Below are 132,978 nucleotides of genomic sequence, written 5' to 3'. Positions count from 1 at the left end.
GAGGTTGTTGACAGTTTCCTGCTACGACAGTTTCAGCTTGCTACCTTGTGCCTATTGAAGTCAGATTTTACACGAGCTTCACGTTTCTGAAGTTATAGCTCCTGAATGAAATGTTAAGAAAACATTAAAAAGATCTCTTTTTGAGATTTAAAAAATGAACAAATGTAATGAAGCATCTATTACTCTGTAATGAAAATCACACAAAGGTAAAATTCCTTGATTTTTTAACGCAATTTTGTGTTCTTTGTTGCTAGTGATTTAAACTTGGCATTGTTTTTTCCCCTCATTTTCCTAATTGTATCTGTAATGTCTCACATTCATATCACCGAGGTTTGAAGTTCCGGGTAGCAATTACTCAGTACATGTGAGAGGACAGACAGAATGAATGAGGTTTGTTATGTGCTATAAACGCTGCATTTTTGTAATCTGAAATGATGTATTTCCTCCTGCTTCTGTTAATTTGCACTGTTAAAATTCTCAAAGTTTAAAACACCTATGTTCAGTCATTGGAAGAGGCCGCTCATTTTCTCTGAGAGTGGATGACTTTTCTGCTGTGCGAGCAGCCAGTGCTTTGGCTCTGGTGGAAGAGCTGCAGGCTGTGTGTTCTAGAACAGATGCTACAAGTAGTGCTTCGCAAAATGTATTTTGTGTATATCTCAGATTAACATCCTTTAATACATGATTCTTAAGTGTACCTAGTATTTCCAAAAATGCTTAAAATTATTTTATATTTCCCTTTTGGAATTTTTCTCTATTCCAGTACACTGAATTGATTTAAATTAAAGTTGTGCGAAGACCAAGAGTTAAAGGATATTCATTCCATCTTAGAAGTGGCTTCCTAGCCACTGACAAATGTCCAAACCATTGTGCCCTTCAAAGCTGGAGTTTTCTAAAATAAACTTATTTTTATATTTGTATGTTCCACCAAAATAAGATGTATACAACTGAAAAGAGAAAACATTTTGGTTTACTTGAATAAATAATACTTCCAACTTGTTGAGTTTGGAATTTTTTTTTAATACTGATTTCTCTTGGGTCACACTTCTCAAATTACCATAGGTGACGTGTCATGTTCTGTTTCCTCCACGACTTCCGTGTGGGTCCCTGGAAAATAGCAAAGATAAAATTGAATGGAGGGGAGAGTTCAGATTCAATCATTAAGATACAAAACATGCTAAAATTGGGGAAGGAATAAAGTGCTTTAAAATCCGGAAACCATACAGGCAGAGAGAAACGGCCGGTAGACAAGAAACCCAGTAAGCACATGTCAGCAGTCTTAAGGCTGGGACACGACCACACGGTCATGAGGTCACTCTCAGCCACCTCGCAGGGAGATGGTGTCCTCCCATTTTACAGACGAGAAATCAGCTCTACCCAGGGAAACTCAGCTAAACCAGTGTTTGCCCTGGGAGTGGAACCCAGCTCTGTCCCCCGCAGAAGCCCTACTCTTTCTCTGCACCACACTCCTGCCCTGCAGAGCCTGAGGCATCATTTGTGCACGAAAGATCCAGCTGAGTGGTTCAGTCTCTAGAGGAGAGAGTGGGGCACAGCAGCAACATTTCATGAATGAAACAGAGGTCATCTGTGATCTAGCTGCTGCTCTAATCCTTTAAAAATATGCTTCTTTGAATAACTAGACACTTTTTGTTTGACAATACCCAGAGGAGAGAAAAAAAGAATTTCCAACAATTAGGAAGTGAGGCAATAGTTGCTAGAGGCACAGAATGGGACTTTTACTTTCTAATAACATGGGAGATAACTTGATTTCTATGCTAGATTCCTAGTTCGTCATATTTTGCCATCCGTAAGCGGTAGGTGGCATAGCAGATGGGATTTCAAAGGTCTGTCACTAGGTGGCACCATTGTGAAGCTTTGTGGTACAACGTCTGTGCTGCTGTGTAGCTTTTGCACAAGCAGCTTTTATCATGTGTGGGTAAACTATTAGCTTATTAAGTGTGAAATGTCCGATTTCCTTAAGACCTAAGTTGATACCTCTGACATTTCACTTTGACGCTTCTTGTTTTATTTTTATTGTGAAAGTACGTTATTCTCTCAAATGCACAGTTTGGCTTGTGATTATCTTTCAAAATCATTTGTAGAGCCAATTTTGTGAAACCATGGATAAGTAAAAAATCTGTGCTATTTTCAAATATGAGTTCCGTCGTGGAACCAATGCTTCACAGACAGCTCAACATATCAACAAAGTGTGTGGGAAGGATGTGGCTAATCAATTTCACAGTATGTTGATGGTTTGAGAAGTTCAATTCTGGTGATTTTAACCTTGAAAATGAGCCACGTGGGCAACCTGAGACCAAGGTGGATAATGATGAGCTGAAAGCTGTAGTGGAAGCAAATCCATCTCAACCTGCTGCGTGAGTTAGCAGCAAGGTCTGACGTTACTATTCCAACAATATTGGACCATTTGAAACAAACTGGCAAGGTAAAGAAGCTGGATAGACAGGTACTCCATGAGTTAAACAAGCGTCAGAAGAGAAATTGTCTCAAAGCCCGCCTTTCTTTGCTGTCAAGATGAAGTGCCAAAACACAGTCCAAAACCGAATATTCATCCAAAAAAGCTAATGGTGTCTATTGGGTGGTCCAGCGCTGGTATTATCGACAACAGCTTCATGAAACCTGGTCAGTCAATGACAGTGTATGTCTACTGCAACCATTTGGATGAAATGATGAGGATGCTTGTGATTAAGCAGCTGAGATTGGTCAATAGAGACAGGCCAATCGTCTTGCAAGAACACATGTCCCACAAACAACGCTGCTCAAACTACAGCAGCTGGACTTGGAAACTCTCTGTCATCCACCGTATTCACCAGACCTTGTATCAGCTGACTACCACTTCTTCCAGGCTTTGGACCACTTCTTGCAATGAAAAATATTCAATTCTCAACAAGCTGTGGAAAACGCCTTTTTTGCAATTTCATCACCACTCACTCTCCAGGCTTCTTTGCTGCTGGCATAAACAAGCCACTGTTAAGATGGCAACACTGTGTCAACAGTTTGGGTGCATACTTTGATTAATTGTACTGCTTCTTGTTTGAAGTATAATAAACTACACTTTTGATTCAAAATCGGACATTTCATATTTAATGAGGATGCCCACTCTTCCATTCTGCTTTGGAATCTGAAAAATAAGCCAGCTAGATATGTACTGTGTCTCAAAGAAAACCCCCAAACATATGCATTTCCAGGCCTGGCCTGTTCCTGGGTTTTTAATGCTGAGTTCCAAGCACTCTTTGGACGTGTCTGCTTGGCTGTCACGCTGGGATGGGGGCTGAGGCAGAGAGGTGCCAGGAAGTCTATAGGTGCTTTCGTAAATGGCTTAACTCAGATTTGAAAAGCCAGTTTTTCTGATTACTGGACCCACGGTCTCAGTCATGATACTACTGCCTTTGAAAGGTTAAAAAAAAATGAGAATTGAAAGTTATTTTTTAAAATTAAAAATTATGTACACTAAAGTCAAAATGCTGCAAGGGAAAAATATTGAGGAAAATATCTGTAACAATATAAGGGCAGAAGCTAACATTTATCAAACAGCAAATTCTGGCCATGCGTCCTGACATGTCACCCTCAGAACAACCTCCATCATTATACACCGTTACTAAAGATATTTATAAAAGCCTAGGATGAGAGGCAGGGGCGCAGAGAGCACAGGTCCCAGGAAATCAAGAGGTTCAGGGACAGGAAGATCTCACTCCACAGGAGGAGATTCCACGGGCCAAAGTCTTAAGCGTGTCATTGTGGTTAGAAATGAAAACCAAAAGGCCTACTGCTTTTATTAAAATAGCATATACAAATTTTGTACATATAAGCCAAATGTATTACCAATGTCTTATTTTTTGTATTTTAATGCTTTGATAGCCGGGGCCCTGCTGACCCTGGAGGGACGGCCCCTCTCCTCAAATGCAAACCCCCCAAGCCGGAGCCCACATCCCGTCCTTCTCCTCCGTGGGGCTGTCACACTCAGGCCCTACCACCTGGCTCCTGGCCCTGGGGCTGGGTACCGGAAGACCGGGCACAGGCCCTACGCCCCAGGGCCTGCTGGAATTATTCAACTGGTCGATCCTAAGCCTGCCCACCCTGCCTCTTCCTTCCCACAGAACCCACTGTGAAGGCTCTTCCCGCTCTTCCCCCTCCGTCTGTCTCTTAACTGACCCCCAGTGCGTCCCCGTGTGGCCCAGCACGGTGTGCCAGCCTCCCGTGCCTGCGGATCTGTGAGTATGAAAAGCCTCTTCCTTTGTGCTACCTGTCTTACCGCACCTCATTGAGACAAATCCCAGGTACCCATAAAACACCAGAGAGGAAGAATATTAGAGCAGAAAAACATGCAAATGCTATCAACCCACAGCTGGCCACAGGAGGAATACTAACGGCTGAGAAACACGAGACGTGTTCAATGTCGTTAATCATCTGTGCAAAATATTCACGTCGTTACAAATCAAATGAACAAAGCTTTGGTGATTAGTAGCTGCCCAAACGCTAGGCAGTCTTCTACTGTGCTCGTGGAAAGTGTAGATTGCAACAATCATTCCAAAGAGCCCTAAAAATACCTGAGTCATCTCTGAATCAATACTTCTTTTCGGAATCTATCCTAAAGAGATAGATATGTGGGCAAAACAATACACGCGGTAGAGTATAAAAAGCAATTTGCTGAATATGCCAACATTGCATTGATTTTAAAAGAGAAAGAATGTATATGAACGTGAGAGTAGAGAACTTGAGTGTGGTGAGTACATGAAATTCACACTAATCTGTTACCACCGAAGTAGGAATCATTCGTAAAGGGATGGCTTAAAGATTTTTAAATTAATTTTTATTTTTATTTGAGTAATACTTTGTGATGGTTAATTTTTTGTGTCAACTTGTCTGAGCCATGGGTTGCCCAGATATTTGGTCAAATATTATTCTGGATGTGTGCATTAGCTCAGGCTTCCATAAAAAATACCCTAGGCTGGGTGGATTAAATAATAGAATGTTCTCTATAGTTCTGGAGGCTGGAAAGTCCAAGATCAGGGTCTGGCAGGATTTGGCTGCTGGTGAGGGCTGCTGTCTTCCTTGCTTGCAGACAGCCACCTTCTCTCTGTGTCCTCACATGGCCTCTCCTTGGTGTGTGAAAAAGCAAAGAGGTTCTCTCTCTCTCTTCCTTTTCTTATAAGGCCACTAATCCTGTCGCACTAGGATCCCACCCCTATGACCTCATTTGATCTTAATTACCTCCTAAAAGCCCTATCTCCAAATGCTGTCACATTAGGGGTTAGTGCTAGGAATGGGGGATGGGGAAACACAGTTCAATCCATAGCTGTGTGTCTGGGAGAGTGTCTCTGGATGAAATTAACATTACCCTGGTAGACTGAGTGAAGACCTTCCTCCCTGATGTGGGTGGGCCTCATCCAATCAGTTGAAGGCCTGAGTAGAACAAAGAGGCTGACTCTCTTACAAGTAAGGGGAGGTCTTCCTGCCTCCTGCCTGGTTGCCTTGAGCTGGGACATGGGTCTTTTCCTGCCTTCAGACTCAAATGAAACATTGGCTCTTGGTGGGTCTCAAGCCTGCCAGCTTTTGGACAGAAACTTACACCCTCAGCCCTCCTGGGGCTCCAGCTTGCCAACTACAGATCTTGGGACTTCTCAGCCTCCATAATCATGTGAGCCAATTTTTTTTAATAAACCTCTCGGGATAACTTAATTCCCATGGGTTTTGATTTCCTGTTGTCATTATGAGTGGGAGGTTTCTCTACATACTAAGTTCAGACTAGCTGTGTGACCTTTGCAAATACACACACACACACACACACACACATATATGTATAGGTATATATACCATTGGTTCTGTTTCTCTGGAGAACCCTAATACATACACTTACACCATTATTACAAATTGAAGTAGTTTCAGGCCGGGCCCAATGGCTCACACCTGTAATCTCAGTGCTTTGGGAGGCTGAGGCAGGAGGATTGTTTGAGCCCAGGAGTTCGAGGTCACAGTGAGCTATGATCGCGGCATCACTGCACTGTAGCCTGAGTGACAGAGTGAGAACCTGTTCCAAAAAATGAAAAATTAAAAAATGTAAGTAGTTTCAAGAGGTTTATCAGCAAAAAAGGTGTTCCCTGCCTCAATCCTGCACCTCTAGCTCCATCATGCAGTGGTAGCTGCCACCCCCCCCCAATCTTCTGTTTGCGCTGGTACCCACTTCCTCATGTCTACGTAATACAGGCATGCTCGGTGTGCTGCATGGTCAGCCCACAGCCTCGGTCCCATCGATTAATTGCCACCTTAGCATTCCCTAAATGCCTACGTTTACTAGGGCCCGTTTCTGGCCCCTCCCGATCCCATGGGTTTTTGCATCTGTGCCCAGTTTTAATTACTGTCGCTTATTAGTGTGGTTTGAACATAGAGATGGGCGATCTCCCCCAGTTACTAACCTTGCGTGACATTATCACATTTTTATTCTTCTAGATATCTCTTAGAAACATTGAATGACATGACTTAAATCGTCCTGTTGAGATTTGTTTTGGAGCCACACTAAATTTATAGATGAATTTAGAGGAAATGCCCTCTTCACAATGCTGAGGCTTCGGTCCAACAGAATGGTGTACTTCTATGTTTATTGAAGTCATCTCTTGGGCCCCTTTTTCTTGATAACTTCATTCCAGCGGGGTTTGGATTTCCTGCTGTCATTAGGAATGGGGGTCTCTTTACATATTATGCTCATCCCAGCTGTGTGACTGCGACAAATGATGTAACCTCTCTCGGCCTCAGTTTCCCAGCTTTGAGATGGGGTGAACAGTAGTCCCACATCACAGGGTTGGTGTACCAATTAGATGAGCTAATTTTGGTAAAGTGGTATAATGCTTGTCGCAGAGGAGGCACCATATGTGATGATTAAAAAAAAAATAGGGAGATTATAATTTGCAAATATTTTTTCCAGTTTGTCATAGCTTCTGACTTTGCTTGTGTTGAGTTTTTTGTTTTGCCTTGAGAAAGGTGTATACATCTGCACACAATCAAATTTACTAAACATTTTTAAATAAAGATAATGGGTTTGGGTCCATTAGAAAGGCCTTCCCAACTCCAACTTTCTAAAGAACTCTCCTGTGTTTACTTCTAGTATACTTATGATTGAGTTTTCAACATTGAAATCTTTAATCCATTTGAAATATATGCTCCTGCAAGATGTGAGGTATGGTTTTACCCAATTGTTCGATGTTTTTTTGGTTTCAGCACCATTGATGAAATACTTCTTTCTTTCCATTGATTTGAGATGAAATTTTATCACATTCTTAATTGTGTGTATTTGGGCCTCTTTCTTGACTCTCTTTTTCCATTTATATTTCTCTTCCACAGTCAATATCATGCTGTTTTACATACTAAAACTTTATGTTTTAATAGTCATCATGCCTATATCTAGTTCATTCACTTTACCCTTCTTTTTCAAAATTTTCATGGTTATTTTTATTTTTTCATATGAGCATTTAAATCAGCTATTATACACCCCCCCCAAAAAAAATACTTATTAGAATTTTTATTGGAATCCCATAAATTTGTAATTTAACTTATGAAAACTTGACACCTTTCTAATGTTGAATTATCCTATCTAAGAAGGGCAAATGTGTTTTCATTGTTAATTTCTTCATGTTTCTTAAGAACATTTTAAAGTTTCTTGGATATCGGTCTTGCCAACTTCCTGTTAAATTTATTTCTAGGTATTTATCTTTTGTTGTTATTGCAAAGGAGGCCTCTTCTTCCATTAAATCTCCTAACTGGTTATTGTTTGTTAATATGAAAGCTGGTGATTTCTATCTATTAATTTTGTATCATGCTTTCTTGGTGAATTTTTTTATTTGAGATTTTTCAGGTGAGTAGTTTGGGATTTGCAGGTATACAATTGTACCACATGCAAATAGTGATAGTATTTCTTCATTCTTGCCAATTTTAAACCTCTGTCTCCTTTCTCCTGTCTGATTACGTCGTCCAGTTCCTCTAGTGTGGTCTTTCATAGTAATGGGCATTCTCGTGTTGTGCCTAGCTTTAAAAACTGATTGTGGCTGAGAGAGAGATAGTTTATTATGCTGAGGAAATATCCATTGATCCCTATTTTGTTGAGAATTTTATCAAAAATTTTACAATTTTGTTAGATGTCTTTTCATCATGTATAGAGGATATCATGATTTATCTCCTTAGGTTTAAGAACATGGTGAATTATTCTATTACTAGACATCCGAACACTGAATCATTTGCATTTCTGGAATCACCTGTTTTTCATGATGTCTTTTCATGTGCTTTGGATTACGTTTGCTCGTGTTTTATTTAGCATTTTTCTAATTATATTTGCAAATTTAATAGTTCTGTAGTTTTTTCTGTGGATTCTGTCAAGGGTTGCTGTCAATGCTGTACTTGCTTCATAAAAAGAATGTAGATGTTTACCCTTTTTTGTAAGTACTAGATATGGAATTATCTACTCTTTAGAAATTTGGTAGAATTCCCTTCAGAAATTGTTTTGTCCTGGTGTCATTTTGGGAGGTGGTCCCTTGATAATTTTCTCTATGTCTCCTATAGAAATAATCCGTTTAGATTTTTTTCTCTACTATATCAGTTTTGATAAATTATATTTTCTTATAAAATTATTCATCTTAATCCTAATTTCTAAATTATATTTAAAGGTTAGGCAAAACAGTACTAAGATTTATGTAGCTGTTTCTCCCTTGTTTCCTATGTTACCTGTGTGCACTCTGGCTCTCTCTCAAACCCTTAGCTCATGACTTACCTTGTCGCTCTTGTTCCTGTCCTACTAGTGTCTGTTTTTATTTTTATTGATTCCTTCCTTTTGCTTTCTTTTAGTTTCTTTTTGACTGACGATAATTTCATTGGTTTTCATTCTGTTTCATTGATGTAAGCCTTCATGGCAACAAATATTCTTCCTAGCACCGATTAAATTATATTTCATATATTCTGACATATTATTTCTTTATTTTTATTTTCTAAAACTTCTACAATTTTTCTGTTTATTTCTTCTTTCCCCAAAGAGGAGTTTGAGAGAGATTTTTGAAATTTTCCCATGGAAATAGCTTTTTTGGTCTCCTACGAGTTTCCACTTGGTTTGCTCTGTGATTATGAGCGTGATCTGTGACACGTCCAGTATTTGAAACTTGCAGTTTTCTTTGTGGTTCCACAGAGGCCAGTTTACATGTTCCGCGGGTGCTTGAAAAGAAGGTGCATTCCTTCCTTCGTGGTAGAGAACTTGAACTACACTCACCAATGCTATGTTATTGTGCTGTGTAGATTTGCAGTATGTTTACTCCTTGAAGTTATCTGTCACGGACTGAGAAAGGGGAACCGAAGTCTGCTAATATCGCCTGCCTGCGTCCACAGCGCTCAGCTGGTCTCCATGTGCTAAACACGGTGTTACTTTGTCCATACCTACCGCAGCATGCGGTGCTCACTCCTTAGGACTCTCCCCTTCGGAAAATAAGGCAACGTGCTCCTCTCGGAATCATTTCATGCCTTTTGCCTTAAATTGCTCCTTGAGTGGCATGAAGACTCCAGACCTCACTGTACTGTTGTTTGCAGAGGTTTCCTATGAAGTACCCGTCCCTTTATTTCCAACTTTTCTGAATCAGCCAGAGAGTTGAGTAGGTTTTTTTCTATGAAATCAAGAACTTTTTTTAAAAAATAGATGAGTAGAGGAGGGCCATCTTGTTTCTGTCCTACTGTTAAGTTTTATGTTTACGTTTGTGTAGCTTCTTTTTCTTTCACTGTGTGATCCGTCTGCTTGCTTGTTTGTTTGTGTAGTTCTTTTAACCACTTGTACTTTTAGTGCAGTGGTTATTGGAAGGGTGAATGCCCCAAAGGACACATCTCCCACACACAGGCTATGTGGGAGCAGCTCGCTGGTTTATTCACCCAGGTGCAGGTGGGCTGAGTCCGAAAAGAGAGTCAGCACAGAAGGGGGTTTAGTGAGGGTTTTTATACACCGGGATAGCTGACCCCCTCCCACCTGCCCTGTTCAGTTCTTTGTTTCTGGGCCAAACGGGCAGGTGACGAATTGCTTTCTGCCACGTGCAGTGCACGTGGGGCAGAGGACAGTGGGCGGAACAGCTGCTTGTAGTAAATTCTTCTTCCAACAGCCAACCCCTGCGACCCCTTTGCCCCAGTCACATGCATCCTTCTGCTCTGGCGTCGTCCTTATCAGGACATCGAGGGAGGGACAGCCTTCGTCTCCATCAGGGAGGGAGGGAAGGGACAGCTGCCAGATCTACAAAGTCCGGGCACTCCCCAGTCTCCTGTGGCTACCATTTTACAAGCCTAGGTTTGGCATTAACCACATTCTGTCCTCTACATACTTTTCGGGTTCCCACCCGGAACACACCTAACAGTTACCTTTATCATAACGTTATAGTGTCATGTAAGGACAGAGAGTCTCTTGGTCCTGTGTTTTGCAACAGTATGTGTGACTTCCCTACTATCAGACGAGCACATTTTCTTTCCCACCCTCCGCCTCTCTGCCTTCACTTGATTTTAGTCACTCTTAACAGTCGTCCTTGGCTGGATTTGTCAGTTTTATTTGTTTCTGGTAGACGAGAGTCAGTGAACTCATTCTACTCCTACCTTCCCTCCTCAGTTTCTGTCAGTCGTATCCTTTGCTTGTGTTTTTGGTTTTCTTAGACAGGGTCCTGCTCTGTCATCCAGGCTGCAGTGCAGTGGCACGGTCACAGTTCACTGCAACCTTGGACCCCCACGCTCAGGGATCCTCCCACCTCAGCCTTCCGGGTAGGCAGGAGTGAGGTCTGAACTCTGACCATTTTCTTTCTTGCCCAGCTTCCTTTCTAAGAGGCCTGGTGAGTCACACCTACAAACAATAAAATCTCATTAAACAGGTTTGCATTAGCCTGGTGTAAGGTGGCTTACGTTCCAAGCTGATTCCAGTACAGTCACATGAGAGATAAAAGACCCCCTTATCTTAACTCAAGCATCCCTTTCTACTGACTCCAGGTCTTTAGACAAAGCTTAACTGTTTCAACCGGTTGCCGACTAATGAATCCCTAAAACCCACCCGTCTTGGAAGTCCCTGCTTTGAGATGTCCTGTGTTTTCAGGCCAATGTACACCTTCCACGTATCGATTTCTGGTTTTTCCTGCACCTGCTGTCTCCGTGAATGCATAGAGCCGCCAACCCGGCCGCCTTGGGCACATTTTCTCAAGACCTCTTCACACCATATTCCTGGCCACAGTTGCACACGTGCCACTCAGAAAAAAACCTGTTCAAATGGTTTTATGGAGTTTGGGATTTTTCCCTTGACAGGCAGGAGAGATGGGACTAGAGCAACGGCTTGCAGACTTCTCTCAGCTCTGCTCACCTGCCACACGCGCTGTCCTCTCTCGGCCTGGACTCTCGCTCCAGGCCTCTCTAGGTGCCCTCTGCACAGAATGCTCGAGGGCGAGGCTCCTCAGAGTGGACTGCACGTGGATCACCCGGGGTCTCGTTCAAGGGCACATTGCGATTCTGCAGGTCTGGGGCAGGCCTTTCTGACGAGCTCTCAGATGGGCAGTGCTGCTGGTCCCTGGGCCCCTTCACCAAGGTCTAGGTTGTACCCCAGTCCCATCCTTCAGGCCATAGCTAGACCTCACCTCCCCCTGGAAGCCTTCTGGGTCCTCCTGAGGTGGGATAAAAATCTCCATCAGACACTCACCCTGGTGTTGGTGATTAGCTCTGCCTCTATGGCCGGCCCAACCCACTGACTCCTCCTGGGAAGCAGGAAGTGGGTGTGGCCACCATTGTTCCACCCGGACCCTGCACTGCACCTGGCTCCCAGAAGATACTCAATGACTTTTCTGAATCAGTGCATGAATGTTTACTTGTCTGGATTCTCTATGCTTTTTACAATCTCATTAAAACATTTTCAGTCCCCAGACAGTAAAAATGTTCAATGTACTTGCACGTATCATGCACCTGGCAAAAACACAGTGATTTCATTCTGGGAGAGCTGCTGTGATTCTCCCCATTGACCCACCTGTGCCTCCCAGCCCCTTCCCTGAGCTCCCACTCCCCAGCCATCTGCACGTAGCAGGAAGAGCATTTTGAACTCATCTGAACCCTCGAGGAGAAAGAAGGCCACGTCTCCACTTGTCCCCTCCCCCTGCACACGTGTAGCCTGAGGTGACCTGTCTCATAATTGCTGACATATGTAGACTTCCTTCCTTCAGTTATCAATAAGGCCTTGTTGCTGTCGTCCTTCGAAACAAGCTCAAATGTTGAGCCTGAGGCTTGCTCTTCCTAGGGCTTCTTGGAGCAGCTGTCTGGCCAGCTACGAGAGGGGCCACTCGGACAATTCCTTCCCTATAAGATGGGGACACTGACACCACCTTTGCATGACAGCTCAGGTGTGCAAGGCTCAGATCATACGTTTGCCTAACCTGCTGTCCCAGCACCCAGCATGTTGCCGGGCAGATAGTGGAGACTCTATAAACCATTCCTCCATTGACTATATGAAGGGATAAATGGAAGCATCTGGTAAGCTGAACTCTCAGAAGAAATAGAAGGTATTAATATCAGCAACTTTTAATGTCTTTGAAAGAGAATGAATCTAACCAATAGAACTGTCCCCCAGGAATAGGAAAATGGAGGCATTCCTTTTGGTCCTTTATTAGGGAAACCCCAAGTAGCTTTTCAAAGAGCAGGTGAGTAGGCAGAGAATCAAGTTGTCAGGGAGGCAGGAAGAAGGAAGAGTGGTTCCTTTGGGTTGTCATTAAAATAAACCCAATTCTTACCAGCAAGTCTGCTCACTCACTGATGTGGCCGTCCACAAATATCAGTGGAGTGCCGGTGTGACCCAGATCCTGCACTGGCCTGGGGACAGAGCTGGGAGCTAGTTGAAAGCCCCATCCTCAAAGAACTTGAGGGTCTAGTTCCAGATAAGACACAAGTTAACAAGTGAGTGTCTAAAATAATGCCGGGCACTGCCAGGTACCACACAGAGGGGAGAGTGAAGGGGAGGAAGGAGGTGTGGGTTGAGGGAAATATGTCCATGCCATGACCCATTTCCAGTGTCCCTATGGCCTACTCTTTTGTGACTTTCCCTCCTCTTGAAGGCTAAGCTGGATAGTGACAGGCCAGTAGCCATCGTCTGCACAAACATTTGGGAGAGGCGAGAGAAAACTCCAGGAACGGATCTTTCAAAAACCAGAGTGGCGTGGCAGTGGGCCGGCCTGCCCTCTGCCCCGCCAGCCCTGCGGTGGGTGTGGTGCCACGCCGTGCCCAGTTCAGCCTGTGGATCTCACTTCCGGTCTCCGTCTCCCTCCTGCCTACGTGCTAAGCCTGACCCCACCCAGTGTCAGCCCCTGTTCACATACCAGGAAGCACGGACCTGGCATGAATGTCACTTGTAAGGTGTCTAGAAGGGCGGGGTACTCAAGGAACACGTTGTCTCTATGACAGCAGCCAGCTTGCTCACCTTGTTCCGGGATTAGGACATCAGTAGGGTGGCCCCTCATTTGGCCCGGCCCCCAGTGCTACCCAGCAAGGCCCACCTCAGGTACACCTTCAGCTTCCCACCTGCCCGCCCTGCCACTCGCCTTGACAAGCTCTTCTTGTCACCATCCTCCTCCCTGGGAGGTTTAGATGACCTTTCCAGAATCCTTTCCACCTTGACATTTTATGACCCTGGTCTCATATTTTTCCGGATTCAGATGGTAAATTGTTCTTTTAATAAACTAATCCTGTGAATAAGTATTTCCAGGGGAAAGAAACACAGGTGACCTGGAAGTCCTTCTCAAGCTTTTGTGCACGAATCACTGGGGATCTTGTGAAAATGGGGGTTCCCGGCGGGGGGCGGGGGGAGGCTGAGCATGGCACCTGCAGTCCTGACAGGCGTCCGGGCGGTGAAGGCCTGGGACTGGCCCTTGAGCATCACGAGTCAGGGTGGCTTCTCCCCTCCCATCCGTTACCATTAAACTCAGTGGCTCTCAACCAGGGACAATTTTGCCTCCTAGGGAGACATTTGTGGTGGCCACAATGGGGACATTGTCACTGGCGAGCTAGTAAACAGAGATGCGGGATGCTTCTCAACGTCCTCCATGCACAGGACAGACCCCACAGCAAAGAATTGTCCGGCCCCAAATATCGGTATGCCCAGGCTGAGAAAGCCTACGTGCTCACTCAGTGAGATCTAATGCCGTCTATACTGTGGAGTCACCAGGGTTCTTTTAAAAGATATAAATCCCCAGGGCCCTTCCTAGACCATGACATTAGAATCTCCAGGGGTGGTGCCTTGGTTCTATATGTTCCAGGTGTGCCCTGTGATTCCAGTGTGCAGACCCAGCGGAGAACCAGTGGCCTCAACCCTCAACCAGCATGGACTCTAATGGTGGAAAGCATAAGCTGGGTAAGAGGGTTGGTATCTGGGGACTTTTTATGTTTCCTACAATTGCATAGCATATGCTTTTGCTAACACCAGCTGCCAGGGTGTGGAGCAGCCAGAAGACGAATGGCTGAGTGGTCTGCTCAGTTGGGGCATGGGGAACCCGAAGCCTTTATCTGTGTGCAAGGTGGCTCTGACTGGGCCCTGGTGCAAGAGTCGGGGCCGAGGTTCTCATGTGCTCCCTTTCCGGGAGATCCAGTCCACCTTATGTTTGCCACTACTGGCTTCAAACAGCACAGGGACTAAAGGGAATTTTTCATTTCATCTTTAACAAAACTATGGAGGCGGATAGTTCATCATCGTCACAATCATCTGATTTTACAGGTGAGAAAAGTAGGGGCCAGAAGAAATAGGTGAACTAGTTCAGAAAGTGGCAGAGCTAAGATTAGAACCAGAATTTACAAATTCAAATCAAAAGAGGTCACAGCCATTATGGAAAACAGTGTCGAGATTCCCCAAAAAATTAAAAAGTAGAATGGCCGTATGATCCAGCCATCCCACCACTGGGTATGTATCCAAAGGAAGTGAAATCGGTATGTCATAGAGATGCCTGCCCTGCCACGCTCCCTGCAGCACCAATCACGACAGCCATGGTAGGGAAGCAACCTCAGTGTGCATTAACACGTATAGATAAGGAAAACGTGGCAGTGTACATCCCGCTGGAATACCAGTCAGTTTCGAAAAACGAGGAAACCCTGTCATTTGCAACAAAATAGATGAACCAGGAGGACATCATGCTAAGTGAAATAAGCCCGGCACGGACAAATTCCTCATGGCCTCACTTAGAAGTGGAATCTGAAAAAGTCAAACTCAAAGACACAGAGTAGAATGGCGGTTACCAGGACCTGGGGAGTGGGGACGGGAGATGCTGGCTCCAAGGGTACTGCTCTGTCAGATGGGAGGGGTAAGCTCAAGAGATCTGCTGCACCCAAGAGGGACTAAAGTTACTAACGATATATTGTCTACTGGAGAATTGCTAAGAGAGTGGATTTTAAATGTTCTAACCACACAAACATGATATGTATAGGAGGTAATGCATGTGTTAATTGGCTTGATTTAGCTATTCCACAATGCATACATATATTAATATTAAAACATCACATTGTACATGTAAATGTTTACAAGTTTTATGTGTCAATAATCCCTTAAAGCTGGGAGAAAAATCTAGTGAGGTCCTCACTTTATTCCATTGCTTCCCATAGGGTTCATTTGTTCATTCATTCATTCAAAATGCACTGAAAGTTTGTTATGTGCCGGGCATCATTTTGGAAACTGGAAAAGCAGTCTTAGTTCTTGCCCACAAGTAACACACGGACTATTGCGTGGGGGCATAATGGGAATAGGTAATTATAATACAGTGTGACTCACGCCCCAGGGGAAGTGCACAGGAGGGCCCCCTTGATCCTGCCCCTTGTCTGAGGCCTACCAGCTGTGTGACCTTGGACACCCCACTGCACTTCTCAGATCCTCTGCTGCCCCCTCTGTGAGATGGGTGCAACCACTCCACCTCCCGAGTTGCCGTGGTTATAGCACAGGGTCCCCGAAGTAAAAAGTTCAAAGTAAACGTTTGTTCGTTCATTCATCTGTCTAGTTAAGATACTGGAAGGAGGGGGGAGGAAGGGCAATGACCAGGCAGACTCGGTTCGGTGAAAAAGTGAAAACTTCTTTTGTTTTTCTCTTTAGAAAGAAGGCAGACATTTTTGTTGAGTAGAGTTTGAAAATTTTCTTGTCCTTTTTAAAAAGATGTGTGCGTGTGTGTGTGTGTGTGTGTGTTACCACTCTACTGATCCTCGCTTGGTTTTTGCTCCCTTCTAAAAGGGGTATTTCCATTGTAAGATCAGCACGATCCAGGTTCACTGGCATGACTGTTGTGAGGTGTGTGACCAAGGAGTTTTTGATTGCATTCCTAATTGGGTATTCGTCCTTTGTTCTGCACAATGAGAGAATGACTTTAGTATGTTTATTTCTCTCAGAAAACTGCTTTTCTCCAGCCAAATCCTGTGCTGATCAAACAGCTGTATCATTTCTTACCTGTCAACCTTGACAACCAGGACAATCGGAGGTATGGCTTCAACCCCTCTTCCTGATTCCTGTGGTCTGAACTTCAACTGCATTTATCGGGAGGAGCCAAGAGCATTGCTGTTTGTGACAAATATGGTTAAAAACATACTAGCTTGTTGTTACTCCCAGTTGAATCCAGTTTGAGGTCTTTGAAGATCAGGCCTTCAAGAGACAATATTTACATATAACATAAGGTGTGGGAGCAAACACTCTGCGCAACCATGGCTCAAGTCATTTCACCTGAGATTCCATTTCCTCCCCGCACAGCAGGGGACTGCAGAGCAGACTGCCTAAGGGGCCTCACCCAGTGCCTAAGAGTACCAAGGCTCTGGGTTTGGATTGTCACTGCAATGGAAGAAAAAATGCCCCAACGGAAGTCTAGACTTTTCGCCAGCTCTGCATTGCAGCAGGCGTTTATTCAACACGTGCAGGCAGACTTGAGAGGTATTGCAGGTTCAGTTTCAGACCACTCCAATAAAGCAAATGTCACAATAAAATGAGTCACACAAATGTTTTGGTTTCCTGGCGGCTATAAAAGTTACATTTACACTATACTGTGGTCTATTAAGTGTGCAATAACATTACATCTTAAAAAAGAAATGTACATACATTAATTAAAAATACTTTATTGCTAAAAAGTGCTAATGATCACCTGAGTCTTCAACAAGTTGTCACCTTTTTGCAGGTGGAGGGTCTTGCCTCCATGTTGGTGGCTGCTGACTAATCGGGGTGATGGTTGCTGAAGGTAGGGGTGGCTGTGGCAGTTTCTTAAAACAACGATGAAGTTTGCCTCATCGGTTCACTTTTCCTTCTCCAAAACATTTCTCTGTAGCATGCCATGCTGTTTGATAGCATTTGACCCACCGTAGAACTTCTTTAGGAGTTGGAGTCAATCCTCACAAACCCTGTTGCTGCTTTATCAACTCAGTTTCCCTAATAGTCTAAATCCTTTGTTGTCATTTCAACAATGTTCGTGGCATCTTCACCAGGAGTAGATTCCATCTCAAGAATCCATTTTCTTTGCTCATCCGTAAGAAGCAACTCCTCATCCTTTCAAGTTTCGTAAAGAGATTGCAGCAATTCAGTCATATTTTCAGGCCCCGTTTCTGATTCTAGTTCTCTTGCCATTTCCACCATATCTGCAGTGACTTCCTCCACTGAAGTCTTGAACCCCTCAAAGCCATCCATGAGTGTTGGAATCAAATTCTTCCAAACTCCTGTTGATGTTGATATTTTGACCTATTCTTGTGAATCATGAATGGTCTTAATGTCATCTAGAATGGTGAATTCTTTCCAGAATGTTTTCAGTTGAGTTTGCCCAGATCCATCAAAGGAATCACCCTCTGTGGCAACTATAGCCTTACAAAATGTATTCCTTAAATCATAAGACTTAAAAGTCAAAATTACTCCTTGATCCATAGGCTGCAGAATGAGTGTTGTGTTAGCAGCCGTGAAAACATTTATCTCCTTGTACATCGCCATGAGAGCTCTTGGGTGACCAGGTGCACTGTCAATGAGCAGTAAAATTTTGAAAAGAATCTTTTTTCCTAAGCAGTAGGTCTCAGTAGTAGGCTTGAAATATTCAGTAAATCATGATATAAACAGATGTGCTGTCATCCAGGCTTCACTGTTGCATTTCTAGAGCACAGGCAGAGTAGACTGAATATAATTCTTAAGCGCTCTGGGATTTTCAGATATAATAATAATGAAAAATTTACAATATTGCAAGAACTACCAAAATGTGATACGAGACTCAAAGCGAGTACGTGCTGTTGGAAAAATGGTGTTGATAGACTTCTCTATGCAAACGTGAACAGATGTGACCTGAAAGAGCCAGTCCTTCAAGATGCTTCAGAGTCGCTAACTGGGCCCAAATGTAAAAGAGCGCCAAGCTGCCACGTGCTGACCAGGGGTCAGACACACTGCACTGCCGCAAAGCCCAGCACTGCTTATCTTTGGTACTATACTCTCAGAGCTCACCTGAACCAACCAATCGGAGCTCAGCCGCCTTGGCCAATCAGGGCTCATCTGTATTAACCAATCAGAACACAGTGGCAATGACCAATCGGAACTATGCAAGTTTCAATCCTTTGTTTACGTAAGTGGACTTGATTGGGAACCTAAGCGGGAACTTTAGGACAGAACTAGATTCCCTTTGTTCTCTGGAGCGCACCTTCCTCTCACACCACAGGTAGTGTCTCAGGTTTGCACGCTGTTCACTGGAATACAGTCACTTTTCTCCAGATTCCTTTTTCAGAGAACTTTTGTTACACAGGGTTCCCCGCACTGTCAGCTGGTGAAGATACACGTGCAAAGCGCAGTCGGGCAGCGATGCCCGAGGTGGGCTGTATTAGTTCCCGAGTGGGTGCGGAGCAAGCCCGCGCCTGCTTACCTGGCCCCGCAGCCCACCTGTCACCTGCCCCCGGAGCCCTCGAGCGTGTCTCAGCAAGACCAGGAAAGTGCGGGGCGGGAGGGAGCCAGGCCCTAGGCGTTTCCACGGAAACGCTTTCATTTGAAAATCATTTCAGAGTGGTTCAGCCCAGACTCCTCATGGGGACCTGATGCTCCCCCCATGGCAGTGGGGAGACGCCCGGAGCTGCACTGGGGACCCAGCGGCCGAGAGACCACTGGACTGGACTGGGCTTGGAGGGGATGAGATGGGACGTGGCCACAAAGGGAACATGGACCCAAGGGGACATGTAGGGGGAGGGGCGTGGCCGGATAGGGGATGTGGTAGACAAGGTAGACAGTGGAGGCCCGTCTAGTCCCCCTGGGTCTACCGGCGGGAACGTCTCTGTGCACTCCAACCTGGCCGGGCCCGGGCGGCCGTGGGGCCACCACGCGTGCGCGTGGCGCTGCGGCTTGGCGGGGATGGCGGGAGCGCGGCGCCGGCTCCTCGAGGGGAGAGGAGGCAGGAGCTGGCGATTTGGTGAGTGGACCCGGGCGGGCCCCAATGCTGGGACCAAGGGAGGTGTCAGGGCGGGGGGGGGGGGGGGGGGGAGGAGGGGAGGGCTAGTGCCCGCCCTTGGGGCTGGCCTGCGGCGGTCGCACGTGGTCCTCACTCGCTTCCGAATCAACCCCTGGGGGGACCTGAGCCTCGCGCCCCTCTGGACCCGTCCCCAGACTGGGGCTCCAGGGCTTGGACCCCGGCCCTGGCCCAGGACCTCCAGCGTGCGGGCACTGAGGAGCCCCTGAGTCCTCTTGGGTGACCAGGGGCGGTGTTCGCCGAGAGGATCCGGAATCTGCGGCGGGGGAGGGGTCGTCACCTTGTCCCTGCAAACGCTGGGAGGCCTCTCAGGGCCAGTAAAGAGATCCCCGGGGTGGGGGCAGGACGTCTGGGAAGGGGACCAGACAGCGGCTAGGGAGACCAGCTAGCGGGCCGCCAAGGCCACGGTCTAGGCCTGGGGCTGCCATGTGAAGAGCCAAGTGGGAGGTTCGACTTCGGGCGGTGCGAACCAGGCCCTCCCTGCTACAGCCAAGGGGACCCAGCGAGGAGCCTGGTGACCCCTGCACAGGCCATCCCGCCTTTCTTTGCGCGCTGGTATTTTCACTGCTCCGACAATTTGGAGCAGAAATGCGTTCGTTGGGAAGGATGGGTTTCCCACTCGCGCTCTCCGGAGCCTCCCCCGCCGCAGGGCAGCGGGCTGCAGGCTCAGTGAGGGAGCAGGAGATGGGAAAGAGAGTGAGGTCGGTGCGGAGTCTGTGCTGGGTCCCGCCGCCGGCAGGCTTGCTGAGCGAGCGTTTGGGATGGGGAAGCTCTTGATCCCTCTGAGCAGTTACACTTATTTCAGAAATACGTTCTGCGTTCTTCCATTTAGCAGTTTTGGACTCTTACATGCATACTTTACTGAGATGTTTTCTTTCTCCAAGGACTTACCTTTAGGAGGAATCTTTTTTCTTGGAATCCAGGCATCAAAGAGAGTACAGGTTTGGCTCCAGAACTCTGCAGCAAAGCAGATGTCACAGTAAAGCGAGTCACACAAGTTTCGTGGTTTCTCAGTGCATGGTAGTTGTGTTTACGCTATATTATAGTCTTTTAAGTGTGCAATAGCCTGGTGTCTTTTTATATGTTATGGAGACGGCTTCTTTCCTTAAACCCCATGAACCAGCCTCTCTGCTAGCCGCCAACTTTTCTTCTGTGGCTTCCTGGCCTCCCTCAGCCTTCCTAGGATTCAGTTAGGCCTTGCCCTTGGTTGTTAGGCCTTGGCTTAAGGGCATGGCTTAAGGCTGGCTTGATCTTTTATCTAGACCACTAAAACTGTCCCCATATCAGCCATAAAGCTGTTTCACTTTATCATTCTTGTGTTCACTGGGTTTTCACTTTTTATTTTCTTCAAGAACTTTCCCTTGCATTTATGACTTAATTGTTTGTGCAAGGGCTTAGCCTTTGACCTGTCTTGGCTTTGAACAGCCTTCCTCACTGAGCTTAACCATTTCTAGCCTTTGATTTAAAGTGAAATTCGTGTGATTCTTTCTTTCACTTGAACACTTAGAGGCCATTATTATCAATTGGTCTAATTTCAATATTGTGTCTCAGGAAATAGGGAGGGTGGAGGAAAGGGAGAGAGGCGGTCAGGGAAGCGGCAGAATGCATATTGATTAAGTTCATGGTGCCAAAAAACAATCGTGATAGTAACATGGAAGATGGCTCATCACAGCTCACCATAACAGAATGATGACAAAGTTGGAAATACTGTGAGGATTACCAAACTGTGACACAGACACACAGTGAGCACCTTCTTTGGAAAAATGGTGCCGTCAGACTTGCTGAACCCAGGGTTGCCACAGACTTTAATTTGTAAAAATGTCTGTGAAGTGCGATCAAGTGAAGCGCCGTAAAGAGAGATGTGCCCGAATTTCAGGACAAGTGTCATAGAGATGTTTTGATAGTTCCTTCTGTAACTTTTTCTAAATCAACACTGAAATCCAGCTAGTTTTTCTCTGCATTTCTCATGACAGAGGCAAAATAATAATCGTGGCCATTTATGGAATGCCTCCTTTCATCCAGCACTGTTCTAGGTACCTTCTATGTTCTCACTTAATCTGCATGACCCCCCTCTGAGGTGCGGCATGTCCTTATTCCTGTTGTCTCCATGGTAGTGTGTCCCAGACCACCCGCCACGGAGGGCTACTGCTAGGGGTTCCCCGTCAGGCTCATCCAACATCCACACTCTTCCTCTAAACAATTTCAGCTGTTGCCGCTAGTGAGAATCGCTTTTTAAAGAGTGAGAAGCAGCAGCAAAGACAATGAGTTTGGCCACTGGCCTTTCGTGTGCTGAGTTTTGTCTTCCACACGTCTTACATTCCAGGAGAGGTGCAAATGCACGGGCCCTAACTGGTGGTCATTCCAGGAGGAGGTAAGGACCAGGAGGAAGAGGCGGGGTGAGAGCACAGAGTCTGGGGGTCAGCAGAAGCATAGGAACTTTGCCTTGCCCTTGAGGACCTGGTGACCTCCTGGTTTGGATTTGTCTTTGTGAGAGGAGGCACAGACACACGACCAGGATCTAGGACGCTCCATGTGGAGTCTCAACTTAGGAGACCCTGGTTATAGCCGAGTGCACACTACTCCATGTGCATTTCAGTTGCCTAACTGGTCAGAGAGAGGATGAGCAGGGGCCGCCATGCTGCTCAAGGGAGCACACAGCATTGTCCTGCAAACTGTAGTCCTGATTTTTATTCCACTTCTGGCCAAAACCTCTTTTCTGGCCTCCAAATGGACCCTCCTTTTCTGACAAATGGATGACAATTGCTTCAGCCTCCCCTAAGTACTGCTGCTCACTCTGTGTCTCTCAAGTTCATGACAGTCGGGTGCCTTTCCTTCACACGGTGGGTCGCCCATGCAACCTCGAGTTCTGCTCCAGGTTCTCCCTGTCCCGTCGCGCTGGCCACATGCATTGTGATAATACAGAAAGCATGGAAGAAACATTTAGAACTAGGATATAAACATCCCCAGGTGCAACTGCAGGAGTCGAAACAGTCCAAAACTCTGGTCTCCTCCCCAAACCAAGAGTGTATGTTTCAGGATGGATTTCTGCAACCAAAGTTGTGGCCCAGAGCTGGGTTTCTGCAGTCTGCTCCTTTCCAGTGAAAGCCCCAAGGGAGCATGGACTTCCCGCGCAGATACCTCTGGCACCTGCAGGAGACTCTCAGGGAAACAGTCTGCCAGTAGCAGCGTGACAAGCAGAACCAACAAGACGGGTTTAGATGAGATGCGCTGCTCGGGACCGCTGGCCAGTCATCCTGAGCGCGATGGCTGGGTACCATCAGGTGTGGGAACGGGACCTTCACGCTACCACCTGGCCCACCCAGAACAAAAGGGAGTAGCCCCAGATGGCAGCTGCCCCTTTCAGGTGAGATAAGGGAAAACACTTGCCAGTTGAAACTCTCAGGTCACCTTTGCCTGCTGCTTCTGCCTGGCATGGCCCCTGGGAGTCTCCTTCCCCCAGCCTGGTGCCACAGGGAAGCTGCAGATTCTTGGTTTAGGGAGGAGGGTGGATGTTTCTACCCAAAGACCACCTTCGCCACACTCTTCCTCTCCCCTCCCTCCTCTTGCTCCAGGGGAAACCTGTGGTCTCTCCCCTGTTCTGCTGGCCATGGCCTGGCTCTCCAGGGCTGTGATTACAGAGGGAGCCCCACCCTGTCCCCTGCCCCCAGCACTGCCAGTGCCTCTTTGTGGCACCCCATGGCCCCATGTTCAAGCACCTTTGGGGGCCACTATGTATCCTCTGCCCCTCTGTGTTCCCGAAGGTTTTCCACTCGTGGTGCTACCACTGCAGGTTGGTCCTCCCTAGGGACCCGTGAGCTGTTGCCTCACTTTCCAGAACTTCACAGTAGAACATGAGCTGCGCAAGTCCCAGATCTTTGTCAATTTTGTCCGCTGATGCATCACTGGGGCTTAAACAGTGCCTGGGACGTAGTAGGTGCCTAACAAACGTTTGGTAAATTGAATTGAACTGAATTGAATGAGGAACTGTACCTCCTGCTGAGATGCTCCGTCTGGGTTTCTGGCCCCTTAAAAGATGAACATGCCCCTCCTCCAAGGTTGGAAGAGCTGTGAGGAGTCAGCCCTCCACTGTCCTTTGAGGTTCCCAGGGTGTGTGCCACGACATGGATGACATGGACGGCCTTTTGCTCCCTGTGGTTGGTCAGTGGCTGTGGTTCTAGATAATATTGCCCCCAGCTCAAACAGGTCCTGCTGCCCCAAAGCCTTAGAGGAGGAAGTGCAGCTTGCATAATTGTTAATTACTAGTGACGTGTAAGTGCCGACTAACCGTCAATTGGCTGTGCTAGCATGTTCCATGTATCTCCGGTTTCATCTCAACAATTCTGAAAAGATATTCTTCCCATTTGACAGATTAAAAAAAAAAAAAAAACCCTGAGATTCAAGAGTATTAAATAAGTTGCTCCAAATTCATTAATGTAGTGTGAAACCTTGACTGAAACCCAGGTCTAAATCCGAATCTGGGCCGTTCGTGCCTTTGGTTTCTATGGGACAGCCCAGTGTTTCGGGCAGGCAGCCCAAAGTAGTGGTTCTCAGACTCTCGTCTCAGGACCTTTATACATATGGAAATGATTTGGGACCCAAAACAGCTTTTGTTTATGAGGTTATATCTATTGATGTTTACTGCCTTAGAAGTTAAAAGTGACAAATGTTTAACTATACATTAATTCATTTAAAAATAATACAACCATTGCATGTTAGCATAAATTTTTTTTTTTTTTTTTTTTTGAGACAGAGTCTCCCTCTGTTGCCCAGGCTAGAGTGAGTGCCGTGGCGTCAGCCTAGCTCACAGCAACCTCAAACTCCTGGGCTCAAGCGATCCTCCTGTCTCAGCCTCCCAAGTAGCTGGGACTACAGGCATGCACCACCATGCCCGGCTAATTTTTTCTATATATATATTTTAGTTGGCCAGATAATTTCTTTCTATTTTTAGTAGAGATGGGGTCTCGCTCTTGCTCAGGCTGGTCTCGAACTCCTGAGCTCAAACAATCCGCCCACCTCGGCCTCCCAGAATGCTAGGATTACAGGCGTGAGCCACCGCGCCCGGCCTAGCATAAATATTTTTATGAAAAATAATTTTATTTTCTAAAACAAAATATCTAATGAGAATGGCATTGTTTTACAGTTTTGCAAATCTCTTTAATGTCCTCAACAGAAGACAGCTGGATGCTCAGGTCTCCCTTTTAATTCAGCTTGTTGCAGTCTGTTTTAGTTGTAGGTCTGGAGAAAACCTGGCCTCACACAGATACGTAGTTGGAACGGTGAGAGGTATCGTAATACCCTTTTCAGATAACTGTGGATATTCTTCTTTGATACTATTCCAAAACTTGATGAGTGGTGGTTTCCTCTCTTACGTTAAAACCCAAGGCTCCATCTGGCACTTTGAATGGATCTTTTGCCCTTGCGTGATTGTGTGCTTTACATGTTCGTCATTTGGAACATGCTGGTCCACCAAGTCACGCAGACCTTCCTGATGTACGGTGGGAAACTCCACTGTATGATCCAGAGAGGGTAAAAGTGAAAAGAAAACTAACATCTTTGTATTAAGTTTTCACCTCGCAAACTCCCTGGGGGGTTTGAGACCTGCTGGTCTGTAGTATAAATTGAACGATCAATGAATGCAGAGCTCTGTGAGAGGATACAAAAGAAACAGAACATTAAGCCCAATGATCTTAGCATTTAAAAAGAAAAGGTAAGCATGTGCAATTCAGCATGTGAACTTGAGGAAAGGCAAACGAAGACATGAGCATGCAAGTTGCAAAGCAACAAAAAACCGTTCTGAGTCTCATTCTGTGTTTGTGTGATGTGTACATCTAACTGTCCTGAGGAGTGTGTGTGTGTGTGTGTGCGCGCGTGTGAGAGAGAGATGTCTACATCTAACTGTCCTGAGGAGAGTGTGTGCGTGTGTGTGTGCGTGTGAGATGTCTACATCTAACTGTCCTGGGGAGAGAGAGTGAGAGAGAGAGATGTCTACATCTAACTGTACTGGGGAGTGTGTGTGTGTGTGTGTGTGTTTGTGTGTGAAAGAGTCTACATCTAACTGTCCTGGGGAGAGTGTGTGTGTGTGTGTGTGTGAGAGAGAGAGAGAGAGAGAGAGAGAGGGAGAGATGTCTACATCTGACTGTCCTGGGCACTGTGTGTGTGGAGTGTGTTTGTGTGCGTGTGTGTGTGTGTGTGTGAGATGTCTGCATCTAACCATGCTCCATCTGCATTGTGACTACTCATGTCCACAAGTCACAGGGACACATGCTGCCAGCCTCCCATGAGCTGAAGGGTGTCCGGGGAGTTTGGGATGACCAGAGGCCCGAGGGAGCCAGTGAGGAGGGGGCAGAGGAGAGGCTTAGGGGAGGGAGGCCTTCAAGGAAGGGCAGGAGAGTGTGGTGGGCAGTGCAACCCCACACTGGTGGGACCACAGATGGTTCACCCCAACCCTGCCGCAGAAGGGTGGGCACAGCCTGTGGTATGTGTCACAGGTCAGAGCTGAATGCAGGCTTCCTGAGGCCACGCTGGGTCTGGCACTTGCACCCCGTTGGCCGGGCTGAGCCAGGGACCTGAGAAGCTCCACCCAACCTGTTCAGCTCTGTCATCTTGATCCGTTTGTTTTTTCTTTTTTTGATAACATGCCTTATTGAAGTTATAACTTATATGCAGTAAAGTACACAAATCCAAAGTGTATATAGCTCTAACTTTTTATATAGGATTCTTGAGTACTCACCACCAAGATAAAGGCAAAGAACTTTCCACTACTCTGGAAGTTCCCCTGCTCCTTCATACTGAACACCTCTCCACCTCTGCACTCAGAGGAAACCACTGTTCTAACTCCTGTCCCCACAGGTTAGTTTTATCTGTTCTTCATCAGTCATACAGCATGGTTGCATGTTGTTTCTGAGAGCCATCCATGTTGTTGTGTTTATCTGTAGGACTTTCTTTTTTGTTGGTGAGTAGTATTCCATCGTATGAACCTACCAAAATTTGTTTATCTATTTTCCTGTAGATGGGCTTTGGGGTTGTGTATGGCTTTGGCTATAAACATATGTGGACACTATGGACATAGCGTATGTACTTTGTTCTCCTGGGTCTAGCTGCTGTGGACTGAACTCTGCCTCCCTATCCCTGCAAAACCAAAAAACTCATGTTGAAGCCCTAACCTCCCAGTGAGATGGCTTTTGGGTATTTGGAGATGGGGTCTTTGGGAGGTAATTAGGGTTGGATGAGTCATGAGGGTGAGGCCCTCATGATGGGATTAGTGTCCTGATAAGGAGAGACACCAGAGAGCTCACTTCCTCCCTGTTTCTCCACCATGTGACAACACAGTGGGAAGACAGGGAGAAGTCTGCAAGCCAGAAAACGCCCTCACCAGGAACTGAATCAGCTGACACCATGATCTTGGACTTCCCAGGCTCCAGAACTTTGAGAAATAAATGCCTGCTGTTCATTTAAGCCACCCAGTATGTGGTGTTTTGTTATGGCAGCCCAAGCAGACCAAGACACCATAGCATATGCTCCATAAATATTTTTTAATTTAATTTTATTTAATCTATGCTATTTTAAGAGACAATTTCAGCATCAAGTGAAAATCTAGAGGAAAAAATGGAAAATGAAAAGATTTTTAAAGTCATATGGCCAGGAGTTTACTTAAGGACCCAGGACACACGGGGGTCACTTATCAGAGAGAAAATAACTAGTGGGGAGTATCTAGAAGAATCTGAGGACTAAAGTGTGGGCTTGATATAAATGTGAGTTAATTACATAACCTCCTTAGGTGTGAGATCGGGTTAATGGTGCCTCAGGAGGCTTAGAGATTGTGGATGGAAATTGCTAAACAGTGTTTGGCACATCATAGGTGCTTACTAAGTGTTCATGGAATGACATGTTCTAAAACGTTGCTCAAACTTACCAGATTATCTGCCCTCCGTAAGACTCTAAGGTGGCTTTCCAGTATCCTAAAGGAAACGGTTTATACCTAACTTCTTACTCTCTAATCAACTATGCTAGAAGGTCCCAGATTCCCCATGTAATCTGGTGATAAGAACAGGAAATCAGGACTTATAGACCAATGAAATAGAATTGAGAGGCCAGAAATAAACCTGCACATATAAGATCAAATGATCTTCAGAAAGGGTGGCAAGACCATTCAATGGGGAAATGACAGTCTCATCAACAGATGGTGCTGGGAAAACTGGATATCCACATGCAAAAGAATGAAGTTGGACCCTTACCTTACAGCATATTAAAAAATTAACTCAAAATGGATTACAGACCTAAATGTACGACCTAAAACTATAAAATTCCTAGAAGAAAACATAGGGGGAGAGCTTCAAGCCATTGGACTTGGCAGTGATTTTTTTTGGATTTGATGCCAAACATGCAGTCAACAAAAGCAAAAATAAATGGGACTGTGGCAAACATTAAAACTTTCGTGCATCAAAGGACACAATCAACAGAGTAAAAAGGCAACCTATACAATGAGAGAAAATATTTGCAAATCATATATCTGATATGGAGTTAATATAAAGAATACCTACAACTCAATAACAAGAAAAATAAATAGCCCTATTAAAAAATGGACAAAGGACTTAAAGAGACATTTCTCCGAGGATGATATACAAATGGCAAACAAGACTATGAAAAGATGCTCAACATCATGAGCCATTAGGCAAATGCAAAGCAAAACCACAGTGAGATACCACCTTGCACCCATTAGGATGACTACTGTCAAAAAATAAAAAACACCCAGAAAACATGTTGGTGAGGAAGTGGAGAAATTAATTGGAACTTTTGGTGGCATTTTCTCAAAACATTAAAAATAGAATTACCACATAATCTAGCAATTCCACTTCTGAGTTTGTGTCCAGAAGAATTGGAAGCAGGATCTGGAAGAAAGATTTGCACAACCATGTAATAACCAGTATTATTCACAGTTGTCAAGAGGTAGAAGAAACCCAAGTGTCTGTGGATGGGTGGATGGGTGGATGGGTGGATGGATGGATGGGTGGATGAATGGGTGGATGAGTGGATGGGTGGATGAGTGGATGGGTGGATGGGTGGATGGATGGGTGGGTGGATGGATGGATGAGTGGATGGGTAGATGGGTGGGTGGATGGATGGATGAGTGGATGGGTAGATGGGTGGGTGGATGGAGGGATGGATGGGTGGGTGGATGGATGGATGGATAAGTGGATGGGTAGATGGGTGGGTGGATGGAGGGATGGATGGGTGGATGGATGGATGGATGGATGGGTAGATGGATGGGTGGATGGATGGATGGGTGGATGGATGGAGGGTTAAACAAAATGTGATACATATGTACAATAGAATTTTATTCAGCCTTAAAAAAGAAAGAAATTCTGACATGGGCTACAACGTGGATGAAACTTGAGGACATTATGCTAAGTGAAATAAGCCGGTCACAAAGACAAATACTGTATGATTCCTACGTATAAGAAGTATCTAGAGTAGTCAAATTCATAGAGAAAGTAGAATGGTGATTGCCAGGGGCTGGGGGAAGGGATAAATGGTGAGTTGTTTAATGAATACAGAGTTTTAATTTTGCAAGATGAAAAAGTTCTAGAGATGAAAAATGTGAATTTACTTTACTGAACTGTACACTTAAAGATGGCTAAGGTGGTAAATTTTATGTTATGAATTTTTACCATAATTTTTAAGAAGTGAAAACAAACCCAGAGATAAAATCCTCACCTCTGAAATCGGGTGAGCTAAAGACAAAGGCAGGGTTGCTGGTCGGTCATCTGTTTAAGGTAATTGTCAGGACTAGCTGGAGAATAGCTTCTCAGACTGCCACAGAGCAGCTCAGAAGGCCGTCCAGCCGGAGATGGGCCCTGCTCAGGCCTGCTGTCGGTGCGCTTCCGGAGTCCTCAGGAAGGATGCCTTACTGTGGAGACCCCAGTCTTCTGGTCACTCTGGTTTGGAAGACAGCAGGTGGGGTGAACTGGAGGAATAAAGCCATGTGGTCCACAGGACATGTGGTCCCCAGGCAGCTTGGGTGGAGCCATACAGGAGCTTCTCGGGAGCAAAGCTTCTCAGGGTCAAGGCCAGGGCCCCCTGATGATAACTGATGGAGGGATGTCCCCAGGTAGGCAGGGGACCTTGTGCTATGTTGTTGCTGAAGCCTCTGGGCTTCTTGAGAGAGGAGAGGCAGGAGCAGAGTAGAACTGCGGGAGCCAGTGGACCCCAGCATGGGGCCAGTGGACCCCAGTGTGGGGACTTGGTGTCTGGCAGAGGGTCTCTGGCAAAGCGTGCTTCCCTGGAACTCTCTTTTTCTGCACAAGTATTGTACTTGCTCTTGGTAGCCTGAGGCCACTGTGAGTATAGCGGGTCAACAGCATTGTGAAAACCTGCTGGGTGTTGGGAATGCAATTAAACTCATGGGTGGAGAGGGAGGGGCTGTTCCTGTTTGGAGTCGGGACATCTTGAAGCCTTCTTCACACATCTGCCCACCCCCTGCCCCTGGAATTCGCTGGTCTCCATGTTAATAAGGGGACCTGTAGACCTCCATCCCTGACCAAAGGGCCTGGGGCCTGACCAAGGGGCCTGCCTGGTTTCCCGGAAGTCCAGCGGGAGAGGAGAGAGCAAGAGCTGTGCTGGCTCTGCAAACAGCAGGCAGGCAGCCGGCTGCTCTGCACCAAGCAGAGAGCCACAGAACAGTGGCCTGAGTACTGTGGACGTGGACTCTGCAAACTTGGACTCTGTTTTGGCATTTAAAAGGTTCCAGCCATGCTTCTCTTTGCAGCCACTTCCTCTTGTGAGGCATTAAGTTGGGGCCTGGGGACCTGAAGCATTAGGGGACGCAGCACCCTCCCTTCAGAGCTGACCCTACTGGGCTCCCCGGGACATATCAGCTCTGCCTTCCAGGCAGCCTTGGCCCCAGGTCAGCCCCACGCCTCCGCCAAAGACCTCAGAGCTCCCAGGCGATGCTGGGCTGGGCGCACCTGCCACGGGGCAGCTGCTCCACGTACCTGCCCGGCCACACCTGCCAGGCCCGCAGACCTCCCCGCCCCGTGCTCCTGGCTGGCTTGCTATCCTTTGAACCTGCCAAGTCAGTACCTGCCATTTGCCGGACTGGCGGCACCTGCCTGGCCCGCCCAGCCCAAGAGGCTCCGGTAGGTCCCCGGGGGCGGCCCTGGGCCAGGCAGGCGCCAGCGGCACCTGGAAGATGCGCCCTGTGGCTGCCGGTGAGTGCGACCCGCTGCAGGGCGCAGGGCTGGGGGGCCCCCCGGGGACTCTCCGCGCTGAGCCAGGAAGGTGGGGCCAGCGAGGGCCGGTCTCCTTTTGGACCGGGGTCAGGAATGCGGGGAGCAAACCCAGAGGGGACGAAGGGGCTGGGCCCCTAGCAGGGCGCCCGGGCGGGTTCGCTCCCAGCCGGGATCAGCGGCTGTGACACTTGCTGGAAGGTAAGCGTTGGGCCAGCACAGGCAGAGGGCACCGCCCGGCTCCCCGCAGCGGCTCCTTCCCCGGGGCCTGCGCCCCTGGACCTCTCAGCAGGAAAGGGCTCATCTGATGCCACTTGGTAAGGCAATTTTAGTTTTTCCCGTTTTTCAAACTACTTGACACTGTAGCAGATTTGGATAAATAGGAAAAAGGAAAGGATATACATCAATTTGCTCAGGGCACTAACTTTCATTATAGCTGTTTTGGAAGAATTTTTTTCATTATTTCTATATTGTATAATTATGATAGTATCTACTGATTACTTATGGAAAATGCTGAATATTGTCGGATGGTTTTCCCTCCCCTACAACTTTTCCACACACAGACCTCATGATTCGTGAGTTATGTGTTCCATATGAAGCTTCCAGGTAACACCAGGTTTGTGTTGACCTGGTCGTGTGCGATTGTGAGAGGAGATGCCTGCAGAAACACTGAGCCACATCACCTTTGATTGTGTGAGCTGTAGATTTGGGGACATTCTTGGAATGGGCCTTGTCCTTGACAATTCAGTCCAGCGCTGGGTGTGTTCCAGATAGACAGTGTGCAGGAAGGGTACTGAGGTTGAATGGATGGAGTAAGTCAAGCCGCCCACCATCCCTCTGCCCAAGGAGCCTGGTACTGGGCATGCTAATTCCTCAAAATGGGCATTGGCGTGTGGACCTGGCGTGTGCAGGTCACCCTGCACACGTGCTGCGGTGTTCCAAAACGGCCTGTCCCAGCCCTCCTGCCGGAAGGCCTCAGTGGACAGGACAGTGATGACAGTGCACACTGAGGCCAGCAGAGGCTGGAATCCACAAGGCAGCAAGTCCTAACGTGGGGACTGTCCACTCTCAGCCCTCCTGCCTCTCAAGTACAAGGGGTACAGCGTGGCCCCCTGCATGGGGAGGCGATCTGAGTGCATGCCCAGCAGGGTGCCACTGACAATGGCTTCCTGTGATTGTTTGGGCACACGGAAGGTGGGTCTCTGAGGAGGAGGTTCACTGACTCTCTCTCTGTGCTGAGAATTGGCCTTTGATCTCATGCTCACTGCGTCTGCGGGCAGCAGGCACATGGGAGGACATTTCCCTGAGCTAATGACTTTATTACCTTACGAGAAAAGACTGGGTTCCCAGGCTCTGCGTACTTCCTACCCGCCCCTGCCGCTGCCGGTCTCCTCCCACCAGGGCAGGCCCACCAGGTCCCTGGGCTCCCACTTTTCCCAGGAGGAAACCTGTCCTGTGTCCCAGCCCAGGCACTGACTCTTCCCTGCTGCCCAGCGTCCGAGCCTCCGTCGTGACAGGCCGCCTCGTGTCCTGCCCGCTCTGCTTCCACCCCCGGGAAGTGACGACCCGTTGCCGGGGTCCAGCCCGCAGGGAGGCTGTGCCACGGCTGGCCTGATGCCGTGCTGTGGGCTGAATTGCGGCCTCTCCGCCAGAATCCCTATGTCACAGTCCTTACCCCAGTGCCTCAGAACGTGACTGTACTTGGAGACAGGGCCCCTAGAGAAGTGACCAAGTTAAAATGAGGTCTCGTTAGGGTGGTTCCTGTCCCAGTCTGACTGGCGTCCTGTAAGGAGAGGGGATTAGAACGCAGACACCCACGGAGGACCAGGCCTGTGAGGACACAGGGGAGAGGTGCCATCTGCCAGCCAGGGGGAGACGCTCTGGAGAAAGCAGCCCTGCTGCCACCTTGACCGTGGACTTCCAGCCTCCGGAATGTGAGAAAATAAGTTTCCACTGTTGAAGCCCGGTCTGAGGGAAGCTCTAGGGGATGAATCATGCTTCCTCCTGGGTGTTTGTCAGTCACCTCCTGGCTCCTAGGTCCTCCCTCTGGTGACTTTGTGCTAGACCTGTGGGTCCCACAGCTCTCCACCCACGTGTGCCCTGTCTTCTGAGGGTGGGAGTCCCGGAGCCTAAGGCCGGATCTGCCTCACCCTGGAGGAGGTTCTGGCTCCGGGTCTCTAGGTCTTGGCCAGCCACGTGCCACCACGGGAGACCAGACTGTCCCCAGCCTGGAGGTCGTCGGCTGCAGCTCTCACCCAAGGCACAGACACTGTCCCGTCTGCCCAGGAGCTCACCGCCTCGAGGGGCGGGCCGGGGTCTGCAGCTCCGCTTGTGAGCCTGGCTTTCTGTGTATTCTCCACTTCCCTCCCTGCCACCCCCACCCATTTGTCCTTGTTCAAGTGGGGACAAAGTTACCCTCCCTTTGTGCAGCTGTTTTTACACATTCCAACGGTAGCATAATGGTCCTTTTCAGTCTTCTCCAAGCTAAACAGCAGCTCCTTGCTTAGGATTGCGCGTGTGACGTGTTGTCTAGAACAGCAGTCCCCAACCAGGGGACGGGTTTTGGCAGCAGGGACGGGTTTCATGGAAGACAATGTTTCCGCCGGTGCTGGGGGATGGAGGGAGGAGGAGTGCGGCAGAGCTCTGCGGCCCAGGGCTTGGGGACCACAGGTCTGCAAGATCTCTGCTCGGGCAATTTTCTTCTTCAGGTATTACGCTTAGATAAAATAGTCCAGCCACAACGCAGTGCTCACAGGATACAGTGGTCTGTTGTTGCCTTTGAACATGCTCTGTGGCTGCTCTCCTAGCACACTGTCCATTCCGTGTTCATCCAACAGAATTTTCTGGACTATCATGCGGCCCAGCCACTGTCCTAGGCGTGCGGGCACAGTCCTGGAGGGGTGGGCCGTGGGAGGTGCCTGTGCAGGGCTGCGGGAGGCCAGTGACCCAGGCAGAGGCATCCACCTTGCAGAGGACCGAACAGGAGCGGGGCTGCTGGGCCGCCCCCACCGCCTCATTCTGTCTTCTGAGGCTGGTTTATCCTGCTTTGAGACGTCCCTTCAGTCCTAGAAACTGCAGTGGCCACACTGCCTTGGGCCTCTCCCAGCAGGAAGCCACCCCTGCTTAATAGTAACAATCTTAGAAACTGCATCGTTTGGGAAATAGAAATGAAAAAATTATGGTGAAAAATGCATTTGAAAAAACTAAACAAAACCCAAGGTGAAGCAGACGCAAGTCGTTGCGTCAGCACGATCCCCTGTGCTGAGGTGCCGGCACAGCCAGCGATGGGCCTGCGGTGGCTGCTCCCCAGCAAGGACGGGCTCTCTCTGGGTGTGGCGGCGAGGAGGGAGCCCAGGTAGAGAGCTCAACTCCTGCTGCGTGGAGGGGTGGGGCCCATCGCCAGGCCCTTCAGGGTCCGTAATTCCCTCCCTCCTTTCCTTCCTTCCCTTTCTCATTTCTTTTCTTTCTTCCTTCCTTCCTTCCTTCCTGCTTTCCTTTTCTTTCTCTTTCCTTTCTTTTTGAGAGACAAGAGTCTTGCTCTGTTGCCCAGGCTGGAGTGCAGTGGTATGATCATAGCTCACTGCAACCTCGAACTCCTGGGCTCAAGAGATCCTCCTGCCTCAGCCTCCCAGGTAGCTGGGACTCCAGGCGCACACCACAATGCCAGCTAATTTTCCTGCTTTTAGTAGAGTTGGGGTTTTGCTCTTGCTCAGGCTGGTCTCGAACTCCTGAGCTCACGCAATTCTCCTGCCTCGGCCTCCCAGAGTGCTGGGATTACAGGTGTGAGCCATCGTGCCTGTCCTCCTCTTATTTAAGGCTGTACCTATTACTACGGATTTAAATGCTATAGGACAAATCTCCCAGGGCCCGTCCTTTTCTACAGGGCCGGTGGCTTATCCTGCCCTGTGGCAGTTTTGGTAAGCAAACTGCCGAACAAGTTATGATCTGTGCAATATTTAGGGTGCAAAATAAAAAACCCAGGCAGTGGCTTGCCTGTGAAGGGATAGGGAGCTGCCTCCCAGGGCTCTGGCAACCTAGGAGGAGACAGATGCCTTTTTCTTAGGAATTGTAAAATCTCTCAGCTGCTTCTCATATCACATGGGCGAGATAAGATATTGTTGCCAGTCAACCAGAAAGATATCTCCGGGGACTTTCTGCCTTTGGAACCTTTGGGTGGCCTCACAGGCTTGTGTCTGATGATAGGACAGGTTTGGGGACTTTTCCCAGGGTCATATGTCAGGGCAGGATCCAGCATGGACCATTGCATGCTCACGGGGCACCGGGTACTGTTCTCAGCACAGGTGATGCAGTGATAATCAAAACAGACCACGCCCCACCCTCTGGAGCTTTCTCTAGCTGCTGGGGCTTGCTCAGGGCTGACTGTGTCTCACAAAGGGAATGAGCTGCTTTTATTTTTGCAGGTCCGCATTGGGCGTGTTGGTTCAAGGGCACTTAATGAACCGCTGGTTGATATTAGCACTTGAAGAAGCTCTAAGACCCAAACCAATAGCAAATATCGCAAATTGTCCTTGGAAACATTCCTGTCTTGCTCGTGTTATCTGCTACCGTCTACTTCAAATGCCAGCCATAGCCAAGCCCGCCGTGCCACAGTGGTTCTGCTAGGACAGCTCTGCACCCTCACCTGCCCAGCACCCCCCAGCCCCAGCAATTGCCGCTCCGGGAGTACCGTCCCTTAGAGCAGTCCCCTGGCACTGGCGCCGTGCATGTGGCCGGGATGAAAGGCCGTGGAGGGCATGGGAGAGCGCGGGTGGGGTTGCCTGGTGGCTCCAGCATGAAGCCGTTCACGGCCGCCGCTCGTGTCTGTCTCCAGGTGCTTTCAAGGCTGGTTTCCTCGTCCTCGCATCCCTGTGTGCCTGGTATGGCGGCTACCTGCTCGCAGAGCTCATTCCGGACGCACCGCTGTCCAGCACTGTCTATAACATCCGGAGCATCGGCAAGAAGCCAGTCCTCAAAGGTGAGTTCCACGCCCGGTCGGGCGGACTGCCCCTGGCAGCTCGTCCCCAGCGGCAGGAATGTGGGTCCCGGCCTCAGCCCTGCCCGCGCCTGGCGGCTTGTGTGGAGGAGGAGGAAAGCGCTTGGCAGAGTCGCACATTTAGGTCCATTCCGAGGTAGGTGCCGCTGCCAGTCCTCATGTTAGACGTGGACAGTGTGGCCTCAGCTTCCCAGCCACGACCCCGAACTGCAGCCTGACCCTGACCTACCCCCTTCCAGCCCAGGTTTCGGCTTCCTCCTGTGTGAGACACAGCAGGGGCCTAGGTCCTAAACTAGAGAATCGTTTTATAGTTTCTAAAGCACTGAACAGCTCTTTGCAAGTCATCGGTAAACTGGCGTAGTGACTCACACCTGTAATCCTAGCGCTTTGGGAGGCCAGGAGTTCAAGGGGAAAACACCTGTACAGTCTTGGCAAGCAGAAGGGAGTCATTAAGTGGATGTATAAGAAATGTCAGGCGCTGAGAAGACATTTTTATTGGCGGACAGACCCGCCCCTGACTGTCAGCTCAGGGAAGGTTGAACTCTGGGTGGCGGCTGTTCTCTCTCCCCACGTTCGACTGCCTGCGCCAGGCACCGTGCAGGAGCCTGGGAGGGACAGAGAACAGGCACTCAAGGTCCCTGCCCCTTTGGCAGTGAAATCCTAGTGAGGGGAAAGGACAGTTTAAAAGGGAACAAATGCACTTTGAGACAGGATGGTCAGGGAAAGGCTCTGAGAAGCTGACAGTCGAGAAGAGGTGGAGGGGAGGGAGGCCTGCGCGTGTCTCAGGGCTGTGCGCCAGTTCGGGGTAGAACACGGTGTCTGGGTCCGTTCAGGCTGATGTAACAACACCACAGACTGGGGGGCTTATAAACAACAAACGTTTATTCCTCATAGTCTCGGAGAGCAGGAAGTCCAAGATCAAGGTGCCCGCAGATTCGGTGTTTGGTGAGGGCTGCTTCCTGGTTCATAGAGGACGCCTTCTCGCTGTGTCCTCAGGTGGCAGAAGGGGCAAAGGGGTCTCTGGGGTCCCTTTCATGAGAGCACTAATCCCATTCCTGAAGGCTCCACCCCCATGACCTACTCACCTCCCACGGCCCCACCTCGAACACCGTCACATCGGGGGTCAGGTTCCAACACAGGAATTTAGGGGGGACAGAAAACATTCAGTCTACAGCACCTGGTTGCACACTGAAGGCCCAGACGACAAACCTGGCATACAGAAAATCCGTAAAAGCAAAAGAAATAAAGCATGGGCCAACATTTAAAAAGCAGGGGTTTTCACAGAAAACTCCAGATTTATAGCATCCCTGGAAAGATCAGGAGCTCTGGCACCCCCGGCCCTCCCTGCCGGGAGGCAGCAGTCAGCCACGGCTGGGCAGGCTGCCGGCCGCGAGAGGGCTGGAGTCTGGCCAGGACCAAAGGTATCTGCGGGTGGCCCTGGTTAAAATTCACAGGACTATGGAGGGAACAAGGAAAACCAGGGCCCTGTGCTTTGTGCATAGAAGGGATTGTACACAGGGGACACTAACCACTGTGTTCTTTATTTCCTGGTTTAAATGTTATTTTACAGTACCCCTTCTGGGAAAGAGTGAATTATCTCAGAAGGAAGTTCCTGATGTCAAAGTCCATTCCTTGATTAACTTGGCAAATATTTATTAACAGTCTCCCTCCATATGGCGCGGTCTGCGTGCGTGTGTTTTTGAGGTTTATGTTGGGCCTCTAGGAGTCTCAGAGTCTACTACGGAAGAGCTTAAAAGCCAAGTCATAATGTTAGGAAAGTGAGGAAAGAAACTTTATGTGCAGGATGTGTTCAATTACGCATTTGGCATACGACTCGAATTAGGAAGGAAGCGAAATTACAAAAGATTCATTAAAAATTATATTAGAAAACTTGTGTAACACTAGAGTAACAAACTGTGCCCCTTTTCCAAATTTCATTGGAAATAAATATGCTGGTATATTGTTTTAATACAGAAATAAAATATAAAAAATTTATTTACACAAATATAAAAAGACTGGTTAAAGATTTAAAAAAAACAAATTTCTGTAAAAACCACTCCTTTTCAGATTAAGTAACTTTTATGGCCCCTCCCCAAAAAGAAGGATTTGACTGCCTGAGGTGTTTTTATTATAAACAAGAATTGGCGCTGACTTTGCCTGTAATCATACCTGCTCATGGCGTGTGTGCTATGCGTGGGCGAGGCCCAACGCCAAGCGCAGGGCATGGGAGGTGCCCTCAAAGGGATTACTGTCTCTTGCACTGATCTGCTTTGATGCACAAGTTAAGCTCATCCTGGAGACAGGGCCTCTGTAGCCCGTCTTTCTAGAAGGTTCGTTCACGAGGTGGGGCAGGGACGCTGTCCACCCCCTCCCTACGCCTGAAGCATGTCCGGTCCCAGGTGCTTCGGTGCAAAGATGGAGGGGGAGGGGTGGCTCCTGGTGTGGTGTGTCCCTCCCACTTCGGAGGGACACATGACTGCTTGGGGTCTGCTGGGCTCAGTTTGGGGGCTGTGCGTAGTGATTCCGGTCCAGCTAATGTGGTGAGAGGCTTGCACGAGGAGTGCCAGTTGTGCAGCAGGGCTTACTTGGTGCTGGCGTCGCCCGTGTGGCGGGGAGACCTCCAGGTGCTGCGGGCAGGGCACTGAGCTCCTCCTGGGACCCCGGCACTCCGCTGGAGCCACTCAGCACAGATCTATGCTGCTGAATGGGCAGGAAAGATTGCGATTTCTCCAGCTTTGGAGAAGGTTCAAGTATTGAGGTGCAGCTCCGGGAATCAGCACGTGCTCTGGAAAATCTCGGTTACTCTTTGCTCATGTGGGGTGACTCGGACCCTCTCCTGGAGAACGTTTGTTTTAAATGCCCATAAATCCCCAGGGGCATTTGCTGGTGGTGACCAACACGCTCGAGCAGAACCTGAAGCACAGGCATGAGCCCACTGAGACGTGAGGTCAGCACTGGGCACGGCGAGAAGTAAGCCTCCAAACAAGAAAACCAGAAGCTCAGAGTTCAAAGCTGTTAATGGAAACAGACGGAAGTTGGGAGACCAGGATCCCATGAGTGAATAACTGTCAAGCCCCCGAAGGACTCGAGGGAGTCCCCCTGCACAGATGAGGGCCTCTGTTCCTTGGGTTTGGCGGGAGGTGACATCGGTGCTCATTAGTGCGAACAAGGCCGGCGACTGTGCTGGGCGAGTTACAAAGGCTGAGGGTGCTTAGGCCGGGCCGAGGTTGGATCTGGCAGGACGCAGAAGATGAGCGGAAGGAGGTGCCGTGGGGGGAGAGCCGCCCTGGTCTGGACGACGAACACACGTGACGATAGATACAGTAGGGACTTCCTGAAAGAACCCCACAGGGCAGTGAAGGGTGACCCCTTACTTTCTTTGCCTATAGATAAGGGGCTGTTCGTCCTTAATACAACCCCGAGGATAGAGTGGGCCGGACGGGAAGAGGCCGAGGCCCTGCCTTTGCTGTGTTTCCGCAGAGCGCAGGCCCGGCTGGCTGCTCTTCCGGGGCTCTCTCCAGCCTGAGGGACCGGCCCCCGCGGGGCTCTCAGGTCGTGCACGCACAGGGCTGGGTCTGTGTTCATTTGCATTCATTTCATCCTGTCTTCCTTTAAAATTTTCGTATTTGTTCATCCTGAGTTGTTCTACATTCATTTTGATTTTAGAAAAATATCGTATAAAACTGTTATTTATTTTGATCCCTGAGCTTCTGGGCACCCCTGAAGGTTTGCACCTGAGACCAGCACCTCTCTGGCCTCACCCCAATGCCAGCCGTGCTCTGTCAGACACGCCGTAACCACATGTGCATGTGGAGGAAGGGCTGGAAGCGTCTCAGTGCAGACGCTGCCTCGGATTGAAACAGGGCGCTGTGCTGATGGAGGTGGAGAGGTGCAGGCGGCTGGCGGCTTTGTGCTGGGAGGCGCTAAGCATCGCCGAGGCGGGTTTTGAACCACCGAGCCATTGACCGATGTGATGGCCGCACGGTGGATGTGATCAGATACAAGGGGACGAGGAAGGTCCGGCCACCCCAGGCCTGCGGTGCAAACAGTGTGGGCAGGGCGGGAGCAAAGGGTGACCGTCCCTCAGGCTGACGGAAGGTAGCTGCCGAGGTTTGACATCTTAAAGCCAGCTTGAGTGAGAGTCATACACTGATCCAGGCATCATTGCTAGAGGGGATTACCCGGTAGGTTGTGGCAGAAGGAAGATGAGGTTAGCAGAATAAGAGAAAACTGAAGGGTGACCTGATAGGGCCTTTCAGTAGCTGAATCACTGTCACTGGAGAAATGAACAAGCTACGGTTTCCTCCTTGTTCCGGGGAGACAGGGCTGAGCCACCAGCTTTAGCAGCTAGCTAGAGGGCACGGACCAGGCGCCAGAATTTCTGATAATTGGGATTCTGAAGAGCAGATCAGGCCGCCGGGGGAACTTGCGAGCTCGAAGTCACCCTTTCCCCACCCCTCATCCCCCACCCAGGATTCTAGGAAAGACACTCCTGCTCCGTGCAGAGCGACCCTACATGCCCCTCTCAACACCAGATGCGATTCTTTTTTCTCCAAATCAATCCTTTAATCATGCCAGGTGCTATGTGGTGATCACAGCATGTTGACATCTGGAGTCCCCAAACGTAGGCAGCATATGAGGCGTGCCGGGAACACCTGCAGCCAAATCACAGTTGTCTAACTGGAGCCCTATCAGGACGTAATTGTGGAGTCTTCTGTGTTGAGAAATTCTATATTGTAGCTTTTTGTGTCTTACAGAACAATAAAATGGATATACAATATAGTGTTTTATGAATTTAAAGGCAAGAAAGCATAGAGTCTTTAGCCCAAGTTAGCTTTTTTAAATTTCTGCTTTACGTATTAGGTACGATAGGGTCTGGGTAGAAGCATCCAGAATCCGGCCCCTGCAGGGCGGCAGTGGGATGGTAGCCCACACAGGGGCTGCTCGGGGCTGGCCATTCGCACCCTGAGGGACCTGACCCACCGCCACTTCCCGTCCTGCCACTCACCTCTCCCTGTGGCATCCCCTCCACCAGCACCAGTCCTGGGCCTGCTTTCTGACCACCACGCCACCAACCGGGGCTGCTGGGCCTGGGGGGCCTCTGAGATGTGGGCGGCCCCGACTGCCCCACCACCTTCCTGGCACCTTTGTGCTTTTCCTGCCCAGGACCCAGTGGCGGCACCTGTTGCTGCTCCTTCCCCTCCCTTCTCCTCCCCCTCTTTCCCTCTCCTCTGTTCCTCCTCCTACTTCCCTCCTCCTTTTTCCTCCTCCCCTTCCTTCCCTCGCCCCTTCCCTCCTCCTCCTCCTTCTCTCCCTCTTCCCCCTCCCACCTCCTCCCCTTCCTCCTCCTCAACTGCTCAAGCTGCTGCACCTCGGCATCCTGTCTTCTCCATACCCAGGCCCCAGAAGACCCAGCGGCCACCTCTCCCTGCCCTCAGTCCCCTGACGCATGTGAGCCTGAGGCTGGGGAGATTTTAAACAGCTCCATCCCTGAAGTGACCACCAAAGATTAAAAAGTCACCCATCATGTGTATGTTGATTAATGAATGAAGCGGTTTTGCAAGGTGGTGGCCCTGTGTTAAGGAAGAGGAAGAGTGAGGTTCGGTCCACGTGGTTGTTCCCGGCGAGTCGATGCTGGTCCCTGCTCACGCTCTGTTCATCTCGGAGCTCTCAACCTTCTAGAACTTGGCCAGACGTCACTGTTGACCTCACTGACCTCTGGTTTCTACAATCCAGCTTTTTGGCAAACTGGAGGCATTTGTTGCCGTGCCCGATACCCTCAGCCTCCACCGCTCCCTGGAGATGAACGATGGAGACTCCTCAGGTCCCCGTGGGAGCTCGTCTGGCGATGCTGGGGACCCTGGCCTGGAAAATGCGCACTCGCGGGGACTTTCTCTGTAACAGCAAACATGCAGGGCAGCGCACGTTGTTCCAAGTGCTGCTTTGAGTGCTTTCCCTTTAGCAGGTCACGGACAATCACTAGCCCTGGAAGTCGGTGCCAGTCTGCCCAGGAAACCGAGGCTCGGCCAAGGTCCCTGGGAGTGAGACCACCCGAGTTCCGGGTCCTAACAGCCACGCCAAGCTGTCATGTCAGCCCTCATGGGCTTTCAGCCTTTCCTCCCACGTCTGTCTGCCTCTTCCACGTCCTCATCTGCTCTTACGCCGCCCGTCTCCCGGCACCCTGCCGAGGCCCTTTGGCTCTGGTCTTGGGCTCCCTGAAGTCCCTCCTCACCCCTGCAGGTCCGTGCCCTTCTCTATCCACACTGTCTGCGGTCGCGTCCCGTCGTTTCTGTGCAGCATGAGCCTGCGTGTGTCAGCGCCGAGGCCTCTGTCCATGCCTGGCCGCGCCTGGTTTTTAGACGCGGCCCCGCCGTCCTCTGCGTGGCTGGAATCTGCCCGCGCACCGGCTCTCCACGCCAACCTCTCTCGGTGTTTCTCGACACCCCTTATTTCCTGGGAGGATTAAGGTCACGCTCCCTGCGTCTGCTATGTGGAGGGCTCGGTGCTCACCCAGTAAGGGACAACGCTCTGTTCCCGGCCACAGGGCCGCCGAGGTCGCTGTCCGCAGGGCGGAATGTTCTCTTTTCCTGGTAGATTCGCAGGGAGTTTCTTGTCCACCCTGTGCTAATAATGCCTCTCCCTACACAGCACACGTCATAGTCCGCGAGGATCTCGTCAAACATCTTTACTTCCCGTCTCTTCTGTTCCTGCGTGAGCTATTCTAGTCACCGCTGTGCCTGTAGATCTAGGCCGGTGTCTGGTTAATAAACATTTGTGAATGAGAACCCTGTGGAATTTGTCTTTCATATACTTTAGATCTAAGGTAGTGCCACCACTTTCTTAGAAAGTCTTGTAAAATAGCAATAACCCAAACGAGTCAGCCGTGTTGGGTCCCCTGCGTAGACGTAGACACTCTACCAAGATGAAACGAACTGACAGCTCTTGCAGGGCTGTCATCGAGGTGGCACTGAAGTCCAGGTCGTGAAAACCAACATTTAATTCTAATTCTGCCACTAACTAGCTGCTAACGTCTCAGGGTTTCTCCTCATCTGTAAATGAAGGCGCGTTGTAGATGCCTAAGATGATGTGTGAGGCTTTTTTCAATTCTGAGATTAATTCTACATCCTATGACGCTGTGTCCTCTGAAACACATACAACTCTGCCCAGTACGACCGGGCATTGTACCTGGCATTGTACCTTAAACATGTTGTGTGGCATTCATTGCATATGCCTCCCCCCAAAGGCATATGAGGAACAATGCTACTGTCAGTTAGGGGACATGGAGAGAAAGGCTTAAACAGGTGACACTCACACTGAGCCTGTGAACGGCCACCTGCCCACTCTGCTGGAGGGAAAGTTCAGCCCCTTGTCACAGGAGCAGCCTTAGCCGAATGCGCGACGTGTCTGTCGCACCACCTGCATTGTGTCTCGGGCACCTAACAAATGATACCGTTGATTAGCAGAGACATAAGCGCTCTTTGATGCCTTCTGGGGCTTTTATATTTGTGGGCTGGACTTTTATGTCCTACAGAACAATGAGGCGATTTGAAAGGGCTGAAACGTCGGTGTGCAAACAGCCACTCTTTTTGTTTGCCTGGTACATATTGACAAGATCGTATTTCATGACTCTGTATTTATAGTGACTTTGAGAGGATCTCTTAGACCCTCTAGAATCATTTTCCTTATTTAAAGGAGAGAAAATGAGATCACAGTTCCCAAATCAGGAAATATTTTAAAAAGACAGATTCCTGGACCCCACCTTGAAAAATTCAAAACTCTATTGGTCCAGGGTGGAGGCCAAGAGCCTGTATTTACTTTCATTTGTTTTAAACTTGGCATCATGCAGAGCCAAATTTGATAATCCTGGAACAGAATGGTCTCTAAATTCTCTTCTAAAGCTAAGGTTCTTTGTGATTTGTATCTCAATCTGGTAAACCCTCCTCCCATCCTCCCAAGTCCCAGTCTCAGGGCCTGTATTCCTGCAGTTACAGCAGACCTGGCAAATGCCAGGAGAGAGTCTGAACTCGGTGATCTGCGAGTTCAGTGACTGGGTTCCTATTAGTGCCACTATTTTCAAAGCTGGGCAAAGTAGCTACTGTGCTATAAACCAGGAGTCGCCTGTAAGCACAAGGAGTAAGGCTGACTTTCGTGGGCAAGAGAGGAATTTCTAAAACCGAAATTCACTGCAGGAAGAAGACTGCCTCCCGGGGGAGCGAGCTCTCCCTGCTGGGGCTTTTAGTCTCACTTAAACGAGCAAATCAGTTTTTCACAGACGGGGAAACAGGACACTGCATAGAAGGTCCTCCTGGCTGGGGACGCCAGCTTCTGTGTGGCCATGGAGGAGCTTCAGGAAGGTGCTGAGGACCTGGCCTGGGTTCTCCGTGGTCGTTGTGGGAGGAGGGGCAGGGTTTGCCAGGAGCTGCCTTCTCAGAAGCGTGCACACCCCCAGCTTAGGAGCACAGTCTTCTCTCTTCACTCCCATAAGGACAGTTTGTGCTTCTAGGAAATGCATGGGAGGCTCAGAAAACCTACTTTTTTTTTTTTTTTTTAATGCCATGCGGGTTCCCCTCCCATTTCTAGGACCTGCAAGAAAACACCAACACCCATCTCTGCATCACCCTTAGTCACTAGGGCCACACACTTCTCGGAACATCTGAGAAAAATCAAATGCCTCTTTTCTGGAAAATGTGCCTGCACTTGTTGGACTTGGCAGAGTGACGGGGTCTGCAGGTTCCCAGCCAGGCACTGGGTCCTGCTCACAGCCCTGCCCAGCCCAGCACCCAGGGGAGCTGCCACCACGTGGACTGCCAGGCCCTTGCATGGTGACCTGTCCATCCCACTGCTGACCCTGTAGGACAAGGCTGTGAGGAGAGCATCTCTGTGGGACCCCCACGATGGCCACGCTGGCTGAGTGTCCTGGCTGAGGGTGGGAGTGCCAGGTGGGCTGGGCTGGATGGTCACCCCCTCCTGGTCCCAGCACCCCAGCCCTGAGGCGATGCCTCTTTCCTGACCGGCAGGAGGAGGGACAGGAACGGGTCAGACTAGAACCCAGCCCCAGCTCTCCCACCTCGCCCTCAGCCCTGCCCGGCTCCTCCTTCCCCTCCGTCTACTCTCAGTTTGGAAGCTGCCCCTGCCCTGGACGCCCGCCACGGCATCCCACAGAGCCTGCTGGTCCAGGGCTGCTGGAACTGGGCTGCCAGCACGGAGGACGTCGGAGGGAGGAGGGGGTCCAGGCGCCACACCCCCCTTTCAGCCTCACAGGGGTCTTAACATTTTAATAAATCTGAAATAAACTTCACCTGGAAACAATTCACTGCTATTTTTAGAATGAAAAATGTACTTTTTGGTGAAAACTCTTTGAAATGTTTGCAGGCACAGCCCATAGCTCAATCATGAAAGTGCTAAATATTTTCTAACCTCTCCAGCACATGTGGAACGGAGGGTACTTTGCTTTCCTACCCTCTCCTTCCTCCTTAGGGGTTTAACTTCTCACGTAAGTATCGCCTTTGGGACTTACCAGAGCACGTGATTTGCACGGGAGGCAGAATCAGCACCGCTAGCGTTTGGGAAGTGTGAGCACAGGAAATTCGCCAGCTCGGTGGAGGAAACGCGGTCTCTTTCGCCTCCCAGGGATCTTTCTCTTTGGCTCTTTTGTGGCATCTGCGGACCTGTTTCCCGAAGCTTATAACTTTCCAGCTGGCTTTAGAACAAAGTAAAACTACCTTTCCGGGTGTCCCTTGCTACCTCCTGAGCTAAGCTGCTGCCGTGCTGCCGTCTAACGGCGTATCCTCTGGGACTGTGGAGGTACATGTCGTCCTCGCGGCCTTATCTCTAAGAACCGTGGGCCCCTGGCTGCATCAGCTCGTCCCCTCTGGGAGGAACTGTGTGCACCTGCCAGCATGCACAGCGCCACCGTGCAGGGCCTGCGTCCCTCTCACCCCTAGCTGGAAGGACGCTGCACCAGCATCCTCTCCGCAGCACTGTGATGAGGGCAGGAGGGACATCTGTCTGTGTCTGAGCGCAGGGGCTTCTGTGATGAATCATGGACCGGTCACGGCGAGAGCAGCACTGTCTGCAGGTCTGTGTGCTTGTTAAGGGAACAGGTCACCTACGTAGAGGACCACGGTGTAATCCCACGTGAAGAGCACTCTCTCTAAATTGGGTATCCATGCACAGGATGTCTGCAAAGCTGGGAACCAGGACATGCTTACTTTTAAACAGTTTGTGAGTTACATTTTCAAATACTATGTTCGATGTGTTTTTCAAGTGAATACCTAAGCAATGAGTATAATTATTAAACTGAAAAGAAAAATCTAAATACATTATGGAGTGTCTAAAAATCTAGAAAGATAATGTAGGTATAGCACTTTTTCAAAATAACAATTGGGCACTTACTTTAAATTTGCACATCTAGAGGTTGACAAAAAACATGTTAGGTATATTATTTGAAAAATGTAAGTAACATACAGTTTACATATGTTTAACCTGTGTTTTCCAACTCTGCAGATACCTTCTGCATGCACAGAAAAGTCTGGAAGGAAGTAAACCAAACGATAAAGCAGTGACTATTTCTGAGAGTGAAAACATGTAGGTTTCTCTCTCTCTCTCTCTCTCTTTTTTTTATCATCTATTACTTTCAACATTTTTCCCTGCAGAAATCAAACACTCTAAAATCTCATGGCCCTTTCTGGTTTAAAAAACTAGAATCAGCAGGGAGAAGAGTTGGTAGAAGTTGGCCAGAGCCATGCTAGGCGCGACTCTCAGTCGCTCAGCTGGTTTTGCAGGGGGCCAAGGTTCAGTTTCTCTGCAGTTGTCTGCCAGCATCCACGCAGGCTTCTGCAGCACGAGGGGCCAGACATTCACTCATTCGGCAGACATTGACAGAGCAGCTGTGTGCAGCACTCACCACCTAGGTGCTGGGGATCCAGGGAAAACTAAGCAGACAAAATACCTGCCCCCGTGGAGAATTTTTAAAAAGGAAAAGGAAACTGTAGGCTATTAGAGAGTGGCAAGTGCTACGAAAAATAAGATAAAACAAGGTGGGGGCCTGGGTGGTATTGGGGGGCTGGAGCGTTGAGACGGCAGAGAAGGGAGATCCGAAGGAGGGGAGCAAACCATGCAGGGGGGTGCTGAGTGCTCCCAGGAGGGATCCTGGGCCTGAGGACTGTGGTCACCAAGGAGCTCAGACCACGCCAGCTCACGGTGCACGCGGACAGCACAGCATTCTCCGCACCCTGCACCAGTGCCGTTTGCCCTGGTCATCGTAGTGTTTACTTATTGAATTGTTTAACTCGCAAATAAAAATGGCACCTATTGATGGCATGCGGCGTGATGTTCTGACATCCGTGTACACTGTGGAGTGGCTCAGTCAAGGCAACTCACATGCGCATCACCTGACATCCTCACCGTTTTCTGTGGTGAGAACACTTAACGTCCACCGTCATAGCGATTTTCACGTATACAGTCCAGCGCCCTCCCCTTATCTGCGGTTTTGCTTTCTGCAATTTCAGTTACTTAAGGTCAGCCACAGTCCAAAAATACTAAATGGAAAAGCCCAGAGATAAACAATTTGTAAGTTTTAAATTGAATGCCTTTTTTAGTAGGGCGATGAAATCTCGCGCCATCCTGCCCCGCCCCACCCACGATGTGGATTATTCTTTTGTCCATGGCATCCACGCCGTCCACGCTGCCTGCGGCTCAGTTATCAGAGTTAGTAGCTGTCTCGGTTATCAGATCAGCTGTCGCTGTATCTTACCACTTGTGTTCAAGTAACCCTATTTTACTTAATTAACGGCCGCAAAGCACACGAGTAGTGATGCTGGCACTGAAGATGCACCGAAGAGAAGCTGTAAAATGTATCCTTTCAGTGAAAAGGTGAAAGTTCTCGGCTTAACAAGGAAAGAAAAAATCTTATGCTGAGGTTGCTAAGATCTGTAGGACAATAAGATATTCTGAGAAAGGGAGATCACAGTCACATAACTTTTATTACAGTATATTATTATAATTGTTCTATTTTATTATTGTTAATCTCTTACTGTGCCTAATTTATAAATTAAACTTTATCAAAGGGATGATATGTATAGGGGAAAACATAGTACAGGTACAGCATTCCAAATATGAAAATTTCAAAATCTAAATGCTCCAAAATCTAAAACTTTTTGGGAGCTGACGGGAAGTGTTCATTGGAGTATTCTGGATTTCGGATGTTCAGATTTGAGGTTCTCAACCGGTAAGTATGATGCAGCTATTCCCAAATCTGGAAAAATCCAAAATCCGAAACACTTCTGGTCCCCAAGCATTTCAGATAGGGAATACTCAACCTGTAAGTATGGGAGTCGGTACTATTAATGGTTCTAGGCATCCACAGGGGTTTTGGAATGTGTCCCCTGCAGGTAAGGAGGGACCACTGTGCACTCTTATTAACTGTGGTCACCGTGCTGTACAATAGATCTCTCGAACTTATTCTTCCTACTGAGATTGCGTACCCTTTGACCCACATTTCCCCAACCCCCCAAGCCCCAGCCTCTGGTAACCACCATTCCACTCTCTGCGTCTATGAGTTCGACTTTTCTACACTCCTCATGTGAGATCAAACAGTATTTGTATTTCTGTGCCTGGCTTATTTCACGGAGTATAATGTCCTCTGTGTTCATCCATGTCGTCACAAGTGACAGGATTTCTTTCTCTTTTAAGGCCAAATAGTATTCTATTATATATACATGCATTTTCTTTATTCATTCATCTGTCAATGGGCACATGGGTTGCTTCCAGATCTTGGCTGCTGGGAGAGTGCTGCCTTGAACATGGGGTGCAGACAGCTCTTCAACATACTGATTTCGTATCCCTTGAATATATACCCAGAAGTGGGCTTGCTGCATCAACTATTCTATTTTTGATTGTTTTGAGGAATTTTATACTATTTTTCATAATGGCTGTACTAATTTACATTCCCACCAACAGTGTACAAGGGTTCCCTTTTCCCACATCTTTACCAACACTTGTTATCTTTCATCTTTTTTATAATTTAACCATTCTGATAAGTGTGAGATGATATCTCTTTGTGGTTTTAGTTTGCATTGCCCTGATGATTAGTGATACTGAACGCTTTTTTCATAGACATTTTGGCCATTTGTATCAAATATATCTTCTTTGGAGGAAGATGTCTATTCAGCTCCTTCACCCATTTTTAATCAGGTTTTTCTTATTATTGAGTTGTTGGAGTTCCTTGTATTATTTTGGATATTAACCCCTTATCATATGTATACTTTGCAAATATTTCTCCTATTTTATAGGTTGTCTCTTCACGCTGTTGTTTTCTTTGCTGTGCGGAAGCTTTTTAGTTTGATGTAATTCCATTTGTTTGTTCTTGCTTTGTTGTCTATGCTTTGGGGGCCATATACACAAAATCATTGCACAAACAAATGTCATGGAACTTTCCCCCTTTATTTTATCTAGTAGTTTTATAGTTTCAGGTCTTACATTTAAGACTTTTATTTATTTTGAGTTGATTTGGGTACGTGGTATGACGTGAGGATAAAAGTTCATTCTTTTTTATGGGGATATCCAGTTTTCCCAACACCGTTGTTTTTTATTTCAGCATATTACGGGGGCACAAATGTTTAGGTTGCATATATTTCCTTTGCCCCGCCCGAGTCAGAGCTTCAAGCGTGTCCGTGCCCTAGACGGTGCTCACTGCACCCATTAGGTGTAAATATACCCATCTCCTCCTCCCCACTCCCACCTGCCCAGCACCTGATGAATCTTACTATTATATGTGTATTTAAGTGTTGGCCAGTTAATACCAATTTGATGGTGAGTACATGGGGTGCTTATTTTTCCATTCTTGTGATACTTCACTTAATAGAATGGCCTCCAACTCTATCCAGGATAATACAAGAGGTGCTAGACCACCATTTTTTGCCAACACCATTTTTTGAAGAGACTTTCCTTTCTTCATGAACTTAAGTTGATGATATGATGTTAGCTGTGGGCTCGTTATATATGGCCTTTATTGTGTTGAGGAACATTCTTTCTATACTTAATCTGTTGGGAGTTTTTATCATGAAAGGATGTTGAATTTTGTCAAAAACATCATCATGTGGTTTTTGTCCTTCATTCTGTTAATGTGGTATATCATGCTTTTTGATTTGCATGTGTTGGATCTTCCTTGCATCCCAGGGATAAATCGTACTTGATCATGGTGAATGATCCTTTTAATGTATTTATTGTTGAATTCAATTTGTTAGTATTTTGTTGAGGATTTTTGCATCTATGTTCATTAAGTGTATTGGCCTGTAATTTTCTAGAAGTGTCCTTGTATGGTTTTGATCTCAGGGTAACATGGACCTCATAAAATGAGTTTGGAAGTATTCCTTCCTCTTCAGTTTTTTGGAAGAGTTTGCGATGGATTAGTATTAGTTCTTCTTTAAATGGCTGGTAGAATTCGGCCATGAAGCCATCTGGTCCTGGGCTTTTCTTTGATGGGACACTTTTTATGACTGATTCAATCTCCTTACTTTTATTGGTCTGGTCAGATTTTCCGTTTCTTCCTATTCAGTCTTGATAGGTTGTATGTTTCTAGGAATTTACCCATTTCTTCTAGGTTATCTAGTGTGCTGATGTATCATTTATTCCTAACAGTCTCGTATGATCCTTTGTTCTTCTGTGGTATCAGTTGTAATATTTCCCCTTTCATTTCTGATTTTATTTATTTGAGTCTTCTTTCTTAAGCCGAGTTTGTCAATTTTGTTTATCTTTTTAAAAAACCAACTCTTTGCTTTGACCTTTTCTATTGTTTTTCGAGTCCTTATTTCATTTATTTCTGTTCTGATCTTTGTTATTTCCTTCCCGCTGCTAACTTTTGGCTTAGTGTGTTCTTCTTTTTCTATTTCCTTGAGGTGTAACTGTAGAGACTTTTCTTTCTTTTTTTGATGTAGGCATTTATTACTATAAAATTCTCTCTTAGAACTGCTTTTGCTACGTCCTGTAAGCTTTGGTATGTTGTGCTCCCATTTTCATTTGTCTCAAAATATTTTTTAATTTCCCTTTTAATTTCTTCTTTGATCCATTGGTTGTTCAGGAGCATGTTGTTTAAATTTCTACGTATCTGTGAATTTTCTGAAATTACTCCTATCATGGACTTCAAGTTTTATACCATTGTAGCAGGAAAAGATATTTGATATGACTTCAGTCTTCTTAAATTTTTTAAACCTTTTGTTGTGGCCTAATGTATGATCTGTTCTGGAAAATGTTCCACGTGCACCTGAGAAGAACATGAATTCTGTTGTTGCTGGATGGAATATTCTGTATGTGTCTATTAGGTCCAGCTGGTCTAAAGTGTAGTTCAGATCTGTTATGGTCTGAGTGTTGGTGTCCCACCAAAATGTATGTGTTAAAACTTCATCACCAATGTGATAATATTAAGAAGTAGGGCCCTTGGGGGAGTGATTAAATCATGAGGGTTTATGAATAGGATTAGGGCACTTATGAGTGGAATTAGTACCCTTATGAAAGAGATTGGGTGGAGCACATTTGCCCCTTTCCTCCGCCTGAGGACACAGCAGCAAGGTGCCATCTGTGCAAAATGGGCCCTCACCACACACTGAATCTGCTGGCACCTTGACCTTGGATTTCCCAGCCTCTACAACTGTAAGAAATAAATTTCTGTTGTTTACAAATTACCCAGTCTAACATTTTTTTTTAACAGCAGCCTGAACAGACTACAACAAAGTCCAGTGTTTATTGATTTTTGGTCTGGCCGATCTGTCCTCTGTTGAAAGTAGGGTACCGAAGTCCCCTACTGTTAGTGTAGAGCAGTCTCTCCCCCTTCAGCTCTCCTGATATTTGCTTTATATATTTAGACTCTCCAGTGATGGGTGCATATATATTTACAATTGTTCCCTCTTTTTGATGAATTGACCCTTTATCATTATGTAATGACCTTCTTTGTCTTTTCTAACAGTTTGACTTAAATTCTATCTTAACTGATAGAGTATAGCTACCCCTGCTCTCTGTTGGTTTCCATTGCATGGAATATATTTTTCCATCCCTTCATTTTCAATCTGTGTGTGTCCTTAAAGGTGAAGTGAATCTCTTATAGGCAGCCTATAGTTAGATCTTGTTTTCCTGTTTTCTGTTTTTTAAATCCATTCAGCCATTCTATGTCTTTTGATTGAGGAATTTAATTCGTTTACATTTAAGGTAATTATTGATAGGTGAGGACTTACTGCTGCCATCTTGTTAATTGCTCTCTGGTTGTTTTGTAGATCCTTGGTTTCTTCCTTTCTGTCTTGCTGTCTTCCTGATGACATGATTTTCTGTATTGGTGTGCTTGGATTCCTTACTCATGACATCCTGTCTTATGTATACTCCCCATTACTGACTATATTCCTTAGTGTGAGTGCACTAAGTCAGAGTGCAGCAAGCCACACAATAGAGAGCCCAGACCCCCGTCAAACTTGAAGAGTAAGAGAGTGCTTGCTGAATGCCTTTCTGGGGACTTGGGATTTAATCTGTATGAGCGTAGCCCTAGGAGTTCTGCGGTGGTGACAGACAGCTGCTCCCGGTGGAGCAGCCGGAGAGCGTGCCGGGGAGGCAGTGTCCAGGGCCAGCCAGGCTCCTCACACCCAGCCTCAGGTCCTTCAACCCTCCTGAACGGCCGACCCCTGTGAAATAAGGGTCCTGAGAGAGACAGCTTCACTCCTGACAGCACTGACATCGTAGTACCCCAGGCAGAAATGCTCCGTTCCTCAGGCTCGAGGGAAAGGAGAGTGGCTCAGCTGTGGTCAGTATAGTGGTCAGGTGTATGTGTGTGGGTGTGGTATAGTATGTGTGCTGCGCATGTGTTCATGTGTCATGTATGTGGTATGTGTGTTCATGTTTGATGTGTGTACAGTGAGTGTGTGGTGTGTATGTGGTGTGTGGTGAGTGTGTGGTATGTGCGTGTAAGGCGTTTCAGGTGTGCACATGCACAGCTGTGTAGACGTCCCGTAGGTGGCTTCTGTGACTGGCACTCTCAGGCCCTGGAGCCTTTCGTTTATTGCCAAGCAAATGCATGTTGCGCAGCAAGAATGTTACAGCGGGGAGCCGTGGGAAGTGATTCCCAATTGTACCTACTCAGCATTCCCCACCTCTTGGCTTATTCGTCACTTTAAGACAAAAGCAGATTAAATTAACTGCGTCGGTAGGGAATTCCTAATGACCCTAATGAAATTCAGCTCTGCCCACCCGCCTTGAGGGTGCTGGTGGGACACGCCAGAGCAGGAGGGCAGCGTCAGGCAGCAGGTGCACCTGGTGGATGGCCGTGACACTCACTGCTTGTTCTCCTTCATTCCAGCCCCAGCCCCTAGAAGGCAGAAATGTGACCACTGGACCGCGTGCCCCCCTAACACCTACGCCTACCGGTTGCTCAGCGGGGGCGGCAGAAACAACTACGCCAAGGTCTGCTTTGAGGACGAGCTGTAAGTACGGGGTTTAGAGAGGGCACAGCCGTCCTACTGAACTCCCTTGTCTGCGGCTGACCGAGGGCACGGCTGCCCACAGGGAGTGTCCCTGGTCTCAGGCAGAGCCCGAGGGCTCCCGGGTGGAAGTGAAAGCCACCCTGTGTCAGTTGGGGAAGAACATTGACTGTCTCTGCTGGCTGCATGTGTCCCGTGATGAACTGCTCCAGTTTCGTTTGACAGCAACTAGAACACACTGGGGTTTGTATTTTGCACTTCACTTTGAGTGTGTGGCAGAGCCCTTCAGAGTCTCGGGAACACCAAGTCCAGCTGCCGCAGTTCGCTCCGCCTTGTTGGATGATCCTCACCCTCAGGGATTACAGCAGGTGGAGTTTCTCTCTGCAGTTCACACCTCGCACCTCTTCAGTATTCTGGGAAAACAAGTAGAATTGGTATTATTTCTTTTTTAAATGTTTGGCATAATTTTCTAATGAAGCTCTCTGAGCCTGGAGTTTTCTTTGTAAGGATGTTTTTAATTAAAAACGCAGTTTATGTAAGAAGTCCAGGACTACTCATGTTATCTGTTTCTTCTTGAGTCAGCCTCATTATTTTTTGAGGGCTTCCTTGATTTAATGCACAACTAAGCTCAGCCTTTCTTTGATCAGACCAGAAATCAGCTATTTCTCAAGAGCCAGGTCCTTTAATGGGCTGCAATATTTAGACACTAAGATCTGGGCGCTCCGTGTGCTCATAGCCCCTGGGATGGTGACGCTTCTGAGCACTTCAGGGGACAGAGCCAAGTAATGCATGTTTTCCAAGTCTTGAATTTAAGTTAGTATTTCCAGTTCAAATTTAACATTTCAGAGGTCTTTTCTCTGTTCTTTGATTTTGCATTTTATCTCTTTTTCCTTGTACCAAAAATCTTGGTTCCTAGTAATGCAACTACTGAGAGAAGTTTAAAATTCTTTGCAGTTGTCAATTAGGCTGGCACAGTGGCATGCACCTGTAGTCCCAGCTATTCGGGAGGCCGAGGTGGGAAGATCACTTGAGACTGGAAGTGCTATAATAGGCTGTGCAACACAGCAAGACCCTGTCTCTATAAAAAATGGAAAAAAATAGCTGGGCATGGTGGCATGAGCCTATAATCCCAGCGACTCAGAAAGCTGAGGCAGGAGGATGGCTTGAGCTCAGGACTTCGAGCCTACAATGAGCTGTGATCATGTCACTGCACTCCAGCCTGGGCAACAGAGTGAGACCCTGTCTCTAAGAAAAATTTTTTTGCAGATCTTTTTGTTTTTAAAAATATTCCATTAAGGGTGTACAGAGGTACAGAGTATTACGACCAAAGTCATATGAAATAACTATTTTTCTTCTAGTTGTATTACATATTTGATAGAAAGTTGGATTCATTACAGTTTGTTTTCAATTTTAGGGTTTTTTTCTGGTTTTCTTTTGATTTAATTTAATTTTTTGATATGTAATACATTTACATGGTTCAGAAATCCACATTAGGTGTCAAAAAAGTATTCTCAGAAAAATCTTCCCCATGCCTTCCACTTTTTCTCCTCACCTCTTTTTCACACCTTCATTAGTTGTTTTTATTAGGTTCTGATTTATCCTTCTAGTGTTTATGGCAAAAATAAGCTATTTATGTAATTAATATATACCTATGCATGTGTTTTATATACATTTATATATGTGCATGTATAAGTATGAGTATATATGTATTAATATGCCCATATATGTATGTATGTATGTATGTTCACACACATATATTCTTTCTTACATAAGAGGTAGCAAACTCTACTCAGTTTTGTACTTTGCTTTCTTCACTTAGCAGTAAGATCACTCCATATTATCAGTACGTGGGGATTTTTCTTTATTCCTTTTTATTGACGCACAGTATTTCGTAGCATGAGTGTATCACAGTTTATCCAACTAGTTCTGCGCTGATCGGCATATATGCGGCAGTGAATAACCTGTGAATACGTTGTTTTGTAATTAATCACAATAAGGTGAACACTTGTGTAAGCACTGTCCTAGTTAAGAAATAGATTGGCACTAACCCTCCACAAGCCCTCTGTACGCCTTCCCAAATGCAGCCCCTCTTTCCTTTCTGCCCAGTGGTAACCTCTGTTTTATCTTTTATGCTCCTCATTTCCTTGCCTTTTTTGATAGTTTTACTGCCTAACATGCATTACAAAATGTTGTTATTTAATTTTGTCTATTTTGAACTTTATGTAAATGGAATCATAAACCATATACTCTTTTATGTCTGGCTTTTCTTGCTCAAAATTATATTTGTGAAATTTATCCATGAGGTTGGATGTAGCTATTGTTCATAGATTTCCACTGCTGTGTAGTATTGCATTGCATAAATATACTAAAATTCATTCATCCATTCTACTATTGGGTGACATTTGAGTCATACCCACTTTAGGGCTATTATGAATAATGGTGCCATAGATAGTGCTGTTTATGTCTCTTGGTTCACTTGTTCCTGCATTTCTGTTGGATACGTTTTTTTTTTTTTTTAACGGGGGGAGGGGGTGTGTCTTACAACCAGCCTCAAATTCTTTAGACACCATAACAGGTTATAGTTATAGATAAGGTTCATTACAGCAAAAGATACAGAGCAAAGGCCTCTATGGGTCTACTGATGGGGAATTCTTGCAGTTTATGTTTCTCTGAAATATCTTTATTTCATCTTTATTACTGAAAGATATTTTTGCAGACTGTGTTGTCCATTGTTTTCTTCCCACACATGCACAGTACTATTCCACTGTCTTCCAGCTTCCACTTCGTCTTTTAGGAAGTCATCTGACAGTTGTTACTACTGTGAAAATAACTGCTTTTCTCCCCTCCTGATTGCCTTTGAAATTTTTTCCCCTTATTTTTGGTTTTCAGCATTTGTACCATGACATGTTTGTCGTCGTTTCATCTTATCTAGGTTTCGGAGGGCATCTTAAATATGTACGTCTTGATGTCCGTCATCCCATTTGACAAATTCCCTGCTATTATATCTTCTGCTCCATTCATTTCTTCTCTTTCTCCAAGACTCCTAATGAAACACATGTTAGACCTTATTACCACTATATCCTCTATAGTCTAAAGATTATTTTATATTTTCCATTTTTTTATCTCTCTGTCCTTCACTGTAGACAGAGCTATTTCTCAGTTCACTAATTCTCTCTTGTGTTGTGCCTAATCTGCTGTTAAACCCATCCATAGGCTGATTTTAGGTTATTTTAGTTTTTGAGCTTTGTTTTGGTTCTTTTTCAAATCAGCATGTTAATTTTTATGGTTTTGAGTTCTGAAATTTTTCATATTATCAGTAATGTTCTGGAGTGTATTAAGTATGGTTATTTTACAGCCTGAGTTGGATAACTGCTGTTCGGAGCCCCGTGAGTCTGTCACTATTACCTGTTGTTTTCTGCCTGTTCCGCTGGTTCTCGTTTACATTGGCTCCTTTCCTCGTGTGCCAGGTTATTGTTGATAGTGCACGAGACAGTACATTTGAGAAATTGTTTTTTTTTTAATTGAGGCATGGGATGATTTCTTCTTCGGCTGAGGATCATTCTTTGCTTCTGCCAGGGGCCCGGAACCATTAGCAGAACAGGATGAACTGAATAAATTCTAAAGGTTGAGATTTTTCTGGGCCACCCAGTTGACTTAAAACTGGGCTGAAGTGTATGCAAGTTCTGATTTATTTCTGGTTCACCCTCACTTTTAGGATTCAACCCTCCGTGACCCCACTCAAGTAAGATGTGGGGGATTTGGCACGGCCTTCACCTTGGCTTCTGCCCTCATGGAGTTGTCACAAGTGCTGCTCACTTGCTTAGGTTCCTTTTCTGGAATCAGCAGATGCTCCTTGGGTGAAAGTAGCTTCACATGCTGGGCCCACCACCTGGAAGTTCAGTCTTTCCCCCAGGTCCTGGCCTGGGAGATTCTCTACTACATTATTAGTCTCCAGTGTATTCAAGCAGAGCTTTAAAAAAAAGTTGCTTCCTGCTTTCTGTTTTTCTATATGGGAGAGTAGATTCAGATTTACCCAACTTTCCATTACCAGAAACACAAGTTTCTTTTTGCTTCTTTTCAAGTTCTTATGGAGTATTCTCTACAATTGTCAGACAGCACTAAGCCTAGAATACTCACAGGGGAGTTTGGGGAAGACATCAAGAGAAGAACATTGAAGTGCCACGCTCACTGTTCCAAAGCATGGCAGAAGGAGGAAAGCTTCCAAGTTCTTCCCATGAAGCGAACGTTGATTCTAGAACTCGACGGAAGGCATGTGTGCACATACACGCGCGCACCCAATTTCTTGGCTCTTCAGTAATAATTACCATCTCCAGGAAAGTCATTTAGTCTTCCTGGTCTTAGAACACAATCCCCTCGAATTTAACATTTCATATTCTCCAATTTAAAAGTGAAAATTAGGTAACCCAGTGTGGGGCACTTATTTAAATAGAGAAACTGTATTAAAGTTAGTGGTTGGATGAAGTCAAGCAAAGCCGTTGTCACCATGCTGAGGGGCAGAAGGACGGGCACAAGTTGAGGTCACCAGACTGCCTGAATCCACTGATCCACTTCTCACTGCTTCCTGTTTGTAAAATGGAGAAACAGATGCTCAGGAGGTGGGTGCAGATTTAGCGAAAGAACGTTTGTAAAGAGCCTGAGCTAAATAAATATTAGTTTCTCCTCTCTGTAGCCATTTGTCTAAATATAAGATTAAATACAGTTTCCAGCCCCCAGGGACTGAGTCTATAGAAAGTGGGGACAGATGTGTGTGGAGGGAGTATGGGGTGACGTTCTAGGGAGCCCCACCAAGGCCAGGACAGGGCGGCCAAGAGACAGTAAGTGCCAGCAGGTGAGAGAGACTCCGCCAGGTGAAGACATCGGTAAGAAAGGAGTTTCTTGACTAACGCTTGGTTACATTTCAGGCTCATAGGACAAAAGATTGGAAATGCTGCCAGAGGAATAAACATTGCCATTGTCAACTGTAAGTTATTAAATATTTTCTACGAAACTTCTCTGAAAGCTCTGTGATCGGATTTTCAAAGATACCTTGAGTTTACACGACTTTTGCACACCATCTAGTCTCGGTTTATATTAATGCATTTTAAAAGTACATATTTAATTATTTTTACAAGCCTTACTTTACAGATTACTTGTGGTTCCAACAACAACAGAAAAAAAAACTGAAAACCAAATATAAATAGACTTTATAAAAAAAAGAAGGATAGGTAAGAGGGCAGAGTTAAAACCGGATGAGCAGCCCGTGGGGCGCAGGCCCGAGGTCCAGGACTGAGCCTCACCTCTGCTCCCAGGTGCCCCGCAGCTGAGCAGACGGTGACACCACAGGCCGATTGCTCCTTTGTGTGATAAAAGCCACTAGACCCTCAGGGGAAACAAAACATGGCCTCTTAGGCCCGGAAAAATCTTCTGTCACAATTGCCGTTGATGTTTCTGGAAAACAAGCACAGCAGATGCAGGAAGAGCGTTTCAAAGGGCTTCCCTGTGAGCCGACAGCAGGGCCTGAGAGCAGGGCTGGGGGAGCAGGAGGCCGGGAGGGTCTGACGCAGGGAGTGCACAGGGCTGAGGCGGGGCCTTCGTTGCCTCCGTGGGAAGAGGTGGCGGCTGGGGAGAGAAGGTGACATCAAATCTAACCCAGAGCAGCCTGGAAGGACGTTCCGGAGCAGCTCCTGGCGCGCCCTGACCTGCACTGGGGACATCCCTCGGGAGGACAGCCCCCTCTGCAGGCTGGGTCACGGAGCAGTGGTGTTTTCCGCAGAGAGACAGCAAAGAGATGAGCTGTGTCCAGGCTCCAGTGCCACGAATGTGCCCTGAGGTCCATGAACGTCCCTTTAAACAACTGCCTCTTTCACTTTCAGATGCCACCGGGAAAGTGACGGCAACACGAAGCTTTGACATGTATGAGGGGGGTAAGAAAATTCTTCTCCTGATAAAATTTAGACACAAAACTAAGATTAAAAAAACACAAACAAAAATGTCAGTCAGTTTTATTTCCTCTCCTAAAAATACTGCCAGCAGGTCACGTGATCTTTCTCGCCTGGTCTCACATCAATCCTCTTAGGCTGTAACTGAGTCATATGATACAGTTTGAAGGCATTATCTAGAAATGTGTTTTCTTTGATTACACTTTTCCTTTGTCTTCCTCTTTTGTGCCTTCATGGGGTAAAGAGAAAGAAAAGTCTTCTTGTTTAAACCAAATGCAGTACCTGTAAAATAACAGCGTGGCCATCCAGCCCTGAATCCCGCCAGCACCCACGAGGTGACATAGTTACCCTCGGTGGCTCCGGGGGCCGTCCCAGGCCGGGGCAAGCCTCCCTGGAACGCGTGGCTCCCGGTCTCCTCGGATGGTCTCTCCTTTCTGGCACTGAATGAGGACCTCAGTTTCTGGGCAGGAGATACCAGCCCTTCTTGGTTTTAGTGAACACTGAGGGTTTAAAAGCAAATCTTTATAAAGTCAATGGGGAAGAGGAACAAAAAGTGTGTGAACCCACCTGGTGAGAACTGTGCCCTGGTCCCCTGCAGTCTACCTGGGCAGAACTGTAAACAGTGAGCCGCAGGGGTGAGTCACGGGGCTTGAGAGTAGCCTTTTTTTCTTTCTTTTCTCCCCGTAAGGCATGGAAAAGTCTCCTGGCTGGGGCTCACCCATGTCTGGCTTGCTCTGAGCTTCCCATGTTTAGGGCCTGGGGGCGTCTCTGCCCTGCACAGGTGCCAGCGTGGGCACGAGGCTGCTCCGCTCCGGGACAGTCACGCAGTGGGCCCGGCTCCGCGGCCGTCATTGGGGAAAGCGCCCCACCCGCGCTGCACACGTTGCTGGTTTCCAGTTTGGTCAATAGACTCTGTATCATCTCATTTCCAGGGAGGTTCTTTCTAGCACGAGCTCCAGTTGCCTTGTTCATCGGGCAAAAAAGATCCTTATTTTGACTCCTTTTCGCTACAACCCTGCACACCTATTGCAAGTGTTCTGTGTGGTTCTTTTCCTTCTATGCTGGGCGGCTCGCCTCGGAGGGTCCCCTGTTGAACCGCAGTCACTGCTCACCATTTGCGAGGTTGAGAGACGAGTTCCGGGAACCGGAGGGTGCGGAGTGGATGGGAGGCTGAGTGCAGAAGGAAGCCCAGCGTCCAGTTAACAGACAAGATCCTAAACTGACTGCATTGACCCGACAGATAACTCTGGACCAATGACGGAGTTTATTCAGAGTGCTCCTCCGAAGTCCCTGCTCCTCATGGTGACCTATGATGACGGAAGCACCAGGTGGGTGTGGGTTAGTGGGTGGAGAGGCCCGGGTCCCTTGGTACGGTCCTCTGGGGAAGAACAGAAAGTCAGGGAGCAACGTGCTTCCCTAAAGGAAAAGAATGAAAGATCGTGACAAAACAGACTGCATTTCTTTAAAAAGAAAAAAATCACGAGCCAGTGAAGCTGTCCATAAGTACTAGAATCTAAGGAGTATTTCCAGATAGCAAGACAAAGCCACAGCTGACCATAATTAGGATGGAAATGCCTAGCCCCTGGCCAGGAAAGCAAAACCCAGGCTGGTACTTGCAAAACTAGGAGAGGAAATTGAGCCAACTTCTCAGATGATGAGGAAATGAATAAAGAAACACCCACATGTGCAGTGCTTTACTAGAAGTGGATTTAGCTCAGTGCTTCTCAAAGTGTGTTTGCTAAGTAAACATGTGTCTTTACTGCTGAAAGTTTCTAAGAACCTCCCAAGTGCATATGCACTTGTGAATTTCCAAGACGGGGCTACTGACCACAGCATTTCCCAAATTTATCTGACCTCAGATTCCTTTTTCCACTGAGCATCTTACCAGACTGAAGTTCACACACTTTGAAAAACTCTGATTTAATTCATTTAGCAAAACCTAAACTTATTTCTTCCTCTCTGCCAGCCTTCCCTTGCTTACTCTAAACGGCACGATTTGCAATGTCAGTATTGCTTTACGTTTCTTTTTCTTCTTTGATGCTGACTTTTGTGAATATGAAAAAGGGGAAGTTTTGACATTAACTTTTGTCTCTCGGCAACTTTTGTCCACCTTATTTTGCGGCCAATAAAAAAGACCGCAGCAAGGACTGAAAATTATGTTGGCTGAATGTGAGGATGTCATTGAACCTCAAACCACAAGGGCTTCTCAGAATGGAGAATTAAAATTCTGTGCCCTAAATTGAGGCCTAAAAGGGATCTGCATGTTGTCTGACGGTTAACTATAAATTTGACATCTTTGAGCAGCACGTGTGCTTGTTAGATGTTACCGTGGGCCCCAGGAGTGGGAGCATCGGTTTAGAAACCTCGGTCCAGGCACACGCAGTACAAAGCTTCCCTCCCCTCAAGCCCCCACGTGAGGGGCTCTCACGCTTTCCCCTCCGCCCCCCAGATTGAAGGACGACGCCAAGAATGCCATAGAAGCTCTTGGAAGTAAAGAAATCAGGAACATGCGGTTCAGGTCGAGCTGGGTATTTATTGCAGCGAAAGGCTTTGAACTCCCTGTAGAAATTCAGAGAGAAAAGGTGAGTGAGCGGTTTTTAAATGCCGCCTCCTACAATCGGAGAGTATCGTAAGTGCTATGACTCAAAGATTGCTGGTGGGTTATAACTCCCTGTCTCTAAACATCAACAACATTTCCCACGAGATCAACAGTAGCTCTTGACTAAGTTTCCAACTGCTCAAGTCCCTTTCCCAGTAAGAGACTCAGCACGGGCTGTGGTGTTGGTTTTCCACCACGCTGCAGCCAACACGGTCCGCCCCAGGCCTCTTTCCTTGGGCGGGAGATTCAGCTTCCCAAGCCCCAGCCCTGCGGGTGACCAAGAGGGTGACCTGGGCTAGGGCATGGACTCACCAGGACAGGGTGGGCACCAAGTGGACACTGACCAGTGCAGCCCCAGTGCCATCATGGTGGTGGCACGTGTTGCACGCTTGGTGACGGGGTCCTCCCGCCATGGTCTTTGATGAATATTTAAGGCGATGGCTACCCCAGTGGCCCTGATTTGATCTTTACACGCGATGGGAATGTATCCAATTATCACAGGTACCTGAAAACATATACATCTAGTATGTATCAGTAAAAATATATTATTAATAAACACCTTCAGAGGAAATGGGACACCCGGCTTAGGTTGGAGCAGATCAGATTCTATGAAGTGATTCTGTTTGTAAGACTTTGCCCACAGCGGATGCTGATCAAGTATTGGTTGATTGGATTAGTGAATAAGTAAAACCCTTTCCTTCCCTTTACACAGATCAACCACTCCGACAACAAGAAGAACAGGTACTCCGGCTGGCCGGCGGAGATCCAGATAGAAGGCTGCATCCCCAGGGAACCCAGCTAGTGCCGCCTGCTCCCCAATAAATGTGTTTTGTATGAACAAATGCAGCTGGAATGGCCCGAGAATACTATCCCTTTAATTACCGCAGTCAATTTTTAAAGTGTTTCAAGTTTGTTGTAAACCAGTGAACATTTGCTAGTGGTGTCAAATCTTGGTACCAGTATTTTTATGCCAGTATTTATAGAGTGAAGATATAGATAAGCAGGAAAGCCGAAATGCATGGGAATTGCCAGTATGCATGGGAATATGCCAGTATTTATAGAGTGAAGATATAGATAAGCAGGAAAGCCGAAATGCATGGGAATTCTTAAAGGGAATGAAGTGATTTAAGCCGGACGGGAGAGCTGGGGGACACCACTGCTACTTGTCCCAGTGTGGAGCTACGTCACGATCAGATCTGAGTGTGACCTGTGTGGCTGACACAGCTCTGCAGAGGGAAAACCTGTATTCCGTTGTCACCGAGCACATCCGGGTTTCCGACAGACATCTGCTCGAGGAGGAGCCGTGGTCTGGAAGGCATAGCCAACTTCCTAGGTCAACCCAAGGGAGCCTCTTGATCTTTCCCTGTAGGCCGTAAATTTATCCGTTCATTCCCCACAGCTGGGCACCACGTCTGGCCCGGGGACAGTGGTGAATGAGACACCGTCGCTGGTGTCGCCAGGGTGTTGAGCGGGGCGGGGAGGGAGGCCCTGCTCTCAGGACGGCAGCTGCACGTCTCAGACTCTGTAGGAGACACGGCATCAGATCCCAGACTCCAGGCTGCCCCACGCTCTGGGAAGCGGCATGTCGATGATGTATGTGACTCGGGGTTAAGGAAATAAACGCACGGGGACAAGGTCACTGCCACGTGTCCACTCCACCCTCCTTCCCAGGCCCGGCCATCGGAGAGCCGTGAGACTTGATGCCGGTTACTGCTGCCCCTCCCGGCCTGTGGTAGCTGGTCCATCAGATCGAGGACTTGGGGTAGATGAATGGTTTGGGAGCATTTTCGTCAGCAGGATATTTTAAAAACCCATGGTGGCACCTGGCACTCTGAATTTCAGCCTCCTTGTAACAAACTGCCTCGAACCTCAGTGGCTCACAACAGCGTTGATTTCTCGTTCATGCTCCATGTGGACCACAGGCCAGGTGTGGCTTGGGCCCGGGCAGGGGGAGCCAGGCTGAGGGTGTCCCCTGGCAGGCACGGAAGCCAGAGAGGGCACAGAAATCCAGACGCCCACCCCCTGGCTCCTGCCGGGGTGTGTCAGCCCCACCTGCTCGAGCCCCATGGCCCCAAACACACCAGGCACCAGGTCAGCCCGGTCAGGGGAAGTGAGCCCCTCTCTCAGGGGCACGGCCCCCCTCCAGGGAAGGAGTGATTATTGTGAGTGGAAATGCCACGACCCAGGGACTACTGAAAGCCAAGCACCGTGCTGGCCCAGGGAGGAGCACCGTGCTGGCCCAGGGAGGAGCACCACTGGCCTGAGCAGGAGCACCACTGGCCTACGGACCCCCTGCCTGGGCAAAGCCCTTGGGCGCCTGCATGTCTGCAGGGGAGTCTGCAAACCCTTGGATGGGGCCATGGCTCAGATCCTAGTAGGGGCTGAACTGTGTCCCCCCAAATTCCTATGTTGGAGTTCTCACCCCCAGTATCTCAGAATGCCGCCTTATTTGGAAGCAGGGTCATTGCAGGTGGAGCAAGTTAGCATGAGGTTGTGCGGGAGTTGGGTGGGCTCCCAATCCAACACGACTGGTGTCCTTACAGAAAGGAGAAATTTGGGTACCGATTACCCATGCAGAGAGCACCATGTGAAGATGAAGACAGAGACTGGGGTGACGCTTCTACAAGCCAAGGAATGGCAAAGAGCCAGCACCCACCAGAAGCCAGGGAGAGGCCTGGGACAGCCCCTCCTGGGACCCTTCAGCAGGAGCACAGTCGGCTGACACCGTGACGTCGGACTTCTGGCCTCCAGAGCCGTGAGCACGGGAATGTCTGTGGTTGAAGCCCCCGTTCGTGGCACTTTGTTTTGGCAGTCCCAGGACACTGAGAAAGGGCCCTTTAAATCTAAGCTCATGTGCGCATAGACATTTTTGTGTAAAACAAAAAAAGGAGTGAGAGCACATTTTCACTCTGGCTGAAATTGTTATGATTTTACAGAATCTTTGTCCTTAATCCGTTGTCCTGGGATACGCATCAGGAGCGCTCCCGGGCGTGCACGGCGCAGGGATCCGCTCTGGGCAGCAGAGCTCCTGTGCAGCCCCTTGGCCTCAGCTGCACCCCCATTTCCTGCGGCGTCCCCACCCAGGGCAGGGGGCTGGGAGGTGTTGTTTCCCCACTGTGTGGTCTTTAGCGTGGAGACTGTCATCCCCGCCCTGAGAGCACGGGGCACTGCCAGCCCCAGGCTGGTCCCCTGCCTGGTGTGGACCCTGCTGGTCGCCCCTCATACCCGCCCCCGGACGGGATCACCATGATTAAGTCCAGTGGAGCAGGTGAGGCACAGAGAGGCCGGGGGCAAAGAGCCAGGCCACAGACGGGAAGAGCACTTCCTGCTCCTTGCTCTGCTGGGGCACACACGCCCGGTAGGAGCTTCGCTGTCTGTGGCACCTCACCGTGTCCTCTATGTCATTCCCCAGGGAAACGTCTGCATGACCTCTGTCTAGGGGAGGCTGTGTCCCCTGGCTCCAGGCGGCACACAGGTGCACCAGCCCTTTCCCTGGAGCGTAGGTGGCACAGGGCGGGAGCCGGGCATGTGCACTTTGGGTCTAGCGAGGTTTTTTTTGTCAAGCTGCACCTGTGCGGAGCTGGACGGAGCACTCTGCCCAGCGGCTGCGGCAGAGGCTGAAGCAACTGCAGTTTTCCCTGTCAGAGAACCGGCCCCTGCGCTCCCCTGCTGCTTAGGGGGTTCCATTCGCCCCGGGGCTTAGGGCTCAGCCTGTCACCAGCAGCCGATGGGAGAGCCCTGTCCTTTAGGTTTGCGTGCGCGGGCGCCCCGATCCTTCCGGGGCCGCTGGTGAGGGGTGTGCAGGACGGCCGCAGCCTCAATGGGGGCCGGTCCGAGCTGCTCCGGTGCTCTGTCCGGCTTCCCGGGGCCCTGCCTGGGCCTTTCCTGAAGCAGCAGACACGCCCGGCCTGTTAGGGAAGCCATTCCTAGTGACACAAACACTGCCCCGTGCTGCCAACTCTGGCACTGACCTCCCATTTTCTTACTGCCCTCCGGGCTGTGTCCCCACCGGCCACAGCAGCCCTGCGTACGGCGGGAGGGTTCCAGCAGGGAGGCAGCTGGCCTTGGGGCACAGAGTGGCCCCCAGCCTGAATCTGGCCAAAGCTCTTGTGGCCACAAAGGGGTGGCTCTTGGGGTAGCTTTGCTCAGGGCTCAGGGACATTGATCTTGAAGGTCACCTCCTGGTGATTTCTAAGACAGAGGGTTTGGAAAACATTTTTAAGCTTCTAAATGTCTTTAAAAGTTAAAATTGCCCTCAAGGGAAGTAAGTAAAATGAATTAGCAAAGAGTTGCTCAAGATTTTTTTTTAATTTACAATGTTATTAAGGTATTAAGTATGGAATATCTGATTTCCTTAAGTACTAGGTTTGACAGTTGATATCTCTGACATTTCACTTCGACACTTCCTGTTTGTGTGTGCACATCCTCATTCTTTCAAATGCATGTTTTGGCTTGTGATTGCCTTTCAAAGTTTATTTTTTTAAGAGCAATTTTTGTGAAACCACACATAAGTCAAAAGTTAGTGTTATTTTCGAATGAGAGTTCCATCGTGGAACCAATGCAGCACACACAGCTCAAAATATCATCGAAGTGTTTGGGAAGGATGTGGCTAATGACCGCACAGGGCGTCAGTGGTGTGAAAAGTTCTGTTCTGGTGATTTTAATCTTGAAAATGAGCCACATGGGTGACCTGAGACCAAGGTGGATAATGATGAGCTGAAAGCTGTAGTGGAAGTGAATCCGTCTCAACCTACATGTGAATTAGCAGTGAGGTTTGATGTTACTATTCCAACAATATTGGACCATTTGAAACAAATGGGCAGGGCAAAGAAGCTGGATAGATGGTTCCACATGAATTATTAAATAAGCATCAGCAGAGAAACTGTCTGGAAGCTTGCCTGTCTCTGCTGTGATGTCATAATGGCAAACCATTTCTACCCTGTATTGTTACATGTGAGGAAAAATGGATTCTTTCTGACAATCGCAAGCATTTGGCACAATGGTTGGATAGAGATGAAGTGCTGAAACACAGTCCAAAACTGAATATTCATCAAAAAAAGCTCATGGTGTCTGCCGGGTGATCCGGCGCTGGTATTATCCACTACAGCTTCACGAAACCTGGTCAGTCAGTTACAGCGATGTCTACTGCAACAAATTGGATGAAATATGAGGATGCTTGTGATTAAGCAGCCAAGATTGGTCAATAGAGACAGACCAATCCTCTTGCAAGACAATGCTCGACCACATGTCACACAAACAATGCTGCTCAAACAACAGAGGCTGGACTTGGAAACTCTCTGTCATCCACTGTATTCACCAGACCTTGCACCAACTGACTGCCACTTCTTCCAGCCTTTGGACCACTTCTTGCAAGGGAAAATCCTCAACAAGCTGTGGAAATGCCTTTCACGATTGCATCGCCACTCGCTCTCCAGGCTTCTCTGCTGCTGGCATGAACAAGCCACCGTTAAGATGGCAACACCGTTGGTAGTTTAGGTGCATACTCTGATTAATTGTACTGCTTCTCGTTTGAGACATAATAAACTACACTTTTGACTCGAAATCGGACATTTCATATTTAGTGACCTAATACTTCTTTTTGTTGTGGAGAGGGTCTTGGAGTGGGAGGGAGAGCTGACGCCTGCTTCCTCCCTCCCGGCCACCCCTATCCTGGAGATGCTCTGTCCCCTCCCCGGGCCCCTGAGGGCTCCTTGGGGTTTCCAGGCCTCCAGGCTCTGCTGATGAGAATGCCTGACCCTCCTCGACTTTGGTCACAGAGCAGGAGGCCCTGGGGACTCCTTGGTTGTGCACCTACACGTTTGCAGGTAAAGTAGCTGAGGACCACCCACTGCGGCTGGCTCAGGGCTGAGTTCCAGAGCCCAGAACTCAGGCCTCCTCATCTCCAGTGGGAAGAAAAGCATCCCTGTTGTGAGGTAGGGACTCGAGGCACAGGTGCTTTAGGGAAGCTGCCCGTGCTCCTTCTTTGGGAAGAGGTGGCATCTTGGGTGCGGCTCAGGTATGAAGCTAGACAGACAGCTCAGAACTCAGACCACACACCTGAGAGCGCCCTGGCCGTGTCAGCAGTGCCTCTGCGAGGTCCAGCACAGGAGCCACACCTGCCTATTTAAATTAACTCAAATCATGTGAATCCAAAATCCAGCTCCTCCGGCACAGCTGGCACGTGTCAAACGCCGAGCAGCCGCACAGACGGTGCTGGACAGCGCCATCTAGGCAGAGCCTTCCAGGGGTCTCCACGCGTGGACCCCAGGCCAGCCCGCCCTGGCAACGTGTGAGCAACACCCCTCCTCGGGCCCCGCCCAGACCTGCAGGGCCACACTCGAGTGGGCCAGCCCCCTGTCTCCCAGGTCTCCCGGGGTCCTGGTGCGGCTCAAGTTTGAGGACCAGTGTCTGAGTCATCTGGGGAGTGTGTTGATGATTCGGTTTCATTTCTGTGGCCAGGCCGTTTAGTTTCATTTCTCTCACTGTTTGTTGGTGACGGGTCCAGGGAGGGAGTGGCTCACACACCACATAAAAGGGGAGCAGAGAAGGGAAGGAGGTGATGTGCCTGGTCCCTGCCCTGAACGTGCACAGGTAAGAGCGGGGCCCGCGCAGGGAGGGCTGGTTCGCGTCTGAAATGCAGCAGATGTGCCTTTAAAAGCATTTCCTGAGTGACACGTGACATTTGCCTGGTGAGCTTGGCTTGAGCCAGAGGCAGGGGCCGTGGAGATAAGTTTCCGATGCTGCCTGGTGGGAGACGCAGGAAAGGCTGTGTCCCCACTGGCCGCAGCAGCCCTGTGAACGGCGGGAGCATCCCGGCGGGGAGGCAGCTGGCCTTGGGGCACAGGGTGGCCCCCAGCCCAAATCTGGCCAAAGCTCTTGTGGCCACAAAGGGATGGCTTTGGGGGTAGCTTTGCTCAGTGTCCTACAGAGTCTGGGGTGGGTGGGGAGCTTTGTGCCCCAAAACCTGATCTCTGGGGGCTTTGGGTGCCCCTCCTCTGGTGGCATTTGTGGTACAGTGACACGATGTGTTGGGAAACCGGCTGTCACATGGCGGGGCGGGGCAAGGTTGAGACCTGACTTCCAGCATTTGCGGATCTCCTGGTGTAGTTACTCCCACCATGGCGATCCCAGCCCCCGGGGCCGCCTGCACTCAGGGCTGAGGTCCATCTCGGAGCTGAGACAGAGCAGAAAGGAGACGGTGATATTGATGACACATTTTTAAAATTGTTCTTTCTCATGGCATATAGAATTTTGTCCCTAGTGGTTTGAAAAGGAGCAGGGCTCCAAGCCACCCTTCCTTGCTCTCTGTCCTTTCACGCCACTATACCTTTTGTCCCCATAAGGAGCACTCAGGGCCTCCTAACTTAGGACACGATCTCGACCGAGGTCTGTGTATGTCCTCTGTCTGCTTGACTCACATACGTGTCCCAAGGACTCAGGTTGCTCAAGAAATGTCCTTGAATGAGTGGATGAATAACAACTGAATAAAAAAAAAAAAAAAGGAGACTAGCATGGAAAGATAAGGCTGTTCTGTGCCTGTGGTTGGGCAGCCGTTACCCCACACCATGTGGGTGATGCTGGGCTAGAGCGAAGAGACCCAGCAGAGTGACACTGGCAGAGCTCTTGGAGCCAGCAGTGGTGGACGTGCCCTGTGGGAGACACAGATTGCCTTAACTTCAGCAGGTTCTGCCATGCCCCTCACGGCCATTTGCACCTTTCTGAGGAGTGGGGTTTGCTTTATCCTTAATCAAACCTCCCAACTTAGCGGGACAATGTGTACTTTTGTCCGCTATTTCAAGACCCCCGGGAGTGATGGCAGGTGCAGGGCAGAGAGCTTCAGAGATCCGACTCCAGCTCCGCCGAGCTAGGACCTCTGCTTCCCTTGGTGGCCCGGCTTCCTCATCCACAGGATGGGCAGGTCCCCCTGCCCTCTCTACTCGCAGGCTCTCTTGAGAATTCGGGGAGATGATAGAAGCAAAACCAACCTGGGTGCCAGAAGGCTTCTGCCCACATATGGGGTGTCCAGGCGTGCCAGTCACAAACTCCCCACACTTCTCACCACCTCCGCCCCACCTCCTCACCCAGCACCACCCTGGCCGAGGCCCGGCTTGCTAACCACCAGCTGTCTGCACCTTCCCCCACCAGGGCCTTCCTTTCCCATCGTGCCTGGAGAGAGGGACCTCTCTTTGCAAAGTGCTTTGGAATTGCAAAGTATGACTTTAAGCGCATGTAGGGAAATCACCTCCACTTTGTAGTTTGGGGACTTTTTCCAGCCCTTGATGGAGATAAATACAGGGACAAGGCTGAGCTTCTCAAAATCGCTCTCGCTGTTCCTAGGACCCCCCTGGGGCCCCCTGGTGGAAGATGGAAGGGCAGGACTGGGCATTGTCAGGCACGGGCCTCCCAGGTGTGCATGGCGGGGCCGGGGCGCCTTCCCGAACACCCCAGGAGGTAGGACCACGGGCTTCTCTTCCTACTGTTACTCCCAGTCATTACCCACCTGTGATGAGCTGAGCTGTGTCCCCCAAAATTCATATGTTCAAGTCCTGGCCCCCAGAACCTCAGAATGCAACCTTACTTGGAAATAGGGTCTTTGTAATTAAGATGACGATGTAGTAGAGTAGGGGGCGAGCTAATCCAACATGACTGGTGTCCTCATAAAAAAGAGAAATTTGGACAGAGACACACACACACAGTCTGCTTCCTGCCTCTCACTCAGCCTGGACTGGCCTCCGCCATCCTCCCCGTCCTCTCGTCGCGCACACACCCTCACGCTGCTCCAGTATCTGCCGGCCCTGCGCTGTTTGCTCTCACAGCAGATTCTCAAACCTTCTTCATTCCGGGTGCCCTGAGTGTCTCAAGGATTCATTTGTGGTCTCCCCTGCCCAGGGGAAATACCTAACCATTCTATTTATTCATTAGGTCGGCCCAAATAACTCAGTAAGAGTACGCTGGGTGGTGTCCAACTGATGCCTCCGTGTACCCCTGGGAAATTTTAATATCCCATCGTGCCCTGTGAGTTTGCTGGAGTACCCCAGGGTGCCTGGGGGCACAGTTTGGGAATCACGGTCTTGCGGTCTTTGTTCGCCTGCACGCCACTCAAGGGGCCTGTCTATGGCCTAGGAAATCTCACCTAGGTAATCGGGGTGCCTTCAACATCGGGGTGCCGTCACTGTGGACCCAGAGGCCAGGCTGTCCGTACGGGATGAGGTCTGACCCCCAGGATTCCGGGCCAGTGCTCTTCCTCTCAGTGAGGCTGCCCCGCCTCCCGTTCCTCCAGGTGGTCTCCGGCCAGGCAGCTGCGGAGAAATACCGCAAGAGTCAAGTTTGGGGGCCGCCAGGGGAGGCTGGGCTCAGGTTGCAGGTCCTGAGCCTGTGGCGTCCGTGGCCCAGGCAGGCAAAGAACTCGGGTTCCCTGACTTGGCCGCAGGTCCAGCCAGAACCCCCAGCCCTGTCCTCATGCCAGGATGGCAGACAACAGGGAGACCGTCACGAGGAACACTTCCTTGGCGGTGATCAAGGGCATGGTCGGAATCCCAGGCACGGTGCGGGGCAGCTCTCTCCTGCCCCTGCAGCCCTCCTCCTGCCCTCCCCTCTCGGCCCTCCCTCAGGGCTCTGCTTCTTCCCCGGGCCCAGGGCGGGGCCTGAGTGACATTGCAAAAGGCCGTCTTCCTCTTGCCCACTCTGGTCGTCGCTGGCACCTAGGACCACGCTCTGGTCCTTTGTCTTTCTCTATCTTATCAAAGATCAGTCCTATGCTCCGACCTTGGTGTGGTCCTGGTGCCCGGCTGTGCCACACAGGAAACCCAGGTGTTCATATTTCTCAACACTGGTTTCAGTTCCTCTTTCTCATGAGGTCAAGGTCTGTGGGCTCCAGTGTTTGTGTTTGCACTGTGTTCCGGAAGCTCCTGCGTGGGGGCAGATGCCTAGAGGAGCAGCGGCAGGGCAGGGTGGGAGCCCCTGTGCTCAGGCCTCCGGACACCCCTTCCCCGGTGCCTGTGCGCGTGACCCTAGCTCCACCCGTCCGCGCGTCACCTGGGTCCTGCGTGTCCCCAGGGGCCCACAGGCTCCCTAGAGAACCCACTCATGCAGACGCACCGTAGACATGGCTGAAGATTTGCAGGGGACAGAGGGTTCACGAGGCACACGGCACACACCGCTCAACCCAAACCCTGCGCCCCCTGCTCAGCCGGCCCATGTTGGAAGATCCTAGACCGCAGCCGGGAGGGGCACCGAGGGGCTTCCCGCCTCACCGCCCCCCACCCCACCGTGCTGTGCCGCTGCTCACCCCTGCCTCCCCCGTCACACAACTCACCCCTTCAAATTCTCACCGCTTTTTTGCAGAGCAGTCTGTGTCCTGCCTGTCCCCCTAGACTTGCCTGCCCAGCCCATGGGACAGCTGAGCTGGACCCGCCTGCCCCGAAAACAGGGCGAGGGTGGTGACTGCTAAATACCCAAACAAAAGAGCAAGCACCCAAGACATCTGTGCTTCACACAAAGCTCTCCTTTCCCTTGTTCTCTCTTCCCATGAAGAGCAAAAAACATCAAAGCTGAGTTAGACATCACTCCCGCCAGCATCAGTTTTGGTTTTATATTTTTTTTTTAATTTCAGAATATTACGGGGGGCATAATTTGCTTTTGTACAGTTTGATTCAAAGCTATAAGTGTGTCCATCACCCAGACGGTGTGTGTTGTACCTGTTAGTTTTGTTCCTGGGCCCCAACTTCACCCTGGGGGAGCTCCCACTCTCCGCCTCTGGAGGGGTGGGTGGCTGGGAGGTCGGAGCCCCAGACTCCCCTGACAGCTAGGCCCAGGGAGGCCGCCTGAGGTCTCAGCTGGCAGGGTGGGCTCCAGGGGGCCCTCAGGGTGGGCTGCTGGGCCCTGGCCAAGCCCCTCTTCTGCTGCCCCTGGGAAAGGTTTCCCCGCAGGGCTGGAGGCTGTTTGCACCATCTTTAAATAGCCTCATCTCTCAGCCATCCCATAAAATTGCTGCCTTGCCCTTCGGATTTTATGGTTCTCACATTAGGAAACTTTTCTGAAAACAGGAAGTGCTTTTAGGCCCCGGTGGGAGGAGGGGACCGGAGGAGGCCTGCAGAGCTGGGGAGGGGCAGCCGGGCTGGAGGATGGAGGCGAGGGGTGGCGGCTGTGGTCTTCCTCTGAGTGGGTGTGGGCACCCCGGTGGGGACGTCGAACCCAGGAGCCACCTGCTCCGACTGGAATGTTGGCAGGTCTCTGGGCTGCTGGGATGAGGACGACTCGTAGGGAGACCAAGACCAAGGCCAGACGCACACTCAGGAGGCGTTAGAACGAAACAGGCTCTGAGTGAAGCTTCGTGCAGAGAGAGGCAGCCAGGCCAGCACAGAGGGGACATGCAGGCTGGGCAGGTTTTAAGCCCCAAAGTGCAAACAGTCTCATCTAAAGAGATGGTGCTGCCGCCCACCCACCGGAGACACTTTCTGCCTTCGTCCAGGCCCGCTGCCCCGGCAGAGCGGGGCCTCTGTCAGGGCTCGTGTGTGGATGCGGGATCGGGGCCTCCGTCGGGGCTCGAGTGTGGATGGGGGATCGGGGCCTCTGTCGGGGCTCGAGTGTGGATGGGGGATCGGGGCCTCTGTCGGGGCTCGCGTGTGGATGCGGGATCGGGGCCTCCGTCGGGGCTCGAGTGTGGATGGGGGATCGGGGCCTCTGTCGGGGCTCGTGTGTGGATGCGGGATCGCGGGCAGCAGGAGGGGGGTCTGGGCAGGGGCACAGCCTGGGGAAAGGTCCATACGGGAGACCCCACGAGAATGACTGGTCTCCGTCCCTGGTGACCTCCTGAGGGGCTGTTGCAGGAGCGTGTCCATCCAGGAGGTGGGAAAAAAAAGGAATCATCCCCAGGCCCCCAGGGTGGGAGTTGCCCTGGGTTCACTTCCTCTCCTCCAGGCTGGGCTGAAAGCCCGCAGAGGTGGCAGATGGTTTGAGGGAGAACTCTGGCTGTGTGAGACACAGTCCTACAGAGCCTGCACCCTGTGGCTGCATGTCCCAAAGCCCCAGGACTCTGGCCATGTGTGGACCTTGCCTTTCATGCCTTTCTCTTGTCCACACTGTGTCCTTTGTTGTATCTGATCTGGTCTACATGAACTTTGGTCAGGCCACTCCCCAGCTCAGAGCAAAGGCTCCCTGGGGCCCTACCTACATCTTCCAATCTTTTCCCCTTCCCTCCTCTGCTCGGTCACATGGGCTGTCTTCTGACCTCAGGACATTTGCATGTGCCTTTCCTCTGCTGAGAAGGCCGCTCCCCAGTTCCTCCAAGGTTTGCTCCTCTGCCCATCCCACTTCCTGTTCACAGGCACAGCCTCCGAGGGACACACAGGGTGGGACTGGGTGGGTCAGGGTGGAGAAGGTTCCTGCCCAGAGCCCGGGCCTGGTCCCCAGTCCTGGCTTGGGCCAGTCACTGGACCTCCCAGACATCAGTCTCTTGCCCTGGAAAATGCACATAAGGAGAGAATGTGTAGGCTTGTCGCAAAAGTTAAATGTGTGTCTTAGCATGGTGCTGGGTGAGCCCAAGGCTCAGTGCCACCAGCTGATTTTAACAGGGTGACTCCATCCTAGCGAGGCCACAGCCTGAGAATTGTGACACTCAGACAGGCACTTCCACCAGCAGCCTGACCAAGCCTGGGCGTGAGACGGTGACCACGGGCCTGAGCTGGCTTCAGGCAGGCCTGAGAGGTGCTAGCTGTCATCTCTCCATGGCTAAATGTTCTCCTGCCTGGTCCTGAGCCGCAGAGGGGCTAACACCATGGATGGCAAAGACCATCAGGGGTGACAGAGGGACACTGAGGCTCTGCCCTGGAACGTGGGCAAGAGCCTCAGTGTCCCCGTCCCCAAGCCCTGGGCCCGTGGAAACATGACTTGTGCTCCGCGGCTGCCAAGGGCCCCTCCTGCGGACGGGAGGCTCGTGCGGGGCCTGGCTCCATGCCGTGTGCAGGGGGTGGGCTGCAGGGTGAGGGGAGGAAGGGCTGGCAAAGGAGCGGACGATGGCAGGAGGACTTCCTGGTGACCTGTGGGCCGCTGTCCCGCCTTATGTATTTGCAGAGCTTGTCAGGAAGATTAAAGCAACTGAGAGAGCAGATGTCTAAGGCCCACAGAAGGCGAAGTATACTTTCTTCCCAACACCATGCAAAACCAGAAATGAGCTACTGCCAGCAACAGCCGCCACCATTTGGCGGCGAAGCACCAAGACAAATGACGTCTACCCCAAACTGCCAGGCAGCAGAGGAGAAGGACGCTGATTTCCTTGCCAAGAACTTCGACTTCCTAACTGTGAACAATGAGCCATTGCAAGGAAACTGGAGCCAAGCGAGCGCCAAGGTAAGTCCAGCGTAGGGACAACCGGGCAGGGCGGATTGTGCCCCCAGTGCAGGTGGCTGGCGGGTAACAGAGCCAGCCAGTCTGTCTCCCCCTGCTTGCCTGGTCACATCCATCAAGGACCAGGGACGTTCTCAGACTGCTGCAGTAAGGAGCCGCTGAGCCCGGGGTCCGGGGGCTTCTGTTCTGTGTGCTGGGGCTTAGCCTCCCAGTGTCACCACTGCCGGCCCACCCACTCCCCCTCCGCAGCCCCGGCCCAGCTCCTGTCCTCCCTCTGGCCCCACCTCCATCCACAGCCCACTCCCTGCAGCAGCGCAGAAGCCAGGTCTCAGAGGACGGAACACAGGGGCCCCAGCAGGGGCACCCCCCGTTCACCTCCTCCCCTCCTGCCTGTGACCCCATGTCCTGGCTGCACAGATCCTGCCAGGTCCCCCACGGCAGTGGGAACCCCATCAGAGACCCAGCCAGTGGCATCTCTTCTGCCTTCTCCAGGGGCCCGAGAAAAACCTGTACAACCAGTACGAGGAGAAGGTGCACCCCTGCCTCGACCTCATCGACTCGCTGCGGGCCCTGGGCGTGGAGCAGGACCTGGCCCTGCCGGCCATCGCCGTCATCGGGGACCAGAGCTCGGGCAAGAGCTCCGTGCTGGAGGCGCTGTCTGGGGTCGCCCTTCCCAGAGGCACCGGTAAGCTCCACAGTGACAGCCCCCTGCCAGCCACAGAGCATCCCTGGGGCGCAGCCTGGTGTCAGAGGCAGGCCTGGCAGCGGGGGTCTTGGTGGGGCCGCAGGCCTGACGCCCTTCTCATTTACATAGCCACGGCCGCCCGGTATCGCCAGGGTCCGGGGACCTTGCTGTCTCTCTGTAGTGGTCTTTGTAAGAATGTAGAAGCATTTCCTCTTTGATGAGATTAAAGTGGCAAGTTTTAAGTGACACATGAAGCCTTTTTAAAGAATATTGTCAACATTTGTCATTGGCGCGGCCATGGTGTAATATGACACCGTGGTCCTGTGTGTGCAGAACAGAGAAGCTGTTACACACTTGTAATTTAATGAAATAACGATCAAGGAGAAAGGGAGGGGTGAGAGCCCCAGCGTGGGCATTGGAGAGGGTGCAGCGAAGGGGTCTGCACAGTGGGTAGGCAGGCGAGGGGAGGCTGGCAGGAGGGGAGCAGTTTCCAGACCCCGAGAGGGAGCAGAGGGAGCCCCATCCCTTCTCCCCCAACTCCTGCCAGCGGTGCTCACCTCCCAACCCAAGCAGAGCCCAGGGCTGCCCCACCCTGCCGGGTCCCCAGCAGCAACTGCAGGGCTGAGGGCCCCTCCCTGCCACCTGCAGCCTCGTCCTTTCCCAGCGCGTCCAGTAAGATCCCTCAGCCCGGGCCCTGGGGCGGGAGAGAGCAGGCTCTGGGCTCAGCATTTTGGGGACAGAGACAACAGGACAGGGAGTCTGAATGCCAGGGGGCAGGCAAGTGCCCAAGCCGGAACATGAGGAAAATACCTCCCAGGGCCAGGGGGGTACAGGGGCAGGTACCGGGGCTTCTTGGCAGGCGTGTGGTCTGCCGGCCCCAGCCCCCGCCTTTCCCAGCTCGCAGCGTTAGAGTGGGGAGCGTCGGGAGGGGTTGGGGGCCCCACAGCATTGCATTCCTTCTGTCCCCTTCCCTGGGCCGCCCACGGGACCCACGCAGGGCCTGCAGCAGACACCCCGCCACAGGGGTGCTGGGGGCCGGGGTGCGCTGGGGCCCCAGCATCTGCTCGTCACTTACAGAGCAGCGGGTGGGCACCCGAGGACGGCAGCGCTTCCCAGAGCCCTGTGCCTCCTCGCACCTGCCCAGTCTGGACCCCTCGTACTACTGGGCCCCGAGAAGGGCCAGAAAGTTCAGACAAGGCCTTTGGGGACACCAGGGTAGGTCCTGGGAGGTGCACTCGGAGGGACCAGAGGCATTTCTTTTAAAGGACACTTACGAGGTTTGGGGACCTGTCTCTCAGGAATTGTGACCAGGTGTCCCCTGGTGCTGACGCTGAAAAAGCAGCCGAGTGAGCTCGGCTGGGCGGGAAGAATCAGCTACCAGAAGACGGAGCTGCAGCTGCAAGACCCCTCCGAGGTGGAGCAGCAGATTCGCCAAGGTGAGCCCCCGCGGCTGCGCTCCCGAAGCTGCTGCCCTCGCGCCCACCGCCCTGCAGTCCGCCCCACCGCCCCTCCAGGCCCTGTCCGGGCCACTCTCATCCCACTGCCCCCTGCTGGAGACCCTCTAGTGGCTTCCCTTCGAGGGTGGCCACAGCCCACTGGCTGGCTTGCCCTGTCCTCCCCTCGACCCCCGCACCCCTGCTCAGGCCTCCTTCCCTGAACAAGGGAACATACCCTCTCCTCCTTCTAGGCGTTTCCAGGAGCTGCCCCCGCAGCCTCTCACACTTTCCCTTCTCTTCACCTGCCCGTCCCCACTCGTCCTTTGGATCTCAGTTCTCCTGTCCCTCCCTGGGCAGTCTCCCCGCAGGACCCCTGGTCCCGCCCCAGCTGTCCAGGTTGTCAGTCTCGCTGCTCCAACCCTGGCCACGGTAGAGGCCCCCACCCAGCTCCCCCAAGCACAGACCTTGCCCACCGTCGTTCCTGCGAGCACAGACGGCACCGTGTCTATCGATGCTGCTGTGGGCCAGCACAGAGTGACAGAACAGCTCAGTTGCTCCTGAAATCTGGGGCCATACCCTCTGAGGGGGCCCTGCGGGTCACCCCCTCCCAGGACGCAGCCCTGCCCGCCCTACCAGGCTTGTCCGGCTTTCACAGCCCCTTCCTGGGCTCAGGGGCGTAAGCAAAAGATAATCCGAATGTGCCAAGAACCTCTGCAGGGAGGACCCCGGTTCAAGGGAGGCATTTGCATTAGTGAATAGCAAATTCGGTATCAGAGAAGGGGTCCTTTACACCTGCGGTCCCCAACCCCCCAGCCAAGGACCAGTACTGGTCTGTGGCCTCTTAGGAACTGGGTCACCTGAGAGCTCCCCCTCCTCCCGACCGCCCTGGTCCCCCCACCCGTAAAATTGTCTTCCATAAAACCGGTCCCTGGTGCTACAAAGGTTGGGATCCCTGGTTTACACGACCACCTGGGTTCAGCCCTTCCCTGAGAAGCTCCTTCTGCATGTGTCAAAGGGCTCTCTGGAGGGATCCCTTCCCAAATAGAGAAGTTCTGCCCCCAGTTTTCATTCAAATAGAGAAGCTGGTGGAGACCCCCAGTTGGCAAGTTTCCTGACTTCACATTGTAAAGGTCTGCACCCTGGCTGTGCCCACCACAGCCACCACGGTGCCCCCAGCTCCTCTTGCAGCGTTTGTTGGCATCGTCTGGGGTCTCTGCAGCGTGGCTCTGTGGGGCAGAGCCAGGCGAGCTGTCTCCAGCAGGACGCTGGGGCACCATGGGTGCACGCTGGCTCAAGGCTCCGGGTAAGAGTGAGCAATGAGCAAACCACAGCCAGGGCATCTCTGGAATAGCACCCCAGAGGCCACGCCTGTAATCCTAGCACCCTGGGAGGCCGAGGCAGGAGGATCACCTGAGCTCAGGAGTATGAGGTTGCTGTGAGCTAGGTTGATGCCATGGCACTGCAGCCTGGGCAACAGAATAAGATTCTGTCTTAAAAAAAATAAAAATTTAAAAATTAAAAAAAAAAAGAACAGCATCCCAGAGCCCCTCCACTGCTGGTGGGAAGTAAGTTGTGTGACCACTTTGGCCATCTCCACTAAAGCTGTTGGCAGGAGGCTACGGTTCCTCACCCCGTAGACTTCTCCAAGCTCCTTGGTGTCCCTAGCTCCCCCCAGGGCAAGCCATCCAAGGGTGGGGCAAGGAGGAAGCTTGTCACCTCCACCGTCTCGATTTGTTAGAAACAAGTCCCCCTGTCCAGCCCACACTCAAGCCTCCACCTTTTGGAGGAAGGAGTGTTGAAGAATTTGTGGACTTATTTTAAAAGCACTGCAGCACCCACTGGGAAACGTTGAAAGCCCGTCCCCGGTCCCATTGCTAACATGTTGGTGTGTTTCCCTGGGGGGGTGCACACACACTCAGCGGCTTCCAGGACGGTTCTGCAGGCTTCTGTGACATGTTTTCTAAACACGGGGGGCTCTCTGGAGCTCCCATTCCCTGGAAACAAGAGCCTCCACTCGCCTTTGGGAACAGGTGTTTTCCCTCGCAGGGGTCCTTAAATCAGACTCTGGGCTCCCCCTCTTGGCCTCCGCAGCCCAGGTGGCCCTGGCCGGGAATGGCACTGGCATTAGCCACGAGCACATCAGTCTGGAGATCAGCTCCCCCGAGGTTCCAGATCTGACCATCATTGATCTTCCCAGCATCGCCAGGGTGGCTACGGGCAACCAGCCGCAGGACATCGGGCACCAGGTGAGCCTTTCTAGAACGTGGGAACGGGCCGAGCTGACATGGGGGAGACTCCGAGGTGTCTGCCTGCGGCCCCAAGGGCCCCGGTGCGCTCCCCGAGCCCCGAGCCTTGACACTGAGTGATGAGGGAGGAGCCTACGTCTCCTTTTTGCCTACAAATTCTAAGCAATGTGATTGAATTTCCCTAATTTGAATGAGCTGAGCTCCTTTAAGAACAAATCGCAGGTAAAAAGTCATTACTATTAGGAATAAACACGTGCAGAGATACTGTCGAGATCAGAGACCTGAGAAGCCCGCTGCTAGAAAAACCGTGTGGTGGGCAGGCATTGCTCTCCTGAGCACCTGCTGTTTGGGGCGCCGTGCTGGACTCTGCGTGAGGACACTGGGACAAATAAGATGTCACTGATGGCCACAGAGGCATCTCTGGGCTTCTGGGGCAGATACAACAAGTGCACAAATCACTCTAACGAAAGGCAGAACCTCGGGCGAGATCTGGAGAGGAAGGAGGGAGTCAGAGTCTGCAGGGAAGAGAAGGTGCCAAAGATGGGCTTTGAAGGGTAAGCGGGAAAGCACCAGGGGCAGGGCACGGCAGCTGGCGGCAGACATGCCACAGGAAGGGGGTCACGCTCTGGGGCAGCATTGCTTTTGTGTCGTCCTGTCTGTCTGCCATCTGCACTGTCGGATGACCAGAGGTAAGGCGTGTGCTCTTTCTTTCTCCGTGTGACTCTTTGGCACCAGATCAAGGAACTCATCAAGAAGTACATCCAGAGCCAGCAGACAGTCAACTTGGTGGTGGTCCCCTGTAACGTGGACATCGCCACCACGGAGGCACTGAGAATGGCTCAGGAGGTGGACCCCAATGGGGACAGGACCATAGGTAAGAAGAAAGAACCAAGCTTCCAGGGGACAGGAAGGGAGGGAGAGGCTCCTCCTATCTTCAGAAGGTCCCGGAACGCAGTGCGATTGGAGATGCCTTGTGTGTGCGTTGAGCACCAGTGCTCACGGGCTGTCTCGCTGAGGGCTGCAGTGGTAACCGCCTGCCCGGGAGACCGAGCTATTTGAATACTAACACCTCCTCAGGAAGTCAGTACCACTGCTTATTTATAGACTGTTTACTGGTCCTCTCACTGGCCACAAATTCAGACAACCGAAAGTTCTCAATAAATATTAGCAGTTATTACTACAAGTCAACCAGTGACTGTACTCATAGGGTACACATAATCAGGTCTTAGTATAGCACAAAACAATAGAACATAAACGCAAATTCTCTGTGCATTCAAGGTCAAGTACAGAGATAGAGAAAAGTGCGCTAAGTCTGAAAGGGAAAGGGGATGTTTGCTGACATCACAGCAGCATGATTTGCAATAGCCGGAAGGTGGGAGCAGCCCAGGTGTCCGTCAATGGATGGATAAAATGTAGCATACACAGAAAACAGAATATATTTAGCCTTAAAAAGGAGGAAAATCCTGAAACATGCTACAGCATGAATGAACTTCAAAGACGCTATGTTAAGCGAAATACTAGTAACAAAAAGGCAAATACTGTGCGATTCCATTTCTATGAGGTCCCTAGAGTAGTCAGATTCATAGAGACAGAGATTGGAATGGTTTTTGCTAGGGGCTGGGAGAGGGGATGGGGAGTTAGTGTTTAATGGTGACAGAGTTTCAGTCTGGGAAGGTGAGAAAGTTCTGGAGATGGATAGTGGAGATAGTTGTACAACCATGTAAATGTACTTACTGCCACTGAACTATAAACTGAAAAACGATGAAAATGGTAAATTTTATATTATGTGTATTTTGCTATAATTTTTAATAATAAATAATTTTTAAAGAAACAAGGTAACTAAAGGCAGAGTGAGGGGGAAAATCATATTTTTGTTGAGTTATCATGTTGTAGATTTGAATTCCGTGTATTTTGTTACATTTCTTTTAAAAAGGAAACTGAATAAGTATCTACATAGTGCTTCCAGGCCGGGTGCGATAGCTCACACCTGTAATCCCAGCACTCTGGGAGGCTGAGGCAGGAGGATGGCTTGAGCTCAGGAGCTGGAGGCTGCAGTGAGCTGTGATGACACTGCTGCACTCTACCAGGGGCCACAGAGCAAAACCTTCTCTCAAAAAAATAAAACCCAAAAAAAACAAAGAAAAAGTCAATATAATGCTCCCACAGGATGAAAGTAGAGCAGATTTGATGAATCAGAACAGTGGTTTATGGAATATCAAGTTTCAAAAAGAACAGCGAGTCCACCCACTCCTCTGTAGCCTCATGGTCACTGCCTAGACCAAGCTGCCATCACCTCCCGGCTGGATTACTTGAGCTCCCTCCTGGCGGCCTCCTGGCATTCACCTTGCCCACACCGTGCACTGTCCACTGGCTTCCAGCCGTGTAAATCGGGCCATGCCCCTCCCTGTCGTATTCTCCACTGCCTCCCTCTCCATGCATGTAACCACCCCCCTCACTTGACTGCAAAGCCCTGGGGGCCTGGCCCGCCTGCCTCTCTGATCACACTGCTCTCTGCCTTGCCCACTTCTCTGCAGTGTGGCTCGGCCGTCCCAGCCCCTCTCACCCACAGCCTGGCGTGCTCCCTCTCCATCCTCCCTGGGCTGGCTCCCTCCTTCCTTCGGATCTCAGTCCACAGGGAGGCCCTCCCTGTCCGCCCAACCTAAAACCGCCCACGCACCTTTGCCTCAGTCAGTCACCAGCACACCACTTTATTTCAAAGTGCACAGCACTTGTCGAAATCAGTTATTCTTCTCTATTTCTTGTATATTACTAGATTAATCTATCTGGAGAGAGAGTTTTAGGAATAGCCAGACTTAACCACAAATTAAAACTAAGGACTAAAAATAGCAGAAGATGACATCCAGGTTTCCAACATTAAAAAAAAAAAAAATACAGCAGCAATTGGACACTCAAGCAACACAAACAAAAATAAGCACTCAGAGTTCAAAGCTGAGGGCAGAAGAGTGGGCGAGGGAGGCAGGGAAGAGAAGGTCAAAGGAGGTGCCCACAGGATGGGGGAAGGCTGAGTCTGTGCGGGAGACAGAGACAGGGGACACAGACCTGCCTAGAGTGGGGAGGGAGGTGCTCTCTGCAACACGGCGCATGGAGCCAGGCCACTCTGATGACGCATGCGCCCTAGTGCCGGCACACAGCGGGCACCCAGAACATTGATTAAGGAAACTATAAATGAGACTGAATGAATTGAGTGACAGGGTGAGCAGATGAGCCCATAGAAATGCAGTTAAGAGGGCTGATGAGAGGAGGGTGATGGAGCCGGTGAGCGGCTGTCAGACGCTGGGGCTGCAGAAGACCTCGTTGGCCCATAGCCCAGCAGGAATCAAAGGTATCCGAGGGGCGAGCTGACCTTTCCATGGCCCTTCTTTAACCATCTCGCAGGGGTTCTGACCAAACCTGATCTAGTGGACACGGGCGCCGAAAAGGGTGTCCTGGATGTGGTACAGAACCTCACGTACCCTCTCAAGAAGGGCTACATGATCGTGAAGTGCCGGGATGAGCAGGAAATCACAGACAAGCTGAGCTTGGCAGAGGCGACCAAGAGAGAAATCATGTTCTTTCAAGTGCATCCGTATTACAGGTGAGACTCTTTAGAAAAGCCCTGGAATTGGCCTCCACGAAAGCCGTCTCCACCCACCAGCATGGGCCAAGATGGTGACCAGACTGCACATAAAATTACATCATGTAGTATAACCTAGCCTTGCCTCGTTTGGTGTTAAATTTATTGGCTTATTTAAACAAACTGAAACAAATTATTGCTTCTTGGATGCTAGCAATGGTGACCATCAAAAGCTGGAATGTGACCTTACGTAGAGCATAGAGCGTGTCAGTTTCCCAAGATGATTTCACTTGCTTTTTCATTTGAGTCCCATGAAATCTTAAGAGCTCTGTGAGGCAGGTCGAGTTCTCATTTTTATAGATAAGAATGATGAGGTCAAACGGAGAATGCAAGCAGGGCTAGAAATAGGTCTCCTGACTTCCAGACACCTGTGCTTACCATGGCAAGGAGCACACATCAAAGCCTCTTTGTGAACCTCCACCTTCTTAGCGCCTACAGATCGGTTTTATTAAATATAAATTATCCTGCAGGGACTCTGCAGTTTGTAGGACGTTGGGGTTTCCCCCATCGAACTGGATATTTTCCCCCTTCGTTTTACTCAGGAACTTGCTCCTGCTGAATGCTTGGGGCCCAGGGTGATAAGACGGGGGGGTCACTCCTGCTTTAAGGACAGACATAGTAGGAAAATGGTGAATTTGGGCAGAGCAGCTTTGCTACTCTCTAACTATGTGATCCTGCGACATGAGCCGCTACTCCACCGGGCTGTGGTTAGGATTAAGTAACACGACAAGCACAAAGGTTGGGATTAAATAATACGACATAGACCGATGGCCCCGACTCAGTGAACACCATCCTGGTTCCTTCTTTCTTCCGCTCTGCTCCTGCCCTGGCACATGCCGCCCCGGGGAACTGAGCTCACCCACCCCCTTACGCAGCCCAGTGCAGGAGAAAGGCTCACACAGGTCCTTGCTGAATGCACGGTTGTCGTTGTCGTTTCAGAGCTCTCCTGGAGGAAGGGAAGGCCACAGTGCCCCGTCTGGCAGAGAAACTCACCGCAGAGTTCGTCATGCACATCAAGGTGAGACGGCGGGCCGGGTTCCGCGGTACAGAAATGGCAGCCTGCCCAAGTCACCGTCTCGGCCTTGAGTTGGCCAAGATGCCCCACTTAACGGTCCAAACAGGCACATTCTGGAGACTGTCTCACTCATGGTCACAGCTCACAGGAGAGCTTCTGAAACCAGGAAGCGACAGCTACAGGATGGTGAAACACAGAGCTGAATCAGAAGGAATAAAACGATAGCACCCGTTTAGCAATGCAGAGAGGAACGGCCACTGAGTTAGCGATTTTTTCTTTTTCCAATAGGTTGTTAATACTTCACAGTAGAAAAGAACTTTCCAAGCCTCAAACTTGTAAGGAAACATCAGTCTGTAAGAAATAAATCAGTTTTTATTGATTCTCAAAAATAGACAACTATAGACAAAGTTCTCATGACATCATCAGTTATAGGAAAACTTCAGCTTAGTGCTCATTGAGAAAGTGGATATTTCAATGCTTGCCTGAACCTTCACAAATGAGTTTAAGCAGCACGGGAAGATTTAAGTTTACCCTTAGAGCAGAGACGATTCCAGGGACTCAGTCCATGTGAAATTGTGTGTCAGGCAAAAGCAGTGAATTCTTTGAGCCAGGAAGCTCAAACTGAAAGATTATTTAGTTGGGAGGGGCCAGTGTTCTCAAATCTAATGCGCACAAAAATAACGGGACATTTTGTTAAAATGCGATTCCTGGGCCCCGACCCCAGAGTTTCTAACTTGGTAGGTCTAGGCTGGGGCTCATGAGTTTGCATTTCTAAGTTCTCAAGTGATCCTGGGAACGTACTTGGAGGAGCATTGATTCTAGTAGAACTCCCAAACTTTGGAGAAGATGTTTCTGAAAGCTATATCCTGTCTAATTGAGGAAAATACCTTTTATGCAAAAAAAAAAAAAAAAAAAATTTGCATTTTGATGACTTTTTTGGTAACTTTTTTCTCAACACTTAAATGTTTTAATCTAAACTTTGTAATATTTTAAATTAATTTTAAAAATTTAAATCAAGACTCAATTATGATAATAACTTGAAATATCAGAAGTTAATACACTTGTGCCTGTAGGTACAAATTGTTCCCCAAAAAAGAGCCTCCAAGACCTTATTAATGTCTTGGTGTGACCCATCTTGCCTAGCCTTGGTGTGCTGACTGACCCCAGACCACCTCTAACCCCCAGTGCCCTCCGCCTGCCCAGCTGGGTATCTGCCTGCAGGGGCTGGGGAGAGGGTGGACAGGGTGAGATTCCACATCTGCCACCACCTAGATCAGCGTTGGTACCAAATAATTGGATTCTCTGGGCCTTAGATTCCTCTCTGGCAAAAAGGGGCAGAGCACTGCATTGCGGGATTGAGTGAGATGAGGCGGGTGTCACCAACACCTAAGATGCACCATTTTCCAGTTGTAACATTCAAATTGTCAAACTGTCTTTGTAATATTTTGCTCAGAACTCACTCCCGTTGTTAGAAGATGAAATCAAGGAGTGCCACCAGAGGGCGACAGAAGAGCTGCGCCAGTGCAGTGCCGAGGTCCCCAGACAGGAGACCAACAAGCTGTTCTTTCTGATAGAGGTGAGGGTTTCCACGGGACTCCACGGGACACTGCGTCCTTCCCTGGTGGCCTGCAGGTCCCAGGGGCGGCCTGGGGCGGTGACAGGAGCCCCGTCCCTGTGCCCCGCCTGGGACACGAGGTGGGCGGGATCTCCTTGCAGCCTTGGCCCCAACCCCACACATGCTGGTGCAGGGCCAGCCCTTTCCTATGATTACAGCACACACGAATGCCCTGATATCATTTGCAGAAAATTAAGGTGTTTAATAAGGACATTGAGAAGTTAGTGGAAGGGGAAGAAGCCGTGAAGGAGAACGAGACCCGCTTATACAACAAAGTCAGAGAGGAGTTTAAAAGCTGGGTAAACGTCCTCGCGGCCAACGCCCAAAAAGGTAAGTGCTGGGGCAGAGCTCCCCCAAACATTGTCACATTTACCAGGACCAGAGGCTACTTCTGGCACATACAAAGCGTGCAGAGAGCTGAACATACCCACGGAGGAGACCAGGGGCCCTTAGTCATCGGCAACGGCTTCCCAACTGCAGAGACCATTCCAGACGGGGTTGCCCTCGACAGCTCAACAAAAGGCAATTCTCCTGCCTCCGACTTCCCACTTGCTCCCTGGTTTTGAGGCTAAATGGCATTTAATGCCTATCTGAGAAAGTCCAGAGCACCCTGGCTGGCGATCCCCGAGGGGAGGGCTACACCCATGGCAGGAGTCTGGATGACCTGGGAGCCGGCCCCCAGGAAAGCTGTCAAGCTGCCGTTGTGTTGAGTGCACACCCGCCGGCTGGCCATGGCGCTCACCGAGGACGCACCAGGCACAGAGCCTTCATTAACTGGCTAAATGTCAGCATTTGAGTGTGGTCTGGCAGAAAAAGTGACCCGGGATATTTTTCCTTTTGCTGGTATTGAGACAGAGCACAGCATGGCTGCCAGGGGACAGGGGCAGGGTACCCACATGAAATCACTCACCACCACCCCTCTGGAAGGTCTAGGGCGCCATGATCTAGTTTTAGCAAAACCAAAGAAAAGACCAAATGAAGTGGCAGTTTGTTAACCATGGAAACATGCCTGAGTGAACTGAAAAATTCCACTACCCCAATACCCTCCTTCTCTTTGCCCCTAGTCCAAAAGCAGAGAGATTCCTGGTTTGACCAGAGCCTCCTGGCTTCACCTGGCTTAGTTCTAACTCCCGGCGCTCTGGACGGATGCGAGTAGGGTGTGTGTGTGTGTGTGTGTGTGTGTGCTGTTGGTGTTGTGTTTTTGTTCTAGCACTTGATAAAAACCGCACTATTTACTTCCATGGTAGGATCCCTCCTACCATGGTCTGTGGATGTATGCTCGGGAGGTCTGTAAGTGGGACAAGATTGAGTTTCTATTTTCATTTAACTAATCAGATTTTTTTTTCTACCAATTATAAACACTGAACTTCTCTGTTGGGGTGATGATTCTCAACTGAAATGCATTTTCATAGAATAAGATTTTTGTTTCTCAAAAGTCAGTATTTCTTGAACTGCCATTATCAGACCATGAATATTTTTTTTTCATTATGAACAAAACTCCATTTTGAAATACTGCTTTCGGGTACATTTGAGAGCAAGACTTTAAAAAACTTTTCCTACTTTTGAAATGCCTATGGAATTATTAGAATTTACCATGATGATATCTTATATGTTACAGTTAAAAATATTATTCATGAAGAAGTCACAAAATATGAAAAGCAGTATCGTGGCAAGGAGCTTCTTGGACTTATCAACTACAAGACGTTTGAGACCATCGTGCATGAGTACATCCAACAGCTGGTAGACCCCGCCCTTGACATGCTCCAGAGAGTGGTTGGTGAGGACTCTCTAACGGCCCCTCTAGTAACTTGCGTAGACCCTGTTGCCTTGAGGGAGAGACCGGAATGTGTTAAACACAGGGTTCTCTCTGGTGTGCTGCGTTGTACTCTGGGAGCTGGCCAGAGCTACAGATTCTGACCTGCAGGATGGGAACCTGTACCAAGGTCTCCAGGTGGTTTGGAAGCACACTGAACTTTGAGAAGGCTGCACTTGAGTGCTATAGAGGCTTTCCGTGCCTGTCCTTCAGAGACGTGAAGGAGAAGGGTGGGAGGAGGGGTTCTTCCGACTTTGGGGCAGGGGCGGAGAGTGCACACGAGCTCCACCTGTATCACATGTAGCCCTGGACACAGCCATGTGAGGAATGGTCAGATGCTAACCATGGAGAGAACACACATCCCTAGAAAGCATGGAAAATCCACAGGGCCTGGCCAAGGTGTCTGGTGGCCAGGCTGCCTTTCTTCCAGGGATTCTGTGCCGCCCTCTTGGTCTGCAGGTCTGGGGAGCTCAGCCCTAGAATGGGGTCAGTGTATCATGAATTCTCCTGCCTGTGTCTTTAACCCATTTTTTCCTGCTTGAATTTTACTGATGTTTTGTTCTTTTTTTGGTCAGAAATTGTCCACGAAGCTTTCATTGACAGGGCCAAAAACAATTTTAGCGAATATACCAACCTTCATCAAAGAGCCCAGGTAAGTGCCCCGTTCACTCGCTCACCACCTGGGCTACTGGCTGCTCCACCTGGGTCTCCCCTGTGAAAGAAGGTGGATGTTTACTGCGCCTTGGGGCTGCAGGGCCAGGGTTGTAAGTGGCAGCCTGGCTGAGCTGGTGACTCCAGGAGCATCTCGGCTTCTGCTCAGGAGTCCTCTGCACTCCCAGGAGGAATGAAACAAGGCACGTGACCCCACCGTCTGTTCCACGTGACCGTACAAGGCCCGGCAGGACGTGGGGCTACGCCCTGGGACTGGCTGGTAGTCCAAGTCATCCTCAAGCACAGAGGACAGCATTGTCTACTAGTCCTACTCCAAAATTTGTATAAGTTTGATGTAAAAATATTGTCACGGTTCTGTGGGTTTCCACTTAGCAACTCTGCCCTGAGCCGCCTCTCAGTAAAGGCAAGAAAGGGGGGTCTGGCCCCCACCCTGGCTCTAGATAAAAATCCTCTTCTGCCCAGGCCGGTGGATTGAAATCTCCTTCCGAAACTCAGGCCAGCAAGACGACAATTCCCGTCATTTTCCCACAATGTAACATAGTTTCTCCTTTCGCCCCTTTTGCCAGTTGGTAAAAATGAAATCTCAGTTCTGACCTCCACAACATCCTCAGGGGCTGGGCCTGGGTCCTGGGCGCCTCATCGTGGGGCAGGTGAGATGCTTGGTTCCCATCACTAAGATGTCCGCCATCCTTCCTGGCCTTGGCGCTGGTTCCCTGGGTCCTCCAGGCTCCTGCCCACAGGCTGGTTACCCAGAGCCTCGTCCAGCCCTGCAGGGCACAGGCTCTGCCGCAGGCCTTGGTGCTCGGGGGCCACGGAAATTCTGGCACCCTCGGGGGCCGTCCCCACTTCTGTGCTGCCCCTGAGACAGACACAGCTTGTGATGACTCCTTGGACCACCTGGGGCCTCGGCCCACACACTCTGCTCCTCCTGAGCACACGAGAGCCTGCGGGTCTTGTCACTTCCCTGTCACAAATCTTGAGGAGTGAGGGACAGGCCACACTTCTGCTCTCAGACGTCAAACCTGTGAGAGGGTCTGTTGTCCATTGTGACCACAGACACTCAAAGTAAAAGAAGAGAAACAGGCACCTGTGAAACCTCACCTGTGAAACTCTCTCTCTCAAATCACCGCCTCTGCCTTCGGTTTTCAAAAGTCGGTTTGAAACTCAAAGTCAGAACGTGATTGTCTTGGTCAGGCTGCTGCCACAAAGTGCCACAGCCTGAGGGGTTCAACAAGACAAATTTATTTCCCCTTGTCCCGGAGGCTCGAAGCCTGAGGTCGGGGTGCTGCGCAGGCAGCTCCGGTGAGGGCTGTCTTCCAGGCTGCAGGTGGTCGCCACCTTCCCGCAGGTCCTCACGTGGTGGGAAGAGAGCAAGAGAGCTCTCTGGGGCCTCCTTCGTAAGGCACTCATCCCCTTCATGAGACTCCACCCCTGTGTCCTCATCACCTCCCAAAGGCCACACCTCCTAATACCAACACTTTGGGGATGAGGATGTCAACATCGGAATTCTGAGGGACATCCAGTCCTTGACAGTGGCTTCTCTGCTGTGCAATCTCCTCCTTTCCCAGAATGCCCTGGGCTGCAGGGGTGATGCAGGGGTCTTGGGATTTCTGGGCAGTAAATACACCAAGCTGTCGTCCCACTGTGTTCATCGGCACTGGAGTCCCTCTCCAGGGCTTAGATTCAAGCAGAGTCAAGTCATGACAGTGACTGACACTGCTGTTAAAATGTGGACCAGACCCGACCCAGGAAGCAAACAGCTGGTGGTATGGGAGGGGTCGGTGGGGCAGAGAGAAAGAAAAGGAAGGAGAGAAGGCGGGTTGGCAATGGGGGAGTGAGGTGGAACCCTCTGGAAATCACTGTTAAATGTCAAGGCCTGCCTTGACCTTGGAGTATTTTTAATTCTGGGGTCAACATAGCAGTGGTTCCTCAATTGTTTAAGCAACAGGAAAAAGAAAAAGAAGTAACCTGTTTGTCTTTCTTATCTAACCAGTACCATATTGACAACATAAAAATGAAACAGGAAGAAAAGGCAGAAAACATGATCCAGCTTCAATTCAAAATGGAGCAGCTGGTTTTTTGCCAAGATCAGATTTACAGCGTGCTTCTGAAGAAAGTCCGAGAAGAGATTTTTCACCCACTGGGGAATCTGCCACAGAATATTCAGTTGAATCCTCTGGTGTCGAATAGCGAATTTGTGATTTCCGCCATCACTGAAATAGGTACCCACCTGAACGCGTATTTCTTGGTGAGTCCCAGGTGCATGGCCTGGTGCTCTCTGGCATCAGCAGAGTGGAGGTCGGGCTATTCTGACTGGGACAGCCTTCGCTGGGGGAAGAAGGAAGAGACCACTATTATGCATTAAGCCCTTTTGTGCTGTGATAAACTACTCATATATTATCTCATTTATCATTTTTCAGGAACCTTATGAGGGCACTTTTAACTAATTTGCCCCAAATCAATTTTTTAATGTGCCAGAGCATGTACTCAAAATTAATTCAGACCCAAAAATCCTTTATATTTTGTATGCAATGCATGAACTACAAAACCACTATCATCAGAATGCAGCAAAATGCAATGAGCACTAACGATGCTGGCAGTAAGGTAGCTTTCCCAGATGGTCAGAGGCACGTAGCTCTAGGCACGCCTCACACTTGCTAGCTCCACAACACACAAATGAAATCTCCTTCCCTTGGATTTTGTGACCCAATCAACTTTGTGTTTTCTCACCTTCCATCCAATATGCAGGTATCAGGGTGCATAGAGAGGGGAATAGCTTTTAAATTGCAAAGAAGCCTGACTCCTGAAGTCCCTTCTCAAGCAAAATAGAGAGTGGGGTTGCCCAGCCGTGGGAGCTGGCTGCCAGGCAGACTGGCCCCCCAGTGAAGACAGGGAAGGAACAAGGATGTGAAGTGGTCCCCATCTACTCTCAGAAGGGAGTCAGGGGAACCCCGGGCCAGCAGGTCTCTCCAGAGGGAAGGGAGCTCCTAGGATGCCCCGAGGTGGTGTGGGGGGCTTGCTAGCCAGTGATGGCGGGAGGGGGGGATGCCTGGGAGTAAAGAGGGTATGGCCAGGTCAGAACCTTCACGGGGTTTGATCCCACTGGCGTGGATAGGGCGGGGCCAGGGCTTAGCAAGGCCACTGCGTGTGCATCCAAGAATCCCAAGGCTTCTCTCTGCAAGCACAGGCCTTGGGCAGAGACCCCTCCAGTGACCCTTTCTTATTCCTTCTTCCAGGACACCAGCAAACGTCTCGCAAACCAGATTCCATTCATAATTCAGTATTTCATGCTCCAAGAGAATAGTGAATGGTTGCAGAAAGCCATGATGCAGATAATACAGGAAAAAGAGCGCTATTCCTGGTTCCTTCAAGAGCAGAGTGAGACCGCCAAGAAGAGAAGATTCCTTAAGGATAGAATCTACCGGCTCACTCAGGCGAGGAAGGCACTCTATAAATTCTCCGCCGAAGAGTGCCAGTGAAGGGTGACAGTGCTTTGGGCTGTTCCCTTGCGTGCATTCGTTCATTGCAAGAGGAAGTGGTGGAGGACGTTGCTTCTGTTCTGGGGCCAGACTCATCTGTTGCTGGCTGTGTCCCTCTTTGCTGTGCTACCCTCAGCACCAGAGCTTATATCTGAGGTTCACCTGGGCTTAGCTGTCATCTCCACCAAGGTCTTCTCTGACCTCCAAGGAGAGGTGGCTTTCCGGTCTTGGGCCCCAGGACACACAGTTACAGTGTTAGATACTGCTACCATTCTTTGCTAGTTTGTATTTGTGCCCCCCCCTTATTAGATTATGAGACCCCAGAGAGGGAAGGTCTGGATCATAATCTTCTTTTGTATTTCCATTATTTTGCACAGCACCTAGCATATAGTAACCACTTCATAAGTGATATGTCACTGAACACAGGAGTACTGTGGAGTGATGGAGATGCCTGAGGCTATCACTGAAGTCCAGGCCCTGGTCAACCAGGGTCCCTCAGCTGGTCACTTTCAGGTGCATCTGGTCGTGCCACCTGCTTCCCGTCACTCACTGAAATCGTGATTCCCAGCCCCCGCCCCCTGCAGAAATGAGCCTGAGTGACACTGTATTCTCCTTGAGTTGCTTCCACATGGCAGTGAGCTTCCATTGCTTCGTTAAGTCTTGAAGAAGAATTTAATAAGGAGAAACTTTTTTAAAAAAAATAGAGAGCTTCACACCAGTGATCATCTCTAGATTGGAGGACTGTGGGTAATTTTATTTTCTTTTTCATGCTTCACTGTATGTTCCAAACAATGAGCATGGGTCCCTTAATAAAAAGACAATAGGCTAAATGTCATGATTTGTTTGTTTTTAAACCCAAGTTTGAGATGGAAAGAGTGCCTCAGAAACATTCAGCTTTGGTCAGGGGTACACACAGGGAGGATACACATGAAATCTTTTCTTTACTTGCTATAAAAGAAGTTGGAGAAGAAAGTTCAAGTTAAAATCACAACTTGAGGCCGGGCGCGGTGGCTCACGCATGTAATCCTAACACTCTGGGAGGCCAAGGCGGGTGGATCGCTCAAGGTCAGGAGTTCGAGACCAGCCTGAGCAAGAGCGAGATCCCGTCTGTACTAAAAATAGAAAGAAATTATCTGGCCAACTAAAATATATATAGAAAAAATTAGCCGGGCATGGTGGCGCATGCCTGTAGTCCCAGCTACCCGGGAGGCTGAGCCAGTAGGATCGCTTAAGCCCAGGAGTTTGAGGTTGCTGTGAGCTGGGCTGACGCCACGGCACTCACTCTAGCCCAGGCAACAAAGCGAGACTCTGTCTCAAAAAATAAATAAATAAATAAATAAATAAGTAGATCACAACTTGACTTGCATCCCTCAAGAATTCTCTAGCAGATCTGTATTAAAATACTAGTGTATTAGTCTGCACGAGCTGCCATAGCAAATACTGCAGCCTGGGTGGTTCAAAATACAGAAATTTATTTTCTCGCATTTCTGGAGGCTGGAAGCCTGAGATCAAGCAAGGTGTTGCTGGTTCGGTTTCTTCTAAGGCCTCTCTCCCTGGCTTGCAGATGGCTACCTTCTCACAAGTCTTCACTTGGCCTTTCTCTTTTCTTCTTATAAAGGCACCAGTCCTACTGGATTAGGGCCCCAATCCTATGACCTCATTTAACCTTGACCTCTTTACAGACCCTATCTCCAAATGCAGTCACATTGGGGGTTACGGCTTCAACATATGAATGGGGGTAGGGGAGGAGGGGACGTAGTTCAGTCCATAACATCTAGTGTTAGGTCCGGAGCCAACAGGGAGACATTCAAAGCCTCATGTGTAGCAAAATACTGTTTATTTTGAGCATCTGGGTGCAGATGAGTGGAGGCCAAAAGAGCATCCACCATGAGGGAGGGGAAAGCTTGGGTTTTATAGAGGGTTTTCTGGGGGGAGTGAGTAACTGGGCCAGAGCAGCCACTGTAATAAATTTTTTTAAACAACAAATTTGTGGGACCCCTGCGTCCATATCATCCTACAGGGATAGGGAAGGGGTAGCTTCGTTCATATCGGAGGGGGGGGAGGGGGACAGGAATGTCATCATCGCTGCAACTGTCCGTGGTTGGAGTTAGGTTTACAACCTCCGGACTCCAGACTCCACACTCCCGCAGCTACTGTTTCACAGGATTTATGATCACTCTGTAAGTTTTCCAGTAAATGCATTTCATCCTATACACACTTTTCGGGTTCCCACCCTGAACAAACCTGACCGTAAGAAAATAAGCACATGCACTCTGAACGCAAAACTTGACCAACAGTTTGGAGGGTTTATTTCTAACTTGAAAGCCAGCAGGTCTGGCCTGAAACAACCCAAATGATCGTGGAAAGGCTGACACTGATTTACTGTTTCCTACCCACCCAGCATATAGAATCGGGGGGGTTCGGTTATCTATTGCTGTGTAATAAGCACCCCAAAATTTAGTGGCTTAAAACAACATCAATGTGTTCTTTCTTCGGATTCTGCAAGAAGTCTGGGAGGTTCCTGGGCTGGTGTCGGCTGGGCTCACCCATGGGTCTCAGGCACATGAAGGCCAGACAGGGCTGGGAGGTCCAAGATCTCACTCTCCAAACTACATGTTTATAAGGGACAGCTGGGTTCCATTAGCACTGATTTTCACCATTAAGAACAATGGAGAAAGGCTGCCTGGCTACCTAGACCTGCAGCGCCTCCTACTGCGGCTGTTGGAAGCCGGCTGGGCAGACCAGGACGAACGTCACGGACACTCGCCCATGTTTAGCACTAGGGGACCATCTGAAATAGCATTCCTACCCATAAATCCTCCCTGCTCAGAGGGGCTGGAGAGGGACAGCGGAGGCCCAGCCCCAAATGCTTCTTGCCTGGGCTGTTATGAGAGGGTGTTGGCACTTGCAGGCACTTGCGTTTAAGGTGGAAGGAGTGAGAACAGAGGAGGTGCTCACAATCTAAAACAGTTCTGGAAAGGCTGCCCTGGGAGCGAGAGGCGGCCGTTAGCAGAACTATTCTCTCACAGCCGTGAGCCCGCACCCAAGCATGTCCTGGGTGCCTAGCACACACCCAACACTGTGGGGTGCAGAAATCTATAGCACAAAGCTGAGCTGTCCTCACGTCTGGGATGCAAACAAGGATCAAGGAAAGTATGAATGTGCAATACTTTTCCTGTTTCTCCTCTGTATCAGGAAATTGGAAATGAATTTTTGAAGCGGGCCATTCACCTTGTCCATGAATCCTTTCCTGAACATTTTCCTCATGGCCCACTCCTCCCCCTCCCCAAAGGCTCTCTTGTACCCCCTGCCCCCCGCCCCATGGGCCTCTAGAGCAGCACTTTGCTCTTACCTGCGCCCCACCTGTCTCCTTAGGGCAGTGGCTTGGTCGTCTTGTTTATGTGTATATCCCAAGCACCCAGCATAGGCTCTAGCAGGTGCTCCATAAATGTCTGTGGAGGCAGGATGATGGGGAGGGGAGGAAGGAGAAGGAAAATGCTTTTACTCAGTTTATCCCTCTTATAGGACAGGATTTACCACAATATAACATTTCTTTTCTTTATGTGAATGCCAGTGGACAGCTGGTCCTGTCTGGGAAAAATGAGTTTGGAGAGTCCAGGGACTTTCCCCAGTATTGTCAACATCAGTGACCTGGGTCGGGCCAGGGGTACACCAAGCCAGGGCCCCTGCTCCCCAGAGCCCCTCCAGCACAGCAGAATTTCAGCATCTGTCCCCTCCTGGCAGGGCTCTGCCATGGGCCCCGACCGACAAGAAGGCCAAGCGTGGGCCCGTCCCTGAGGGCCCACAGCCGGGCCAGATGCGGCCTTCCCAGACCACCCGCCACGGGAACCGCTCAGAGTGCAGGTTCTGAAACAGCGGTCTTCAGGTGGCCCCACACCCTGCGTTTCTAACAGGTGCCCTGGCAAGGTCAATGCTGCCCGTCCAGGGGCCGCCCTCTGAGACGCACGGATCTATGTCACCGGTACAGAACGGACACAAAAAAACGGGCAAACGAAACCAGTCCCTGGACTCGGGGCCCCAGGCCAGATACAGGGGTCACTAGAGGGGGCTCATTCCCTGGGAGGTGGTTATAGGGCTGCTCCGCAGGGCCACCAGCACCCCTACTCCGCGGGCACCCGCAGAACCAAGTCCCGGCCAAACAGCAAAGCTGCCAGAGAGACCACAGCGACCAGCGGCCCGCGAGCCCCGGGGGTGTCTGGCACCGCCCCCTCCCTCACTCCTCCCCTCCCCTCCCGACACCGCCCCCTCCCCCTCCCGGTACCGCCCCTATTGACCCTGGCACCGCCCCCTCCCTCTCCCGGTACCGCCCCTATTGACCCTGGCACCGCCCCCTCCTCTTCCCAGCTCCGCCTCCTCCTCCTGACACCGCCCCCCTCCTCCTGTCACCGCCCCCTTCTCCTGTCACCGCCCCCTCCTCGCGTTTCCTCCGGCTCTTTTCAGAGGAGCTCCCGGAATCCCCGTCCCCTGCGATCTGGAGCCTAGCGTTGCGCAGTCTTTCATTTCTAGGAAACACTGAGTAGAAATGAAACCGAAACCGAACCTGAATCCCCTGGAAAATTCGCGATGGAGGTGGGGGAGTGGCTCAGAGTCACCCAGGACGCCCCTGCAGGGCCAGAGCCGACCTCCCACCCAGCGTTCGTTCACCCTGGAAACACTGACCGCGTTCGTGCCAGGATCCCGGGCGCACAGCAGACAGCACGGACCTCGTGTCCTCGGCTGGCCGGTGCTCAGCCTGCAGGCAGATGCTAGGCAGTGTGCAAAGGCCACGTGTGATGAAGGGCTTGCAGGGCAGGCGCGGACGGCTCTGGGAAGAGGGCGCCAGCCTGGAAGAAGAGGTGCCGGAGCCCAGCGCAGAGCCCAGAAGGAGCCCCTGAGCGGGGGACGTTCATGTCGTGAAGAGGGTGTTTCAGTGAAGCCCTGAACACCAGCTGCGCGGTTTGGAATTGTGCTCTGTGCCTCAGGGGGGCACCGCGCAGCACCGTAACCAAGGTGTCAGCTTCCTAGGTATTTGAGGAAATGCACCTGCTCCGAGGTGGGGAGCCCACGCCACACAGCGGGCAGGCGGCTTTCCACTGACACCAGCTCAGCCCTCCCTGGCCAGGCCGTGCAGGTGCGGGAGGGCTGGGCAAGGTCCGGAGAGCTGGAGACCCCTGGGGAACCCATGACTGCACAGGCAGTGGGACTAAGGGAGTGGGAATGTTTGGTCACCATTATGCTTCCCCTGTGGATGCTGTGTTTTTGCACCATGAAAGAAAGCAAAATTCATGACCCCTCAATTAATTGTGTCAAAGGGAGGTTAGGCCCTGGAGACTCACTCAGCAACGCTGCTGTTTTTCCTTCATGGTGCATGGCCTGACATTTTGTATTAAGACTGTCAGTGGAAAAGAACTCAAACTCCGTAAAGTAATTTAAAGAGGTTTATTCTGAGCCGAATATGTATGACCATGGCCCAAAGAGCCACGCCCAAGAAGCCTTGAGCAAGTGGTCTCACATGGCTGGGTCACAGTTTGGTTTTATACACTTCAGGGAGACAGGAATTACACATAAAGTCATAAATCAATACATGGAAGATATACATTGGTTTGCCCCCAAAAGGCATGACCTTTGGAAGCAGTGCATTACAGGTTCTAGGTGGATTTAAAGATTCTTTGATTTGTAATTGGTTAAAGATATGAAGCTTTGTCTAAAGCCTTGGGATGTTTCAAGTTAAGATAAGGAAGTGTCAGAGACAAGCCACTGGACATAGACTGGACATATACCCAGACTGAAGTGATCTGTTAAATAAATTGATGACCTGCAGGTGTGGTCTAAGCTTGTCTTGCACGGTCTTAGGCTTGTTAATGAATCGCTAAGGACATCTCCAAGAAGGGAGGGGGCATGAGGAGGCATATCTGACCTCCCTTCTCTTGGCCAGCAGCTCAGCTTTAGGGTATTTCTGGGGTCCCCTTGGCCAAGAGGAGGTCCCCTCAGTCACCTGGAGGGCTTAAGATTTTGTTTTAGTTCACAAGATGTTATACATTAATCAGGCCACCCATTCCTCTCTTGAACATACCTCTCTTTGATGCCTGAGGTAGAGAGCCCTGTGACTGTCATCTCTCTACAGTGTAATGTTAAGCAGTGTAATGTTACCTTGGAACAGGTAACTGTAACCAGTGAAATGTGTGCAAACGACCCATTAGCCTGGCATGGAGAATGCTGGGATACTGCTCCCTGTTTTGCCTATATAAATGACCCCTACTCTGACCCCATTTCATGTAGTCCGTGTTTCTAGCTGGTCATCCTGAAACTGTGAGCTTGTATAAACTCTCTTTTAACTAAATCCTGACCCCTCTGATTACTTTAGGTTTGACAGCCGGATACATTTTACTGGAGGGAGGAAAACACTAAGAGGGCAGGACCGAGGCTGTGCCGTAGTGGGGGCCCCAGAGACGGAGATAGCTGGTGAGAAATAAAAATAACATCCTAAGCCCCATACCAACTGAACAGATCCCCTCTTGGCCAAGGGGACCCCGGAGAAACCTTAAAACTGAAATTTGGGCTGGGACAGGATGGGAGGTCAGACGCACCTCGTTATACCCCCTCCCTCGCTAACCGCCATCAGGCTTTCTGCCCTAGTGGGTTAAACAGAACTAGACCTTTGGAAAGACTTGCCCCACTGCTGACTTCTACCAACCTAGTAACTGCTCCTCCTGTTTTGCAGTTTCGACACAACTAACCAGCACTCCTGGCTGCTGAGACCACTGACCACAGAGTGGTTCTGGCCAGGCTCTGGAGGCTGTGCACAGAGGGCCTCTGCCTCACCTCTTGCTGTCGGAGGGCCGAAAACTCCACCCTTGCATCATGCTAATGCCGTCACTTTCTGAACATGGGTCCCACAACATAGCATGGGGCTCCATTGCACATCCACATGTTTCTCCTTCCTTAAATATCCCTGGCTCCTTCTATACCTCGTCAAATATGTGCACTCAGCCACCCCACTCCACATAAATTCCTATTCTCATTGCCCCTCCCTCCAAGCAGCTCTCAGCTTCTGCCAGAGGCTCTGCTTCCCAGTGGTCAGAATGGCCACCCGGGGGCTGTAACCCTTTATGAGAAATAAAGCTCTCCTTTCCAAATATATCAGCCTGTCATTCCTCAGTTGATGCTGGGCACTTCAATCCAATTAAATTCAGCTCACACGTAACTGAGTGTTTATGGGCCTGCCAGGCCTGGTGGTAGGCGCTGGGAAAATACAAGCTTGGTAAGACTTCCTCACCCTGCCCTCATGGTGGTGACAGCCCCATCAAGGAGGTGGTCATATCCCCCCTCTCCAGAACATTCACCAGAGAGGCAAGAGCATCTTAACCTGAACTAAATTTGGTTCCACCCAGGCTTTCCCTGACCAGGACCTAAGGCCGGGGCAGGTTCTGGGCCTTGGGGCTGTTTGGGGATGACCCTTCCTAATCACAGGAGTCTTTGGGGGCCTTAAGGACTCTGAGCTGTGCTAAGGAGGATGGAGGTGAGGTGCCAGGAGCCCCCAAAGGGAAATGCCATTCCCCACCCACAGGCTGTAAGCCCCGGGGAATGGGAGCCCCCACAGGGAGGGCCACCCCTGCGTCTACTTGACCTCAGCCCCCTCTCCCCCAATTCCATCCTGGAGAAATCAGATGAGCCAAACTCCAGGGAGGCCTTGGAGTGGGCAAAGCAAATGGAAAGCAGGAAGATGGTGCGGGTGTGCACGCAGTGGGGGTGCGGGTGGGGGGCGAGAGGGAGCTGCAGCCATCAGCGCTCAGTGGCTGGGAATCCCCGCTGGGGCCCGACAGATCCCAGCGGCCCATCGCGGGAACTGAAGACGCCAACCGCCACTGCACCTGCTCCGGAGACCGGCTGCAGCCCAGGTTTGGATGACTCAGGACTTAGAGTAAGAGCAGCGGCTGGAGCGCCTGAATCCTGGAAAAGGCAAACGCAGGCCGCGGGGCGCCGCCCCAGCTTCTGATTCAGGGGGTCTGCGTCGGCCCAAGAATCTGCATTTCTCAGGAGCACCGCCCCCCCACTCTGCAGGCAGGTGCTGCGGGGTGGGGCGCACGCGGACCCCAGGCCGGCTCGGTTTCGTTTCCCCGGCGTGGCCGCCAGCCCCTGCGTGGCCTGGGAGTTTCGTTTCCCCGCGGCCGGGGGCGGGGCCCCGAGCCCCTTAAAGCGGCGGAGCGCGTGGCTGCGCCACATCTGCGCTGCGCAGGGACCGGTGAGTGTCGCCCCGAGCTCCGCATCCCCGGCCGACGAGGGGAGCTCAGAGGGGAGCGTCCGTGGCGGAGGCAAGCGCTCCGGGGCGGGGGCACTGCAGGGGCACGTTCTCGGCTGCTAGTAATAATAACAATAATAACAATACGGGCGATGATGGACAAGCTCAGGCCACGCTCCATCCTAGCTCCGACCGACAAACGGCCGAGGCTTATGGGATGGCCCATCAAAAACAGGCCCCTGACCGGAGGCTTTCCCTAGAGACGGGCAAGGTGGAGGGGACGGGAGCGGGGTCGGGGGTCTCCCAGGGACTCCGCGGAGGCAGGGCTGGGAAAGTTGCAGCCCACGTTGCAGGTACTGCTGCGTGGGGCCGCGAGCCCACCTGTCTGTGGATTTAAATTTTCTGCTACGGAGTGCAAACAGCACGAGTCCAAGTGCAGGCAGTCGCCTGGAAGGGCAGATTCCGGGGGTCGCCATCGATCTTGAGTGAGGGGGTCCCAATCCGGGGAAGAAGGCGCGGTGGGCAGAGACTGGGCCCGAGCAGGAAGCCAGGCGCCTGGGGGTTGGGGAGGAGGCCCGGACTTCGCAGTTGGGTGGGCAGCGCGGAGGGGGTGGGGGGAGGCCGGGCGGTCATAGGGAGATGGAACCCGCGCCGCGCAGACCTGCCCCCCCCCCGCCCCCGCCTCCCCCCTCGCACCTCCCCCAGGGGGTGACCGCTGAGCCGTGAATGTGGGATGGTCGGAATTACTTGGTCCAATTTTAAATGAAGATTTTTATCGGAAGCAGGGTCAAAGGATGTTCACCCCCAGATGTCAGTCCCAGAGGGCTCCTAAAATGTCTAATGGTGTCATCTTTTCAGCTTTGGACCGCGTAGCCGTGGGGGTGCATACGCCTGCCGTTGTTTCCTTCCTCGCCCTCTGCTGCCACCTCCGGAGGCCCAGCTCAGCTTGCTTTGGTAGGTAGCAGTTGCATTTGGTCTAAAGTGCAAGCTGTTCCCCCTTTTATTCACAAAAAATGTAAATGCCAGCAGGCTTCGGAGGTAAAAACACTCTGAGAAGAAAAAGTGAATGTTAAGTCCTGCAAGAGTTATTTTCAAAACCAGACTGAATTGTGTTGGGAAAGTTGCAGATTCTTGCATCTTAGGCATTTTCTGGACATGCCTCGTAGGTGGTCCTTATTAGGGGTTCTGGGGCTGGAAGGGGGCTGAATGCTACCTCCCATCTCCTCTCCTCTGTGGGGTCTCAGCAGAGGAATCTTCCCCACAAGGACGGAAACCCCCTGGACAACCCTCGATCTTGTCCTCACCCCACCACAGGAATTATGTGGCCAACACTGCAGTAGGCTGGGTCTGGAAGTGGCAGGAAAACTCCTGATCCCTGAAATCTGGAGTGGAGGGGGCAGCCATTGCACCCTCTCCCCTCCCGCCAGCAGGGACAGCAGGTACTTGAGAAGGCACAGGCCTGTCCTGGGCAGGAATGGAAAGAGCGTCCTGAGTTCTGGCAGCTGCTCCCCTCCCTAACCCCAACCTTAGGATGAGAGAAGAGCCTGGGACATGACCCCGCCCATGCCCGACTCACATCTCAGGCTCCAACCAGTGGGGGTGTGCAGTAGTGAGGGGATGGGGGGCTGGAAAGCAGAGAGGTGGGAGCTGTGCCCGGATTCCCTGCAGCCCCCTCTGCAAACCTCGGGCGCAGGTGAGATACTTCAGGAATAATTTGGGGCTGAGAGGCAGGGGTCGCCACCTCTAGATTCTCCCAAGGCCAGAATTGGTGGATGCACTTGGTTGCTGAGTGTCATTGATAAATAAGAAACTGGCTGGAACTATTGAGATTGCCCTGCTGCTGAAATCCAAACTGATCCTCAAAGATGATCCAAGAAAGAAATAAACATTTATGGTTTACAGACAAAAGCCATGAGGTTTAGCTTTCAGGGAATCTCATTTTGTGAAACAAACAGGGGAGGGAATAGACTCAAAGTCCTGTTTCAGCTGATTGAGTCAAACCATGGTCACGAGCTGCAAGTCCTGGGGACCAAAGATGTCTCTTGAGTGGTTACAGCAAAGCCACCTGAGGCAGCCGCAGCCCAGAACACTGGCACTCCAGAGGGGCAGATGGAGTGGTGTCTTCAGCATGGAACCCAGGACACCCTGGGCACCTGAGGTCTTTCCAAAGGCATGGAGAGTTTTAGGGCATACATGTCCAGATTGCGAACTCCATGAGGACCCTTTAAAACTGATCACCTTTCATAACCACCACCTTCACACCTTACAAAAGGAATACATACCTCTCTCCCTTTCCAAATCGAACAAGGATACAACCGTGCATGCCCTGGAAGCATATAAACCTGGGGACAGGAAAGGGCAATTTACATGTTGGTGTCTGGGATGTGTTCTTTAGCCAAGGCATCATGAACCAGTGCCAGGGCTCGCAGACTTTCCTGACTCACACGTGCTTCTGTTCAGCACAGTGTGATGGGAGAATCGGGGCGTTGGCTCAGCTTAGGATGTCCTGAATCTAGATATGTTACAGACCAGGGTGACAGGCCGGGGTGATGAGGGGTTTTGTTTTAACAATCTGTCCCTTCAACCCCACTAGTATTGACCAAGATTGCATGGCTCTCTGGGAAGGGTCCCATGAGAAGAAGCCCAGAGAGCATCAGTACAAATTGTTGACCCAGGCAGCAAATTTGCAGCAAGACTCGGTGTCTTATCCACTCATCTTAGAATTAAAATAGTCAAGATATATAAAAAAGATTCTGGGATATTGGAATCTGCTTCCGAGCACGCCCCTTCTGCATCTGCACCATTCTCAGCAGCGGGGCCGGCCGTGGCGAGGGCTCTCCCCTGTTCGCCAGGTTTGGGTCTCATTAGTACACTTTGCTTGATTTCAAGGAGGTGCAGGAGAACAGCTCCCCATTTCCACCCAACTGTTGACGTTACATCTTCACAAAAAGGAGCATATATTGGAGGTAAGTTGGTGCTTTGTGTTTTTTAGAACGTTTATGTTGAGTCATAGGAGAAAAATTTTCATTTACTTTTATTCAAGATTATTAGATGCTATAAAATTTAATATTCAGAGACTATGGTCCTGGAACTTTTTAAGAATGAATTTTACATGTATATATGTATTTGTGATGCAGACAAGTATGATAAGGTGGTCAATTAAGTGCTTCCAAGAATAAAATGAATGACATTAAGATATACTTACGTGGAGGAAATGGGATGAAAATATGAAATCAGCGATCAAAAGGAGCAGCATAGACTACTTAGAGTTCATACACTGTTTTAAGCTAAAGGTCTGGGTATCAAATCGCCATAGTATTTAGATTCCCTTGTCTACATTAGAAAGAGTTCTATAACAATTTTATATTTAAATGTAAATTTTTGAAAGGCATCAGAAATTATATCCTTTGCGACTATTTAAATTTATAGTGAAAATATTTTTGATGTTCAACCTAAAATTTTGAGAGGAAATACCTAGTTTTAAAAAAATCTATTAAAGTATGGAGGTATATTCTTGAAGAGCCTTGAGCTGGGGTGCAGTGTTTGTCTTCATTTGTTTCTGTGGGTTCCCCTGTCACTTCTCTTTCAGTGAATAAAGAATTAATGAGCATGCACTGTGCCCTGGGGGCTCCTCTAAGCTCTGGGGACATCACAGTGAATAATTGGTCAGAGCCCCTGTCCTCTGGATCTTGCCTTCCAGCGGTGGGTTTGGTTCCATGATGGAATATACCCAGCTTCTGATCTGTCCCATACTGATCGCTTCATTTTAACTTAATTTACAAAGGAAGAAGATGGTTCTTTCCGAAGTGGAAATCGCAAAACCTGATTCAGCTTCTGCATCTGCCAATCTGTTGCTAAATGGAGATATTAGTATGGCTAAGAAAACTCAGGCCGTGGTAAGTTGCTGTCTGAAAGTCACGTTAGCCACGGTGTCTTCGCTAAAGACATCACATGAACTGTGCCCATTTGAGGCTGCCACTGCCCGGGGATGGCTGCTTCCTCGCCTTCCCTGGGGCAGGATGCAGATCCAGATCCTCTATTCACTCTGCTGGGCCAACTGGCAGCCAAGTGTAGACGTTTTGCCTTCGCTGACTCTGGCCGGGGGCCATGGTGGTCTGGGAAACCAGACCAGATGTCGATGGCTCAGGTGGGAATCGGCCTGGCCCTGGGTCCAAGGAGCACTGCATTTCCCTGCTCACATCCTGGGTCAGGCTCAAGCTACAAACCCTCTGAGGTGCCATTAGGACATTGTCTCCTTCGGGAAGCCACGTGGTGTCTTTCTTGCCCAGAATCAAGACATATTTTTAGTGGGAGCAAAACCTGGCCTCCGGAATCAGTCCGGCCTGCATTTGGTCACGACACTGACACTTTCAGCTGTCTGTTGTAAAGCCTGGTTTTCTGTCTCTAAAATGGGAATAATAGTAGTCTTTGCTTCCTGTAGCTGTCGAGAGGAGTCAGTGCAGGCAACGTCTGGGCACCTAGAAAGTGCCCAGTTCCTTGTCACCACGTTTCAGAAGCATGGGTCATCGGCCTGCTTCAGGTCGCCTCTGGCCTCCTAAGCAATGCTAAACAATTTTTAAAACAGTGTTAGAAACAAGATTGAAGGACATAGAAAAATAAGAAGGGCCACCCATCTTTCCACCACCCTAATATCACTGTTTCCCCTTCTCCGTGTTTGCCTCCCATGTATGTCTCTGCCTGGCCGCAAGCGTCAGGGTTTGGGGCAGGAGGAACTCACACCCTCACACCCACCTGCTTTGGCAGCAGCTTGGCCTTTTCCAGTCCAGGTGAACAGGGCCCGTCTTGTGATCCGGCAGTTCCACTTCTGGGTACAGACTGCGGTTCTCAAAGTGAGGTCCCCAGACCGGTCGAATCAGCACTGCCTGGGAAGTTGTTTGACTTGCACTTTATCAGCCCCTCTCCCTGCTGTCAGACCCAGTGAATTAGAAGCTCCAGGGGCAGGGCCTCCAGGTGATTCTGCTGCCGGCTGTAGTTTGGAAACCGCTGTGCAAACTCTTGCACGTGCCCCGTGGCATAGCAGCATTGTTTATAACAGCAAAACCGGGGTCGGTACAAGGGCCCGTCAGTGGTGCAGTGGGTTCCGGACTGTGGTGTGCTCATGCAGCAGAATTCTACACAGTAGTGCAGTGAACAGACTGGAGTTCCAGGCATCGACATGGCTACGTCTAATAAACAACGATGAACCAAAGCATCAAGTCACAGAAGAAATATACAGTGTGATCCCATTGATACAAAATTCCCAAACAGACAACGATAAGCAATATACCATCCAGGGACAAGATGTATAGGTGGTGAAACTATTCAGGAAAGCAAGGACGTGATTGCCACAAGCCTCGGGATAGAGGGGCCCTCCGGAGGTGAGGGGTAGTGGGAGGGAGGTGAGTAAGGAGGTGTGTGGAATGTCTTAAGTGCCGGGAATGTTTGTGTTCTTAACCCGGTGGTTGGACATGCCTATTTGCTTTGTTATTTATGTTTTATAAACTCTTATAAACGGGTGATATAAAGACATGAAGACAAAACAAAACAAAAAATTCATACGGAAAACTAAGACCAAGGCTGTGGATTGCATCCGCGCATTCTGTATGCGGATGCAATCCACAGTGCTGCTTTCTCCACGGGGGTCACTTTGCCCCCTGGACTGGGTGGCCACGTCCAGAGACATTTAGGTCGTCACAACTCCGGGTGAATAGTAAATAGTGCATAAAGGCCTGGGATTTGGCTAACCCTCTTACAGTGCGTAGGACAGCCCTCCACCGCAGAGAACTGTCTGGCCCCAAATAGGAACAGTTGCTCGCCCTGATATAAAGAAACTATCCCAGTAAAAATTTACGAATATGGTGAAGCATGCACAAAAATAGGCATTAAAAGGAAACAGGTAAAAAATAAAATGATTTTCTTATATTTTCTCCCTAGACCCCAATCAGCCCACTTTGGGAAAATTGCCTCAAGCCCCTGGTGGGTGGCAGGATGCGTGTGACCCGTTTTTCTCCTTAAAGAACCATGGCTGGCATCTCAGGGTCTGACTGGCATCTCAGGGTCTGGCTGGCATCTCAGGGTCTGACTGGCACCTCAGGGTCTGAGTGGCATCTCAGGGTCTGACTGGCATCTCAGGGTCTGGCTGGCATCTCAGGGTCTGAGTGGCATCTCAGGGTCTGAGTGGCATCTCGGGGTCTGACTGGCATCTCAGCATCATGGCTGCAAGGATGGGCCGGGGGGTGGGCGGGGTGGGGAGGGAAGTGTCTGCTCTGCTTAGAAAGTCCTGAGCAGCTAATTGTGTCTTTAAACCCTTCTTTGCCTAAAAACATTTATAGTGGGAGTTTCTCATATTTTTGTTGTTCGTTTGTTTATATTTCTCTAACTTTTTGAAGTATGTTACACAGAACAACAATTCCTTTAGCCATTATTCTGATAAGCCACTGAAATTTTCATGTACGCCTTCTCTGTGGTTTTTATATTTACTTTCACCTTTTAAAAAGATCAGTTTTATTGAGATATAATTTACATATCACAAAATCCCACTAATTTCAAGTATTGTATGTTTAATTTGCATTTCTCCAGTAATTAATGATATTTAACATCTTTTTTCGTGTGCTGTTTTGCCACCCATCTAACTTCTTTGAAGTGTCCGTCCAAATCTTGTGCCCATTTTTTAATCGGATTGTGTTCTTATTATTGAGTTTTGAGAGTTCTTTATGTATTTTGGGTACAAGTCAGGCCGGGCGCGGTGGCTCACGCCTGTAATCCTAGCACTCTGGGAGGCCAAGGTGGGCGGATCGTTTGAGCTCAGGAGTTCGAGACCAGCCTGAGCAAGAGCGAGACCCCATCTCTACTAAAAATAGAAAGAAATTAATGGACAGCTAAAAATATATATAGAAAAAATTAGCCGGGCATGGTGGTGCATGCCTGTAGTCCCAGCTACTCGGGAGGCTGAGACAGGAGGATCGCTTGAGCTCAGGAGTTTGAGGTTGCTGTGAGCTAGGCTGACGCCACGGCACTCACTCTAGCCTGGGCAACAGAGTGAGACTCTGTCTCAAAAAAAAAAAAACAAAAAAAAAAGAACAAGTCCTTTGCATACATGCTTTGCAAACACTTACTTCCAGATTATGGCTTGACTGTTCATTCTTTTAATAATCTCTTTTAAAGATCACATGTTTTGAACTTTATGAAATTCAGTTGATCAATTAATTTGTTATTTTTTTCCCCATTTGATTTGATTTGATTTTTTTTCAGGGTACATGTGATAATTTAATACATTTGTATAATTTGTAAAGATCAAATCAGTATAATTGGGAGATCCATCATCTTAAATATTTGTCTTTTCTTTATGCTAGAAACATCTGAATTATTCTCTTCTAGCTATTATCAGTTGGTTCTTTTATGGATTGTGGATTTGGGGCCATGTTTAAGAAATCATTGCCTAACTCATGGTCACCAAGATTTTCTCTTATGTTTTGTTCTACAAGTTCTATGATCCATTGTGGGTTAATTTTTGTATATAGTGTGAGGTATCAATGCAAGTTTATTTATTTTTGCACCTAGATATCCAATTGTCCTAGTGCCACTGGTTGGAAGGCCTATCATTTTTCTATGCATTGCTTTTGTACCTTTGTCAAAAATCACTTATGTGCTGGCCTAATTCTGGAGTATGTGTTCTGTTCCATTGATCTCTTTCTCGATTTTTACACAAGCACTATACTTTTTTGGTCACTTTAGCTTTATAATAACTATGGAAATTATTATAATAATCATATTAATTATTATTATAATAATTTCCATAATTATAATAATTATAGAAATTAGGTACTGCTAGCCCTCTGGTTTTGTTCTTCTTTTTCAAAGTCATTTTGACTATTCTAGCAATATTTAGGCCATTCATATTTATTGTGATTGATGATATAACTAGGTTTGAGAATATCATTTTGCTATTTGTTTTCTATTTGTCCCATCTGTCCTTCATTCCCCCTTTCCCCTTTTTCTATCTTCTTTTGGATTAATCAAGTATTTCTTATGATTCTATTTTGTCCCCTTTGTTGGCTTAGTAAGTATAACTTAGTGCTTATAGTATGTATCTTTAACTTAATAAGTCTACTTTGTAGGGATAGTATATCACTTCATGTATATATAAGAACCTTACAATAGTATACTTCCATCTCTCATCTTCCAGCCTTCATACTATTTTGATCATGCATTTTACTTTTATATGAGTCATAAACCCCATAATACATTGTTATTTTTTTGTTCAAGCATTCATTTATCTCTTAAAGATATTTAAGTAATAAGAAAAAGTATAGTAGTTGACACTTCTGGTGTGGTTTCCTTGGTGTAAATCAAGGTTTCTATGCAATATCATTTCCTTCTGCCTGAGGACTTCTGTAACATTTCCTGCAATGCAGGTCTGCTGATGATGAATTAGTTCAGTTTTTATATGTCTGAAAAAGTCTTTATTTTGCCTTCATTTTTAAAAGATACTTTTGCTGGGTATAGAATTCTAGGTCGATGATGTTTTTCAGTACTTTAAAATTGTTGCTGCACTGTCTTTTCGCTTGCCTTGTTTCTGATGAGAAATCTGCTGTCAATCTCACCTTTGTTCCTCTGTTTCTGGCTGCTTTTAGCATTTCCTTTTTATCACTGGTTTTGAGCAATTTGACTCTATTGTGCCTTGATGTAGCTCACGTTATATCTCCTGAGCTTGCAGTTTGTTGAGTTTCTTGGATCTTTGGGTTTATGGTTTTCATTAAGTTTGAGGATATTGTGTGTATTATTTCTTCAAATATTTTTTTCTGTCACTCTTCCACTCTCTTTTAGGGATTACAATAACTTATTAGGCTTTTTGAAGTTGGCTATCTTTGAAGGAGTGTTATGTGTAGGCCATGGCAGAATTCTCCGTTCTTGCTTTCTCCAGGGGGCCGAGTACAACCTGTGCAGCAAGTACGAGGAGAAGGTGCGCCCCTGCATTGACCTCATCGACTCGCTGCGGGCCCTGGGCGTGGAGCAGGACCTGGCCCTGCCGGCCATCGCTGTCATCGGGGACCAGAGCTCGGGCAAGAGCTCCGTGCTGGAGGCGCTGTCTGGAGTTGCCCTTCCCAGAGGCACCGGTAAGAGCTTATACCCTGCATTAGTCTGATCTGGCTGCCATAACAAAATACTACAGGTGGAGTGGCTTAAACAAAACAAATTTATTTTCTCATGGTTCTGGAGGCTGGGACTCCAAGATCAAGGTTTAGTTTCTCCTGAGGCCTTTCTCCTTGGCTTGCATGTGGCCACCTTCTCACTGTGCCCTCACGTGGCTGTTCTTCTGTGGGCAAGCATTGCTGGTGTCTCTTTCTCTTATAAGGACACCAGTCATATTGGATTAGAGCCCCACCCTTATGATCTCATTTAACCTGAATTACCTCTTGAAAGGCCTTATCTTCAAATACAGTCGCATTGAGGATTAGGGCTTCAACATAAGAATTTGGAAGGAACGCTATTCAATGCATAACGTCATAGCGTTGTACATTTTTTGTGTAAGTTGTATGTAATTTAGAATTCTTGGAAGCTCTGAATAAAGGCATTTGAGGCCTCAGTCCAGAACTACATGCATGTGGGTGTCTGTCCTGAACCCCTTCCCAAGAGGTGACCCACCATGTTGGGAGATAAAAATTGGTGCTCTGGTTGGTGATGCTGTTTGAGTTGCAAGGCCAAGATATCAGTGAGGGCTCCAGGGAGGAGGTCAGGCCTGGGATGGGTCTTGGAATACAGGTCAGACATGGTAAGGAGGTAGGACTGGAAAGAGTTTACAGTAGGAGGACAGTGACAAGATGATCGGGTGGCAGCAGTATGCCTTCCTAGTGGGTGTACAGTGTGTATGTTGGGGGAATAATGGAGGATGTTTGCATGATTTTCGGGTGTTTCCCACTGCAATTTGCCACCTGAGCTGATGACAAAACACTGGGATAAGACAGGAAGCCTAAAGCGGTGACTTTCAAGTATTAGTGAGCAAACCTCACCGAGGATACACATGCAAAATGCATGTTCTTGAGGTCACCCTGGACATAATGCATCAGAGTGTCAGAGGATGAGACTAGAAAGTTTTCAGTTTTAAAGGGCTCCCCAGATGATTATATAAAAGTCTGAGAACCACTGGTCTAAGGCACCATATAGGACTTTGAAGCGCGGAGCGTGGAACTGATGTGAGTGTGGCCCCCTAGGCATTGTGACAAGATGTCCTCTGGTGCTGAAACTGAAAAAACTCATGAATGAAGATGAGTGGAGAGGCAAGGTCAGTTACCAGGAGGTCGAGATGGAGATTTCTGATGCTTCAGAGGTGGAAAAGGAAGTCAGTAAAGGTAAGGACCCCATGTTTGGTCGTCATCACATTTGAATGCCTGGTCGAGCCTCGTGAGGTGGGTGGGCTCTGCCTGTGACAGTTCCCACTCCCCGCCCCGGGCCTGGCTGCTCCCTCGGGACCCTCTCTCCACATCGGGCCCCAGTCCCTGGAGCTTTCTCGTTGTGTCCTTGTTAAGACCAGCACATTGGGACAGAATGTGATATCAATAATTTATTGCTCAGTATGTAAATAAGTATCTGAGAATAATGTAAATCTTAAAATTTAAAACTTGTCTCTAAACATGGAGGTCTGTCCCTTTTCAAGGACTTCCCCACTCCACAGATCTGGTGGAGGAGGAACGGTGTGAGGGCGAGGGAGCTCCTTGCCCTGTTCCCGTGTAAAAAGGCATTTCAGACGGCTGCCTGGGTCATCACGAAACCCCACTCGGCCTTTTCTCAGAGAAGGGGACGCATGTCTTTGCATAATCCTAGCTCGGGCTAGTTCGAGGCAGGCCTCCATGGGCACAGAGATGAATCTGAAGCCTCTGCAAGGGGAGATCACACTGGCAGCATAGACGAGGGCCAGCTAGCTGACCGAGAGCAGCACCTGTGAGATGAACAAATAATGACTCTTTACTGACTTTCATTTTGTTCCTAGCATGTCACATGATTAAGTATCAGTGGTTTGGGAAAGCACTGAAGTGGCGTGAACTGATACCCAACAGTAGGAAAGGATGGTTTCGCTTTCGTACAGACAGGAGCACTAAGTAACATTTGTTGACTCTTACAGACAGTTAAATGATGTTATGGACAAACTGTGATTTTGTATTAGTTGGGAGTAGGTTGGCTGCCTGTGGCAGCAAACTGAAAATAACTGTGTGCATTAGTCAACCCTTGCTGTGTAACAAAACCGGATGGCTTGCCAGGCATGGTGGCTGATGCCTGTAGTCCTAGCACTTGGAGAGACTGAGGCAGGAGGATTGCTTGAGGTCAGGAGTTCGACACCAGCCTGAGCAAGAGCAAGACCCCATCTCCACAAAACGTGAAAAAAATTCGCCAGGTCTGGTGGCATGCACCTGTAGTCTCAGCTACTTGGGGGGCTCAGGCAGGAGGGATCACTTGAGCCCAGAAGTTCAAGGTTGCAGTGAGCTGTGATGATGCCACTGTACTCTAGCGGGGCAACAGAGCTAGACCCTGTCTCAAAACAAAAAGCGGGAAAAAAAAAAAAAAAGACACACACAAAAACCATCCCACCAAAAAAAATTAATAATGGCTTAAAAATTTTTATTTCTCATGATTTGATGGCCTGGGCAGTTCTTTTCTGGGCTGGATTGGCTGCGGCTGATGGTCTAGGATGGCCCTCAGCTAACACACCCAGGCCTTCTCTCCACGTGGTCTCTCATCTTCCAGGAGGCTACGCTGGCTGGGCTTTTTTACGTGGTAGGGGAGGGGTTCCTAGCAGCTGGAGAGGGCAAGCCCCAAAGCGTAGCGCCTTTCGATCTCTACTGGTGTCACATTTTATAATATCCCGTTAGCCAGAGAAAGCCACAGGGTCAAGCCCAATTTCAAGGGACCGACTCTTGATGGAAGAAGTGACAAAGCCACACTGTAAAGTAACAGGCACACAGAGGCGGAGGGGAGTATTGATACTACTTGTGCAGCCAAGCTGCTGACACAGTGGTTTGAACAGTGTGGAAGTCCCCTTTCTCTCTCCCCACCTCCCTGTCACATAAAACTCTGCAGATGGGCTGGTTTGAGGGTTCCAGTGTCCAGAACTGCGACACTTACTGTGTTTCTCTGTTTTGCGTGGACTCTGTCCCCAAGGCTCTCTCATAATTCAGTCGGCAAGTCCACAGGAGAGCCGGTGGACCATGGCAAAGGGCCTATCGCCGCCTTACAAGCACACTTTCTGTAAGGTGACTTAGCATTTTCACAGGTACCCCGTTGGCCAGGACCTAAGCTCATGCTCGTGTCTGGGGCGCGTGGACACCAGGGTCATTAGCAGACTGTGTGCTGCACAGGCTGTTGTTGCTATTTCCAATCTAAGTTCTGGATTCGTGTCAAACATACCCAAAGAAAAGAGTGCAGTAGTATTAGCTAATAATTCAATGGCACAAATTCACATCATACATTTTTCATTACTAAGGAGGAAGGATGAGGCTAAAATGTCTTAATGGAAGCCCAGCAGCCAATGTCCGTCTTGGCTAATGTAAGCACGTTGCCGGATAAAATTTTCCAGCATATGTTTCAGGAATGCCCGTGTGTTCTTATTTGCTTGCAGTCAGCTTCGTTGTTCATTTCCTCCCGACTTCAGCGAGAGGGTTTTAGGTATGCCGCCAGGAAGGACCTCTCCACTCTGCTCCGCTTTGGACTGCTGTAGGTTGGTGTCACCCATGGGGATGTCCTCATGAGGTCTCTCCACAGATAGTTCTGGCCACGGGCAGGGAAAAAACTGAGTTATCCTTTGAGGCCCTTTTCAGTTGCGATCACGGAAAAGTGCATCTGATCCAAATATGCTTTTATCTATGACTCACAGAGGGCGGAAGGTGCTCTCAGTGTTCTCACTGTAATGACATACTGCCACCCTAAGCTTTACTGGAGTTTTCTCTTGTTCTTCTTGTCTAGCCCAGAACGTCATCGCTGGGGAAGGGATGGGGATCAGTCATGAGCTAATCAGCCTGGAGATCAGCTCCCCCCACGTCCCGGATCTGACTCTCATAGACCTTCCCGGCATCACCAGGGTGGCCGTGGGCAATCAACCTGCTGACATCGGGCGCCAGGTGCAACCTCAGATTCCATCTGACCTTGGCCTTGGCGGGGTTGGGGGTTGGGGTAGGGTAGAGGTTGGGGGAGGGAAGGGGGAGCAACAGAATCCAGAGCTGAGTTTTAACGAGTAGATATTTGGAGGCGTGAGTGGGGAATTTGGAGAGCCCGTTGGTGGAAATCTCCTTTGGCAAGTTTGATGGAAGCTTCTCTGGGGAGAGTGAGGCAAACAGGCAAAATTGGAAACACATTCTATGTGCATATGTATGTTTTATGTAATGACTGATTTTTGGTTTTAGTTACACATTGTGGCATAAACTGGTGTGTTTTAGGAAGGGGTTTTAAGTGGAAAGAGGTAGCATTGGAAATAGGTATAACGATATCTGCATATCAGTGAATTTCACGTTACAAATTAGAGATTTAGGGAAGGAGTCGAGCAGTTTTTTGCATCGTGTTTTCCATTGTGACCATCGGACCTCAGGTCTCGGGGGTCGTTAACCAGCTAACACCTTGTGGTTTTCCCTACCCCCGTAGCTCTGTTCCTGCCGCGGAGAACTTGGTTTCCCATCACTCCGTCTTGGGTGGTGCTGCCATGTTTGTGTTTGTGGGTTAATTTCTCTGTAGTTACTTCTCTTTGGGAAATACCCCTGAGGACCTGAAGCAGGTGGAAGGTTGGCACTTGTCTCAGTTCCTGTTCCCCGTTGCAATGCTCACCTCCTCTCGCTTTCTTGTAGATCAAGGCACTCATCAAGAAATACATCAACAAGCAGGAGACAATCAACTTGGTGGTGGTCCCCAGTAACGTGGACATTGCCACCACGGAGGCGCTGAGCATGGCTCAGGAGGTGGACCCCGAGGGGGACAGGACCATAGGTAGGAAGAGGGGGACCTGAGCGTGGTAGGTGGTCTGCTGGTGGAAAAGTATCCTTTGAACCCTGGTGGGCATTGCTTGGCATGCACGGGGCTGGGGGACCCACATGCAGCAGGTAAGACCTGCTAAGGTGGCAGGTTTGTGCCCACCCAGGCCAGATGAAATGAGCCACATCTGACTCTTGTTGGCCACAGGTTGACTGGTAACCGTTATCTACCTGTTTGGAAAAGGCATGGTGAGCTCAGAGGGAGGGGCAAAATCAGGAAGCAAGTTGTATCCATTATGGACGCACCTGAGGTGGAAGCAGCGCGAGCGCCCCTGGCGGAAAATGTGGTCCGTTCGTGCCGCGGGCCTGAGTGCAGGGGCTGAGAGAGAGCCCTGTGGCCGCCGGCAGGGCACGCGGCCTGCCCTGCCATTCTGCCCCTGGACGGGGGCTCCGTTGGCCCCTCGGTTCTGTAGGAGCAGGGCTGGGAGAACCCTGGAAGGCCAGTGGCTGGGGACGGGAGCTGCCCTCACCTCTGCCTGGTGACCCGGAGCCTTCTCTGACCCGAGTCTCTGGCTCGCAGGAATCTTGACAAAGCCTGACCTGGTGGACAAAGGTACCGAAGACAAGGTGGTGGATGTGGTACGCAACCTCGTGTGCCACCTGAAGAAGGGCTACATGATCGTCAAGTGCCGGGGCCAGCAGGACATCCAGGATCGGCTGAGCCTGGCCGAGGCCCTGCAGAGAGAGAAGGCCTTCTTCGAGGACCACGCCCATTTCAGGTGCGCCCGTCCGGGTTTCACACTGGTAACTTCAAACTGAGGACCTCGGTCTGAAGCAGATGTTTGGAGAAAGAGTGTGTGTGTGTGTGTGTGTGTGCATGCATTTGTGCCAGGGTGATGAGTCGCCTGGAAGCACGAAAGGGGAATTCGCAAAGCACTGCAAAAAAACATTAAAAATCAACCAAAACAAGGAGAGGACTGCGTACAATAATTTAAATAGTATGGTGCTGGGACCAGAATAGAAACACAAATAGAAGAGAAAGTAAAAAGCCTAGAAATAGGCCCAGATACACACATTTGATCTATGATAAATTTCACATTTCAAATCAACGGGTTGCATCAGTTTGATTATCAATCCATGGCATTGGGATAATTGCTTAATATTTGGGAAAAAATTTAAATAGTGCCCTTAACACACTATACCAAAATGAATGCCAGTTGAAGTTTAAAATTAAGTATAAAAGAGAAGCCACACACATGCCCGAAGAAAATGTGGACGGATAGTTTATACCCTCGGTGAAGACCCTCATGCTAAAGGTAAAGTTTTTTTTAAAAGGAAAAAAAAAACTGATAAATTGATTAGATTTAAAGCGATGGGAACATGTAGAGTTGTACACATTCTTGCATTCAGCTCTCCCGGAAGCCTACAGCAAGGCCTCGCCCAGAGTTGCAGGGTGTCTGAGAGTTACTCGCACACCTGCGCGTAGCAGCGCTACTTGCATAGCCGGGGGTAGAACAACTCGGGTGTCCATCAGTGGATGACTGGATAAAAAATGTGGTCCACGCAAACAATGGAATACCATTCAGCCTTAGAAAGGAAGGGAATTCTGACACACGCCACAACACGTATGAACCTTGACGTCATGCTCAGTGAAATAACCCGGTCACAAGAGGACGAGTACGTACGATGCCACTTGTATGAGGCCGCTGGGTCCTCAAATTCATAGAGACAGACGGTAGAATTGTGGGTGCCAGGGGCTGGGGGAGAGAGAATGGGGAGTTAGTGTTTCATGGGGCCAGAATTTCAGTTTGGGAAGATGAGAAAGTTCTGGAGATGGATGGGGGTGATGGTTGCACAACAACATAAATAAATATACTTAAGCCCCTGAACTGTACACCTAAAAATATTAATATTTAAAATGGTCAATTTTATATTATATGTAGTTTACCACAATTTTTTTAAAATTTGGCAGGTATAGAAACTGAAGCTTACCCTTGCAAATGGGCACGTAGGCTCATGCCTTCCTCCTGCCTTTTATACTAAAGGTCCTTTAAAATGTAAAATCCCTGTAATAACTCCCTGTGGCCACAAACTTGGGTAGAATGAGAAGATGCTTGGCTTCCTTCCTCTAAGCAGCCCAGTTTAAGCTCTTCTCCTGCACGAGGGCGTGTCTCCCCCAGTTCCGTATTCATCCACACACTTAGGTAAATAGGCATCGATATGTTTTTATGAAGACCTACACCTTACGCATCATGTCTACTTATATAGATCTCTTGCACGTAGAAGCAGGTATGTGTTATGAAAATATATCTATAGATGTGTATGTGTATTTTTATGAAGATCAATTGTGTGGTCAGATGTCATGAGACACATTTATTATATCAGCTGGAATGGATCATTCCATACCATTGTCGAAATGTCTGAGATTGCTCAAATTCACTCACAATTCTGTGCAATACTGTTCCGGATATTTGTCGGGTATCAATGGCAAGACGTTCCATTCAGCTGTAAGTGACGGCCTTAGTACCCCCAACAGCGGGCTGCAGATTTGCACGTTCTGGCTACATCGAGATGAACACCAACCTTGTGTTCTTTCTTAGGAATCTTCTGGAGGAAGGAAGGGCCACTGTTCCCTGCCTGGCAGAAAGACTGACCACGGAGCTCATCACGCACATCTCCGTAAGCACACGCAGAGCTGCCTGTTCTCTAAAAAGAGACACAGAGCTGAACCTTGCTGGCTTCTTAAACGCTACTGTACACACAGATCTCCCGGGGACCTTGTTAAGATGCAGATTCAGGTTCGGTGGGTGTGGAGTGGGGCCTGAGATTCCGCATTCCTGGCAAGCCCCCAGGAGGTATGGATACTGCTTGCAGGAGGCCACACTTTGGTGTGGTGACAGACTCTATCCGCCTGGCCTAAAGAAAAATTAAAACCTTACGCACACTCTACTAACGGACTTTCATTGCCAACCACCATTATAATGTCTTAGCAATTGTAATGAACATATTTTTTATTTCTCAAAGCTCTCTGTGGTTTTTTTTCAAATCTGCCTGCACATTGTCTTTTGCTTTCCAAAGTTTCAACTCAGTGCCAGGGTTCAAGGTCTTCCACGCTGGGCCCAGGAGTGTGGGTGGAGAACAGGGTTTCTAGCTGATAGTGATGATGAGAGTGGAGCCTGTTGGGGTCCCACCTTTATGCAGAAAGAGGGTACTCCCTTATTCGAGTCCCCATCTTGAGCAAGCTGTGGGCATTGATGTTTTGCCTCTGCTCCAAGTCAGGCTCATAGACTCAAGTTCAAGTTTTCTTACCTAGACAAGTGCCCTTGAGGCTGAATCTGGCATCATTGCTGCTGGAGTCCCTGGGAGGCTGCTGTCACCTGGCTTTGGCCTCTAAAGATCCCTCATTAACTTGCCAGCTCCCCGATACATCTAAAGGGACAGTTGGAAGATTTTAGCTGTGTTTAGATGTTTGCCATGGAAGAGCAAGACTGCCAGCACATGCAGTCACCGTATCGTTAGAAGCACAAGTCCCTGCTAACTTTTTGTCTGTTAAAAAACATTAACAGTTGTTGAATCTCAAATTCTTCCAACTGCCACTTTTTCAGAACCTACTAGGCAGCTGGATCTTTCTAATCTCCCTGCAGAGAGCTTACATGATACGATCACAGAAGGAATTTCTCCTTGTGTTGTTCTTATAGGGCCTGGAAACCATGCATATGTGGGTGTCTTAGTGGCTCCTGAGGCTGTTTCTACAGCAGTGGGAAAGTGGGGAGACCTGGGTAGAAAGCAGGCCCCTAATGTGCCCTCTTTCCACCTGGAAAATCTTCCCTTTTAGAGGAAACCGGGAAGTCAGGTGGACCATGCAGCTACTCTGCAGGAGGCCTGGGATGTCGTTTTCATTTCCTGTCCGTATTTATAAATTTCCATTATTTTCTCTCCATTTTCCTCAGAAATCTCTGCCTCTGTTAGAAAATCAAATTAAGGAAAGTCACCAGAAAATAACAGAAGAGTTACAAAAATTTGGTGTGGACATACCAGAAGATGAGAATGAGAAAATGTTCTTCTTGATAGATGTGAGTGTTGCCAAGCGCATCCAGGGGGGGACGCGTGTGCCTGAAGCACTTGCTTCTTCACTCTCCAAAGCAGATCTGAATACGCGGTCTGGTCCGGTCTGGTCCGCAGCACTCGGCAGGGCAGGGCAGGGTGCGGTGGGCTCAGTGAGGGCGGAGTCAGCAGTGAGGGGCATCAGTCTCATCTCCTTGACTCTTTGCCCTTGATTCTGTCCTGAGCACTCACCCAGATCCAGAAGGCAGTAAGGGGAGGGATGGGTTTCTGGTGCCCAAGTGTCTTCTTTCCCGGATTCCACAGTGCCCATAAGGAGACGAAGAACGACTCCCCACCCTCAACATACACACGACCTCCCAACCACCTTGACTTGCATCTGAAATGTCTGTGCTTATACTGATGTTTTTCTTCCTGGCAGAAAATTAATGCATTTAACCAGGACATCGTTGCTTTAGTACAAGGGGAGGAAATTGTCCAGGAGGAGGACACCCGGCTGTTTACCAAACTACGCAAGGAGTTCTACAAATGGAGTGCTTTAATTGAAGACAACTTCAAGAGAAGTGAGTATCTTAGTCCCTTTGGGCTGCTATAACAAAACACCTTAGACTGGGTAATTTATACACAATAGAAATGTATCGCTCAGAGTTCTGGAGGCTGAATTGTCTGAGATCAAGGCACTGGCAGACTCAGTGTCTGGTGAGGGCTAGGTCTCTTCTTCAAAGATGGCACCTTCTAGCTGTGTCCCCATATGGAATAAGGGACAAACAAGCTCCCTCAGACTTCTTTTTTATGAGGGTGCTATAAGCATACTTCAGAGATACTGTGGGTTCAATTCCAGGCCATCAAACTAAAGTGAATATTGCAACACAATTCACACAAATGTTTTGGCTTCCTGATGCATATAAAAGTTATGTTTATATGACACTATAATCTAAGTATGCAATAATAGCATTATGTCTAAAAAATGTATGTACTTTAATTTTAAAATATTTTATTGCTAAAAAATACTGACACAGAGGCACAAAGTGAGCATGTGCTGTTGGAAAAACAGCACCAATAGACTTGGTCAACTCAGGTTGCCATGAACCTTCAATTGGTAAATGCCTCAGTGTCTGCACAATGCAATGAAATGAGGTGTGCCTTTAATCCCATGCACTTCCCAAAGACCCCACCTCTTAAGGTTAAGTTTTGCATTGGGGTTTAAGTTTCAACATATTGGCTGGGTGCGGTGGCTCACGCCTGTAATCCTGGCATTCTGGGAGGCTGAGACAGGAGGATCGCTTGAGACCAGGAGTTTGAGACCAGCCTGAGCAAGAGGGAGACCCACATCTCTACTAAATATAGAAAAATTAGCCGGGCATGGTGGTGCATGCCTGTAATCCCAGCTGCTCAGGAGGCTGAAGCAGGAGGATCACTTGAGCCTAGGAGTTTTCGGTTGCAGTAAGCTAGGCTGGCACCATGGCACTCTAGCCTAGGTGACAGAGCGAGACTCCATCTCAAAAAAAAAAAAAAAAAACCCAAAAACCAAAATAATAAAACAAATTTCAACATATGAATTTTGGGAGGACACAAACATTCAGTCCATGGTGGTTAGTCAAGGTACCATTGTAAGCCCAGTATGTTGGGTTGAAAGAGAGAAGGGGGATTCGTTGGTGAGGACAGCCACAATAAGGACTTAGTGACACAAAAGCCACATTTGCTCTGTCCCGTATCACTGAATCCAAGTTTCCATCAGCTGGTGAATGGAAAAACAAGTGATATATCCACATGCGGTAGTTTGCCAGGGCTGCCATGACAAAGCCTCACAGACTGGGTGGCGTAAACAGCAGAAATGTATTATCTCACCATTGTGAAGGCTGGAAGTCCAAGATCAAGGTGTCAGCAGGTTTGGTTTCTTCTGGGGCCTCTCTCCTTGTGGATGGTATCTTCTCCCTGTGTCCTCTGTGTGGCCCCTCTGCGTGTGTTGATGTCCTAATCCCCTTTTCTTACAAGGACACCAGTCACATTGGGTGAGGGCCCACACTAATGACCCTACTTCAATTTAATTACCTCCTTAAAGAGCCTGTCTCCAAGCGGTCACATGCCGAGGGACTGGGGGTTAGGGCTTCAACACGTGAATTCGTGGGGGACACAATTCAGCCTATGACACCAGACAGTGGCATATTTTCAGCCACAAAAAGGCACGGAGCACTGATAGATGCTGCCACATGGGTGAGTCACACTGAGTTAAAGAAACTAGTCACAAAGCACCACGTATTGTGAGTCCATTGATAGGAAATGTTTGGAACAGGCAAATCCCTGGGGACAGAAAGCAGCACAGTGGCTGCCAGGGCTGGGGAGGGGGAAATGGGGAGTGACTGCTGATGGCTGGGGGTTTTCCTTGGGGTGACGGAAATGTTTGGGAGTTAGATAGTGGGGATGGTGGCACGACTTGTGAAGATAACTAAAAATCACCGAATTGTGCACTTTTAATGGGGCGAATCTTATTATGGTATGTGAATGATATCTCAGTAAAAAAATCCCCGAGGGAAAATATCTCCTGAGCAAAAAAGGGCATCAGACAGCCATGCCCGCTTAGTTCTCCAAAAGGAGGAACCAGAGCCCTTCTGAGTTCCCACCCCGGATGGAAACCCCATAGTCTAGGTGGTTGGGAATAGCAATAATTCCAAAAGTATGGAGGAAAATGAAACATTTTGTACAGTCAAGAGTGCTACCATGTGACATTAATACAGTTCGATGTGCCGGTCACTGTGTGTTGCACTGGATTTACAGATACACGTGAGTGTGGGCTGCACAGCTGAGTCCAGACGGCGTTCACCATCACTTCTGCTTTTCAAAGGGCACATGGTGCTGTGTATATTCCATTTCAATATTCTTTAACGTAATATTCTATTATGATACAATTTCTTTGGTAAAAATAAAATTGGATTTACAAGAGTTCGTACTCAAGTTCCTTTTCAAGAGTGTTTCACCCTCTAACTTGCCGCATTCGCTGATTTCTGGTACCTTACCGGCTCTACACTCCCCATATTGAATGACCAAGGAGAACTATCTTGAGATCTATTTCTTCATTGCAATCCCTGGATATTTTGCAATTCGCAGGTCAGATTTGATTTGATCATATTTTTTTCTCACCACTCATATTTTCAGGAAGTCCAGAATGGTATTATGTTTAGAAAAATCTACGAGATTATTTTTGTAAAATAATCCGGAGCTATTTCCTTCCTACTGTAGGTTATGAAATTATAAGTAGACAGGTCTGGAAATTCGAATGTCAGTATCGTGGCAGAGAGCTGCCAGGATTTGTGAATTACAAGACGTTCGAGACTATCGTCAAACAGCAAATCAGTACCCTGGAAGAGCCAGCCATCGACATGCTGCACAAGGTGACTGGTGAGTTCTTGGTTTTACTTTTAGGCATTTTATTTCCAGGGCAGGGAAAGGTGTGAACCAAAGCCAGCAGTACACTTCCTTCACAGCCTTCCTCCTGGGGTGGTTTCTAGCACCGAGAAGCAACTCTCTGATTCTCCAAATGCAAACTTGGTGTTAAGCAGCTCAATTCAGTTCTAATACGAACTGCCCAGGGACAGCGCAGACCCACACACACCTGAAGGACTCGGGCCCTCACAACTTCCCCCAGCTACAGGTGCCGATCTGAAGTCCCAGACCTCCTGCTCTCCTACCCGACCGTCTGTAAGTCAGGGCTCCTGCAACCTGCTCCTCAGGCTCAATCCTTCGCTAGAATAGCTCACAGAACTCAGGAACGCACTTTGCTGACCTCTCCTGGTTTGCTGCAAAGGATATTATAGACACAAAAGGACAGCCAGATGAAGAGGAAGCTAGGGAGAGGTCTGGCAGGGTCCCGAGTGCGGGAGCTGCTGACCCCGTGGAGCTGGGGCGCACCTCCCTCACGGCACGGGTTCGTGCTCACCGGGCAGCTCTCACTTCTTCCTTCGCAGGCTTTCGTGGAGGCTTCATCACGTAGGCAGGACGGATTGTCAACCCAGCGTCCTGGCCCCCTGCCCTCCCTGGAGCTGAAAGTTCTAAGCCTCTAGTCGAGTCCTGGTCTTTCTAGTGACCCATCCTCATCCTGGAGCTACCGAGGGGCCCACCAAGCGCTGTCTCATTAGAACAAGAGACGCTTCTAGCAGCCAGGAAATCCCAAGGGGTTTAGGAATCTGCGTCAGGAACTAGGGACAAAGACCAAATACCTGTTTCCTATCAAGCCACACCTTCACCCTCCTCCACTGCTATGGCTACTTCACACGCTCAGAATACTCTGTTTATTTGAAGTTTCTGAGACATGAAGTCAATGGTTAAATAACCGCACACGAAGGCATGTTTCCAGCACCCTACAGTGCTGCAGGAACCAGGAGGTTGTAACGTGTCTCGGGCGGATCGGAAACTGTAGGGTAATGTGGGTACGAGTCGCATCCGTCCTGAAATGCTTTGCCTCCCAGGTTTTCTTATGCTGTCGAGTCTCTTTTTCCTCCTCCTTGACTGGTGACATTCTTGCTCAGACGTCGACTGGCTCATTTTAGCAATAATTAACAATCACTCATAGATCATGAACTAGGGGGCTGGAGACAGCCTCATAATGGCTCACTAACAGATATATTTCCAATAAAATTTTACCTTTTAGGCTGAATAATTATATACCCAAACGTGTAATTGTGTTGCTTTGGTCAATTATACACTCTTAATTCACTCCAGAAGAAAGTTTGTAATACTTGTATGTTTCATCATACAAAACAGTTTAAAATATATATATATATGTATGTATATATATATATACCCCCTTCTGTTCTGGAAATATATGATATGAAGATTAATAAAAGATATTCAAGCATAAAGATACGGTACATTATATTACAATAAAAATTCTGTGAGGAAGTAGAATAGAAATATGAGTTTGAAAAGTAAAAGATAAATAATGTCCTGTTTTATCTAAATAAGAGCTTGTTCTTATATTTCTTTTCAAATGGATAATGTGGTCATTCAGATTTCATTGTATATTTAAGAGTGATTTGACAGCTTTATTATAAAATATTAATATATTTGTAATTTACCAGAATTTACATTCTTTGCAACGATTTATATTTAGGATAAAAAGTTTAAATGTCAAATAAATATATACCAGGTAACATTTAGGTTTTAAATTTCTTCCAGTGAGCTCTTCCAGCAAAAGAGCATGCCTTCCTTTTTTTGTGGTAAAGAGGAGAAAGGAGGGAGAGGGGAAAGTTTTCTTCTTACCATTTTATCTATATTTTTTGCAATCTAGGACAAGTACAAATGATCCTACCCATATTGACCTGTTTTTCTCTTCTTGATCAGATTTGGTCCGGATGGCTTTCTCAGATGTTTCAGTAAGGAATTTTGAAGAATTTTTTAATCTCCACAGAACTGCCAAGGTAAAACCAACTGTATGTTATTAAAAAAAAAAAAAAAAGCCTGCCACTAGAATACAGATTTCTTGGATTAAGATCATTTCAACTTTGTTGTATATATTTAGAGAAGCAAATAATAGAGCTCACCCGCGAATCTTACTAACACGATTTTACAGTGGTGTCTAGTTAAAAGCAATGAAGAGAGAGAGTGTGTTTACACTCGGGGGAACAAGAAGTCCACAGTTGGTGTAGAAGATTAGCACGTCTGAAGAAAATGGGCCCAAATCCAGAAACTCATTAAAATGGTACCTTTTGAGAGTAAAGAAAGAGCCAAGAGAAACAAGACACCCTCTCTCCCCGCAGCCTGGGGGCCAGTCTGGGCCAAGGAGCCAGACTCAGCCACTCTCAGAAACAGGGTCCCCGGCGCAGCTAGGGGGAGCTGGCGGTCTCGGACATGCCCTGCACCAGCCTGTGCCTCCGGCTCCTCATCCACGAAATAGGACCAGGAAGACCTTCCTCAGAAGGTTGTGGCAGACGTAGGAAATGTTTGGGACGCGCCCAGTGCGGTGCCTGGTGGCTCTCACCAAGGTCAGGAGGGTGCAGATGTCCTCTGTGGCCGTCTCTCCTCCTCCGCCAGTTTCTTTAAACATCCCAGGAGCTTGGTGAAACACAGAATTTGACTGGCTGAAATTTTGCCTCCCTAACCCTGTGTGCTCTCTGGTGGGTGTGATCTCTTCACCCACACGTGTGAAATCCCCTAAGGGACAAAGGACAGGAGCTGAGTCATGGCGCCTGAGGACAGAGTCCATGCAGGTCCCAGGCCCTGGCAGGGATCTGGTCACACAGGTGGCTTCCCCGGAGGTTCAAACCCTCGGCCAAGGGTGGCCCCCACTCTGAGCAGCCGCGGCAGGCACTGTGCTCTCTCACGCTGACTCGTGTGGGCTTTCCAGAGGACCTATCTTCCTGTGTCTCGGGGAGTCGCTTCCTGAGGGAAACTGAGTCGTGTTTCTCTTTTGCCATAGACCAAAATCGAAGACATTAGACTAGAAAAAGAGAAGGAAGCTGAGAAGTCGATCCGACTTCACTTCCAGATGGAGCAGATCGTCTACTGCCAGGACCAGGTTTACAGGGGTGCGCTGCAGAAGGTCCGCGAGGAGGAGGTGGAAGAAGAGAAAACTAAAAAACCAACAATTTTTGGTTCTCCGAAACTTCCACAGAACTCCAAAGATTCTTCCTCCATGGACGAAATCTTTCAGCACCTGATGGCCTACCACCAGGTGAGTCTGCGAACCTCTCAGAGGGGCGTTTCCTTTTCTGACAAATGCCTCTCTCTCTAGTCTTGTTCTCCCTGCAGGTGACCACGGCTCAGTTCTGCTCTTCAGCTCCTTCTGAGCCTCCACGGAAGCAGCGCAGCCTTGATAGAAGAGGCTTTGGCTCAGAGCCACTGACATCTGCTTTTGACTAGCTGTGTGGCCCTGGTCAAGTTACTTAATCTCTCTGAGCTTTGGCTTTCTTCTCTGTAAAGCGGAATCTCTCCATGGGGTTCTAGTGCCTATTCCATGAGTCAGGTGTGGATATGTTCCTTAGCGCAGCGTTGGAATGCAGTGGCAGCTCACCAGGTGGAAGCTGTCCCACAGACACGTGCTTTCATTGATTCTGCACGTTTCAGACAACCTAGTGCAATCTAGTTCATCCCGGGGAAGGGGACTGTGAGTACAGGTGCAGCTCGGGCAGAGCCATCAGGATATGTAGAAATCTGGACAGGTAGAGCAGAGTGTCGTCTCTTGGTTGGCCAGCCAGCTCCATCAGTTTGCCATCTGGATGCGTGAAGGCAGCGCTGCTCGAACGCCACCACGCACACAGGCCTCCCGGCGTCGTGCTGAAATGCAGGTGTTGATTGCAGGTCTGGGGTGGGGCCCAGATTCTGCATTGTTCTCGGGCTCTCGGAAGATGCCCGTGCTACTGGATAGAGAACCGCTACCAAGGGCCACACTGCACTCCTGCAGACCCTGCGAGGTGCGCAGGCTGAGTGAAGCCAGTCAAGGGCAGGACAGGAGTGCACACTGCTTCTCCTGCAGCTGAGCTCAGCACCTGTCTGCTGCATGCCGCCTCTCAGAATGAGCAGGTAAGGCGTGCACCTGCGCAGAATCCAAAAGGTAGAGTGAGTGACAATGGAAAATGAGTCTCCAACCAACCCCACCAGAGCTAGGCAGCTCCCTCCCCGGAAGCAGCCCTTCTCCAGGTTTTTGGTCTTCCCAGGGCAAATCCGTGCGTTGGAAAGCGGCCCTGCATGTGCATTTTGCAATTGTTTTTACACCAAGGGTAGCGGACATGCTGTTCTGCACCCCGCTGCTTCTGCTGTGCCAGGGAGATGGCTCTGCCTCAGTTCATAGGGAGCCGCCTCGCTCTTGTTGACAGCTGCCGAGGGGACCATATTACGGACCTAGCGCATTGAGCCAGTCCCCTGTTCGTGGAAGTAGTTCGTTTCCAGTCTTGTGCTAAAGCAAAGGGCGCTGACCCCAATAGCCTCGTCCGTACATCATGTATCTGGAAGCGTAAATTGCTAGAAAGGAGATGCCTGGAGTATTAGTGCCGGGAAAGCAGAAGCAATAGGATATACGTATATAAAGAAATATATTTCAAGGAATTGGCTTGTGGGGCTGTGACGACTGGCAAGTCCAAAATCCTAGGGCGGGCAGCTGAGTCCAGAGGCCGAATCTTCTTCCTCAGGAAAACCTCATTTTCGCCCTCAAGGCCTTTCAGCAGACTGGATAAGGCTGCCCAGGTTATGCAGGGTCACCCCTTGAAGTCGACAGATTGCAGATGGTGATGGTGTGTGCAGAATGCCTCCCCAGCAACTCCCACGTCCCAGCTGATGGGCCCACTGGGGGCCCTGGCCTAGCCAAGCGGACCCACGAAACTGACCGTCGCGCCTGGGGAAAGCACAGCATGTTGCAGACTGGTAAACATGACCGCTCTGGCCGGTTTAGTCCACACCTAAAGTCGTGGGGGTTTTTTGAGAGTCGAGTTTGGAAAGCATATGGGTGAAAAGTGACATCTTTTAATGTTAACTGGCAGTTCTCTTACGGCGGCGAGGTGGTCCGTCTTTCCGTGTGTTGAGAGTGATTTCTGCTTCTTGTGTAGCAAACTGTGCATCCAGGAGCAGCTCTTGGCACAGTGAGGTTTTAGACTTTTGTCACTTATGATGCAAATACTCTATGTTTTGTCATTTGCCTTGTGACTTTGTCTCCGGTGGGTTTAGACCGTGCTGAAGTTTTCTAGACTTGTGGGTTGGATTTAATTGTTGTTTCTTTTTGGGCTTGTGCGTTTTCTGGTCATACTTTCAAAGGACTTTGTGTCTCTGAGATTATAAACAATTGCACAATATTTTCCTCAAGTCATTTATTACTTTAACTTTTACATTGTACCCATGATGCATTTGGAATCCCTGGCTGTCCAGAACGAGGCAGGACGGAGATGGCTGGCTGCTGTCCCAGCACCATCCATCCAGAGAATCCTGTCCCCACGACAGCGACATGCCCCGCTGCGCACTCTCTTCCCTTCTGCACTCGGGTCTTTGTCTGGAACCCGTGTCCTGGTCTGTCGGCTGTCTTGTCCTCGATCAGGGTCAACGCGGCCTCATCCCAGCATCCTGTGCAATGCCTCACCCCCCAACACAGCCAGCACCGCCGTGCACCCCCACTTCTTTCTGTTCTTCACTGTACTAAGATATTTATAAGATACATTTTACCATCTTGACTATCAGTATTTTTAGGTGCTCAGTTCGATGGCATAAGGACATTCACATTGTGGTGCAGCCATCACCACTATCCATCTCCAGAACTTTCCTATTTTCTCCAACTGAAACTCCCGTGAAACGCTAACTCCCCACCCCTCTCCCCAGCCCCTGGCACCCACCTTTCTGGTTCCGGTCTCTATGGATTTTACTACCCTAGGGACCTCATACAAGTGGAGTCACACAGTATTTGTCACTTGGTGACTGGCTTGCCTCACTCAGCATGATGTCTTCCACCATGGTCCATGTTGGAGAGTTTCAATCCCTGCAAGACCATAATATTCCACTGATGTATGTGTCACCTTGTCTTCCTCCATAGACACCTGGGTGGCTTCACCTGTCGGCTGTTGAGACCAGTGCTGCTATGGACATGGGTGTACAAGTATCTGGGCCCCCGCTTCTTTTTATGTAGACATTTTCTGTGTATTTTTGCTTGTTCCAGTTTCACTATGAATTTTAGAATTAGCTTACCCAGTTTCCTAGGAACAGAGAGAACCGCTGGTGTAGTTATTGGGATTGTGTTCACTGCCTGGGTCTCCGTAGGGAAAGTCGACGTCTTTCTGACACCCAGGCTCCTGTCCGAGGGCATCGCGGTCTCTGCATTTGCAAGGCCTCCTTCCAGGGGGTCTCAGGAGTATACTGAAGTTTTCTTTGTGCAGACAGTGCACATTTTTGAGGTTTACACCTACATATTTCCTCATTGCTGTGTCTACTGCAAAGGGCCCTTTCTCCCATGACGCCTTCCGCTGTTGGCGGTAGGTGTGGTTTCCATACATGAGCTTACTGCCCCACCCCCCACTGAGTCCCTTACTGCGTGTCACAGTTTCACAGCTGATTCCTGTGACCTTCCCCAGGGAGCGCACGAACCAGCTGCAGGTAGCGATGGCTTCGCCCTGCCCTGGCCCCAGCATCGCTCCTGAGCCCCTCCTTCTGCCTGTTCCTGTCTCCTTCCCCATCTGCGCTGGGACATGGGCCCCGCCCTTCACTCGCTCTGGCCGTGGAACACGTACCGTGTGTCCATCTGTGTCTCGCTGACCTGCTCCACTGACTTCCACTGGGTGCTCATTACGTGCCTGGCATCTCTCTAAACCTGTGTCTTTTAACCCATTTAGTCTTTGTAGCCATCCACGAGGCCAGTGCTATCCGGGTCCCTACTTTATAGGGAAGGGCACCGAGGCACAGAGAGGTAGCAGGACTTGCCGAGGTCCCGGCACTCATCACCTTCCTGCGAGGGCAGCCAATCCCGGGAAAGAGGACACCTTCCCTAAGGGTGGGGGCCCGGGCAGGGAGGAAATGGTGAGTGTGTCCACCTGCAGGTAACTCAGGGGCTCCTTCTGTGGCTTTTGATAGCCCAGCATCTACTTTCTGCGGAATCATTTGAGTGTTGAAAGATGAGCCATAACACCTTCCAGCAGAGTAGGAGATAATTTGGAAATACAGTTTTTATGTTGTCTGTGCTTCTTAGAGCAAATATTCCCTCTTCCATCTGAAGTCCCCACTTAATGGTCAGGCACCGCTGGTGGGGACGTGCAGCCCAGAGTGCAGCATGGCTTGGAGCTGGGACCGTCTTTGCCCCGTGCGAGGCTCCCCTCCGCCTCCCGCACAGAGGACGCTGACGGGCCTGAAACCCAGGGGAGGGACCTAGTCCTCGACCGGGTCTCCCTCACGGGAAGTTGGGTGCTGCGATGCCCAACGTGGGGCAGCGCAGTTCGCCTCAACCAACTGTGCGTTGTCCCTTCCTTCCAGGAGGTCAGCAAGCGCATCTCCAACCACATCCCTCTGACCATCCAGTACTTCGTCCTCCAGATGTACGGCCGGGATCTGCAGAAGGGCATGCTGCAGCTCCTGCAGGACAAGGACAGCTACGGCTGGCTCCTGAAGGAACGGAGCGACACCAGCGACAAGAGGAAGTTCCTGAAGGAGCGGCTGGCGCGGCTGGCGCAAGCCCGGCGCCAGCTGGCCAAGTTCCCCGGTTAACCAGGCTCTCTGCCCAGCCCCGTAGACACGCCTTTCCCCGATAGCTGCACCCTTACCATTCAGCCGCTGAACAGACTCTGCGTTTGAGCGCTCTGTGGCCAGACCTCACGGTCACGGTCTCTGCTCCTCCATCAGCTGATGAAGACTTAGTGAGGCTCTGGTGGCAATCTGATCTCCAGCACTAAGACGAAAGCCCTTCCTGCAGACGCACAGGATCTAGAGCGGGTGAAAGATGCCACTTTCCGAACTGGGAGAAAGTATTTTCAACCCTTAGATTCACTCATCCTCTCTGAACTCTCCTCTTTAACTTGTTAGACACCGATGCATGCTAAGCATCACTAGAAGGGTTATTTCCTGGTTTTCCTAATGTCCTTTCAGGAACCCAGCGTTTTCAGAGTGTCAGCACCACCTGTGTATGCTTCTAGGAGTCGCACCTGTTTGTAATAAACTCATTTCTAGCAGACCTTTCTCGGACGTGTTTTGCATTTTGGGGAGAAGCCCGCAGGTGGCAGCAAGTAGGAGCCCAGTGGCACACAACTGAGCACCAAAGCCACCCTCCGTGGCGGGACTAGGTGGGAACGAGCAAAAGAGCAGGGTCTGAGGATTTCCTAGACACTGAAGGAAAAGGGGGACAACAGAGTTAAAAAAAATGGAACCGAATGTGAAGCCAGCAGCACTGTTCACAGTGTGCACTGATCAAGTGTCCAGTTTGTCTAGTCACCGGGTAGCTGCATGGACTTGAAGTACAGGACCAAGTCAAAAAGAGGTTGCCCTGTGGTAGGACTTTGCCGCATGCAGGCGCCCTGGCTGGGGAGCGCCGGGAAGCAGAGAAGAGGGAATGTTAGTGTGAATTGCCCTGGAGGAGAGCTGTAGAGTCCCGACTGTTCCCTTTGGTGTAGCCAGGGGTGGGGAGACTCCCGGCCACACCCTTACCCCCGACCCTCCAAGAATCACCAAGAACCACGGCTCCAAATCAGTGCTGCTGCCAGGGCCTCCCTCATGGACCGTGGCTGCCCGGGGCAGGAGAAGGCCTGATGCTGTGTCCTTAAAAGGGAGAGTCGAAGGATCACAAATGGCAGAGCCTAGGAGAGAAGACCAGGGGGCGTTTAGAGAGATGAGGTGCGAACACCAAGGAGCAGATGTTCTCCGGGGAGACACATTCCAGACAGGGGGGGGCGGGGAAGGTGGCGCATGCTCTCTGCAGAGATGTCCAGAGGGGGAAGTGCCACCTGAGTGGGGAGTAGGGTGGGGGCCAGACCAGCGACACCGTCCCCTCCCATCTGGATCCCTCACCCACAAACGTCTTCTTTCTTGGGACTCTGTGATCCTTAATCCGTTGGGACCATTTGAGAATGTTCGCAGGAGAGAGCGTGGCAGATCAGCAGGCCTTGCACCGAGGCTGCGCCGTGCCTCGTGCCTCTCCCAGGTGCCGCGAGACACCTGCGGGTTGACTGGGCACCACCGCGGGGTGGCACAGGCTGTGGGTTTGACGCGTGCTTGAAGGGAAGACTACGCCCGCATGCGCAGACTGCAGTAGGAACAGGCCGTGCGTGTGCTGCAGGTGTCCTAATCCAGCACCAGGCACTCGTCCCTTTAGTAGACAGCGTCCGGTTCTCACTTCCCTGCTGGCGACCAGCCAGGCCAGCCAGGCCAGCCCCTGCCGCGGGGCGGGTGCCCTCTGGCGGCCAGCCTGAGAAACTCCATCACTTGGCGTCCCTCCCTCCACACGCCCTCCCGCCTCCCGCGTCAGTCTTCCACCGACTGCAGATTCTGTTACTGGCGGTGTCAGAAGTGTTGTGGGGGACTCTGCTTCACTGTCACCACCATTTCCCTCCCAGCTAAGGGAAGGGGGAAGGAAGCTGACAGCATGTGCCTCGGAGGAGGGGAGCTTACCTGGGGGAGTGAACTGCTGGGGCCCTGCCAAGGTGCTTGCAGGAACGTTCGTTTTGGCCAAAATGAGCAAAGGTGGGTGTGCCAGGCCTGTCCCAACTCGGCACTGAGAGGGGAGGAGTGCCTTGCTCCTCCCCGCAAGGGGTCAGAGCTCAGAGAGAGCCCTGGAGACCGCTTTGCGTGACTCCTCACTCCCAGGCCCCCAGTCCTGCGGCTCGGGCCAGCCGTGGAACTGCCCCTGCCCACCCCGCACAGTCCCCACACAGGAGGGCCCACGGGGCCAGGACCTGCATCTCCAGCTTGAAGGCCATCGGCCTGTGCAGATGGACAAGAACATCCTCCGTGTCTACTCATGGACCCACTCCGCGCAGGTCTGGGGCTTGGTGGAGCCCGCAGGGTGGGGTTGAGTTTGGAGCAGGGCTAGGAGAGGGCCAGAAGAGACTGGACACATGGAAACAGCCCGCTTTTGCAGAGCATGCAGCAGGTGCTTAATAAATGCTGTGGGGAGGGAGTGGAGACTAGGGGATACTGGGCACAAGCCTTGTTGGAATGACCTTCTGGCTTCGTGACTGTCCTCTAAGATGCCAGGGGGCATCTGCCTCATTGTCACCCTCCTCAAGCAAAATGCCCCCCAGACAGCGGTTGTTATCTTGGAGGAAGGGAATCCAATCCCAGCGGCAAATCCTCCACCAGGTAGCAATAAAAACAACAAAAGGGACACAGACCTTGGCCTTCAGGTCCCACTTCTGTTTTCCTCCAAGGAGAAAAAGGTCCGACCATCCAAGCAGTTCAGTGGCCTTTCAGGCGGTTACAAGACCAGCCTGTTTGATCCCAGCGAAGAGGATGGCCCTAGCAAGCTGTCTAGCTGGTGCAGAGCGCAAACGCCAATATTTAGGGGGTTAATTCATTTAAAAGGAGTCAGCTGTTACCTCTGTGAATATTTTCAGTGTTACGTTAGAAGTAGCATCAATTCCAGCACATGTCTTAAAACACCAGGCGCACCAGGCGTGTGAGCTGTGGCTCGTGCTGGGGCACCTTGGTGCGTCACCCTCCCTGTGTGTCCAGAGCAGCGAAGGGCTGTGGCCCCGGGATTGAAGTCCAGCCGGGGGTGGGGGGCGGTGCGGGCGGACATAGCCCTGGCCTGGGGGTGAAAGGCTCGGAGCTGGACAGGGGAGCCGTAGAGGAACCAGAAGAACCACACACATGTGGACCTGAGTTTAAGGCGCGACCATCCCCCTACAAGTCAGCACCAGGGGAAGCAAGGGAACCGCTCCTTTCAACGCTGACTCCCGCTGGGAGAAGCAACAAAATGATGGCACAGATGACAAGCAGTACCCTAATTAGCATTTGGGTTAATTTATGTTAAGCACATTCAGTTATGTCTTTTACAAATACTTAAATACAAAAGTATCGACATTTGCCTAGTCTCTTGGCTTTCTGGCTAGATCTTGGCAGTGAAGTCAGCCGCATCCAAAAGTAAAACCATTCAAAAGTAAAATCGTTCTCCAGTGTGAAAAGTGTAACTGCATAGGTGCGCCGCTGTGCTGGCGCGGACATTTGAGGCACGCAGTCGACACTCGTTACCACAGTCCCTCGTCTGTGAATTCGCCTCTTCGCTAACATTGATCTGCAGCCTCCAGTCAACCAGCAGCTGTTTTGTGGGCTCGCAGAGCAGTGGGAAGCTTGTGTCACCCAATGTGAACGTCCCCAGCCCAGGTCCGAGGGAGCGACACGCTGCCTCCTAGTCTCAGCTCTCGTGCTGTGAGTAAGTGTCCTTCTCACTGCCTATTTAGTGCCATGTTTTCCAAATTTTTGAACCTTTTAGTTGGTGATTTCACTGTGTCAAATGCCCCCAAGTGCAGGGCTGATGCCTTGAGCACAGGAAAGCCAAGATGTGCCCTTATGGAGAAAATGCGTGTGTTAGAGAAGTTTCATGCCCGCTTGAGGTACAGATTAAAGTGTCTCTAAACAGCAGCACACATAAAACAAAGTTATGGATCCATCAGTTTCTAAAAATGCTGTGACCAGAGGCTCACGGGAACCGGACTGTATTTCCCC

At 49.7% G+C, this 132,978-nt stretch overlaps 3 protein-coding genes across 4 annotated transcripts; all 3 read left to right on the top strand.

Moving 5' to 3' along the window:
* Positions 1-30,654: 30,654 nt before the first annotated feature.
* On the top strand, positions 30,655-62,530 carry FAM3B (FAM3 metabolism regulating signaling molecule B). The gene is made up of 8 exons (XM_069472268.1): positions 30,655-30,673; positions 35,523-35,666; positions 53,020-53,143; positions 58,063-58,121; positions 59,014-59,064; positions 60,320-60,407; positions 61,529-61,661; positions 62,391-62,530. The coding sequence occupies exons 1-8, from the start codon at positions 30,655-30,657 to the stop codon at positions 62,478-62,480; spliced, it is 708 nt and encodes a 235-aa protein (XP_069328369.1). The 3' UTR covers positions 62,481-62,530.
* Positions 62,531-68,247: 5,717 nt separating this feature from the next.
* Positions 68,248-92,419, top strand: MX2 (MX dynamin like GTPase 2). Its single transcript, XM_069474938.1, has 14 exons — positions 68,248-68,269; positions 74,750-75,025; positions 75,515-75,707; positions 77,006-77,143; positions 79,235-79,389; positions 80,125-80,263; positions 82,786-82,984; positions 83,963-84,041; positions 85,492-85,614; positions 85,842-85,983; positions 87,272-87,430; positions 88,042-88,118; positions 90,132-90,386; positions 91,375-92,419. The coding sequence occupies exons 2-14, from the start codon at positions 74,786-74,788 to the stop codon at positions 91,615-91,617; spliced, it is 2,142 nt and encodes a 713-aa protein (XP_069331039.1). The 5' UTR covers positions 68,248-68,269; positions 74,750-74,785; the 3' UTR covers positions 91,618-92,419.
* A 7,421-nt stretch (positions 92,420-99,840) lies between these two features.
* Positions 99,841-129,487, top strand: MX1 (MX dynamin like GTPase 1). 2 transcript variants are annotated; one of them, XM_069474936.1, is made up of 16 exons: positions 99,841-99,859; positions 100,715-100,810; positions 102,746-102,822; positions 103,641-103,752; positions 108,780-108,972; positions 110,068-110,205; positions 112,811-112,965; positions 113,683-113,821; positions 114,386-114,584; positions 116,406-116,484; positions 117,756-117,878; positions 118,289-118,430; positions 121,105-121,263; positions 123,205-123,281; positions 124,280-124,534; positions 128,800-129,487. In XM_069474936.1, the coding sequence occupies exons 4-16, from the start codon at positions 103,648-103,650 to the stop codon at positions 129,028-129,030; spliced, it is 1,995 nt and encodes a 664-aa protein (XP_069331037.1). In that variant the 5' UTR covers positions 99,841-99,859; positions 100,715-100,810; positions 102,746-102,822; positions 103,641-103,647; the 3' UTR covers positions 129,031-129,487. The 2 variants fall into 2 exon arrangements, with proteins under 2 accessions (XP_069331037.1, XP_069331038.1); XM_069474937.1 differs by having other exon boundaries at positions 102,725-102,822.
* The last annotated feature ends 3,491 nt before the right edge of the window (positions 129,488-132,978 follow it).

The sequence above is a fragment of the Eulemur rufifrons genome, chromosome 7 (assembly GCF_041146395.1).
Source record: "Eulemur rufifrons isolate Redbay chromosome 7, OSU_ERuf_1, whole genome shotgun sequence".
Classification (NCBI taxonomy): domain Eukaryota; kingdom Metazoa; phylum Chordata; class Mammalia; order Primates; family Lemuridae; genus Eulemur; species Eulemur rufifrons.
This window is presented reverse-complemented; position numbering and strand designations above follow the sequence as displayed.

Coding starts and splice junctions, on each gene's coding strand:
- MX1 (XM_069474936.1), top strand. CDS start 103,648: ATGGTTCTTTCCGAAGTGGAAATCGCAAAACCTGATTCAGCTTCTGCA. Junction 110,206..112,810: donor GGAAAAGGAAGTCAGTAAAG/GTAAGGACCCCA, acceptor CTTCTTGTCTAG/CCCAGAACGTCATCGCTGGG. Junction 118,431..121,104: donor TGAAGACAACTTCAAGAGAA/GTGAGTATCTTA, acceptor TTCCTACTGTAG/GTTATGAAATTATAAGTAGA.
- FAM3B (XM_069472268.1), top strand. Junction 58,122..59,013: donor AAACATTGCCATTGTCAACT/GTAAGTTATTAA, acceptor TTTCACTTTCAG/ATGCCACCGGGAAAGTGACG. Junction 60,408..61,528: donor TATGATGACGGAAGCACCAG/GTGGGTGTGGGT, acceptor TCCGCCCCCCAG/ATTGAAGGACGACGCCAAGA.
- MX2 (XM_069474938.1), top strand. CDS start 74,786: ATGTCTAAGGCCCACAGAAGGCGAAGTATACTTTCTTCCCAACACCAT. Junction 75,708..77,005: donor CGCCCTTCCCAGAGGCACCG/GTAAGCTCCACA, acceptor CCTGTCTCTCAG/GAATTGTGACCAGGTGTCCC. Junction 80,264..82,785: donor CAATGGGGACAGGACCATAG/GTAAGAAGAAAG, acceptor ACCATCTCGCAG/GGGTTCTGACCAAACCTGAT.